Source organism: Zingiber officinale, chromosome 6A, assembly GCF_018446385.1.
Source record: "Zingiber officinale cultivar Zhangliang chromosome 6A, Zo_v1.1, whole genome shotgun sequence".
In the NCBI taxonomy this organism is placed as follows: Eukaryota; Viridiplantae; Streptophyta; class Magnoliopsida; order Zingiberales; family Zingiberaceae; genus Zingiber; species Zingiber officinale.
This window is the reverse complement of record NC_055997.1, coordinates 141,336,721-141,480,899: the sequence shown is the minus strand read 5'-3', so window position 1 is coordinate 141,480,899 and position 144,179 is coordinate 141,336,721. Positions and strand designations below refer to the sequence as shown.

At 38.9% G+C, this 144,179-nt stretch overlaps 8 protein-coding genes across 21 annotated transcripts; 6 read left to right on the top strand and 2 right to left on the bottom strand.

Moving 5' to 3' along the window:
- Positions 1–10,030: 10,030 nt before the first annotated feature.
- On the bottom strand, positions 10,031–33,027 carry LOC121998383 (developmentally-regulated G-protein 2). 4 transcript variants are annotated; one of them, XM_042553301.1, is made up of 12 exons: positions 32,894–33,027; positions 31,413–31,504; positions 30,311–30,378; positions 25,323–25,399; positions 22,300–22,480; positions 21,066–21,122; positions 20,362–20,436; positions 19,638–19,757; positions 11,235–11,405; positions 10,962–11,075; positions 10,692–10,862; positions 10,031–10,511 (listed from the first exon to the last, which is right to left on the bottom strand). In XM_042553301.1, exons 2-12 carry the CDS (start codon positions 31,480–31,482, stop codon positions 10,416–10,418), a joined length of 1,200 nt encoding a protein of 399 aa, XP_042409235.1. In that variant the 5' UTR covers positions 31,483–31,504; positions 32,894–33,027; the 3' UTR covers positions 10,031–10,415. The 4 variants fall into 4 exon arrangements, with proteins under 4 accessions (XP_042409235.1, XP_042409238.1, XP_042409237.1 ...); XM_042553304.1 differs by lacking the exons at positions 25,323–25,399; positions 30,311–30,378; positions 31,413–31,504; positions 32,894–33,027 and adding exons at positions 24,023–24,094; positions 24,169–24,232; positions 24,377–25,211; XM_042553302.1 differs by lacking the exon at positions 10,031–10,511 and having other exon boundaries at positions 10,691–10,857.
- Positions 33,028–36,940: 3,913 nt separating this feature from the next.
- On the top strand, positions 36,941–37,794 carry LOC121994510 (YLP motif-containing protein 1-like). The gene has a single exon (XM_042548520.1). The coding sequence runs from the start codon at positions 37,037–37,039 to the stop codon at positions 37,610–37,612; it is 576 nt and encodes a 191-aa protein (XP_042404454.1). The 5' UTR covers positions 36,941–37,036; the 3' UTR covers positions 37,613–37,794.
- A 1,562-nt stretch (positions 37,795–39,356) lies between these two features.
- LOC121998382 (U2 small nuclear ribonucleoprotein B''-like) lies at positions 39,357–46,416 on the top strand. Its single transcript, XM_042553300.1, has 5 exons — positions 39,357–39,513; positions 40,167–40,339; positions 42,101–42,194; positions 44,077–44,141; positions 45,899–46,416. The coding sequence occupies exons 1-5, from the start codon at positions 39,441–39,443 to the stop codon at positions 46,184–46,186; spliced, it is 693 nt and encodes a 230-aa protein (XP_042409234.1). The 5' UTR covers positions 39,357–39,440; the 3' UTR covers positions 46,187–46,416.
- Positions 46,417–77,374: 30,958 nt separating this feature from the next.
- Positions 77,375–79,792, top strand: LOC121998381 (serine carboxypeptidase-like 27). The gene is made up of 9 exons (XM_042553298.1): positions 77,375–77,860; positions 77,961–78,056; positions 78,147–78,239; positions 78,312–78,397; positions 78,469–78,729; positions 78,817–78,944; positions 79,037–79,132; positions 79,208–79,313; positions 79,387–79,792. The coding sequence occupies exons 1-9, from the start codon at positions 77,476–77,478 to the stop codon at positions 79,528–79,530; spliced, it is 1,395 nt and encodes a 464-aa protein (XP_042409232.1). The 5' UTR covers positions 77,375–77,475; the 3' UTR covers positions 79,531–79,792.
- A 21,598-nt stretch (positions 79,793–101,390) lies between these two features.
- LOC121998380 (protein YIPF5 homolog) lies at positions 101,391–114,198 on the top strand. 7 transcript variants are annotated; one of them, XR_006116486.1, is made up of 3 exons: positions 101,391–102,262; positions 107,599–107,669; positions 113,137–114,198. XR_006116486.1 is itself a non-coding variant. In XM_042553296.1 (2 exons), the coding sequence occupies exon 1, from the start codon at positions 101,474–101,476 to the stop codon at positions 102,254–102,256; it is 783 nt and encodes a 260-aa protein (XP_042409230.1). In that variant the 5' UTR covers positions 101,391–101,473; the 3' UTR covers positions 102,257–102,262; positions 107,433–107,582. The 7 variants fall into 7 exon arrangements, 5 of the variants coding, with proteins under 5 accessions (XP_042409230.1, XP_042409231.1, XP_042409228.1 ...); XR_006116487.1 differs by having other exon boundaries at positions 113,299–114,190; XM_042553296.1 differs by lacking the exons at positions 107,599–107,669; positions 113,137–114,198 and adding an exon at positions 107,433–107,582.
- Positions 114,199–130,085: 15,887 nt separating this feature from the next.
- LOC121998379 (trihelix transcription factor GT-3b-like) lies at positions 130,086–131,664 on the top strand. Of its 2 annotated transcripts, XR_006116485.1 has the most exons (3): positions 130,086–130,521; positions 130,584–131,177; positions 131,253–131,664. XR_006116485.1 is itself a non-coding variant. In XM_042553291.1 (2 exons), the coding sequence occupies exons 1-2, from the start codon at positions 130,219–130,221 to the stop codon at positions 131,085–131,087; spliced, it is 807 nt and encodes a 268-aa protein (XP_042409225.1). In that variant the 5' UTR covers positions 130,086–130,218; the 3' UTR covers positions 131,088–131,664. The 2 variants fall into 2 exon arrangements, 1 of the variants encoding a protein (XP_042409225.1); XM_042553291.1 differs by having other exon boundaries at positions 130,584–131,664.
- Positions 131,665–133,134: 1,470 nt separating this feature from the next.
- LOC121998377 (trihelix transcription factor GT-3b-like) lies at positions 133,135–136,596 on the top strand. Of its 3 annotated transcripts, none has more exons than XM_042553289.1 (3): positions 133,135–133,507; positions 133,576–134,143; positions 136,282–136,596. In XM_042553289.1, exons 1-2 carry the CDS (start codon positions 133,214–133,216, stop codon positions 134,056–134,058), a joined length of 777 nt encoding a protein of 258 aa, XP_042409223.1. In that variant the 5' UTR covers positions 133,135–133,213; the 3' UTR covers positions 134,059–134,143; positions 136,282–136,596. The 3 variants fall into 3 exon arrangements, with proteins under 3 accessions (XP_042409223.1, XP_042409224.1, XP_042409222.1); XM_042553290.1 differs by having other exon boundaries at positions 136,226–136,596; XM_042553288.1 differs by having other exon boundaries at positions 136,220–136,596.
- Positions 136,597–139,234: 2,638 nt separating this feature from the next.
- On the bottom strand, positions 139,235–141,743 carry LOC121998376 (omega-3 fatty acid desaturase, endoplasmic reticulum-like). Of its 2 annotated transcripts, XM_042553287.1 has the most exons (8): positions 141,104–141,743; positions 140,936–141,025; positions 140,598–140,664; positions 140,415–140,507; positions 140,135–140,320; positions 139,971–140,051; positions 139,732–139,869; positions 139,235–139,636 (listed from the first exon to the last, which is right to left on the bottom strand). In XM_042553287.1, exons 1-8 carry the CDS (start codon positions 141,610–141,612, stop codon positions 139,463–139,465), a joined length of 1,338 nt encoding a protein of 445 aa, XP_042409221.1. In that variant the 5' UTR covers positions 141,613–141,743; the 3' UTR covers positions 139,235–139,462. The 2 variants fall into 2 exon arrangements, with proteins under 2 accessions (XP_042409221.1, XP_042409220.1); XM_042553286.1 differs by having other exon boundaries at positions 140,415–140,664.
- Positions 141,744–144,179: the final 2,436 nt, after the last annotated feature.

Genomic DNA, 144,179 nt, shown 5'->3' with positions numbered 1-144,179 from the left:
CCTCTCAGCCTCAAGACCAAGCCCTCGGCCCATGGTATACTACCATGGAGTCGGGCTTCGATCGACGCGACGCCGATATTCTGATGGACTCTTTTGAAATTCCCTCTGATTTTGAAATTATCTTACCCTCCCCCTCCGCTCGGCCACAGAAATCGCCGTGCGGAGCTTTTTGTGTTTTCCGCGACCAGTTCACAGCTTGTCTGCGATTTCCCGTTCATCCCTTCATCGCTGAAGTTTGCAATTTTTTCGGCATTCCGCTCGAAAGCCTAGTCCCCAACACTTTCCGCCTTTTATGCGGCGTCGTCGTCTTGTTCAAAATCCACAATATCCCCCTCCGACCGGAGGTTTTCTATTATTTGTATTACCCTAAACAGTCCGAGCTGAGCACTTACATGTTCCAAGCTCGGCCCGGTTTAGTTTTCTTCAATAAGCTGCCCTCTTCCAATAAGCACTGGAAAGAATTCTACTTCTACCTTCGTATGCCCGAGCGGGCCCCCTTCCGAACCCAGTGGCAGATCGGACCGCCAACCTCCCCAGAACTGAAAAGATTCAAGACCCGACCGGACTATCTTCACGCCGCCAACATGCTAGCCGGTCTGAGGTTTGACATCAATAAGCTCCTGCCTGAAGGGGTGATGTACATATTCGGCCTGAGTCCGATCATGACCCCCCTTCCGAGCGGCTTCGGTAAGAATTTTACGTGTACATTCGCTTTGATTGCTAACTGATTTTCTCCTTTTTCCTTTACAGCGGACATTGTCATGGAGTCTGTGATGGCCGACATTTTGAAAAGGAAGGCGGTGGCGCTCGAGGCCGCAGCGGCCAAAGAAATGGAGACGCTTGGCATTCAGCCGGTCGGCTCTAACGAAGGAGAGAGCGAGACAAATGCTGGGGAGTCGGCCGCTCAGACTTCTCTCCCGGAGCCAGCGGTTGGCGTAACTACTAGTCGAAAGCCTTCCGTCCGGGAGGAAGGCTCGGCTCAGGAGGAAGAGTGCCCCCTCCGACAAAAGAGGCGCCGCACGGAGACACCACTCCGCTCGGCTACATATGCGGTCCATCCCTCCGAGCGGGCCACCGCCGATTCTTGCGGCAAAGCGCTGGAGGTGGAGGCGATCTCGTCCGATCGGACGCCCTCCCAACTAGACGCGTCTGCGGACCCCCTCGAGGCCGTTCCGATCAGCGCCCTTCCACCCGCTCCCCGCCAAGTCCAACGTTCAGCGATTTTGTCCCAATTTTCGGCGCCGGCCTCCGATCCTTCCCCGGCTTCCGCCCAGACGACTCCTGGTCGGCGCCGTACCGTCAGGGTCTCACTTCACCTCCCAATCGAAGAATTGATGCCCGAGGCCGATCGACCAACCGCGCCCAAGCACATTATCACAATGAAGGGGCCTCTAGCCGAAATGTGGGCTGACGCTCGGGCACGCGTCGCTATGATTCCCCTTAGCAATTTGGCCAATAGCCACATGCAGCAGGCCACTGGGGTAAGTGTGTTTTCTTACGAAGTTTTTTATGCATTCTTTCCGATCGGCCATTAACAATTCTTGCTTATGCCAGAGATGGGTGGAGGAGATCGCCGTCTGCAACCGTCTGGCCATGGTGGACGAAGAATTAAAGAGGCTGAAGGCTCCGGGCGGCCCTTCCGGCTTACAAGGTCCATCATATGCCGAGCTGCAGAAAGAGCTCAAAAAGACCCAAGCTTTGATGGCGGCGGAGCAAAAGAAAACGGCCGACCAAGCGCATACTTTATCCGAGCTCGATCGACAGGTCAAATCACTTGACCGAAAAATAAGTCTGGCGATCGAGCGGAAGAAGACGGCTATCTCCGACCTGGAGAAGAAGAATGTCGAGGCTCGGGGCCTGGAGCAAAGAGTTAAGGAGCTAATGGAGCAACTCGACGGCGAGAAGGCGGCCCGCTCGGCGGAGGCAAATAAGCATAAGGAGGAGCTGAAAACTCTGCAGGAGTCCCTCGCAGCCTCCCAAGCGGCTTTCAAGGAATATCAAGAAGCTGAGCCTGGCCGAGTCGCAACCCTGAGGCTGAATTACATCCGTTCGGAAGTATTCTCGGAGAAAGTCTACGAACGGATGTACACTGCCTTCGAGCTTGCTATGACTGCCACCACTACTTATTTAAAGTCCAAGGGTCATCTTGCCGACTCCGTCGTCATCCCGGCTCAAGACCAAGCGGCGCTCCTCGGCACCATCCCCCAGGATATTTATGATTTCCTTGAATATGAGGTTTTTATGTAACACGGTCGCTCGGCCAAAAACTTATCCATTTTTGTAATTCGGCCGCTCGGCCTTAATTTCTTTAATGCTATCCTTTTACTTGTTTTTTCTTTTGTTAATCAATATAAGTGTTGTCCGCTCGGCTCGCCAACTACCGTTCATGTTTCTTTGCTTCTCCTCATTATTCGCTTCTCATCCCACCTTTCTTGTGTTCGAAAGGGGTTTTTTACGAAGTATTTTGCGTAGCTAGTCCGCTCGGCTGAATATATCCTGTTTCGCAAACGGGATTTTCGCCAGATGTTCCACGTACCTTTGGTTACTTGGCCGATCGGCCAAATGACTTAAGAGTCGACCTCTTTATCGACGGTCTTCCGGCCGGAGGGTTTATAGTCGCCGGCCCGACTCTCGATATTTAACGTCGGAGCTCGACGGTCTTCCGGCCGGAGGGTTTATAGTCGCCGGCGTGACTCTCGATATTTAACGTCAGGGCTCGACGGTCTTCCGGCCGGAGGGTTTATAGTCGCCGGCGCGACTCTCGATATTTAACGTCGGGGCTCGACGGTCTTTCGGTCGGAGGGTTTATAGTCGCCGGCGCGACTCTCGATATTTAACGTCGGGGTTCGACGGTCTTCCGGCCGGAGGGTTTATAGTCGCCGGCGTGACTCTCGATATTTAACGTCGGAGCTCGACGGTCTTCCGGTCGGAGGGTTTATAGTCGCTGGCGCGACTCTCGATATTTAACGTCGGAGCTCGACGGTCTTCCGGCCGGAGGGTTTATAGTCGCCGGCGCGACTCTCGATATTTAACGTCGGAGCTCGACGGTCTTCCGGCCGGAGGGTTTATAGTCGCCGGTGCGACTCTCGATATTTAACGTCGGAGCTCGACGGTCTTCCGGCCGGAGGGTTTATAGTCGCCGGCGCGACTCTCGATATTTAACGTCGGAGCTCGACGGTCTTCCGGTCGGAGGGTTTATAGTCGCCGGCGTGACTCTCGATATTTAATGTCGGAGCTTGACGGTCTTCCGGCCGGAGGGTTTATAGTCGTCGACACGACTCTCGATATTTAACGTCGGAGCTCAACGGTCTTCTGGCCGGAGGGTTTATAGTCGCCGGCGCGACTCTCGATATTTAACGTCGGAGCTCGACGGTCTTCCGGCCGGAGGGTTTATAGTCGTCGGTGCGACTCTCGATATTTAACGTCGGAGCTCGACGGTCTTTCGGCCGGAGGGTTTATAGTCACCGGCGTGACTCTCGATATTTAACGTCGGAGCTCAACGGTCTTCCGGCCGGAGGGTTTATAGTCGCCGGCGCGACTCTCGATATTTAACGTCGGGGCTCGACGGCCTTTAAGGCTAATTTCAACACTGTCGCTCGGCGAAGATTGCCAAATGCGTTTTTTATCATTTTGCTTCCTGCATTAAAAGAACACAGGCGACCAAGAGATACACAAAATGAATTACATCAGCGCACCTCTCACCCAGCTCGGTACGGCTGTAGATGATTTGCGCTCCATGATCGATCCAGCCGCCGTCCGTCTTCATCCTCCAAATAATAAGCACCCGAGTGGAGCTTTTCGATGACTTTGAAGGGGCCCGCCCAAGGAGCCTCCAGCTTGCCAATGTCCCTGACCGGCTTCACTTTCTTCCAGACTAGGTCGTCGACTTGGAATGCTCTAGGGATCACGCGCCGGTTGTAGTTCTGCTTCATTTTTGCCGGTACGCCATCAGCCGGACGGACGCCTTAGCTCGCTCTTCGTCGATCAAGTCCAACTCCATGTTCCTCCGCTCGGCATTGTCATCATCATAGTTCTGGATCCGGACGGACTCTACGCCGAATTCAACTGGGATAACTGCTTCGCCACCGTACACCAAATGGAATGGCGTAACGCCCGTTCCTTCCTTTGGGGTCGTGCGGATAGCCCATAAGACGCCTGACAACTCGTCCACCCAGCTTCCTCCTATGTGGTCAAGTCGAGCCCGAAGAATTCTGAGGATTTCTCTGTTGGTTACTTCCGCTTGCCCGTTGCTCTGGGGATACACCACGGAAGTAAAATGTTGTTCGATGCTATAACTTTTGCACCATTCTTCGAGCTGCTTCCCGACGAATTGTCACCCGTTATCTGATACAAGCCAGAGAGGAATACCGAACCGACAGATTATATGCTGCCAGATAAACTTTTTGACCATCTGCTCGGTGATCTTGGCTAGTGGCTCGGCCTCCACCCATTTGGAAAAATAGTCGACCGCCACCAGTAGAAACTTCCGCTGACCGATCGTCATAGGGAACGGACCCACAATATCCATTCCCCACTGATCGAATGGACATGATACTGTAGATGCTTTCATTTCCTCCGCCGGTCGGTGGGAGACGTTGTGGTACTTCTGGCAGGAGAGGCACGTCGTGATGGTCCGAGCGGCGTCTGCTTGTAGGGTTGGCCAGAAGTATCCGGCCAGCAGGATCTTCCTAGCCAGTGATCGTCCGTCCGGATGTCCTCTTCACGATCCTTGATGCACTTCTTGGAGGATGTACGCCGCGTCTTCCGAGCTCACACATTTCAAAAGTGGGCGGGAGAAAGCCTTCTTGTAGAGTTGGTCTCCAATGAGTGTGAACCGACCGACTCTCCTTCTTAATAGCTGGGCAGCCTCCCGATCGGACGTTGTCGCACCCGAGCGCAGAAACTCTATGATGCCTGTCCTCCAATCGCTCGGGAATGTAAGGCCCTCCATCCGATCGATGTGCGCCACCAAGGATACTTGCTCAATTGGCTGTTGGATGACGACCGGTGAGATTGAACTCGCGAGCTTGGTTAACTCATTTGCCGCCTGGTTCTCCGCTCGGGGTATCTTCTGGATGATGACTTCTCAGAAGTGGACCTTGAGCTTTTCAAAGGCCTCAGCGTAGAGCTTGAGCCGAGCATTGTTAATCTCAAAAGTGCCCGAGAGCTGCTGGGCGACCAGCTGAGAGTCAGAATGGAGTGTTACCCGACCGGCCCCTACATGCCGGGCGGCCTGCAAGCCGGCTATGAGCGCCTCATACTCCGCTTCATTATTTGTGGCTTTGTAATCCAGCCGGACGGATAGGTGCATCTTTTCTTCTTGGGGAGAGAGTAATAACACACCAATCCCGCTCCCGAGACGAGTGGACGATCCATCCACAAATATTTTCCACATAGCTTCGGGCTCTGGCTTTTGCACTTCTATGACAAAATCTGCCAAGGACTGCGCTTTTATCGTCGAACAGGGTTGATACTGAATATCAAATTCACTCAACTCCGTTGTCCATTTGATGAGCCGTCCGGACGCTTCTGGGTTCAACAGCACTCTTTCCAATGGGCTATTTGTCCGGACGATGATTGTATGTGCCAAGAAATAGGGGCGAAGTCTCCGAGCAGCGAGGATCAAAGCAAAAGCCAACTTCTCGAGCCCAGTGTAGCGAGATTCTGCGTCTTTTAAAATATGGCTCAAAAATTACACGGGTTGTTCTTCTCTGCTCGTCCTCACTAATGCCGAGCCTATTGCCTGCACGGTTGAAGATAAGTAAATACAGAGCGGCTCACCCACAGCTGGCTTGGCTAGCACGGGCAGAGAGTTCAGGTACGTTTTCAGCTCTTCGAACGCCCGATCGCACTCCTCGTCCCAATGAAACTTAGTAGCTTTACGTAGGATCTTGAAAAAAGGGAGACTCCGATCGGCAGTCTTCGAGATGAATCTGGACAATGCTGTTATCCGACCGGTCAAGCGTTGTACTTCCCTCAGATTTCTTGGGGGCGGCATATCTTGTAACGCTTTCACTTTGCTAGGATTTGCTTCTATGCCCCGCTCGGTCACTATATAGCCCAAGAAACGCCCGCGTTTTGCTCCGAACAAACATTTCTGAGGGTTCAGCTTGACTCTATATTTCCTCAGCGTTCGGAAGGTCTCCTCCATATCCTTAAAAAGATCGGCCGCTCGGACGGACTTGATGAGAATATCGTCCACGTACACTTCTAAATTGCGTCTGATCTGCTCCTTGAGCACTTTGTTCATCAAGCGCTGGTAGGTTGCCCCCGCGTTCTTCAGTCCGAACGGCATCACATTGTAGTAGTATGCGTCGTCGGCTGTGACGAAGCTGACCTTCTCTTGATCTTCTCGGGCGAGTGACACCTGATGATAACCCTGATATGCGTCTAGCATGCATATCAACTCGCACCCGGCTGTGGAGTCCACCAGTTGATCAATCCGAGGCAAAGGGTAGAAATCCTTCGGGCACGCTTTGTTGAGATCCCTGAAATCGATGCAAACCCTCCATTTGTTGCCCGGCTTGGAGACTAGCACTACATTTGTGAGCCAGCTCGGGAACTGGACCTCCCTTATATGGCCGGCCTCCAGGAGCTTCTCAACCTCCGCTCGGATGATGGCTTTTTGTTCGGCGCTGAAGTCCCTCTTTCTTTGCTTCATCGGCCGAGCGTCTGGTCGGACGTGGAGCTCGTGCTGCGCTATACTTGGCGAAATTCCGGGCAGCTCATGCGTCGACCAAACGAAGACATCACAGTTTCTCTAGAGACATTTGATCATTTCCTTTTTCTGGCTTGCCTCCAGATCGGCTGCAATGAATGTGGTGGCCTCCGATCGGGTCGGGTGAATCTGCACTTCCTCTTTTTCTTCATAAACCAAAGAGGGTGGTTTTTCTGTTATGGCGTTCACCTCGATCCGTGGCGTCTTCCGAGCGGAATTAGCTTCAGCTCGGACCATCTCGACGTAGCATCGCCGAGCCGCCAGCTGGTCTCCTCGTACTTCTCCCACTTTATCTTCCACCGGGAACTTGATTTTCTGGTGGAAGGTGGAGACGGCCGCTCGAAACTCGCTGAGCGTCGGTCGCCCCAAGATAACATTGTATGCTGAAGGAGAGTCGACCACGACGAAGTTGGCAGTCCGCGTCCTTCTGAGCGGCTCTTCTCCCAGCGAAATAGCCAGTCAGACCTGTCCGACCGGTAGAACTTTGTTGCCCGTAAACCCGTAGAGGGGGGTTGTCATGGCCAGCAGCTCGACTCGATCAATTTGCAATTGATCGAAGGCCTTTTTGAATATAATGTTGACCGAGCTTCCTATATCGATGAAAACGCGGTGAATAGTATAGTTAGCTATTACCGTTTTGATGAGGAGAGCGTCGTCATGTGGCACTTCGACTCCCTCCAAGTCCCTGGGTCCGAAACTAATTTCGGGCCCGCTCGCCCGTTCTTGACTGCAACCGACCGCATGAATCTGGAGCTGCCTGACGCTCGCCTTCATTGCTCTGTTGGAGTCACCTCTGGTCGGTCCGCCAGTGATGATGTTGATTTCGCCTCGGAAAGTGTTGCTTCTATTTTCTTCTCCCCGTGCGGACGGCCTAGGCCGCTCCCTAGACACCCGGGGATTGTCCTCGTGCCTCTGAGGATAATGCCGCTCGGGAGACTGTTGCTGTCGTCTGTCGGGTATCCGCCGATCGGCCTCATGGTGTCGCTGTCGCCTGTCGGATGATGGCGATCGACGACGGTTACTCCGAGGAGCAGGGTGGGCGATCAGAGAAAGGCTTCGGCAATCTCGTGTGTTATGCGTGTCGGTTCGGTGAAAAGAGCAAAACATGGGGGTCCATACCTTCTTCTTTGGTTTGGGTCGTTCGGCCGCTACTTCTTGGACGGCATGGGACCTCACATGGTGAGAGCGGACTGCTTCAGCCCGCGGTCCTCTGGGCGGCTCCTGGCGAGTGACAGGCTTCCGCTCGGTAGGAGCTAGCCGCTCAGTTGGAACTTCTTTTCTCCGGGCCGCCTGGGCTTCCTGCACATTGATGTATTCATTGGCCCAGTGTAACATATGATCGTAGTCTCGGGGTGGCTTCCGAATGAGCGAGCGGAAGAAGTCACCGTCCACGAGGCCTTGCGTGAACGCATTCATCATCGTTTCTGAGGTGGCCGTTGGAATATCCATGGCCACCTGGTTGAATCGTTGGATATAAGCTCTGAGCGGCTCTCTGGGCTCTTGCTTGATGGCAAACAAACTGACACTGGTCTTCTGATAACGCCGACTGCTTGCGAAATGGTGGAGGAAGACCGTGCGGAACTCCTTGAAACTTGTAATGGATCCGTCCGGCAGCCTCCGAAACCACCGTTGCGCCGATCCCGAGAGAGTGGTAAGGAACACCCGACACTTTACTCCATCTGTGTATTGATGTAGGGTAGCTGTGTTGTCGAACTTATCCAGATGATCGTCCGGATCGGTGGTTCCGTTGTATTCACCGATCGCCGGGGGCACATAGTGCTTTGGCAGAGGGTCCCGCAGGATGGCCTCCGAAAACTGCCGATTGATCCGCTCAGGAGAAGCGTCCGTTCGAGGAGTCTTGCCTTTTCTGTTGTTTCGCACGGGCGCCTCGTCGGATGAAGATCCTCGATCACGATTAACTGTTGCGACTTCAGGAGGCGTACGGAATAGGGCCCGATGAAATTGAACCGTGGTAGGCGGTGCTTTCGCTCGGCCTCCTGATGCTGATGTCGCTTGTTGCTCCATCCGCTCGGCTTGCGACTTCTGTTTCTGTTCCACAAGCTTAGCTGCTCTTGCCTTGATCAGAGCGTCGAGCTCCTCCGTGGAAAGCATCATTGTGTGCGGTCGTCCAGCTTCGTCCATTGCTTCCGCTCGGATGTAGGTGCGTTCCCACAGACGGCGCCAAATTGATCCTGTCCGAACGCTGAATCAACGGACGTTGGGCACGTGGCGCTCTCCTGACTGATGACGTGGATCTCCGACCGGCCGTATGGATCTCCTGCGAACCTGCAAGGAAGTCTAGCCGGGAAGGGGTTCCCGGCGACGACCCTCCGACACTCAAGTCAGGCAAGAGGAAAATGCAGAAGTGGCTTCGAATCTCAGAGAATGCGTGATTGTGTACCTTCGTCGAAGTATGAGGGCTCTTATATAGAGTTGTGAAGAGGCTTATGCACACATATCGAGATGAATACGTGTCCTTTTACCATACCTCAGTATGGGCTTGTCAGAGGAGCTTCGCTGACACCATACTACTACAGTCCGAGCACCTCTCTGATGGGACGGCAGAACCTTCTGTCGTAAGGGTCTGCGTATGGCTTGGTCGTTGGACATGCCTGTTGTCAGAAGATGTTTCCCGATGTTTCCCTTGTCCTTTTGTCTCTTCTGTTCCCGCGCCGAGCGTCAGGCCGCTCAGTAGTCCCATCACATCCGACCGGACGTAGGTACTGATCCGCTCGGGAGATTCCAGGTCGTGTGCTCGGATGAAACTGTTCACAGCAATACTGCTTTATGCCTCGGCCGAACGGGCTACCCGCTCGGCCTGGCGACCCTGTTCACCATGAGCGTCGGAGACCTGAGTCCCCATCGGGTTGTCTTTGATTCCGCCCGGGCCCGATCGGCCAGTTGACCCGATCCTTCGCCCGATCGGATGGGACTCATGCTGACCATGTTATCTTTTGACTTCCACATGACGTTGACTCCCCTCGAAGGGAGTCCCCTGTCCTTTCCGCCGGATCACTAGACATAATTAATTGTTATATCTATAAATATTAATTCCCATTATGATATGAAAAAATAATTCTATTCCCAACTATCACAATACAATTGAAAAGTCTGAAACAGAAAGATCGTCAAATGAGGTCACCAACTAATTTACTTGGTAAGACCTTGAAAATTATCTCTAAGGTTTTGAGTTTAAAACTCGCGTTTACAAAATATGAAGACTATAATAGTTATTTTTTCATAAATTAAAAAAAAAAATCCCAACGATTTCAAGGTCAACAAACGAACCCAGTCAATATGGATTGCATGGCATAAGCTCGAATAATTCAGCACGAAGGATCAAATAATCGAGTTGAGTATCATGAAGGATTATTGTTAAACAGTGAAATCCTAATTTTTCAGGTCAAAAAGAAAAAAAAAATTTGAGAAATCCTCCCAATACAGTAGCAAATTATTGGGAAAATAGAGTTCACGCTTTTTTTTAATAATAAAAAAAACATTCTCCTAATATTACATCAAAATAGGTAGGTCTGAAGACGTAACAAGGGCACTGCTAAATATAGATGCTTCTGATAACAGCTCCCTGATAATTCTCAGCTGAGGTTCAAGAGCCTCTACTGCATGCTTTCATAATGGAATTTCAATTCCATGCCTAGACGGAAACCCGATCAACTGTTGTCTACAGATGAAAACAGCTTTATGTTTTAAGAGGAGCCTTCTTTTCTCTGTCAGATATTCGAGCTGGGCCAGTCGTGTGCGATTTAAACCGGCCTCTCCCCCCTTCTTCCTTTTCCTGAATGACGAGAAAAGTTGATATCAGTCTATTATCTGGATATGAATTGACCACGTTCAAGCAAGATGGGCATATTCATATGTCAGCATTGCAGGTTGAATAAAGTGGTAAAGTGATTGTTGGAATGGCAGGGACTGACAATATGAGAGTCCCTGCTAAGTAAAATATGGCCACACAAACCTTCTTCTTGACTATTTGAACTACGTCCTCATCTTGAAGAACGTGTTGAAGACCACAGTGCTGTGGATAATGCCGAGCACTGGTTCCCCAAACAAGCACATATTTCACATCTTTGATTAAGCTTCGATGTATATGATTACAGAAATCTTCCACTGTACATCCTCCTCTATCCTAATAGAAAGATGAAGCAGGACATGAGTTCCTACTGTGATGCTATTCATAAACTCAGAATACAAAAATAATAATAATAAAAAATAAAAAACAACTTACAGTAGAGAGGACCACAGGATCAGTAAAATCCGGCTGTTGACCTTGAGGTTTTGTGTACACTCTTACAAGACCCATTTCCTCCCACATCCTAGCTAATAATCTATCTAAATTAAGCTGCAAACAGAAAAAATGGAAAGAAAACCACAGTTTTAGCAAAGAAATGGAACAGTTTTCATGATTCACCATATAAGTTGAGTGAACATATAGTTGCTGGGTTAGGCTAGCCAGGAAAACAAGAAGAAAATTGTGGTCAAAACCAGAATTTGAACCTGCCTTTAAGTTACAGCTTATGACAACCGAATTTGGTTGGCGGGCAAGTCTGTCAACATCATCAATGCCTATAACATCAATCTTGTTATAAACATATACACACTTCATGTATTTCCTGTTCCCTTCAATGACATCAATAAAGTCATCCACAGTAGCATCCTCACGGAATAGCACCTAAAAGCAAACAAAGAGTGAACCTATGAATGAAAAACAGCATTTAGATACGCTTCAACTACATATTTTGAAATTTCACAATTGTCGCAAGGTCACAGATACAAATCTTATATCCTAGAAAATTCAACTGTAAAAGAACGTAATCTCGTTTAATATCCTAAATGACTTGAAAACTGTTAGAGATGTGCAAGACAAAACACAGTGATATTATCATATTAGAAGTGGTGGATGCAATACAATGATCACAGGAAGGAACATAGTGAAATAATCCATGTTTGCTTCGCATACTAGAATCCTTGTATTATATGAGGGAAACAAGAAAGAGTTTTTTAGGGAAAAAAAAAGGTTCTTGAGCATCCACATCAGTTTCTCTATCATATCTCTCAAATGGAGTAAACCATCCACATTATTAAATTTAAACAATCATTTTTCACTATACACTACATCAACTATCCTAATATTTAAACAATCATTTTTCACTATACACTACATCAACTATCTTTATTTTTTTATTGTTTTCTTCTCTCTCCCACTTATTTTATTATTTTTTCTCTCTCCCTGTGTAATATCTACTTTGTATTACCCAATCTATTCTCTATTTCCCGTTATTTTTTTCTCTCCCAAATTAAATGATATTTTAATGTGTAGGCAATGAATTTCATTCCCTAAATTTATAGAAGTACTATTTACAAAATCTAAATTTAGATAATGGATAGGGTAGTTTATGCAAAAAAAAAAAAAATTACATGAATATAAAATTTAAGATAAATTCTGCGTTTAGGAAAGTTGATGTAAATGCTCTTATAAACAGTCATTTGTTTGTATCTTAGATGCTACCATAATCAGGAATTGAGATATTGTGTCGAGTCAGTCGAAACATTTCGTTCCACTCACCGACCGACATCAACACGACCCGACCCAGTCCAGCGCGGCAGCTAGGGAGGTGTCGCGTGACACCCATGAGCGCCATAGAAGGGTCGTGACCCACCCGGTCGTCGCAAAATGATCGTGCACCAATGGCTAGACGAGTAGTGCAACCCCAACAGCCACAGCAGAGTCACGCGACCCCAACAGCCACGGAGGAGGGGTCGCGTGACCCCTGCAGCCGCGGCACTAGAGTCGCACTGGGATTTTTTAATTAAAATGTAGATTTTTTAATTAAAACTAAACTTTAGGTTAATTATCTCAATCAACTCCTAGCTATGATATGGACAATCTAAAGAGACTTAATTAAATCCTAATAAAATTATCTAATTAATTATATATTTTATTTATTTTAATTCTAAAAATATGTAATAAATTATTTATTTATTTATCTCTTAGCTATGTTATTATTTTTTTAATGAATCCCCTAACTTAAATAGACTACCAAATATATTTACTAAAATCCTAAGTGAATCATCCCATTAAAATATATAAAAAATTTATTTAAAATTCTAATAAAATTTTATATATTCCTAAAACCCTCGGCAGGACCTTGGTGCCACGACAACCTCCATGGTTCACCACAGTTGCAATTTTTTTTTGGGGTTTAGTTATTTTTTTTATAAATAAACTTTTATTATTAATAATATTATTAATGGTTATAAAATATAAAAACATGATTTCAAAATATTTAAATAATTTTAAACTTAAATAAATATTTTATAAAATAATTTATTTTTAAAAAAATAATTTTAAAATTAAATAAAATTTAAAATAATCTAAAAAAATAAAAATATAATTCTTAAACATTTCAAATAAATTTTTTAAAATTAAAATTTACAAATACATTCTAAAAATAATTTAATATTTTCAAATAATTTTATAATTATTTTTAGTCTTTCAAATGATTTTATAATTTTAAATTTAGTTTTAAATTTTAAGAATTACTTATTTTTAAACATTTTAATAAAAATTTAATAGGCATTATCTTATGAGAAAATATTTAAATATAATTCAATATCTCAAAATATAAAATATGGTTAACAATCAAGTATTAATAAAATTAATGTACATTTATATTTAAATTTTTTTTTAAAATTACCGAAACTATATCGGTATGGCACGATACGATACCAAAACCGTATCGTCTGCACGGATCGAAATTTTAAACCTTGGCTATAATAACTAAATAATTTAATGTGGCAACATATGTTTATGGAATGAAACTCCATGAATACACCAATGACCGCATAAGATTTATGAAGGCCAAATTGTCCTAACTAGTACACTGCAAATCATGTCCAAGTTAATATTGATTTAATTCAATCAAGTTAAAAGAGACATCCTATACATTGATTAGATGAACATGTAATTCTTTATACGGACAACCTAGGTTGGTCAACATGAATCACTATATATTATGTGTTGAATGTATCGTTTAGATTCATATGCAAAATAAAATAAATAAAACTATGAATTGGTTAGAAGTAATCTTTTTATACTTAGGTTCATGAATTTTTAGACGGTCATGAGTCAGATATACTTTCTTACTGTTGATACTGTAAATCCGTTCATGCACAAGTCTAAGATGTGCTATTAGGCATCAACGTTAAGAATTTTATAGTTCATTAAAGAATCTTTAGGAAAACACTTATTTATAATACTTCAAAATAAGTATGGATATCTAAATATGGAGACATTCTCTGATGCTGGGGTCAAACGACATGGAAATATTTTCTAGTAACATGAAAAACAAGAAAACAAAGAGTTGCAGCTTGAGCTAGTGCAGAAGTAGAATATAGAGCGACAGCACCCAACTTGCAAGACAATTCCAATTAAGTCTCTACTTCATGAACTTAATCTTACAAGCATTCAACCAATAGATGTGGGCACAAGATCATGACCAATCTGCCTCTGGCTTCTCAAGGAAGTTGTGACCTTGACTTCCTGCAAAGTTTCCAGCAGATTCCCCACTCACATCGTGACATCTCAGCCACCATGTTGTCTCCTCAACCCTAAACAAAGGTACTCTGCTGCCTGAAGGTAAGCTCCCAATCCCTGCAAACCCAAACCATAGCAGTCCCCTCACTAAGATTTCTCGCTGCTGAATCCTTCCGATGTTGAGATTTCCCTCAATGCCCTTTTCTATTCAGTAGAGCCTTCCCTTGAGTCTTCTCCCTGTGTGATTCTTCGCTGTTGGCGACCTCTATGGAGGGTTGTGGGTATCGAGCCAAACCGAGCTCATTTTGTCACCATCAAAGGAGGTAGCCGGAAAACCCTCCTTGATTGCACTTAGACCAGTGAGCTTTTTCCCTTTCCAATTTCATGTTTGGATTCTGACTTCATAGTCATAAACTTACTACTTAACCTGGGCAGCAGGCGTTCTCAGCCAGCAATAGTTGTCTTTGGTTTGTTCTGAGTAGATTGGAGAGATATGTCTATTGGGGAAACGTTCGTCCCTCTTATCTCAATTTGACGGCATGCTGATGAATGTTTTTTCTGCTTGTCTTTGTGGGAATTCAAATCCTATCTTTATGGTTGATTTGTTATTTTAGGGCAGCAGCGTATTTGCCTCTTTTATAGTCCGTTTGTTACAAAGGGTGAATCAAACCCTTTTAATGAGTCATGTGAATGTTGCTATCTCGTTGGCATGATTCAAGTATTTTTTTTCTGTCACATGAGCAATTAAATTGTACTCGTGTGAGAGTAACCCAAAGGGGAGCCTTGGCGCAACGGTAAAATTATTGCTTTATGACCAAAAGGTCACGGGTTCGAATCCTAGAAACAGCCTCTAGTAAAAAGTAGGGTAAGGCTACGTACAATGGATCCTTCCCCGGGACCCCACATAGCAGGAGCTTCGTGCACCGGGCTACCCTTTTTTTTTAGTGTGAGAGTAACCCAGAACTCCGCCCATGATGACTGGTCATGGTCGGTCCCAAGCCCGGATAAAGGAGGAGGGTTGCGTTAGGTTGTCAGCCGGTGTTAAACTATGACAAATATTCAATGAATGAATCCATTAATTTATTGTGCTAATGCTAGGTTGTTTCCAGGAAGGAACGCGTTGCAGGGTCCGACTGTAACGTCTCGGCAAGGACCGCTACATCTCCAGAACTCGGGTGTAGTGATAAATATGCAAGAGTTCGCGTTACAGGGTCCGACTGTAACGTCTCAGCAAGGACCGCTACATCTCCATGAGAACTTGGGTGTAGTGTTAAATAGGCAAAAGTTCTCACACCATAGGTTAGATAAGAACAAATATGATAGGAAAACTAATAATCTAAGATTTGGAACATGAAATATAGGAACTCTCACTGGTAAATCAATGGAGGTAGTAGATATGATGATTAGGAGAAAAATTAGTATTTTGTGTGTACAAGAGACAAAATAGATAGGCGAGAAGGCAAAGATGATAGAGAACTCAGGTTTTAAGTTATGGTACACTGGAAAGAGTGAAGCAAGAAATGGAGTGGGTATCATTGTAGATAATTTGTTAAAGGATGAAGTTGTAGGAGTAGTTAGAAAAGGGGATAGAATTATAGCCCTTAAGATAATAGTGGCGAAAGAAACTATGAACATAATTAGCGTATATGCACCACAAGTAGGATTAGATAAAGCTACCAAATCAAGGTTTTGGGAGGACTTAGATGAAATATTACAAAATATTCCACCAAGTGAAATGATTTTAATAGGAGGTGATCTAAATGGGCATGTCGGAGTGAAAAATGAGGAATATGAGAGAATACATGGGAGTTATGGGTTTGGAACGAGGAATGAGGAAGGGAAAACTATATTAGATTTTGCGATAGCATATGACCTTATATTAGCTAATACGTTTTTTAAGAAAAGAGAAGAACACTTAGTCACATTCAAAAGTGGGAATAATAAATCGCAAATTGACTTTTTTATGGTTAAGAAGAAGGATAGAAAGATTTGTAAAGATTGCAAAGTCATCCCTGGAGAAAGTTTAACTACCCAACATAGGATAATAGTGTTGGATATACGCCTCAAACATAGTATCAATAGAAAGAAAATATATACAATTCCTACAATTAAGTGGTGGAAGTTAAAGGATGGGAAACAAAATATATTTAAGGAGAAGATAGAAGTACAAGCATTAGGTGAAATATACGATGACTCTAATACAACATGGGATAAGATGGTATCAAAGTTGAAAATAGTAGCTAAGAGTGTACTCGGTGAGTCAAAAGGACATGCACCACTAAGTAAAGAATCTTGGTGGTGGAATGAGAAAGTACAAGAGAAAGTGAAGGAAAAACGAATAGCTTATAAGGAATTATATATTTGTAAGAACGAGAAAAACTTAAGAAAATATACAATAGCCAAGAAAGAAGCTAAGAAAGTAGTGAGTGAAGCAAAAAATGAAATTTTTGAACGGTTATATCAAAAATTGGATACAAAAGAAGGGGAAAGAGATATTTATAGAATAGCTAAAGTGAGAGAAAGGAAAACAAGAGATCTTAGCCAAATAAAATGTATTAAAGATGAATGTAATAGGGTATTAGTAAATGATGGAGAAATAAAGAAGCGTTGGAAGAGATATTTTCATTAACTTTTTAATGAAGGTTTAGGTGACCAACTTAACTTAGGTAATTTAATTAGGTCAAATGAGCATAGAAATTTTATTTTTATCGTAGAATTCAAACTTCAGAAGTAAAATAAACTTTAAATGAGATATACAATGGAAAAGCCGTTAGACCGGATGATATTCCGATAGAGGTATAGAAGTGCTTAGGGAAACAAGGTATTGAATGACTTATAAAATTATTTAACATGATATTGAAAACGAAAAAAATGTCTGATCAATGGAGGATAAGTACTCTAGTTCCCTTATATAAGAACAAGGGAGACGTACAAAATTGTACAAACTATAGGGGTATTAACTAATGAGTCATACTATGAAACTTTGGGAAAAAATAATAGAAAAAATATTAAGGAAGGAGACCACAGTGACAGAAAATCAATTTTGGTTCATGCCTGGAAGGTCGACAATAGAAGCTATACATCTCCTTAGACAATTAATTGAAAAATATCGGGAGCAAAAACAAGATCTACACATGGTATTCATTGACTTAGAAAAAACTTAAATAGAGTCCCAAGAGAAATTATATGAAGAATTTTAGAAAAGAGAGGTGTTAGCGTAACATATATTGAACTAATTGGATATGTACGAGGATGTAACGACCAGAGTAAAGACTTCAGGCGGAGTAACTGAAGCATTTCCAATAAAGATAGGGTTACATCAAGGATCAGCCCTAAGTCCCTATCTTTTTACACTAATTATGGACGAACTCACTGCGCACATTCAAGACACAGTACCGTGGTGCATGTTTGCAAATGATATTATTTTGGTAGATGAGACACGTGAAGAAGTAAATGCTAAGCTAGAATCTTGGAGAGAAACACTAGAAGGGAAAGACAGAATATATGGAATTTAAATTTAGCAATATTAGAAATAATGAAACAATTGTTAAGATAGGAAAGGACAAGTTGCCCGGAACCGAGAGATTTAAATATTTAGGATCATTTTTACAAAATGATAGAGGGATTGAGAGAGACGTCTTACATAGAATACAAGCAGGATGGGTGAAATGGAGGGGAGCGTCAGGTGTTTTATGTGACCGGAAAGTACCTCTTAAACTTAAAGGTAAGTTCTATAAAACCGCTGTTAGACCTGCTATGTTATATGGAGTTGAATGTTGGGCTATGACTCGAGCACATGAGCATAAGATGAGAGTTGCAGAGATGAGGATGTTAAGGTGGATGTGTGGACATACGAAGATGGACAAAATAAGGAATGAGAGCATTAGAGAGAAAGTCGGAGTTACATCTATTGAGGACAAACTCCGAGAGACACATTTAAGATGGTACGGACATGTACTTAGACGACCAATAAATGCTCTAGTTAGGCGATGTGAAACTATGATAAACATGCATATCAAACGAGGAAGAGGAAGACCAAAAAAGGCTTGGTTAGCAACAATAAAACAAGGTAAAATTTATTTAAATATAGATGATGATATAATAGGAGATAGAGCTCAATGGCGTAAAAGGATTCATACAGCCGACCCCACCTAGTGGGAAAAGGCTTGGTTGTCCATCTGTAAGTTGAAGTGATTCATATAGAAGGTTAGAATTAGTGTATTAGTCACTTCTTTTATTAATTGTTGCTTTCATGTTTTGGTGCATGATATGTGTTTCTTATGATGTATCCATGTAGACCCACTAGTTCGATCACTAGTTTGAGGAGTTTAGAATTTTTTAAGGTGAGCCCATAACAATATAACTCCTTTTTTAGGTGGGTGTTCTTGCATGTGCATGACTAAAATATGTTATGATATGAGATAGTAAAGATATTGTTTGCAAAAGGAGGAAAGTTAAATGCGATGTTTAATGATGCAATAGAGTAAATGATAAATTTTATGGCGCTAAACTAAGAATAAAAATCCAATTTTATTTCTTGTTTCATTTGATCTTATCATGTTTGGGACGCTACACATGCGGGTAATACACATGGGGTTCCAATTATCTCAGAAAATTTTTGGCACTGGTGAAGATGCATTTTCAAGGGCTGATGATGTCAAAAGGATGTGGAACTACATAAAAGAAAACAATCTGCAGGTATATTGATGAACTTGGAAGGAAATTGGGTTTTATCCCAACTTTTATTTTGATCTGAGGTCAAGGCTCTCCTGTTCAAATGGAAATACCAATCTGGGGTCCAGTTTCCAGAATCCAGACCAAAAAATAAAAGTAACTTCAGTTCAGTTTGAAAGATTCAATATAGAGTTGGAGTTTGGTTTGATTTTCTGCTCCAATTAGAAGCAAATAGGAGAACCAAAGCAGTAGTTTTTTGTATGATTTTAGATTGTAGGCAAAGCATGCTTTGAAATTCAGTATACTGGAAAAGTTTTAAATAAAATACAGTATTTTGTAAAGTAAAAATTATGCGGATAAAATTATGGAAGTTGAGTGAATTGAAGATAATTATTATGCTAAAGTTACTCACTAGTGTTCACTGGAACACCAGATTTACATTGCTACGCCATGTGTAACCTTTATTTTTGTTAACTACTAAAATAGCAAGATAGAAACATATCCTCAGTGAAAAACAACATGATTTCAAGAATGCAGATAGAAGAGAAAATGGAGCACAACTTCAGAAATCTGAGTCTAAAGGGTAACAAGATACAGCATACAATATTCCATAAACTTTCATATAAAATATAAGGAAAAAAGAATTATGAGAAATCACTTGCTCAAAAAATAAGATTATATTAAGGGGAATACCTCTGCATTGTGTATTTTGTACTCGTGCAGAATTTGATAGCAAAGCTTCTCATCAACATGAGTTAAAGCACATGTACTATTGAAGGAAATGCCACCAGTCTTTTTCTTTTTGAAATATATCTTTAAAAGAAAGAAAGTCACATCAGATTTCAAATTTTTCTTGAAATGAGGATTCTCAAGTGTTCCATTATAAAGTGAATGGACAATAAAAATTGAAAAATCAAGAACAAAAACAGAGATATCTACACTCCTGGAGAAACAAAAAAGGGCTTATCTCAGCCAAGAAATCATGAGGCAATCTTATTTTACTTCTGGCTAACAGCATGATGCATGCAATTAACAGAAGTCATGGCATGTCATTTTAATAGAAAACATGGCATGTTTCCCGGGAATTTCACAAATGAACAGTTCTAAAACAGTTTAATTTCAAGTCGAACTAGCAACCAAAAACCATGATGTTATCTAAAATTTTATAACATGGTTTGCTACTGTTCAAATGAATGAACATGATGGCACTGACAGTTGAAAAAAAAAGGAGAAGCAAACCCCAAATGACTGATTGAAAACCAATTTATGTTAACATGTATGGCAGCAATACTTGATAATGAAAATGCAGCTGGCATCTGAAGCAATACACAAGCTTGCAATCGTAAATTCCGAAATGCACGTCAAAATGTTGGAAGAAAAAATTATTGGGGAAAATGCCAAGCAAAAACAATAGTACCTGAGGTGGCCTCTTGTTTAATCTTAGGCCAACAGCTTCCAGTTCTTTTGTTAATATTTGCCTATGTCCCTCACTCTGAAATTATCAAAAACAGAATGCGCAACTACTAAACATTTGTTTCATGGATTCCCAGTTATGATCAAGATCTAAGAAACTAATGAAGTAAACTCGTTTATGTATATCACAAATGTGCACAAAAAAATTGTAGAAAATCACTATCTGAAAATTGCATTTGACTACTACTGTTTAAAAATTTCCACAACCTTCAAAGATATGCATAAATATAAGTGAACTGTAAATTGGACAAGTAGATTATCCTGGTCTCAGAAATTGCCCAACATCTCAAGGTGGTCTTTAAAGCATATGCAATGGGTACACCATTGAGTCACCATTATGTATGTAAATGTATATGGAGGCTCTTATGTGTTCCATATAAAAACAACCCAAATTGTATCTGAAATAATGCATAACATCATGTGTCACGAATATGTTTTCATCTACCGCAGTAGTATCATACCATACAAATAAACCAAATAACCATATAAAAATTATATTATGATTTATTAATTAAATTAGTCATTTTAAGAAATTCATTTAACATACAACATAAGATCAAGATTTAAACAGCAATGACCTGGTATGATACTATACAGACCAAAAGGGCATTGAAATAACAAACAGCCCAAAGTAAAACATAAACTTACTTTTGAAGCATCAAGGACCATCAACACAATGTCAGAGGACTTGGAAACAGCAATAACCTGGAGACAAAGAAAACCAAGTTAGAAGAAAGTTACCTTTTCTATATAGAAATAGCATCTCAGTTTACTGCTTGAGAAAATCAAGTATAAAGGAGCAACCAAGACCAAGAAAATGGCAGTTGATCTCCTCCCTCTCTTACATAGAAACCAATTGTGTAAATATAGTAGGAAAACTTAAGATGGTTCGTGGATTCATAAAAACATTCTACAGTTTGTTTCAGTTACTATCCTAGAAATAGCATGCCAATCAGCAAGATTTACAGTTGCCATTATGTAATTGGAGCATTCCATGCTTTCTTAGTAAGGGCAGCCAGGTGCATGAAGCTCTCGTCTGTGCAAGGTCCCGGAAAAGGGTCAAATCACATTGGGTCAATTGTACAGCAGCCTTACCTTGCATTTTTGCGAGAGGTTGTTTCCGCGACTTGAGCCCGTGATCTCAAGGTCACATGGGAGCAACTTTCCTGTTGTGCCAAGTTCCCCTTCATTCCATTCTTTCTTAGTGAGATACTAATTTATGGAAAGGCAAATAATTGGCACTAAGGGATTCTATAACGAATATCATAGTGTTCTATTGTGCTAGAAGAATATGGTCAAATCCAAATGCCATGAGATGGGGATCCTTGATGAAATTTTGAACTATCTTACACTCTAACAGGATCAATCAGTGGAAAATCATTTTGCAGTTTCACATGCCAGGTGAAAGTGGAAAGCCTTTATTGTAAGAAGGCTAGATAACAAGATGAAAAGTACTTCCACAAAGATTAGAACAATACTTATGGAAGATGTTAGGTTTAAAACTACTTATCACCATGTGTTAACTAACTAATTTACTTTTATACTAATGGGAAAAGACAAAAGCAATATGACTATTAGTCAAAAGACAAAACAGATTTATATAGTACCCAGCTTTCTTGTCTTTTAATACATAGTTCATTACATAACATAATACTTTGAAATAACTGGAACCATCACCAACCACAGATCAGTCTTGTCTTTGACGGAAACCAAAGTCAACAGCAAACCCAAGAGTACATATCAGACTTCAAAATCTCCTCAGGAAAATTTGGAAAGGCTAGCCCTACTTGTAAGTTTTAACAAAAGGGAGGGAGAAAAAAATAAGGAATGAATGCAAATGGTAGACAATTAGAATTGACATTAAGAGAAAGAGTGGCTAGACCTGCCTCCCACGTCCCTTGCCTTCTGAAGCCCCTTCAATGATTCCTGGAAGATCTAGAAGTTGGATTTTGGTATCATTGTAGTGAATAATTCCTGGTATGCAAGTGAGAGTTGTGAACTCATAGGATGCAGCTTCTGAATGTGTTCCAGTCAACATTGTTAGAATTGTAGACTTCCCTACACTGCCAGATTTAAAAGCATAACTAATTAGAAATCAAAATAAGTTACTCATAGTAAAATGTTCAGTAAATAATTTGTATTAAAAAATAATCAAACGTTTGTTGATTATGTGCAAAGTGTGAAATGTTGTATGGACTTTTAAAATCCAACACAAAGTAATTTGGACCAAAACGAGTTCACTATCAAATTTAAACGAAAAACTAATTAGCAATCAAAATGGCTTACCGTAGTAAAGTGACCTTTCAATAAATTGCATTAGAAAATTTATAGCAGCAAGAGTTTGTTATAAAAATCCAACACAAAGTAAATTGGATCAAAAATGAGTCCAGAAATGGCATTCCACAGTTTGTCAGTTTGGTGTATATCAGCCAGGTACATAAACTGCCAGTATTGGCATTATTGAGATTTTAATGTCCATTCACCACTTTCAAGTTTTGCAATTACCAAGGACATTTAAGCTTTACTAACATTTAAGTTTCTACCTAATCTTCTCATTAATATTTTGAAATTAATTATTAATTAAAACTAAATCTAATTTGATTGCGGTGTATTTTGAGTTTTGGTTTAATACAGAGTCAATTGGAACACTAATGGGGGAGTCTAAGTGGAGTGTATTTGGGCTTGAATTTCTTTTGAATAGGGCTCCATTTTTCTGTTTGGACTAACTCAAGGTTGACCGACATGTAAATTTGACCCAGCCTGAGCAAATGATGATTTAATTGTTAAACTAGGAGTTTCCCATTAAGATGAGAGGTCGAGGTGCTGACCCATTTCCCTATCTTGCTCATGAGATCTTTCCCTTGACGAAGCCCTCTCATTGGTGTGAGACCCTCCATCTCATCCTTCCTTCTCTTAATCTCTTCCTCGCATAAGAATACTCTCTTTTCTCCTCTTGTGAGCCTCTTCTCATCCCTAAGGACCCAGCGACCAACTTGGTGATGGCAAGCATTGAAAAACTGAGATAATGATGAGATTCACCTCTTCAAATTAAGGTGAAACTCCTTTCTCTCTCATTTATGGACTTTAAAGGTCTAGGGTACACCTACAGCTTCTTCAAGATAGGATTTTCTAGGTCTAACCACCTTTGCTTGGGTGCCTTTGATCCTTTTAGGGCATTGGCTATTGAGGAGAATTTAGGGGTTTACTCCAGGCATAGATGAAATTCATCCTTGTGTTAAGGACTTTATAGCTGCAATAATTAGTTTATGGATTAGAAACCATGTTTTGATGTAGCAATGACTGTCTTTTAGATTTGGAGTTTAGAAGGGTTCAAGAGTTGGTCTTAGGGGTCAATAGCGTTATTTTGGAAGTACATCACAAAGGTGGGTGTTGTGTCTACTTGGATTCTTTTTACAATATTCTAGTGCATGAATAAATTGTTGCAACTCTTAGGTTTGAATAATTATGTTGTCATCTTGAAAAGGGATTAAAAAAAAAAGTCACTACATTAAGAGTTACAATTTAATTATTTAAAATTAATAGTTACACAATTTTATTCATGCACAAGATATTGTAAAAAGAATCCAAGTAGAAGAAGCACTCACCTTAGTGACGTGCCTCAAAAATAGCAATATTAGTCCCTAAGATCAACTCTTGAACAACACTAAAGCCCAAATCTACAAGAAAAGGTCATTGCTAATATCAAAATTTCTAAACCATGTATTACTTATTGCAGCAGTAAAGTCCTTACCACAAGGATGATTGAGTGTCAGCGCTTGGAGGAAACCGCTGAAATCTCCCCAATTACTGCTGACCTAAAAGGACCAAAGGTCACCCAAACAAACAACATAGGAATTGAGACCTATAACATCCTATCTTCCTATCTTTGAGAAGAAAAACTCATTAGTATAACCTAGACCTTTAAAATTGATAAAGAAGGGAAGAGAAAGTAGTTTCACCTTGATTTGATGAGGAGAATCTCTTCATTGTCATTGTTCCTCTATGCTCGCTGCCTTGAAAAGAACTGCCAGCCCATTAGGGATGAGAAGGCTTGCAAGAGAAGAGCTTTTGTGTGAGGTAGAGGAGAGATTGAGAGGGGTGGGTGCCACCAAGGAGAGGGTTTCAGCAAAGGGAAAGGTTGCACAAGCAGGATAAGAAGGCAGTTGGCACAACTACTAATCATCTGAATGGAAAACGCTAACTTAAAAACTAAACAAAGTTTCTTCCTTGGACTGGACCAAATTTGTATTTGGTTCAACCCTTGCTCTAATTCAAACGCGGCTAAATGGAGGCCAAATCAAACACCCACACGCGGCTACCCCACACACACACACACAACACACGACTAAACCAATTTAATGCCCCAAATAAGTCAATTATACTAACACGAACTATGTTCATCTTTTATTAATAATTAATTTCCAAAAGATGAAGATAATATCCAACAAATGGATGTAGTGTACATACCTTGGCAAATAGAATATTTTAAACAAATAAGGTTTGTGATTTCCCATACACAAATAAGAACACTGATGTATTAGAAAGTGAAAAAGCATGAAAGTAGTGTATAACTCATTGAAAAGAATCTCAAAATAATAGAACTTTATTTGCCTCTCTCACATAGTATTCATCCAAGATGGAGAATAAGTCCTTGCAAAACTTGTATCCATACAGGAAAAAAAAAGTTAGTTCTCATGCTCACCAAAAGGGACCAAGTTAAGGCACTTGGAGGAGCCATTGAGTAACTACTTTATTTGTTCAGTTAGCACTCTCATACTAACAACAGACAGAAAGCTGTAATCTTCCAATTAAATCACATGAATTGTTGAGCTCTATACAAATGGCACAGTAACCAATAAAAATATAGACATAAGTTGAAACTTAAAAGAGAGAAAAATAGTAAACCTTGGGAAACCAATCAAAGCAACACGACCATGGCCAAATTTTGTTACTTCAAAGCCCTCTCCAGCTCCACTAGAACCCTGATTGCAAATACAATTATGGCTGCAAAAAATCATAAATATACGAACAAAAGGGAGAGGAAATTTGATGAATTAATCATATGGTCTTGTAAATAGATCCATTCTTATTTCTTTAAGATCAAGTTCCCAAGTCCTTTTGAGCTACATGTATCTTTGCAACCAGATTCATGCTCAAAAGGGCACTTGAGATTAGGGGAAATTATTTTGGGGCACCTAGAAAGCCCTTTCTACCCATAGATGATATTATTAAGGGATAAAAAAATTATATGCAGACCCCTATATTTTGCACATTACTAATGGGCCCCCAATCAACACATACAACCCCCGCTTTCCCAAGTTCCTCGAATATATTGTAGAAATTCAACTTATTACAAATATATTCAACTATAGACTCTCTTAATGATTTGGTCAACAGATCTAATCATTAGAACTAAAGAAATGATGATCCCCTTGGATAACACTTTCTTTTTAATGAAGTAGCAAGCAATCTCTATATGTTTTATCCTCTCATTAACACGACATTCAACATTCAAGGTTATCTGCATTACAACTTGATTGTCAGCTTCATTAGCCCTAAGGGGTGCATCCTAACTTCATTTAAGTCCGAGCATTTAAAGTTATTATACCTTTAGATGAGGAAAATTAGGTCTTTTTAGCTTGGCGGAGTTGGATCTTACTATGTTTACATGACTTCTCAACATTATGGAACTAACAGTAGTACCTCATTAGTGATGCTTCTCTCTACTTCCAAAGAAATTAGGATGTTCTTCAGCCAATGTACTCACGTGAGTACCTCATTAGTGATGCTTCTCTCTACTTCCAAAGAAATTAGGATGTTCTTCGGCCAATGTACTCACGTGAGTAAATTATCACCCACATACATTAGATATATTTTTAATTTAAGATGGCAACTCAATACAAGGATACTTGGTTGTTCTTTGAGGCAAGTAGGACAAACTGATCATATTTAATCATATTTCCACAAATCCCAAAAGTTTGAATCACCAACATGAAGAATTTCAATTGACGAAATTCATGTGTGATCTGATGATCCTAATAACACAGGTCACTTAAAGTTACTTATCAATGCAATTGTACCATTGAGTTTTATTGTGGCACTACCTCTTTCACTCGAAACTATGGCTTATACTACTAGACACGACTGTGAATAAGGATGAGGGTGTGGGATCCTCCATACATGTATGTGTCCACTGTGGTTGCATCAACCATTTATCAAAATGTTGTTAGGATAAGCTATGACAACCACCCACCATGCAAACTACTACATATGCCACCGTGACGTCTTCATTTTTCAAGTTTACTCAGAAATATCCACAAAAGTGATTATCAACTAACAATTAAAGACTTTACTCTAAAACACTTCTAGTTCCTCAAACTATAACTACTTCCACTTTTGATTCTACTTGCATGAAAATTTTAAGATTTCATGGGATGCATCTTTATACATATGACAAGTAAACATGAATTATTTGCTACCCTCATTGTATCTACTGTACCACATATTTCTATTCTTAATCATTCTCACATACCGATCAAAAGCCAAGGTTATTTACCTACCTCATCACTAAGCTTTGACTAAATTTTAAATTATGTGTAACTTTTTATCCTACTCATTTGTGTCTATGTAGGTCATGAATCCAGGATGGAGTATTCTACTTGGATGAATTTAATTCTCCACTAGTCAGTAGCATTCTTTCTCATCACAAGGATAACCCCATGCTAGTGACATTGTCACCCTAGTCATAAAGGGTAGACCAGTGCATGAAGCTCCCGCCAGTACAGGGTCTGGGGAAGGGTCGAACTACATTGGGTCTCCTATACGCAACCTTACCTTACATTTTATAGAGGCTATTTCTGCGACTCAAACTCGTGACCTCAAGGTCACATGGTGGCAACTTTACATTGGGTCTATTGTCATCCTAGTCATCTTTTGAAAATTAGAGACTCCAGTAATATCCCACCAAGGTTTAAATCTAAAACCGCGCTATGGTTTCAATCCCCTACCATCACAAGACATATCAAGTGTTAAGTGTTGATGTCGGAAGTGTGCCAAACACCATAATAGAAGGAAAAGGTAGAAGGAGAGGAGGAATAACGTGCTTCATGTTGGGACAATGAGGCGAAGGAAGATGAGGTAGCAGAAGACTCACAAAAGTCACACTAAGGGTTTAGTCATTGTGTCTCTCTTGTCATATCACTCATGTTGCATCGTTGTGTGGAAGAGTTGTAGAGTTTGAACTTTGTTTTGTTTTTCTTGTGGAAGACTTGCAAAGGGTTCCGAATGTTAAGGCAAGGTCTCTAAGGGCGCACAAATGACTCATAGAGTGCAACTTCACTTTTTGCCCATACAAGAAGGTTAGTTCGAAGTTCATGGTATCAAGCTATTTCATGTGTTCGCGGATAAAATGAAATGTTTTGCTCGTGTTGACCAACATGGGATAAAATCGTGAACCATGTATTCCGCCCTCACTCACTAAGCTCCAATGTGAGGTATTCTAGTTTAGTAAACATTATTGTGCATCATTTTCATCTAGTACTTATAAACATATCTCTTTTTTATCATACTTCACTTTGACATATGGATTCTAAATCTTGTACATGATAACAATGGATTGCATCATTTTTTATTTTTTTGTTACTGATTGCACATGTATGGACATGGATTTACTAGTTTAAAGCTTGTCTTGAGGTTCTTGATGTATTAAAAAAACAGACATTTTTTCCACTTTGGTTGAAATTTTATGCATTGACAATGCTTATCTTTACCTAATCACGTTGTTTTTCTTTATCATGAACTTTTTTGTTAGGTATACTTTATTTGTGTTTTAGTACTATGACAAATTCTACCTAATAGCTTCTCGTTATATCTTTCTTGGTTACTCTTGCACCAAAAGGTCTACATGTGCTATGATATATAGTTCGTTGCCCTTATGCCTCTACTAATGTCATGTTTTTAAAACCACACCATATTTCTTGGATTGTTCTCAATACCTTTTGAAGTTGTACCACTTCCGCCACCAGTTGCATTATCTTTCAACTAAAACCATCCATCAGCTCTCCACTATAATCATATCACCAATGTATTAAGATATCTTCACATTCGTAACCTCCACCATTAACATCATCAACAAATTCAGAGATTGAATCCTTGTCCAGACATTCACTTACCTATTGCTCTCGAGAAAGGTAAATGAATTACGACTACACATCTCATTGCAAATTTTTTTACCTTCAAAAACTTGAGCTTAACTTTTTACTAGTGTATGATGTTGTTGTCGTCTATGAAAAACTAAAGATTCTTAAGACACATCATAAAGCTCTTGAATATCCACATTGAAAACAAACTATAGACAAGGAGCTCATCACAAGGAACGTACGAACTTACACATCATCTCGTAGGTTTACACCCTATATCTTATTAGTATTGTCAAACGGGCCAACCCGTGGCGAGGCGAGCAGACCCGCTAAAAACTCGTCGGCGGGGCGGGGCGGGGCGGGACGGGGAGGGCCAGCCCGCCATCCCAACGGGTTAGGAAATCTCCAACCCAACCTAACCCAAGACAGGTTGTGGGTTAGACTGGTCAGTCCACGAGTCCGTCAAAAAGTAAAAAAAATAAAAATATATATAGAAAAGATTGAAAATTTTAAATTTGGATTGTGGATTAGGCAAGTCAAACAAACAAACCCATTGAATTTTTCACTTTAGTTTAAAATTTTAGAAAAAAAATTCTCAACCCGTGGTGTAACCCAAGCACACCACGGGCCAAGACCCACTTTAAAATGGGTTGATAAAATCTCAACTCAATCTGCTTAGATTATTTGACAGAGTGAGCTAACCCGACGAGTTCAACTTAAATTGGCAGCTCTATATCTTATTGATGAGTATTCACAATTTATATCTTCCAAACCATTAAATTGATTTTTATATAGTAAAATTAAATAAAGGAGCCTTATAATGTAGACTACTTAGACACATTCTCACATGTTGCAAATCCTAGTCTATATAATTCCTAACCTCACAATAAATAAGAATTTGCAAATATTTCAATCATAAAAAATGTACTTTTTGTATGGCAAAATCTCTCAAGTTCATATGCAACAAGGTTATTATGCTTAGAGGAAGACTAAACTATGTGGATTTAATAAAGCAATTTATGATCATAAATAAAGTCCTAAAATTTTGAACCAAAAAAACATAAACTCCTAAATTCTTTTTTGAAAACTTCTTTTAGAAATTTACTCAAATTGGCCTCAAGTGTATGAAAGCAAATCAAACAATCTTTGTATGTGGGTACTACTATTATCCTAACTTTGGCATGTGTTGATGATAGTATTATAACAAGAAATGATGTGCAAGGCATGATAATGATAAAAAAAAATATTTTGAAGCCAAGTTTGTCATTAAAGATTTGGAAAGACTATGCTACTTTCTTAGAGTAGAAGTTACTTATAACTTTCAAGTAACATCCTCATCTCAAGAAAATATGTGATGACTCTTTTCCAAGAAGTTGATATGTGTGGATGCAAACTTACAAAGACAACAATTATACTGGATTATAATTTATGGTCAGCAGATGGTGACTTCGAGATTTCTCTCCTTGAAAGCTAGTAGGACTCGTCTATCTCATAATACCAGACCAGATATATCAATTCTAGTTGATCTTGTAAGTCGGTTCATGCAGATGTTCAAAGTGTTAGTAGGTAGTGTTAAGGAACTACCAATATACAAATGAACATGAATCTAAGCATTCAGCATCCCATTCTATAACAATAGTGAGCAATGGGGCATTGGCATAGGAGTGTTGTCAGGTAGCTAACATGGGCATGGAGAGAAAATATAAGAAGTCAGGGACTCAGGGTATCAGAGTAATGTTTGGAAAACATACAAACCTTTGGAGGCTCTAAAAGTTGTGTTCTTAATTTTGCTAGTTTTGCCTTCAGTTGTCCAAGATGATATTCTACAGAGATGACAACACAATTAAACAGAAGCATAACTAATTACACAATTAATAAATTCAAACCATAGTGCAGTAGTACAATATTTGGTTAAAACAGATACATCTTCCTACAGCACAATTAAACAATATTAACTCAAAGAACAAAGTATAGTTCAAGAACGATGACTATTTCGAGACATTGCAGACAAAAAGAATTGCATCCTTTCCTAGATAAAGAGATGGATCAAGGATTGACCAATTCACTCATATGCTAATCAGAAAATGTGATATTTAGTATCCAAATATACAGACCGCCAGATTCATATATTGCAGCACATGTGATGACACTACATGATAAGGGAAAAGTATAGAATATGCAGACTCCTTGAAGAATGCAAACACATAACTTGTAGCAAAAAAAAAGGTCATTACACTCACCCAGATGCCCCTCACAGGTCGTCCCCAGGTTATGTGAAGGGAGATAAATCACGGGATTAGCTTATGACAAGTGGCCAAGTTGGCTTGGGGGGGGGGGGTAGGAGAGGTTTTTTTTCCCCAAGGACATGTGCCCGCCGGGAATTGATCCCTTCCCTCATTGTAGCAAGTCTATCATCCTCTAGCCAATTGGACATCTAGTGGGGACCAAATTTCATGATATGCAGGGAAGTGGAGGATACCCTATTCTATGTTAAGTTAATGTATTAGAATGAAGAACAGTGAAAGAAAAATAAAATCAAAGAAGATTTTTATGTAATAGAAGGCACTGGTTGAATCAAAATAATGCAGGGCAGATACAAGGCTGAAGCATCTAAAGTCTAAAGGTACATAATATCAGCAACCGTTTCTAAAGAGGCACTGAATGAATCCAAATAAAGTGGTTATGAGTAATGCAAATCAGAATATAAAATAATGTGTGTCAATCCAATAGATAAAATGATTGTGAGAATACAAAAGAAATAATGTATTTTAATCATAAGCCTACACTGATGCATCTTCTTTAGCATGATCTGATTTATATAGAATGAACATCACAAGCACAAGCACTGAAAGCAAACCTGTAGCCTTATTTTTCTGAGTTCGGGCCATCTCAGCCTCAATCTCCTTAATCCTCTCAAGAATACCCATCTCTATAGAATATCAAATAAACCTGCTAGAAAAGGAAATATCATTGATATTAACAGGGAATATGCATATAATGCATCCAATGTGATGATATTAAAGAAAACAATTAAAGGATTGATCCTCTCTCTCTTTCTCAGACACATAACCAAAGAATCACAGAAATGATCATTCCAAAGAATTATTACGCCTTAAATGACAGCTTGTTTCATTCAATTCATCATGAAAATAAAGGTGTAAGTTTGAATGTCTCCAACGGTCTCTAACTGCTCTACAATATCAGGTAGATCCTGTCTACTGGGGAAAAATGAAAATAGAAATGCAAAAAAAAAAAAAAAAAAAGTAAAATTGAGAAGAGGTAGAAAGGTCCTTAAGAATCAAAAAAATTTAGGCTCAAAATTTGGGAAATGAACCATTTGAACAAAAGAATGTCACTAGCAACAAATAAAGGCATGGCACCAGCCTTGGTTGTTTTTATTAGACTTATCAGAAATGCTAAGGTAACTATTATCAAGCTTCTAGAGCATTGAGCGTCTTAATGGTGAAGATTTGAGTACTTACAACAATAAACTAATAAGATTGACAATGAGGATAGGTTCCTGCTATAATCAAGAGCTACTCCACTGGAAAAATTCAGGAAACAAGCCCATTTAAACTATTTTCTGAGAAATTAGAGCCAGAGCCACAAAACAATAGTTATACATAGATGACAAGAGATTCCAAAATCAACAATGACTTCCAAAGCCCTGACCAATTGAGCAAGCTAACACCTTCAACTAATTTAAATTACTGAACTCTCGATGATGGAATATACAAATCCCAATTTTTTGTACATGCCAATGCAGCAGCTGGCCACAGTAGTAGTTCTCAGAAGTCAGAATGATAGAGAAGTTGGCATAATTTAATGACATGATATTAATCTTAGCTCTGCTATATCCGATTCTCCAACATATGCAAATCACGTAGCTTCATCTCTAGTTCACTACATGACACATGACATTCTCTTACAGAGAAAATTGGTCCACTTCGAGAAAGGATCGTCAGCCCAGGTGATAGCCACCCAACTATTCGCTACATCTGAACAAATTGATAATTATTGATATCCAATCAGAAATAAATAAATACATTTATGTTACAAGATGCACTCTTACAAGGGTAGCACAAAAAAGTTGAAGCTTTATTTTCTCCTAATTAACAGGTTCCACAATTCGACATAAAACAAAAGGCATGGACCGAATTTTAGAATCACAACACCAAGATCAAAAACTATCCTGTGAATTCCACGACATGTTGTTCCAGAATTTGACAGGATGCCCATCAGATGGGCACATCGGCTCAAAATGGAAATGGCAGAAGATGACAAGAAAAATTACATACCAAAGGCAAAAAGAAAAGGAGATGAAAGAAGACAACAAACCCTAGAAGGAGATCGCCGGATGTGTAGGCGGAGGCCGAGCGTAGCGAGGAATCGACAGATGGATGTTGACGGCTGCCGCCCCGAACCGCCTCTCAAGTGGAAACTTGGAAACGTAGGGAACCGAAGGGTAATCGCTTTTAAAAGTCTGCATACTGATGCACATGTATCGACCACCCGCTGCACTTCGGGCCCTTCGTGTTGTGTGCAATCACAGTACGAGTACACATTCGGGTGGGGACCACTGCGGGTCAGAAATCGTTTTATTTTCTTATTTTTTTATTTAGGAGGCAGCAGGAATTAAGCCTTTAGTTAATCCTCCGTAATACATCTAACTGAATTTCGAATTCTAGGACTAACCATGATATTCTGTTGCCGGTAATCGGTCTGAAATTATTTTATGTGGTAAAAAATGATTTTAAGTTGTCCAAATACAAAATATTTTTCGTATATTATTTTACAAAATATAATTCAAACTAGAGACCCTTTGATGCTCATATTCTACTTACATTTGCGCTTTGTCTAACTAGCATCATCCATCAACTCAATTAAATTGTATTATAATGACCTTCATAATTAAATACTCTCTTTTACTATTTTCTAATTTACTTTTATATGAATAATTAGGTGGCTAAACATGTGGATTATATGAATAAGTTTTTATTCTCCACTAAATAGTAATAACTTATTCATATTATTATCTTTCTACTAGTTTTTTCCAGTTAAATTGGCATGTTATAGCAATTATGAATATGTAATTATTATAATTGTATAGCTATTATGAATTCATAGCTATTACATTAGTGTAGTGACTATGATTTCATAATTATTATAATATAAAGAAAAAAATTAATATTAAAATTATTTGAAACCTTCAAAACGGATTTAAATGATATTTTTTTAATTTGAAATCGAATTGTTATGAGTTTCATCCCGTAATTCATTGTAGATATCTAAACGAGTTTTGATTTGATATGTCGTGCATCTTGAGTTCAACACGAGTTAACAATTACGACCTCTCAAAGTCTAGCTAGGGTTTGTACCAACTACGATTTCATATTTACTACAACTAAACTATCACACAATTATAGTAGTTTTGATTTCATAGTCACTACTGTTGGTGCAATATTCCCCAGGTCAAGGTTGACCGGATTGACTGAGCTTGAATTGAGTCAAGCTCGAGTCTTGATGTTGTGGTTTCGATGTTTGACAATACATGTAGTCAATATATGAAGATTGCAGGTGCAATTGTTCATGTGTGAAGGAGAGTCAAATAGGTCAAGATTGACTGGATATTTGACTGGAAATTCTGGTGAGTGAAGTCAGGTGAAAGACCTAGTGAGTAAAGCTAAGCAGAAGGAAATCCTGGTGAGTGAAGCCAGGTGAAAGACCTAGTGAGTGAAGTTAGGCAGAAGGGAAATCCTCGTAAGTGAAGGCAGGTGAAAGATCTAGTGAGTGAAGCTAGGCTAAAGGAAATCCTGGTGAGTGAAGCCAAGTGAAAGACCTAGTGAGTGAAGCTAGGCAGAAGGAAGTCCTGGTGAGTGAAGCCAGGCACGAGAAAATCTAGGTGGATCAAGGCTGATCAGACATTTGGTGTTGGAAAGACCAAGTAGGTCAAAGAGATTGATTGGATACTTGGCACGAGGAGAAAAGTCCAAGTGGGTCAAAGGGATTGACCGAACACTTGGTGAGGGTATCCTAGCAGGTCAAGGGTGACCCGGATGCTAGGCACGATGAATCAACAGGTCATGGTTGACCAGATCTTGGTTTAGGAGGCTTTAGACTTGATTTTAGGGAGAAATCATGAGCTGGATCGATCAGCCGATCAATTGGCTCATGCCCAATCGATCGACCGATCGATTGGGCGAGTCTTCGCGACAAGCCTCCTCCCAATCGATCAGTGGATCGATTGGGACTAGTACGCGATCGCACAGAACGGCGCTGGATCGATCGGTCGATCGATCCAGATTCCCCAATCGATCAGTGGATCAATTGGGAGCTATGATTTCGCGCGATAAGCCCTGGATCGATCAGCCGATCGATCCAGGCAATTTCCGAGAAAACAGAGACGCTCTGGATCGATCGATGGATCGATCCAAAGCCTCCCCGATCGATTGGGAGCAATCCAATCGATCGGGATCCGACCGTTGGCATCGTATTTAGCTGCTGGCGAGCTGTTCTCTCGGCAGAACTTACACTGTTTTATCTCATATCTTCACAGGGCTTCCAAAGCTTCTCCACAAAGTTCTCACCGCAGATCTTGAGGGTTCTTGGAGGTTTGTCCAAGTCAAGAGGCAGATCTACAGCAGAAGAAGAAATCTAGGGTTAGAGTTTTCTTGTGCTAACTGCTAACTTGTAAGCTTCTAGCTTGTATTTTGTTTCCTTTCCCTTGTAGTGTGAACTTGTAGAGCTTCTCCACCTTTGGTAGTTATTATAAAGGAGTGTTTTTCATAGTGGAAGGTGCGTGAGTGTGTGGATCCTTGGATTAGTCACCTATTATGTGGTGGATACCAAGTAAATCTTCTTGTTAGCGTTGTGTATTTTGTTTTTTGTATTTTCCACTGCATATCTTGAAGAAACAAGCAACGAAGAGCAAGACGAGCGCGCCGAGCTATTCACCCCCCCTAGCTACATAATCGGTCCCAACAATTACAATATAAATTTTAAATCCTAAACTTTGAGAGATTATAACTTTTGACTCAGATTAAATTATGTAATGCAAAATATATTAAATCAAAATTTATTAAATATCTACAAATAGTTATTGGTATAATCTATAATGACTAGATTTCAGACTTTAAAAAATCGTTTAAATCAATATGCTCAAAACAATTTTATTATATATTTTTTTCATGTTGTAGACCGTAGCTGCTATGTATATATAGTTATAGTAACTGCGAACTGTTACACCAAGGAAAAATTAGATATGGGTAATAATGTGAATAGGTCCGACTGTACAATACAAGATAATTAGCTAATCGTACACGTACCTTTTGATAAAAAATAATCAAAATGGAATATCATTTTGATAATTCAAAAAAAAAAAAAAAACACACCCTGCTACTGTTGCCTTAAAAGATCGCTGTGCTAAAATTGAATTCAGATAAGTCCTTCAATTGCTGCTTTTTTGTGTTATAATTGAGTCATCGCCAAACTCGGAAATGTTTCGAGCGCATAAGCCTCGAATCGCATAGAAGTCGTAAGGTGTAAATTACCGATCAGAAAAACAAATTCTTTCTCGAGTCGGAAGTTGTAGCAAAAAGGCGGAATCTTTCTCAAGTCGGAAGTGGTAGTACGTAAGGTGGCTCGCATAATTGAATCTGCGTCTAAAGAAGGGAAGGGAGGGATTGTCTGAATGGAAAGCTAAAAACAGTGAAGTGGCATTGATTGTATCAAACTATTCATTCAATTTGGCACCAATAATTAACTCATTGAATGATTTCGATCATAAAGGAAGAATTTAAATACGAATATTTTAGAAACGAATTAGAGAAAAGACGATCTATTTCTAATTGAAAATGTCACTTCAACAGCATGGATGCTATTGAGCTGCAGAGTTTACCTAACAAATTAAAATGCCTACAAAGTCAGGAAGGAAGAAATTAAAGTGAAAGTCAATGATATCATATTGTTGAGGGAAGCTGTACGTATAATTTTGGAATATATGAAAGGACACTATATTTTTAAACAATATATAATTACTTAGATATTAGTTAGACACTTTCTAGCAGTAGTTGAGATTTATGAAACTTAGATCAGATTAATAACAAAAAAAATTGACACTAAAAAAATGTTGTGATGTACAAAAGCTTTTGAAATGTTACAATGATTATTAATTAACCCCTCGTTAGATTACTAGTTTATGAAATGATCATGTGCTAAGCAAGTGCTAGTGTGCTACAGCCTATTTTCGATGTCTCTCAGAATATAATGGTGTTTTAAAAAAACCATAATAAAAGTCTAGGGCTGAAATGCAATTTTCTTTGCAAGAAGATTCCATGCAGACTTAATTATATACGAATAAAAAATCATAACGAGAATCCCTTTATTAGTTTATTATCAAATTCAGGGCATTTAGAAGGCGACGCTGCTACTGCGTTCAGTTCATTCTCCACCTCGCTCTGTTTCGCTCTCCCACTCCCAGATATGCTCTCCGGCGGCGGCTCAGATCTCCCCGCTTCCCGCCTCCAAATCAAGATCCATGACGACGATCTCTGTTCCAGGCTCCTCTCCAAGCACGACTCGGCCGGAAACCCTTCCTTCCGAGTTCTTTACTACGGCGTCGCCTCCGGGGCCGTCCCCTTCCTATGGGAGTCCCAGCCCGGAACCCCCAAGCACACCAGCTCCGCCGCCGCCATCCCTCCCCTCACTCCTCCCCCTTCCTACTTCAACCGCACCGGCAGCAAGCTCGTCGATGAGAAGCCCTCCAAGTCCAGATTCATCCACGCCGTACTCCCCAAGCTCAGCTTCCGTAAGGCCCACATTTCTCCTTCCTCCTCCCTATCCTCCTCCGCATCTTCCTCCTCGCATTCTTCCGCCGGACGCTCTAGCAATCCTATGACGCCGTCCTATTTCTCTCACCCGGACTCCGACGACGAGTACGGCGTGCCGCCCTCCTCGAACCTGTGCTTCTCCATCGGCGGCCGCCGCCCCGACGTCCAGGTGAAGAATGCCTTGCTCGCGATGGTCAGACGTGGATCTACTCGCGGCGGTGTCCACTAGAGTTGGCGATCGGAGATCAACAGCTTGTGATCTCCGCTAAGCGCTTACAAGATTTGGGGGAAAAGGCATCTCTTGGCTCTCATCCGCCAAAGAAGAGAAATTGTGAGTGTAATAGTAACGATGGCGTGTGTTTATGAAACTATTTAAGAATAAAATCAGATTTTGTTGGTCTGCGTTTCATAGCTCGCTGTCTCGAGTCCTTTTTGTGAAGTTTTGATCTTTGTCCTTGTCTCTGTTATCGCAATCTCGCTCTACTGTCTCTTTCATCACACTCTAGTTGCACATGATGACAAATGGAATTTGGTTTAGTGGAAGCTTCAAGGTCGAAACTTTTTTCTGCCCTACAAACTGGAAGAAGAAGAATATTATCTTGGAAGAACAAGGATACAAGAACATGAACCAACGAAAAAAAAGGACTCAAGAGTCCAAGACAGATCCAAGAAACATGATGAGATGGTTGCAGATTCCACCTAACATGGTTGATGTTCTATAATCTCTGTAGTATCAGCATGTGAGCATGCATGCGCAATTGGGAGGCTATAAAATAATCTGTCAAGTACAATATCATTTAATGGGAAAGCAACTTGTTAGATCTCAGTTTTTTTTTTACTTGCAAGTCAATTTTTACACTCCATTTTTTATTCAATTAAAAGAATCAGTTCTGCAGAGAAACCAAACTTAAGAACAGGTAGTCGTGAATCACTTAGAAAAAACATTATGCAAATGGTGGGTCCCGCCGCCCAACGGCCCCCTAGGCCTGGCCCCACAGAGATCCTAGGAGGAGGTAAATCAGCAGTGAATGCTGGCCCGGGTAAAGCGTGATGTCTCCGGAATTTAACACAGACGGCCCAAATTATTCATCCAGTGCGCGTTCGTGGACCTTCGATCCTACAACTTATTGTGCAAGGATGCTACGTCTTAACCGATTGATCCAGTCCGCGGGGGCAGAAAAAACATGATTCAAGAGGATGAGTTCGATCCCACATCAAATCATCTCTCAGATAATACAACTCCCACAACAAGCATATTAACTAATGCATGAGGTTCTCTCGGGACGGTGCAATGGTTAAGACATGGGATGTTGCCACATGAGGTCTTGGGGTCGAAACTCGGCGTGACCGAGCATAATCTTCTCCATGTCTTGGTCATTTGCACTAATGGCTAGTAGTCACCCGTGATTTACCTCCTCTGTGTTGGCCTAGGGACGGGTTGGCGGAGGTGCTAGGGGCGAGCGAATCGTCTTTTTGCCACATATTAACTGATGCATGAGACCCCGCAAGTCATCGGAGTTGGATATGATGGGATGCTTGCCACATGAGGTCATGGGGTGATAGTCGGGACGTAAATCCCTAGTCCCTGTGTAACTCATCCCACCTGCCACATGCTCGCTCAGGATATTGTGATTTACCTCCTTTGTGATGGCCTTGGGTCGGGTGCGATGAGCCGCTGGGACGAGCGATTTTACCTTTTGTCACATATTAATTGATGCATGATCATCGACTCCCACAACTTAGAACAAAAAAAAACTCTTTCAGTGCGGATGGATTGTGTTTCCGCGTCTGGTTTTGTTCTGCTCCTGATCATGACTGGAATGCGACGATTCGAATCGCCATGGGAGAAAGAATCGCGAGGAGAGGCAGCTCTCGAGTTGCTGCTCTGTCTGTATTGTTTACGACTAAGAATAGTGGTCGATCGTGGCCGTTCATGTAAAGGGCCCACTGTAACGAACGGTCAAGGACATCTTGTACATCATCAAGGAGGTTTTATGTGACTCGCTGAACTTTATAGGGCACCACCGACACTTTGTCTCGCTCTTGCGATTGCGGCGATGCTTTCAGGCGATATCCTCCCTAATCAAACTATTTACATCAACAATCTGAATGAGAAGGTCAAGAAAGAAGGTTAGTTCGTGCATCGACAACGTATAAGTTCTTCTGTTTAGGGTTTTGTTTTGCTGGTGGAAGTTTATGAAATTCTTCTTTGTCTTTTGGGAAACAGAACTCTGTTGGGCCTTAATAATCTCTGACCTAAATTGCATCATGTAATGGCCTTTTTTTTTATGTTTTTCGAGAGGATTAGTATTTCATATCTATTTAGGGAATAAAGTTGAATCTAAAATTTTGTCTGGTTCGCATTGAAGAAAGTAATGAAGGAAAAGTTGGCTATGAATATATTATCGTTGTAGTGTACTTTTTCACTTGGAGTTTAATTGTATTTAATATTGGTAGGCTTGAGGAACCAAAATGACATGCCATGGATAGAATAGGTCGGGAGATCTGTAGTTTGTCAGTCATATGTACACTAGCTGTGTTTCACAGATATATTCAGTTGTGATGATATGGATGAATGTACGTTGAATGTATACACTAACTTGTTATTTTCTGTATTCATTTCCTGTATCAGGTAATTTCATAGGAAAATATAAGAATTAAAATCAAACAAAACTTCTAGTTCATAGGTGCAACTCCATTGCTTGGATTTGTGAATTTGGGAGTAATTAAGGAATTTGATTATATTCTTCCTTACTGGATTGTCCTGGTTTTCTGTGGTACAGAATTGAAACGGTCTCTCTATGCTTTATTTTCACAATATGGAAGAATTTTGGATGTTGTAGCCTTGAAGACACCAAAGCTTAGAGGCCAGGCATGGGTGGTCTTTGCTGAAGTCACAGCTGCTAGTAATGCGGTACGACAAATGCAAAGATTCCCATTCTATGATAAACCAATGGTGAGTTTTTGGAAATTTATGTTGCTATTTTTGTTTCCAAAGTAGGATTTTTTAATCTCTTAGATAAGAGAATACTTGGTGATATTATCATGTCGGTGATTTAATTGTGTACTAGTCTTGTTTGGTACTGTCATGTACATTTTAAAAATCAAGAATTGGGTTGATTGCTGAAGCTATCATGTACTTTACGTGTTGTAATCAATCTATCACATACTTTGTGTTTTAACAAATCTATCACGAACTATTAAAATTTAAAAATCTATCATGTACTTTATTTAAATGTAACAAATTTATCACGTGGTTTGAAAGTTCTATTATTTGATGGTATATCTACTTACCGTTACATCATCTTATCCAATATAGATACCACATCACCTTTAAGGTCACCTCCTCATCGCGTATGGTACCTCTTCCTTGCCATTCATCTTTGTCTTTGACACCCTAACTTGCCTTCATCATTGTCACCTTGATAGTACTAGTCCCTCCCTGGAGCCCACACTTTGTTCAACACCCTCAGGCCTCATCCCCATTGGCAACTCGTAGTTGAGCACCTTGCACGCTTCTCTTGGCCACCCACAGGGCCAACCAAGGCAGTGTCAATGTAGCCTCATGGATCTTTTTTATCACCAGCTTTTTTTAATGAAGCTTTTTGATTCCATACAAATAGCTATCCTAAACTGATCCTCTTTCATAAGCAACACTACTGCGACACTCTTCACCTCTACGTCTTGTAGTTGTCGCAGATTGAAGAAGCTAGAAGAACAACTGCATTATAAACCAAACCGCGCAACAACTTAGAGCCAAAAAAGGAACCGAGAAACCACTTGCAACTTTCATTAATCATTCTTCTATGTGTTTCTTTTTCTTCCTTTTGGTCGTACCTCCATGTTTAGGTTTTTCTTTCAAAGTTTCCTCTAGAGCATACCGCTCATTTCATCTAAATTGGATCGCGCAACGGGAATACGAACGACCAAATCCTTTCATTAGAGTAGAATGCAACATTGGTAATTATTAATAGAGATTTTGCTGTAGAGAAAACAGAGGATGATGGTATGAGGAGTATGGACTCTTGAGAGGGAGGTCGCTTGCAGAAAGAGTGGTTATGAGGATTGCAGAAGAGGAAGTTGACAACCTAGCCAAAAAAATCAGTTGTTGTTAAATCATTTCACTTCAAGATCATTTTCTAATTCAAAAAGGGCAGCCCGGTGCACGAAGCTCCCGTCATGCGGGGTCCCAGGGAAGGATCCATTGTACGCAGCCTTACCCTGCTTTTTGCAAGAGGCTGTTTTCAGGATTCGGACCCGTGACCTTTTGATCACATGGCAACAACTTTACCGTTGCGCCAAGGCGCCAAGATCATTTTATAATTCAAATTCATGTTTATTTATTCTTTAAATAAAAAATGTCAATGTTTGGTTTTAATAGAGTAGAAGAGTTGGAAGCAAGCTATCTGACAAGAACAACTATTGAAGAAAAGCTAAAAAGAGCCTGAGCATGCTTTGAAGGAAGGATAAATTGATGATTAGATAAGTTGACTCATCTAATTAGTGATTTCTAAATAAAAAGTCTTCGAGGCTAATAATTGATTGACAGATTTCTAAATGCGTGATAAGTTCATTATGCTTTAACAAAGAATGTGATAAATTAGTTAATTTTAAATGTTCGTGATAGCTTTGTTAAAACAGCAAAGTATGTGATATATTCAACAATTAGCCATGAAGAATTTGATTAATAGATATTCACTAATAATATTTGGCGCAGAGAATTCAATATGCAAAATCAAAATCTGATTGTGTTGCAAAAGAGGACGGAACATTTGTTCCAAGAGAAAAGAAGAAGAAGCAAGAGGAAAAAGGTAGACCCTCTCTTTAGTTATTGTGAAAATTTGATGTCCTGTGGAGTGTGGACTATGCATTGCAGACCAAATATAACTCTTTCTTAGGTTCTCATTGACAATGTAACTTATTTAGCATGTAAAAGTGTGGCATGTTGTTAATGATAAATAGAGAGTGAGGCTATAAATGAGGGAACGGGAGGTGAGAAAATGAGTGTGATGTTAATAAGAATTTAAATTCGACATTAGAGATGATCAAAGATCATCATGTTTGATGATATCTTTGGTGCCATGTGAAGCATCAAAAGAACTGATCTGCGATGGACATGATAAACTGGGCAACAAGGTTGATATATAACACAGACTCAATTCATGAGATTTGTGATAAATAAGTAACTTTTTAGACTGACAAGACTTGAATATCCAGAAACAAGTTGATAAATAATATATATATTTATCTGAGGTTTGATAATCTCAAACTTGTTGATTGATATATTAAACAATGAACAGTAAATGATGGGTTGTAAGCCCCAGTTGAAATGTTCCTTATGGGTGAATTGATCAGATTGTGTAGGAACAACTCCAGGGCGCTCTTCTTGTTCCAAACGTTCTGGAAGAGGTCTTTAGGATGGTGACCGATCTGAGGATCCTATCCTGTATAATGGTTGGCCTCTGGTTACAGATGAGTCCCACTTTGAGCAAAGTTAAAAAAAATAAGGATGAGAGAGAAGTAATATGCCTTGGGGAGTATTCACCTTGTCCTTTATTAATGGGCACAGATCTCATGCCTATTGGACGTTATGTCTTTGCTAAATGAAGATTATTAGATGATCCTATCCTCATCAAAGCTACAATGATTCAAAGTGTAGTCTCTCATTGATAAGGATGACAATGGGTACCCATTGAATTGGGTATCCGTAGGTACCCAAGTAAAATGCGTCTCCTTTTGGGTATCTGTTTATCATGACGGATTGAGTTTGGGTGTTAATGTAGTGGGTATTTACTGATAGTTGGACGTATTTAGGTACCTGCAAGTACCTACAAATAGAAATACATGTAATATTTATTTATTTGAATTATTAATGGTAATTTTAACGTATAAATTGTTAATATGTGATAATATTTGTCATATTAAAATTATACTTATCTTATTTGTGGACATTATTCAATGTTGTTCATATTATTAATAACTTATATTGGTCTTTCATTTTATTAACTGTATTTATGATATTTGATGTCTAGGTAACTACCTACTCATTTTATGGCGGGTTTGGATTTCTGGCATGCTCATTTAGTTAAATAGGTGGACATGAGTTTTTATGATTTAATGAGAGAATTTCATAGGTCATGTACTCGATTAGTTAAATAGTTGCAGGTTCAGTTAGTGAAGCACATTGTGACTACCTGACCCAATGCCATCTCTACTCATTGATTTATATATAGCTGGAATTTATTAGCATAATTTTCGTCAATTAAATAGTATGAGCATTTGATAAATTTCCCAAGGTTTAAAGTTTATATATGATCACTAGACAGCTATCATTTTACATATGCCTGAATTCTTGGTTACATAGTTGCCACCAGATCCCACTTAACATCCAAGTGTTGTAACTCCTTGTAGTTATGGTTGCATCCCTGATATGGTAGCTTAAAACTATTCTTCACTTCTTTAGCCCTATTATGGGCATCAGGTTTTCTAATGACACTGATCTCACATAGTTGGGGCATTATGTTAATATGTTGCATGTCTAATAAATTAAAGTTTGCCACCTAATAATTTTGGATTTACTAAATATTTTAATGATTATTGTTTTTCAAGATTCAGCTTTGTTGGAAATCTTTCTGATAGCATTATTAGTTTTGTGTCATGAACATAATATATCATTTCATTCTCTTTCTTTAGCTGCTGAAAAGAAACGTCGAGCTGAGGAGGCACAACAATCTGCACAAACTAATGGAGGGATGCCTGTAAGTTCAATTTTATTTATAAAATTCATTTTTTTCTTAAAAAAATACTGTATTTTCACCACCACCACCACAACAACAAAAAAAACATATAGGAAAAGCATGTACCTTAGGAATATATTGTTTAGTTTTGTAATTATGCTATATGGTAATCTGATCTTTGTCATATGACTATACTTTTCTACTCCTAGCTGTTTCTTATTCTGCATTGTACACGCGATGACCAAGACCTGTGTACTGCATCTTTAAGATTGTGATCGATTATGTATCCCATCACCATGGATTTGGTGCATTTAGCAGGTAAGTATTTTTTTACAATCCAACTTTCTTGACATAATTAATCTATCCAACCAAATATTTATAAACAAAATTAGATTCCCTAGACTCCTCTTTAAGGCATAAAATTAAACTAAAAATAACAGAAAAAAATCACTCACCACTATATGTATAAGAACAAAAGAAGCCCCCATGGGCTGGCGTAATTCATGCAAGGGTGTTATTGCTAATAGGCTCGGGTCGATTCCGAGCAGGTGCGGAATGTTCCACGGGTTGCCTCAACCCCTCCTTGCATGCGCTACTGTTGTTGGACGAAGTCCCCCGTGATTTACCTCCATTTTAGACAGCGGGGGCTACCCTGAAGGGGTCGTCGAGGTGACAGTTTCACATTTTGCTGCCTATAAGAACAAAAGAAAATTATTATCCCAGAAGCATATGTGATGGATAAGCTATGAATACAATTATTCTTCATGATTTTGCATCCCATCATAGTCAAGCTGGATCTTCTTTCTTGATTGATACAGAAACTTTTACCAGTCAATACTAGAAATCAGAGAAAAAAAGGAAGCTGGAACTGGAACAACCTAAATTGTTTGATATATATTCACAAGAAGAAATGCATATAAGACTTGAAGTGAAGTGTAAAGTTAATCAGGGTCGAAGACTGAAATATTAAAATGATTTGATAGAAAGTCAAAAAGTTTATTCTGTCTTTCAAATAGACAATAATCTATTTCTATTACTTTGATGATCATATTTAATATTAATTTTTGTTCAATTTTATTATTTCCATTAGCCATCCAACTGAGTGAAAGTTGCTTTCCTGCTTATTTTCAGAGTTAACATGAGCCTGCCACTCTAATTATTTTCATGCACTTTGATCTCCTTTATGTTGACAATTAAAAGAAACATGTTTCAAACTCCATCTCTTTGAAAGTTTTTTAGTAAGGGAAAGGAGAGAAGAAAGCTGTCGGAAGAATGGATTTGGATAGAGAGTATATTTCTTGTCTGGATGCCAATAAAGGACTGCCTGCATTTTGATTTGCAAGCAGTTATTGTATCAATCAAATTAAACTGCTTATTCATGTTTTATTTGCATTTTATTTCATCACCTACGAATATCTGTTCTCTTATCAATTCCATTCTTAAACAAGGGAAATCCTCCTTTTCTCTCTTATCTCTCTTCTCCCTCATTGTTCTTTCTTCCCAACTGGCATGCTCTAAAGTGATAACACGTAACACCAAGTTGAGATATCATGGTTGACTAAATTGTTCTTTTCTTTTTGCTGTTTGTATCGTGCATGTTTTTTTTGTTATTTTTCTATTTCTGAATCCATCTTTCATCTAAAAAATAACTTTTGTGCATAATGGCAGCACATCTTGCACCAATTAAAATTTGAAAGCATTCTTCTGAATATAGAATCTAGAGGGATATTCACCATGGGTGGTTCACTTTCTAAACGATAATTATCTTATTGTTGCAGTCTTCTCAAGTTCCCCGTCAAGCCAAGCCCGGTTCTCAGGAGCCTGCTGCTGCTCCAAACAACATCCTTTTCATCCAGAATTTGCCACACGAAACAACAAAGATGGTGCTCGAGATCCTTTTCCAGCAGTACCCAGGTTTCAATGAAGTTCGGATGATCGAAGCCAAGCCTGGTATTGCCTTTGTGGAGTTTTCTGATGACGTGCAGTCCTCCATCGCAATGCAAGCTCTCCAAGGTTTCAAGATCACTCCCCAAAACCCTATGGCCATCACCTATGCAAAGAAATGACGGCGATGTGTATTCGGTCCTCACAAGGGAAGTCTATTGATGTCTAGGATCACAAGGGGTTTTGGGTCTTGTTGCGACATGTTTTGCTCTGTAAGTATATATTTGCTTTAGTTGATTGACGACGGAGCACTTGCAATGTTCTATTAGTTGTTTTTGTTGATGGAAGGGTATGAATTTTTCTTGGCTGAGGTGTTAGATTAGCTGATGATATGAAATTCTCGTTTACATCACGATGGATATTAGGTCACAAACATGTGAAAATGAGAATTCTGATATGTGAATCTTACGATATTTTTTCCCCCTCATTTTCTTGGTGTCTTTTATCTGATTTAATGTGTTGGGTTATATATTTATACCTTGGACCCTAAGTCATGTTCTCTGCTGCCAAGATGTGCCCGTTAGGACGAGCAACATCAATTCTACATCACGTCTGTCAAACTCGTACTTCTCATACTGTGATTTCAGTGAGCGATTCTATTCTGATTAACAGCAAAGGCATATTTGGTAAACTGTATGCTCCACTCTCTTGTACAGTGAGTAAGCTCAATGTCTTTTTTCACTGGCAAGTAGAGGCCATGTCTACCATCCGGCAGTGTCTCCCTCGTCCGTGTGGCCATGCTCTCTCAGAACCTCACAGCAGTTGCTATATTGAAGGTCCACCTTCAATGGTTAATTGCCGAAACAAACAAACAGGAGTGTAACAAGTGTTTTGTTTTTGTTGTTTTTTGTAATCAGCTATTTAAACTTTCGGTCCAATTAATTTTCAAGGTGGACGGCCTTTCCCTTAGTTTTGCCATCAGATAAATCTAAAAACACAAGAGTGTTTTGACATAGCGACTCAGCATTACCAGTACTTTGAGCACTGTAGACTATGATATGTCATACGAGAGAGAATCGAATCCTCGTTGCATAGGGGTTAATCGCCCTGTCTCTTACCGCTAGAGGAGGACGGTACTACTGTCCCGGAGGCAACATCAACAACTTTTGTGTTTTTTTGATTAGTGGTCCAAACAGGCAAATTAATGATGGAGCGACTTCATCCAAAACTTTTGAAAAGTATTTTGTATCGGTTTGTTCGAGCTTGGAACAGAGATGACCCACCCAACCACATTATGTATTCAACTAATTTTGTCTGGATCATGGCTTTCGTTGTTTTAAAAAAGATGGAAAGGTCACTGCTGAGCTCAAAAGAAAAGCAATCAACAGCCTCCTCTTTAATTATATATGGGTTTGACTGCAAAAACAACTAAGACAAGTTTGACGATTAGTCTATTAAGCTTACTCATATAAAAATAGGAGCACAACTTTTCATAATGATGATTTTTTTATGTATATATAAAAGAGGCATTTGAAATATCACTATGTCTCCACATGATCCCTAAATTTTTATTTTTGATAATTCAAGTGTTGGAGCTGACTAATCCTAAAGGTAAATGACCTTCTTTCTGAATCATAACTTATACATTCAAGGGCTGTCCTTCGAAATATTTGTCTATAGTGAAATTTAAATTCTAATCCTGATCCTCTGCAATCTCTTGTTTAACTATGAGTTGTTTGTCCAAACATTTCATTAGGAATTTTTTTTATCACTGTAAAAGTAAACAATATTAAGATATTCACAATAAGATTTAAATTAGTCATTTTATTTCATGAAAATTTTAAAAAAATCTTAAACTTGTCTAATATTTATCTAATAGTAAGTAATTTGTCATTGGGGACGCATGAGCTGACTCGCAATCTTGGCCAATATGGTGTCGGTTGGAAGGAGCCCACTTCTTCTAGACCGATAACACTTACAATCCTCCAATGGTATTATCGATGGAGCATTGAAGGACTTATGGGAGTGTAGACCAACAAGAAGTTTCATGAGTAAGAGATCCTTAACATTCATGACCAATGATCGATGCATTTAAGTTTATTACTCGATGAAATACTTGTTGGTGCAACCTTAGGTCAAGATTGACCTGGGTGACCCGACTCGAGTTGACCTGACTCGAGGTATATTTTGATGTTTGATAAGAATAGAGAAGTTATATTTTGATGTTTGATAAGAATAGGAATTTGGGGGATTGTGGGTGCAACCTTTGGTCAAGGTTGACCTAGTTGACCCGACTTGAGTTGACCTGATTCGGGAAAAGTTCAAGTATGGAGACTTGGCACGGAAAGGTCTAAACAGGGAGCTTGGTACGGGAAAAGTCCAAGTATGGAGACTTGGCACGGAAAAGTCCAAGCAGGAGCTTGGCACGGGAAAAGTCCAAGTATGGAGACTTGGCACGGAAAAGTCCAAGCAGGGAGCTTGGCACGGGAAAAGTCCAAGCAGGGAGCTTGGCACGGGAAAAGTCCAAGTACGGAGACTTGGCACGGAAAAGTCCAAGCAGGGAGCTTGGCACGGAGAGCTAGGCACGGGGAAAAGTCCAAGTATGGAAGCTTGGCATGGGAGGTCGGAGAGGGCTCGGAGCTCGTTCTCCGGACTAGGTCGAGAGGGCTCGATGGCTCGTTCTGGTGGATGGAGTCGGAGAGGGCTCGGTAGCTCGTTCTCCGGACTAGGTCGGAGAGGGCTCGGGGCTCTGGACCGGACGAAGTTGGAGAGGGCTCGGTAGCTTTCTCTGGACTAGGTCGGAGAGGGCTCGGTAGCTCGGACCGGACGTGGAAGTCGGAGAGGCTCGGTAGCTCGTTCTCCGGACTAGGTCGAGAGGGCTCGGTAGCTCGTTCTCCGGATCGGGAAGGCTTTAGGGTTTAAGTGCGGAATTGGATCGGTCTGCGCCGATCTAGTGATATCATCATCGATCTGGCGACCGATCGGTAACCAACAGTTGGGAGAAGGAATAGGAGGATCGATCATGGACCGATCCACCTATGGCCTGATCGGTCCACAGACCGATCAGGGCTCTGCAACCAACTCTTTGTGAGAGTTGGGATCGGTCTGGGGACCGATCAGCTTAGGGCCTGATCGGTTCCATGACCAATCAGAGCCATCCTGGACCGATCAGGGTGGAGCCTGATCGGTCCAGGCCTAGCCGTTGAGACACAACGGCTAGATTTTTGTCTTCTTCGCAGGTTCAAGTTATATAACGAGGTGGAGGGCCTCTACATAGGAAAACTTCTTCTTCCTCCTTGCGATCTGAGCTTTGTTGAGCTCTCCACTGCTGAAGCTTCGTGTGAGCTTCCCTCGGCTGGACTCCAACTGATCAGTTGCTGCTGTTGTTGGCATCCCTGAAGTGGTTGCTTCATCACCAGTCGACGAGAAGGCAAGCAAACTAGTGTTTTTACATTCATATTGTTCTTGGCTTCTTGCTTTATCTTTGTACTCCGATCTTGCTGTTGCAAGAGAGATTGTGGCGAGGTTTCTCCATCCAGAAGGAGTTTTTATTAGCCGATTTTCCGAGGTCTCATCCACCGACGGATTGATAGGATTCGTCCACCTTACGGACACGCCGAGGAGTAGGAGTATCATCTCCGAACCTCGTTATATCGTCGCGTTTGAGGTTTGATATTCTCCTGTTTCGTTTCTATCTTTTATTTCCGCTGCGCTAACTAAAATTGTAGGAAGAAACATGAATTTGGGGTCGGCTATTCACACCCCCTCTCTAGCCGCGTCCGAAGGTCCTAACAATACTCACATCGTTAGTGTCTTGTGAGTCATTTTTGTTTTCTATTGGGATGATATTGCTCATCCCAAACGACCCTTGTACAGAGAGGTCAGACACTCAACGAAATATTTTACATCTGTTAAAAATTAATCTCAAAACCTGTTGAAGCTAATATTCATGTAGATACTAACTGCGTCAACTCACGAGGGTCGTCTTTATTTTCTATTGCATCTTGGATAATAAAATAGTGGATGATAATCTTCATCAATGAGAGTATTTAGGATGTTTTTGAATTACTAGAGTTAATTGAGTTGTATTTGCGACATTTGTCTATACTCATTTGATATATGATGATATCTCTTAGGAATGTAGTCAAAGTTTCATATTGAAAATACATGAAAAAATTCATGGATTTTAAAAGATAGAAGATATTTCTATTAATATGAGACTTTTTGGATAGAGCTCAAAAATAAATTCATGAGGGCTTATATCCAAAATGAATAATATCATATTATTATAGAGATATATGAATTCTTTTTGTCATAACAATATCAACCACAAGTAAAGAGACAGAGCCACATAAGGACCGTCTTAGGCTTAGCTCAATCCTAAAGTGGTTCCATACTAATGTATATCCCTACACACTGGTCATACATTTAAGTATTGATTTTTTAAAAATAAAATAGATAAACAAACAAATTGAATTATTAAATATGAAGTGAAGTGAATGTGTTGATTTAAAATTGGATTGGGTCAAACAAAGGCCACAAAAATAAGGATTATATTGGTTATAATTAAGGTTATTTAGATTTGATTTAGTTCAGTTATGATTGAACTAAGTTTATTTGGATTAAATTGATTGAATCGATTAAAATGAATTTAGAAATTTTTGAAAAAAAAACAAAATTCTCCCATCTTTACTTCGTTCCTACCTCCTCACGTGCAAGTCTCTACGCGCCAACTTATTTTTCTTATATTCTCCTTCCTTCGTAATTTTTTTCTTCTCAACTGTTTCTTAGTTCTCTTCTTCTTCTCCAACAACAAATCTCATTTTTTCTTCCTTTTCTTAAAGCAATGGTCTTCCTTCTTTCCTTACTTTTTTTATTTTTCAACTGACCAACAATAACCCTTGTCCTTCCTTTTTAACAAGAGCATCTCATATTTTGCTTTTTCTTATTGTTGGAGTTAACCGAGACCGTCAAAAAAAGGGGTATGACTTTCGGTCTATTTTTCTTTCATCTTTATAGTTGTTTGTTGGATAATATAATAATATAATGACTTTTTAAATTTTATCCATCCCTGAACACACCGATGGTCTATAAAACCCTAGTTGTTTGGTTTGGTCAAAGGAAAAGGGGTGTACAGAGGACTTAATTATGATCATTACAGATATGGTAGGCCCATGAAATCATAAGTAAAGACAGTTTGACAGAAGTACCTTCAGCCGAGCCACGCTTTCACACTATGGCTATTAGCGCATGGGAAACTTCTTTCACAAGTAGGAGGAGACACTAGATCATATTTTCTTAAGATATGTACTGATCAGTCAACTTTGGGGGAGGATTAGAGCATGACTACATATGAGACTTGACATAGCCACATATTGGCACATGTTGTGGGCATTCAAACTCCAGTATTGGAAGACCTCTAGCCTGTCTAGAGTGCACCACCTTGCTATGCCAACATTAGTGCATCATGTTCAAAGGGCAAGGAACCACATCATGTTCGAGGGGATGAGATTCAATGAGGAAGATATAGATCTATGTCTATAGGACACTTGTGTTAGATCTGGTAGAATGATTAGAGGGGGTGAATAATCCTACAATTAAAAGTTAACTTTTTTCTTGCTAACTAATTTAGCAAAGACATACACTGTAAGTTAAAATAAAATAACATAAAAGAAGAGACAATGAAATTACTTAGTTTGTAGCCACATAGTTGCTCATCTAAGGCAATGACAGTGTACTAATATCTCATTCTTTGATCAATGGTCGGAGGTCGAAGGCGGAGTAGTCCCTAACAATGTTCAAAGTGAGAGTTGAAAGTAGAGTATTTGGAAATGAAAATGTCGAGTGTGTGTTTTAATGTCGAGCTCAAGAGATCTTTTTAAAGCCTTCTAGTCAAAAATAGTGGTTTGCTGATGTGGCACATCTGAGGCGCCTCAGTTGATTGAAGGTGCAAAGTTCGGCTTAGTGTGATCCATATTACAACGTCTTTCTGGCTCATCTGGAGAATCGGAGGAGCCTCAATTCATCTGAGGTGCCTCAGTTCATTTGAGGTGTAGGTACCTCAGGTCAGTTGATATGGACTCCGCTGCTTATTTGCTCCGCAATAGCTCCTTCTAGTCATTCAAGATACCTTAAGCCATCCGAGTCACCTCGAATCTTCAACATATCTCGAGTAATTTGGGTTGCCTGGAATGATAACCTCAAAAGTTGACCATTCTAGGTTCCGCTCGCTTGGGTGATGCTTCAGATCCAGAATTAAGCTCACCCAACCTTAACTTTATCCTTCTCCTAGAGCAGGCTTCTTCCCGGCTTTAAATCCCTCAGAAGTGTCTCGTGTGCCCTTCTCACTCCACTGGAATACTCTTCTACAGCTTTTCATCCCTCGGATACACTGAGCCTGTTGACTCACTTCCTGTACACTCCTTTCTCGTTGTATCTTCTTCTTGAATCCTTGTGTTTTTCCAAGTCTTTGCACACTTAGGTACAAGACATCAAATCTACAAGGTCTAACTTAATATAATTGACTTTCACATCAAAACTGTGGCTTACTCCACGTAGGACACCAACAACTTATTATATACTTGGACCAAGTACTTCAGTAAGGATGATGGATATATTTTAAGGGCGTATATTTTTTTAATAATGCCCTAGTACATGTTAGAAAAAGGAATTATGGGAGAAGAAATAAAAGGATTATAGAAGAAAAAATGTAGAAGAGGAGGAGAATCTCTACGTGGAAGAGGAGGAGAATAAAATAAAAAAAACTCAACTTACTTCATTCATGAAAAAAGTACATATTTATAGGTTTATTAGATAAACATCAATCTCAGATAATCATGATTTTTTTATTATTTTATCTCCATGAAACTCTTGTTCCTATCATGATTGTCACCTCATCCATTATATTTCTATCCACTGACATCTCATTTATTCTATTCTATCTATAATTAAATTTACTTTTCAACACTCTCTCTTAAACTTAATTTTGTGACTCCAAGTAGATTCTGTATCTTGATGAAATCTTCAAACTTCAGTGGCTTAGTAAAGATATCAGCAACTTGATCTTTAGTCTTCACATAGGCTAGCTCCACATCTTTGTTCGTCACATGTTCGTGAATAGAATGAAAGCAAATATCAATATGCTTACTTCTTTAATGATATACAGGATTCTTCCCCAATGCAATTGCCAATTTGCTATCAATGCAAATTTGAGTTGTTTCATTTTGTTCAAATTTTATCTCCTTTAGCAAGTTTCTTAACCATATAGCATGACTAACACATAAGGATGTCATAATGTACTCTGCTTCACAAGTGGAAAGAGTAACAATAAGTTTTTTTTTTTTTGACATATAAGAAAAGGTTGTATCTCCAACGAAGAATGCAAAGCCAGAAGTGCTTCTCCGGTCATCATAGTCTCCACCCAATCACTATCCAAATATCCAACAAGTTGAAAATTGTTAGAGTGAGAATAAAATAATCTATGATTCAGACTACCTCGGACATAACAAAGAATTCGCTTGGCCGCCTTCCAATGAGTCTCTTTAGGCTCCTCCATGAACCTGCTCACAAGACCGACTCCATATAATATATCTAATCGAGTGCAAGTTAGGTACCGCAAGCTTTCCACCAAGCTTTTGAAACGTGTGGGGTCAATCGTCTTTCCTTCGTCATTCTTGGATAGCTTTGTTCCGCAGTCCACCGGCGTGTTAATTGGATTACAATCATCCATTCTAAATCTCTTGAGGACCTCCTTTGCATATTGTTCTTGAGTCATAAATATGTCATCAACTCCTTGTTTCACCTCCAAGACGAGAAAGTTGGACATACTTAAGTCTCATATCGATCATATCAAATGCTTTTGTCATAACTTCTTTAAAAGGTTTTATGTGAACTTTCTATCAAGATTAGATCATCTACATATAATGATACAAATAAGATGTTATCATTATCTGCTCTTACATAAAGAGCAGCTCATAAGACCATTGCATAAAGTCATTTTCTTTGAAGTATGCATCAATTCTTGAATTCCATGCTCTCAGTGCTTGCTTCAAGCCATAGAGAGATTTCTTCAACTCCAACACCTTTGTTTTTTGCCCCCTCTTGATGTAGTTAGTCGGTTCTTCAACATAGATTTCTTTTAAGTAGCCATTAAGAAATGTCGATTTGACATTAAGCTGAAATATTTGCCACTTTAGTTGAGCGACTAAAGAGATTATCAACCTTATAGTCTTTATTCGGGCAACGAGAGCAAACACTGTTGGTGCGGGAAGCATCCGACGATCGAACCTGAGTTTTGATAATGGCAAAGGATTCAAAGTTAAGTCTTGTTGTTATCTAACATGTTGAATGAGTGTTTCAGGAAAGTCCTAACTGCGGTTACGCAGGTAAAAATCCTAGGGGGTGGTAACCCTAGGTCCTAGGGGGCGATAACCCTAGGTGGAGAAAAGTCCTAGCTGCGATTAGGCAGAGGGAAAACCCTAGGGGGTGGAAACCCTAGGTCATAGGGGGTGGTAACCCTATGCGGAAAGTCTTGGCAGGTCGATGGCTTCAGGCAAAAGTCCTAGGGGGTGGTAACCCTAGGTGGAAAGTCCTGGTGTCGCGAACCAGATGAAAGACTGGACTAGCCGGGAAGCGGATGTCCAGCAGAAAGTCCGGAAGCGTCGAGTGCTGAGCAAAAGTCCAGTCGATCTAGAGGATCGCACTGGGAGTAGATAAATCTCCTGAGTGGAGTAGGTGAGGACGCGTTCCCCGTAGAGGGAACAGTAGGCGTCGGGTCGACCTAGGGTTTCCGGTTGGAAATCCGAAGTCAGACTCGGACAATCTGGAGACTGTCTATACTTCATTTATCATATTTATTGTGCTAACTTTGTGTTGCAGATAGTGTTTGGGACTAACGTATCTTGCAGGTGCAAAGGAGCAACCTAAAGTCTCGGATGAATAGTGTCCGAGGCGCCTCCATGGAGCTTGGAGGCGCCTCGGGTGCAAAGGATGACCTGGCTGCGAAAGTTCATCGAAGGCGCCTTCGTGGGAGTATAAGGTGCCTTGGAAGGCGCCTTGAGAAGGCTATAAGGTGCCTTAAAGGGATGAAGTTCGACCAGATCAGATTTGATCCACGCGGAAGACCCGGCAGCATGGAGGCGCCTTGAACACCCTTTATAAGGGGGTTTCGACCAGCACCTCAAACAATTAAGTTCTGAGCTTTCCCTCTTCAACGTGCTGCTAACAAAGTCATTCCGAAGTGCTGCTGCGACATTCCGACGACCCGGAGCTTCAATCTTCTTCTTTCTTAAGTTGTCGGTACAAGTTTATTTCAATACTTTCAGTGTAATTTGTAATTTCTATCGTGATTATAGTTGTTGCCCACCGGAAGCGATCAAGGATCGCGGGCCTTCGAGTAGGAGTCGCCTTAGGCTCCGAACGAAGTAAAAAGCTTGTCTCTTTGTGTGTATGTTTACTTTCCGCCGCGTGTTTTAAACTCCGATATTTTCACGATTCTGATAAACGTAAAATTTAGCCACGAGCGCTATTCACCCCCCCTCTAGTGCGGTCTCGATCCAACAAACACTTCTTCATAGTCAATGTCGGTCTTTTGTTTGTAACCTTTTGCCACAAGTTGTGCTTTGTACTTTTCTATTTCTCTTTGAGCATTTTTCTTTACTTTATAAGCTCACTTCACATCAATGGGTTTGTGGCCATCAGGCAAAGTAGTAAGATGACAAGTTTCATTTTTCTCAATTGTCTTCATCTCTTCATCAATGACTTTCTTCTATTTGCTATATTTAATAGCTTCTTTAAAAGATACAATCTCTTTATTAGCGTAAAGACAAATGAGATTAAGTGGAATTGTCACCTCATATAATTCTTGAAAACTCCTTGTCTTTTGTGGTGGAGGATTTTCTTCATCCAAGGATGATGAAGAAGTAGGCAACGGTGGTGGAGTTGGTTCTTTCTCTTTCACTTGTTCTTCTTCTTGAATCATCACCTTATTAGTGCTCCAATTTCAAGCAACATCTTCTTGAAATTCAACATCTCTACTTATAATAATTATTCTGTTCACTGGATTATAGAGCCCGTAGGCCTTTGATCTTGCATCGTAGTTAATGAAAATGCAAGATAAGCTTTTATCATCAAGCTTCGTTCTTCTTTGATCCGGAATGTGTGCATAGGCAATGCACCCGAAAATCTTTAAATGAGATACACATGGCTTGTATATGATCCATGTTTCTCGAGGTGTAATTCCTTCTAGATTCTTTGTAGGAGATCTATTTAGCAAATACGCTGCACAATTTACGGCTTCGGTCCAAAATTCTTTAGGCACTACTTTCGCTTTTAGTATACTTCGAACCATGTCAAGAATAGTTTGGTTCTTCGTTTCAGCAACTCTATTTTGCTGAGGGGAGTAAGGTGCGGTTAAAGGCCTCCAGATGTCATAATTTTTACAGAATTTTTCAAATTCTTTTAAGGTGAATTCACCACAACGATCTGACCGCATTTCCTTGATAGTATAGTCGGATTATTTTCTACCAATCCTTTGAATTTCTTGAACTTCTCAAAAGCATCATCTTTATTCATCAAAAGATAGACCCAAGTTTTTCTACTGAAATCATCAATAAAGGTTAGAAAATATTGACGACCTCCAAAGGAGGTTGGAGTAATTGACCCACATATATCTGTATGAATGAATTCAAGAGGCTTCTTAGCTCGGTTGTGCGATTCATTCAGAAAACTTGTTCTAGGGTGTTTGCCAATAACACACCCTTTACAAATAATATCTTGAGCATTAATATGAGGAAGATCATTCACCATTCCTTTGCTTGAGAGAAGTTTTAGAGCTCTGAAGTTCACATGCCCGTACCTCATATGTCATAGTCATGCACTATTCTTTATGCATGCATTTAAACATTTTACAGTAACATGCTTAATATCAAGAGAAAACATCCTATTTTTAGACATAGGAATATGAGCAATAGGTTTGCTTTGCTTTCTCAAACGAATACTACCATCTTTTAGTTGCATATTAAAACCTTTCTTAAGCAAGTGTCCAAGATTAATAATATTTGTTTTCATGTCGGGCACATAATAAACATTGGTGATGTATGTGTGAGCTTCATCTTTAAGTTTGATGAAAATCTTACTAACGTCTCTTACTTGGATTTTGGACGCGTCTCCAAATGAAACTTGTCCATTCACCATTTCATCCAACTCGACAAATATATCTTTACGCCCTCACATATGATTGCTTGCCCCGGAGTCTAAATACCATAAATTCTTGGTTGTGGAATCTCCATCTTTCTTGCTAGCAAAACTACATCATTATCATTGCCTTCTTTTGATGCGTAATTAGCAATCCCTTGCACATTGTTAGAACGACATTCTGTTGCATAATGTCCAAATTTGTTACATGTATAACATCTTACATTTCTTTTGTCATACCTTTGGTCTCTACTTTAATTGTTGTCTTACTTCTTTCTCGGCCTCGAGCAGAGCCCCTACCATAGCCTCTACCTCGGCCACGTCCATGGAAGTCACCACGACCACCTCCATTTTCTTGCGAACCTTCGGTCTTTGACTCTTCTTTTTGGCCAATAATCGTGAGCTTGATTTGTAGAGCCTGCTCCATAGGCTCTCTCCGTCTCCTTTGCATTCTTGCTTCATGAGCATGTAGAGAGCTTAATAGTTCTTGCATCTTCATTTCTTTCATATCTTTTGATTCTTCTATGGTCGCGACTACATAGTCATACCTTGGCTCCAACAAGCGTAGAATTTTCTCTACAACGCAACTATCTTCAATGTCATTGTCATTTCTTTTCAATTGGTTGACAATAATCAATACCCTTATAAAGTAGTATGATAGACTTTCGGACTCTTTCATCTCCAATGATTCAAATTCCCTTCTCAAGATTTGAAGGCGAATACTTTTTGCTCTTTCATCACCTTTGAATGCTACTTGTAGGATCTCTCATGCCTTTTTGGAAGTTGTAGCTTCGGCTACTTTCTCAAAAGTAGCTTCATCAAGAGCTTTATAGATAAAGGAAAAAGTTTTCTTATCTTTTCTCTTTTGTTCTGCCATTGTCGTCCTCTATACCTGCGTTTGGTCGACTCCTTCTTGAGGCGCTTTATAGCCTCTTTCAACAATATCCCACAAGTCTTCGCTCTCCAGTAAGGCATTCATTTGGATACTCTAATTACCATACTTTAAATCAGCAAGATAAGGGATAGGAAGCATTGACATGACTCTGATATCTGTTTGTTGGAAAAAGGAATTATGGGAAAAGAAATAAAAGGATTATAGAAGAAAAAATGTGGAAGAGGAGGAGAATCTCTACATGGAAGAGGAAAATAAAACAAAAAATTCAACTTACTTCATTCATGAAAAAAGTATATATTTATAGGCTTATTGGATAAGTATCAATCTCAGATAATTATGACTTTTTTTATTATTTTATCTCCACGAAACTCTTGTTCCTATCATGATTGTCACCTCATCCATTCTATCTCTATCCACTGTCACCTCATTTATTCTACTCATCATATATCTTTTGCACACTCATAGATCCTATTAGAGAGGGGGGGGCCGCATGCATTTTGATACACATATATGTCATTGGAGAAGGAGACGCGAGCATATACACACATCCTCCGGCCTTCCGCTTGCCCTGCATTGGAGACCAGAGGAGCCAGACTCCTATAGGGATGGAGGATAGTCAAAGAGGAAGTTGAGACACATGCGAAATGGAGGTGCCTACAAGTGGTGACATTTTGACATTGATGACAAACTCCGACTGATGCCTGATCCCCCGTGATTCTTACGGAAGATGGGTATTCTACCGTAGCACATTTGATGATAGATGTATAGTAAGTGTGATGGTATACATGTGAATACTTATACATCATATCTCGTATGTCTTTTTAGATCTGACACTTCGTCAGACGTGGCATGCATGAGCAGGGATCCTTGATTATTACGTGGTTGTGTATTCTTTTAATGATATATATTTATCTTTTTATAAAAAAAATCAAAAACTAATAAAAAGAAAAATGAAAGATCATAGAAAAAAATATATATTAAAATTAAGAGCTTAAGAAACTTAGATTGAGAGAAGACCAAAATTGTTTAAGAGATAGGAGAGTTTATAGGATTTCTTTAATATATTTTCAAATTTTTTTATGGTAATTTCATGGCCAATTTACAAAAATACACATGATTTAATTGCTTTATGACTATTAAACACCACCCGATTTAAAATAATATATTATTTTTTTTATGGTAATTTCATGGCCAATTTATAAAAATACACATGATTGAATTGCGTTATGACTATTAAACACCACCCGATTTAAAATATGATTAATAAAGATAATATATGAAAATGACACTATACTATCCTGATGTATAAATGAATTGACTCATTCATAATGATAATTTATTTTTAAAATAAATAAATAAATATTTTATATTATATAATTTTTTATTGTCTTGAATACATGATTATTTTTTGACATGATTAATACAATATGACAGAATTGTCACTCTCACATTAATAATATATTTCAAATATCCACTATTTATATTTCATATTAAAAAAATTAAATTTTACTCATTATGAATATTAGGTTAATTTCACTAGCACGCTAGCTAGGGTAAACTCATGTGTCAGTGTGTGTGTGTGTGGCGTTATAAGCGAAAATAGTCATCAAAGGAGCTTAAACTAACCTTGAGATCCTAAGCCGTGTGGCCTTAGTTGAGAGGAGGTCCTTTTGATTGAACTCGTAGGACCTTAATTAGCTCTAAGGTGTCACTTGATGGGAACTTTACGATTAGGAGGTCCTCCAACAAAAAGCGTTTAAGACCGATAAAGAAGTCACAATGGAGTGAGATTTTATGTGCATATTACAATAAATTATGCAAGTTACCTTCAAATACAAAGCTCCAAAGTCATAGATTCTACAAATACTCAAGTAAATTGATAGAGAAGTAAACACTTATAACACTTGAAGATTTCAATATTGATCCTTTGGTTCATTGACTTCATTCGGGTGTGTTTTAAGGTTAATCAACAATAAGATCGGTTGACCATATCAATGATTTCCTTAATTAAAAAAAGAGATTTTTTAGCCATAAAATCAAATTAAATTGCCATTTATTAAAAAAAAAAAGATAACATAATTAATTAAAGGTTCCAATATTTTTGCCCATGTAGATCCATGTGAGACAATTAATGCGTGTCCAATTTCTATATGTGACCGTCACACAAAGATTAAGGAAATAATAATAATATTATTATTATAATAAGAATTGCACCTAAAATTTAACTATTTATTTTGTTTTTTAAATAAAAAATAAATATGATATATTTTTATGGATTTTTTTACTCAACAAGATAATTTTGATATATTCTAAACTATATAATATTCATTGAAGCCAAAATCATATTTGTTTTCTTGTTGCCACTGCAAAACAAATGACTTACACTTAATGCCCACTTTGACCTTTAAATAGTCTGGGCATGCAAGCTATTAATGACATACAGTCTAAAAAGATATTAATATTATGAATGAAGTATTATTTAAATTATATTTTAAAAAATACTCTATTAATAATTAAAGTTATTTTTTGAATTTATTACTAATTTAATTTCCAAAATACTATTTTGATTTTCGTCCCCTACCCTTTAGTCTCAAAAGTATGGCTTGGATTCAGTAATTAACAAAATCAAGTTGTGATAAATATGTTTAATTTGAAATGTTTTATGTGGATTTATTTTCACCTAAATTGTAAAATTTGAGAGGATACACAACCTATTGAGCTCAAACAAGCTTGGAACTGTATTACATCCACATCCTGATTTTCATTGTTTGTTACAAGCCTATTTTCACACACGTAGGGTTTTCAAGGTTATACTTTTAAGATTGTGCCCAGCTGTGAAAATTGGAAATATAATAGACTTTCACTTATTTATTTATTTTTCTTTTGGACAATTCAGACATAATTTTAATACAATTGCTTATATCTAAGTCAATTGGTGAATGGAGATAATGCTTTCAAGGTTGTTTTCATTACATTATTATATATATGTTTGTATATACATCAATAATAATGTAATGAAAACAACTTTAGAAATTATATCTATATAATTTGATATATACATATATTATATATATAATTTTATTATCCCGCGAACCTTATCCAACAGACTCGTTCGGACTAGACTTGGGATGTCTAAAATTGATCCAGCGTCTGTGTGAATGAGTTCAGGCGCCTGGAATGAATCCAGGTGCCCGGATTCTTCCCTTGTTTTTTTTTATAAATTTTTTATTTTAGGATATATTATATGTATTTAGGATTTAAAATTTTAAAATTTAGGAGTTAGATTATAACAGATTTGAGTCAATAAGATTTTTCCTCTAGAGTTCAGGCTTTCCTTTTGGATTATAGTGTTCAAAATTAAAAATTTTAGATATTCACAGAGCATATTATATGTATTTAGGGTTTAAGATTTTAAAATTTAGGGGTTGAGTTATAATGAGTTTAAGCTAATAAAATTTTTCTCTATGGTTCAGACTTCCTCTTGAGTTATAGTGTTGAAGATAAATAATTTTAAGTGCTCACAGGATATAATATAGATATTTGAGATGTTTTAAGAAATTTATGACTATTAAAATTTTTTTAAAAAAAAGTAAAAAAAGTCGGGCGCTAGATTAAATCTAGGCTCCCCGACTAAAAATTAAGAAAAAAAACGAGGAACCTTGTTTAATTATAGGTGCCTCGAAAAATTTGTTGAGAACCGTTCCGCATTGAAATAAATAAATAAATATATATATATATATATATATATATATATATATATATATATATATATATATATATATATATATATACTAAAAAAAATTATTAAGGGTACATTTTATTTCCAGAATATTTTGGGGGTTTATAATTCTATTTTTTTTTTTTTAAAAATAATTGATAACTCTACTAGAGTACTAAAAAATTTTTAGCACTTAAATATTTTATAAACATTTTTATAGTCATATTAATAACTTTTTAGCATTCATAATACAGAAATAGAGATATTGATGAACTCTTATAGTGTAACGACCCGTCTTCTGATACTAAGCTGTAAGGCTGATCAATACAGTTGTGATGTACTAAGCTAACTATGATGCGGAATGCTGGATAATTTAAAATTTTACTAAACTATTATAATTGCCTCTGTTAACACTGTGAAAGTGAGATTTCATATTCAAACTATCTTCTAGATATTCATAGCTATGCTGGGGAGGTGAAACTGGAGCTTTGGAGCGGTCCGTGGAACAATCCACTAGCACACACGGGAACGCTGGCTGGATCGGTCTGCCGACCGATCCAGCTGTTCGCTGATCGGTCGGTTGACCGATCAGTGACTGCTAATTTCGTCCCGAACTTTCTGTTCGCGGCTGGATCGGTCGGCTGATCGATCCAGCTGCGAACAGAGAGCTTCTGTTTGCAGAGATCAGTTCTTTGATCGATCTGCTGATCGACCAGAGACCCCTGATCGATCCGTGGATCGATCAGAGATTCCTGACTCCGTATCAGGCCCTCTGATTTCAGTCCAGGTTCTTGCCAAATTCACTACACTAACTCTGTAAACACTAACATAACATACTAGCATGTAATTACTGGTATTCTAAACATGGTATGGTGCATAGTTCATTGTCTGATGGCATGTAAATATATGGAAACCAAAACTAACAAGGTTCTAAACTGATAACTTGCCAACTAACAGAAACATAAGATAAAGCTAGATCCCTAGGATCTTTATTCCAGTTCCTTCCACACACATCCCCATCGCATTGCCCTCCAGCCTCCGCTACTGGTCCACTTTTCCTTTACCTTTATCTGCAGTATAAGAAAAGTAGTATCTGTAAGCTAAAAAGCTTAGTAAGAAACCATCTGCCTCACAAAAACGTGCATACGATGCAATTATGATTTGAAATCATGCTACTTGAAAACATACTGAACATGCTAGCATGGCATGGCATACAATCATATAAACATGGCATACTGAACTAATCATGGCATAGCATACAAACTAATTATGTAGTTATCATATGTATCAACAGAAGGAGCTAACTGATACAAACTGATCTAGGCTAATACTAAGCTGAAACTGAAACTGTTCCGAATTCGCTTATCTATCTGATAAAGATTTGAAAACTAATACATAATAAGTGAAAATAATAAACATGCTGCTGTAGGGCCCTGGCAACTGTAGTGCGCGCATCCCTAACTGAACCCGGGATTGCAAGTTCCGAATCTAGTAGGGTTTACTAGGTTATCTAAACCTAGGGACGACTGTGGGAGTCCAGCCCAATGGATATCTAATCCAGTACAGTGCCGCTGAAAGTAAAATACTGAAATAGCTAATACTGTTTTGCTGAGACTAGGTTATCTGAACCTAGAGGCGACTATGGGAGCCCACCCATTGGATATCTAATCCATATAAACTGAAATAAAAACTGAGTATGCTAATTATCGTGTGCTATGGCATTTAACTGAGCTAAATGAATGCCTATTGTATCATAAGGCTGTGCTAGGCATTTTGTCAAGCATTTGATGTATTCTGACTCTCCTCTCTATTAGGGAGACCATCTCTAGGCACCCGACGACGTCTAGAACCTCTATCTGAAGAGGGAAAACGCGTCCGGCCCATCTAGAGATGCTCACCAATCCCTAAGTCTGTGAGAAGAATTAGATACACCCTATATATTGACGAAATCCACTAAAACTAATCTAATACATAAAAAAAATAACACACGAAAGCTATTATACTGCAGGTGAGGGGTTTCTTACCTTGTGTGCTAGATTTCTTACAAATCTAATCGCTAGAAATCCCGGTGGAGACGACTTCTCGACGATTCGCTCGCGTCCACGCGTTCTTCTCGCGGAGGGGAACGTCCTCGTATCGAAGATGTCATCGGGAGGCCCTCCTTTGGCCCTAAGGATGAAACCCTAGGCGTGCTTGGGTGTTGGCGCCGAGAGAAGGAAGGAGAAGAGAGGTGTTCGACGTGAGGGTTTGGAGGAGAGGAATTGTGCCGAACCAAATTCTAAAATAACCCAAACCCAACCTAACTCCTCTATTTATATTAAGTAGATTATCGAACCCAACTCTAATATAAATATAATTGTTCCTCTTTCTTTCAGCACGGCCCTGCTGGGTTCACCGGTTACTAAGGCTAACTAAAGGTTTAGCGGACCCGAGAGGTCCCGGGTTCGATTCCCGCGTAAACCATTTTACTTATCTAATTATTTTTGCTACTTCCGCTACTCGGAAAATTCCGTAAGAATATTCTAAAATTCCAGAAAAATAAAAGAATATTTCTAAAAATAATTTGAGAATTTTCGAGCGTTACAACTCCCCATACCTTATTAAAAGTTCGTCCTCGAACTTAGAATAATTCTGGGTACTTCTGTCTCATGCTGGCTTCTGTCTCCCAAGTTGCCTCTTCTGCTGTGTGACTGTGTCAAATAACTTTGACTAATGGTACTTCCTTGTTCATAATTTCCTGCTCGGTCTATTATCCGAATAGGCCGACTATCATCTTGAGGTCCTCGCGGATGCAGGGCTCAATCACACGGTGGCATCGGGGTATGTTTCTTGACGTAGAGACATGAAATCGTTGTGGACGGTGACATTTCACGGGTAGCTCTAGCTCATATGCTACCTTGCCCACTCTTCTTGTGAGGTATGGTCCCACATATCGGGACTTAGCTTGCCCTTCTTCCCAAAAGCATTACTCCTTCATGGGAGCTACTCTGAGCCCAACTGAAAACTCTAAGGGTCTACGCTGTGTATCAGCATAGCTCACGGCTCTGAGGTGTCTCTATCCTCTGGCGGATCTGTTAGCTGCTGTGGTATCTGCTACTAGATCAGTCTGAAGCTCTAGTTCTTCACCACTCTCATACCTACAGATTGGAGATCTACACCTCCGCCCATAGAGAGTCTCATAAGGTGCCATGCCGATGGTGGCACGATAGCTGTTGTTGTATGCAAATTCGCTAAGCTCGGATATTTGCACCAACTTCCTTGAAGTCTAGGGCACAGCTCGGAGCATATCTTGAGTACACGGTTTACTCGCTGTCGACCATCCATGCGGATGGAATGTTGTCTTGAACTTTAACCGTGCCCAATGCTAACCACACTCCCGAAGTGTGATGTAAACTGCTATCTCTGCGAAATAATGGTACGTGGGACTCCATGAAGTCGGACGATCTCCTGGAGATACAGCTTCTCCATGGAGTAGGATATCTTGATAGCTAAGAAGTGGGCTGATTTAGTCAACCTGTCGACTATTACCCAGATGGCGTCAAAATCATTCGTCGTTCTGGGTAGTCCCACTATGAAGTCCATAGAGATATCCTCCCACTTCCATTCTGGAATTTGTATAGGCTGTAGAACTCCTCCTGGTCGCTGATGTTCTGCCTTGACCCTCTGACAGGTGAGGCAGATGCCAACATATCTGGCGATGTCTCGCTTCATCCCGGGCCACCAAAAATGGTTCTTCAGGTCTTGATACATTTTGGTGGAACCTGGATGCATCGCATAGGGAGTCTTGTGAGCCTCATCTAGAATCTGTCTCCGTAGCTCCTCCTGATCTGGAACACAGAGTCTGTCACCAAAGTACAACACCCCGCTATCGGACACTCTGAATTCTCTACTTTCTGATTCTACTAGCCCTTGCTTGATTTTCTGGATTCCAGGGTCCTGCCCTTGAGCTGACTGAATATCACCAAGCAAGGTAGACTCTAAGGTCATAGTAGAGAGCTGTCCAACGATGAGTTCAAGACTGAAATCTACGATCTCCTTCTGTTGGGGCGGTGACATGGCTGTAAGAGATAATAAGGTAGCACTGGATTTCCTGCTAAGTGCGTCGGCTACCTTATTGGCTTTCCCTGGATGGTAGAGGATGTCTATATCGTAGTCCTTGACCAGCTCAAGCCATCTGCGTTGTCGCATATTCAGATCCTTCCGAGTGAAGAGATGATCTGTATACACTCTGCACCGAGCTCCATACAAGTAATGTCTCCAAATCTTGAGAGCGAACACTACTGCTGCAAGCTCAAGGTCATGAGTAGGGTAATTCTTCTCATAATCCTTGAGTTGTCTGGAGGCATAGGCGATCACTTTGCCGTTTTGCATCAGTACTGCTCCTAGTCCCAACTTAGAGGCATCACTATAGATGTCAAAGCTGCTGGTGTTGTCCGGTAGAGCCAAAATGGGAGCACCTGGTCAATCTCCTTTTGAGCTCGTGAAGCATTCTCACGATCCTCATCCTGAAATTTTCTGTTCTTTACGGTGAGAGGTCGGTGGGGAGGCTATCCGGAGAAGTCCTCTACAAACTTCTGTAATCCCAGAAATCTCCTGATTTCGCTGGTGTTCTTAGGTCTCTTCCAGTTACTGCTTCTATCTTCTTGGGATCTACCATAATACCATCCTTTGAGATGATGTGACCCAGGAAGGACACTGATCTAGCCAAAACTTGGCGTATAGTGGTTCTCCTGAAGGGTTTGCAATACTAGTTTCGGTGTTCCGAGTGTTCTTCCCGAGTTCTGAGTATATAAGAATGTCATCGATAAACACAATAACAAACTTATCTAAATACTCCTGAATACTCTTTCATGAGATCCATGAATGTGGCTGGAGCATCAGTCTGAAGGGCATGACTATGAACTCGTAGTGTCCGTATCTGTTCCGAATGTTGTCTTGGGTATATCCCTTCTTTAACCTTCACCTGATAACCTGATCCGAGATCTATCTTAGAGAACACTGCTGCTCCCTTCAGTTGGTCGAACAGGTCATCGATTCCGGGGGATACTGTTCTTGATCGTGACTTGGTTCGGTGATCTGTAATCTATGCACAGTCGCATGCTTCCATCCTTCTTCTTCACGAACAATACAGGCGCTCCCCATGGTGAGTGACTCGGGCGTATGAAACCCTTGTCAAGCAGCTCCTGTAGTTGCTCCTGAAGTTCCTTCAGTTCTGCTGGAGCCATGCGATAAGGCGCTTTGGAGATAGGATTTGTACCGAGAATGAGCTCTATCTCAAAGTCAATCTCCCTGTCTGGTGCTAAGCCTGGTAACTCTTCAGGGAAGACTGCTGGGTAGTCACATACGACTCGAACCTCTGCTAGCTGTTGGTTCTTGTCCTGGCTGACGTTGACTACATGTGCTAGGAATCCTGTACATCCTGAATCCAGTAGCTTCTGTGCTTTCATAGCTGAGAGAAACTTCTTGGCCTTTCTCTTGGGTTCCCAGCTGTATTTGAATTGCACTGCCGCTTCAGGTTGGAAGATGAATTTCTGTTTACGGCACTCTATGGTAGCACCGTATCTGATCAGAAAGTTTATTCCAAAGATAACGTCATAGTCGGTCATTTCTAGCACTATCAGATTACAAAAGAGCTCTCTGTCGGCTATAATGCTCTGAGCCGGTGCGTGGATGCCATGATCTCTCCTGAAGGTAGTGCCGTCAAGAACCGACCAAGTACTTCGAGGGTATTTCTAACTTTCGGAGAACATCCGGCTATATATGAATGGGTTGCCCGATGTCAAATAGAAAGCACTATCTTGAAAAATGCTAATCGACTGTGACAACCTGCCGAGGCATTGGCTCGTCCTCTCGGTGAGTGAGTAGATCCTCGCATTCGCCATAGGAGGGCTTCTAATGCCACTGGCGATAAGTGGACCTTCTAGGACTGCATCCGATATAACCGAGTGGATGATGCATCTTGAATCTGCTGTGGTGAGGAAGACCGGTCTTGTTCGAGCCTTAGCCATGTGCCCTTCTTGTCCACATTCAAAACATCCTCGTGTGCCCTTCCGACAAACCCCTGGGTGGAATTTCCCACAAGTAGCACACTTTGGATAACTGGGTCGCTTGTTAGATGGTCCTCCTTTTGGGTCACTTCCTGATCTACGCTTGCTGTTGGAGTGCCCTGTTAGAGCTGTGGCCTTGCTGTTTACGAGTGTGAGAGTTTCCTTGGCCTTTGGACTCGAGGCGACGCTCTGCTGCTTTATGCTATTCTGTAGTGCTCGTGGTCAAGGCACTGCTCACCAACTCCTCTGTGGTTTGTGGCCTATGTATGCCACCAGCCACGTTCACTGCTATCTCTGGCCTCAGCATCTTGAGCATCAACCGGATTCGTTCCTTCTCTGTACTGACTAGCTCTGGGCATAGACGAGCCAACCTGTTGAATTTCTTCACGGCTTCCTCAACCGAAAGGTTGCCGCGAAATTCGGTGAACTCGTCGTAGTGGCGGTTTGTAACTTCGCATGTGGAAGAACTCCTTAAAATTCCTTCTCAAGTCGACCCATGACATACGGTTCCGGGCGCCGTTCGATTCTCTCCACCACATGCGTCGTCTCTGTTAGGCGAAGGAGGCACACTTCACCTTCTCGTGTTTGGCGTCCCGAAGCTCCATCGTGCTCTCCGGTGTTTTGAACCAGGCTTGTGCATCCCATGGTTCACTAGTGCCCGAGAAGTTCTCTGCCACTGGATCGGATAGGCTTCCTTTCTTGGCTCATCTGCTTGGATAGGCTGGACTGGTGGAATCTCTAAGACTACGGAGTCGTCAAATTCGGTTTCGGGGTGACTGTGGGTTCTGCCGATTAGCCTTTAAGGTGGCTATTTCTGTTCATTGCTGAATCGAGCCACTAACTCTGGAGGAGGCAGGCATGCGCCTCTTCTTTGGGCTCGATAGCTAGTGCCCTTCTGGGCGTCCTCGTGCCATTTCTAAAGACATAGAGAACATAACATAACTAATGTAATCACAGTTATATAACTACTGATATCCTGTTTAAAACTATCACTTACTAACAAGCAGTAGACATATAAACATGAACTGTAATAACAAAACAAGAAGCATAAATAAAGTAGAGGTATTCTTACTTGGAAGCTGCAGGTTCAATGCTGATGTGTGTGTAGAAAGTATGGAACACTGCTCTGATACCACTCTGTAACGACCCGCCTTCTGATACTAAGCTGTAAGGCCGATCGATACAGTTGTGCTGTGCTAAGCTAACTATGATGCAGAATGCTGGATAATTTAAAATTTTACTAAACTATTGTAATTGCCTCTGTTAACACTGTGAAAGTGAGATTTCATATTTAAACTATCTTCTAGATATTCATAGCTATGCTGGGGAGGTGAAACTGGAGCTTTGGAGCGGTCCGTGGAACAATCCACTGGCACACACGGGAACGCTGGCTGGATCGGTCTGCCGACCGATCCAGCTGTTCGTTGATCGGTCGGTGAGACCGATCAGTGGCTCACTGATCGGTCGGTGAGACCGATCAGTGGCTCACTGATCGGTCGGTTGACCGATCAGTGACTGCTGATTTCGTCCCGAACTTTCTGTTCGCGGCTGGATCGGTCGGCTGACCGATCCAGCTGCGAACAGAGAGCTTCTGTTTGCAGAGATCAGTTCTTTGATCGATCTGCTGATCGACCAAAGACCCCTGATCGATCCGTGGATCGATCAGAGATTCCTGACTCCGTATTAGGCCCTCTGATTTCAGTCCAGGTTCTTGCCAAATTCACTACACTAACTCTGTAAACACTAACATAACATACTAGCATGTAATTACTGGTATTCTAAACATGGTATGGTGCATAGTTCATTGTCTGATGACATGTAAATATATGGAAACCAAAACTAACAAGGTTCTAAACTGATAACTTGCCAACTAACAGAAACATAAGATAAAGCTAGATCCCTAGGATCTTTATTCCAGTTCCTTCCACACACATCCCCATCGCATTGCCCTCCAGCCTCCGCTACTGGTCCACTTTTCCTTTACCTTTTTCTGCAGTATAAGAAAAGTAGTATCTGTAAGCTAAAAAGCTTAGTAAGAAACCATCTGCCTCACAAAAACGTGCATACGATGCAATTATGATTTGAAATCATGCTACTTGAAAACATACTGAACATGCTAGCATGGCATGACATACAATCATATAAACATGGCATACTGAACTAATCATGGCATAGCATACAAACTAATTATGTAGTTATCATATGTATCAACAGAAGGAGCTAACTGATACAAACTGATCTAGGCTAATACTAAGCTGAAACTGAAACTGTTCCGAATTCGCTTATCTATCTGATAAAGATTTGAAAACTAATACATAATAAGTGAAAATAATAAACATGCTGCTGTAGGGCCCTGGCAACTGTAGTGCGCGCATCCCTAACTGGACCCGGGATTGCAAGTTCCGAATCTAGTAGGGTTTACTAGGTTATCTAAACCTAGGGATGACTGTGGGAGTCCAGCCCAATGGATATCTAATCCAGTACAGTGCCGCTGAAAGTAAAATACTGAAATAGCTAATACTGTTTTGCTGAAACTAGGTTATCTGAACCTAGAGGCGACTATGGGAGCCCACCCATTGGATATCTAATCCATATAAACTGAAATAAAAACTGAGTATGCTAATTATCGTGTGCTATGGCATTTAACTGAGCTAAATGAATGCCTATTGTATCATAAGGCTGTGCTAGGCATTTTGTCAAGCATTTGATGTATTCTGACTCTCCTCTCTATTAGGGAGACCATCTCTAGGCACCCGACGACGTCTAGAACCTCTATCTGAAGAGGGAAAACGCGTCCGGCCCATCTAGAGATGCTCACCAATCCCTATGTCTGTGAGAAGAATTAGATACACCCTATATATTGACAATATCCACTAAAACTAATCTAATACATAAAAAAAATAACACACGAAAGCTATTATACTGCAGGTGAGGGGTTTCTTACCTTGTGTGCTAGATTTCTTACAAATCTAATCGCTAGAAATCCCGATGGAGACGACTTCTCGACGATTCGCTCGCGTCCACGCGTTCTTCTCGCGGAGGGGAACGTCCTCGTATCGAAGATGTCACCGGGAGGCCCTCCTTTGGCCCTAAGGATGAAACCCTAGGCGTGCTTGGGTGTTGGCGCCGAGAGAAGGAAGGAGAAGAGAGGTGTTCGACGTGAGGGTTTGAAGGAGAGGAATTGTGCCGAACCAAATTCTAAAATAACCCAAACCCAACCTAACTCCTCTATTTATATTAAGTGGATTATCGAACCCAACTCTAATATAAATATAATTGTTCCTCTTTCTTTCAGCACGGCCCTGCTGGATTCACCGGTTACTAAGGCTAACTAAAGGTTTAGCGGACCCGAGAGGTCCCGGGTTCGATTCCCGCGTAAACCATTTTGCTTATCTAATTATTTTTGCTACTTCCGCTACTCGAAAAATTCCGTAAGAATATTCTAAAATTCCAGAAAAATAAAATAATATTTCTAAAAATAATTTGAGAATTTTCGGGCGTTACATATGGCATCATAAATATATAGAATACTTATTTTATTTACCATTTTGATCATAAAAGAAATCATCGAAACACATATTTCCTCCCTGGTTTGTTTACCAAATAAATTCAAAGGATAAATTATACACACTTTGAGATTCTATTATTTATTGTCTTAAATGTTTTATTGCTGCGCCACACATTAAAAAAATACATAAAATTTTACAGTAATTCAAACTAAAAAACAAGATGAGCTATGAGTATTAATAGACTTTGAGAATAAGGTGAGTAAAATGATCCGTAATCATTTAATTTTAATTAAATTTTTATCAGATATGTAAATTATGGAAGGGATAAGAGATTACCGACTAGAAGATCTAATAATCTTATATTACTAATTTTGACCATTAAAAATACATCAAAGCAACTAACCACTAAAGTATCTTGTTTATTGGTCGTCTTGATCACCTTTTAGTTGCTGAAATAAAAAACGTAAGCGCATTAATAATTTTTATGAGGATTATGATCACAATGATGATCTAAATTTACTATTTTGTTCCTAAAAAAGACCATTAAAATGGTCAAAATATTTGTTAAAAAATACATTAGTGATCGATCGATTTGATTCCTTTTAGCGATCAAAACAATAGTTAATCATCGAAGCGAACCTTTTACTAATTAAAATAACAAAACTAAAACCAGCTGTGAATTTCGTCCAGCTCGTAAAAAATTGGACAAAAATTTAAAACACGTTTTTTTTAAAAAAAAATTATCAGCGTACGTCCTTTTTATTATTTTTTAATCGCTCCCCCCTAATGTTACTTGTAAAATTACATAACTGCCATCAAATATATTTTTTAATAATTACTCAGTGGCAAAAGATGGAACCGCCACCCTAGCGACCCCCTGACCCCGGCCTCACAAAATTTCAGAGGGAGTAAATCACGGTTAATGCTGGGCAGGATAGATGACTGGGGGTCGAAGGAATTTTAATAATTACTCAGTGCTATTAGTGCAGGTGGCAAAGGAGATCAAGACATACAATGTACCAAATTTTGATCACAATACCTAATATGATAACACCATATGCCTTAACACTATGAAGGAACCCTATCTTGTTCAACAAGATTTATATGGTAGCGGCTACAAATGAAACTTTGACCTACTTGATGTATCGACCAACTAATATAATAATCGAACATCGAATCTCAACTCAAGTTAACTCGAGTTTGATCAATTTTGACCAGAGATCAATTGCACTAACAAACATACATAAAAGTCCATTATGACCACTAGTGTTCTTTGATCCACTACCAATTAATCTCTCACAATTAGGACTGCAAATGAATTGAGCCGAGCTTGAGAAAATTGAAGAGGCTCGGCTCGAGCTCGAGTGAGTTTCAGAATTTAAGCTCGACCAATATAATGATCGACTCGAGCTAGGCTCGAAAATGAATTTTAATGAAAAAACAAATTGTGAAAATTGGAATTTGAACCTTCAACCTCTAGCAATCCAATTAAACAATCTAACCACAAATACCTTGCCAACTTATAAAATTATTTTAAAGTAATAATTATTTTACATATAAGAATATTGAGTTTTAGCCAAGCTCGATGAGCTCTCGAGCCAGTGTTAAATGAGGTCGAGCTCGGCTCGAATGTTAAACGAGCCGGCTCAAGCTCGACTTGAGCTCAGTCAAGTTCGAGCTCGAGTCAAGCTTTAACCGAGCCGCTCGCGAACGACTCGACTTATTTGCACCCCTACCCATAGTACGTCATAGTTAAGTTTCAAACTTTAAATGTCTGGTCTAGTATTGCAGGGCTTAGGGGTGTAATCAAGCCCAGTCAAGCTGAACTCTTGAATGTTTGAGCTTGACTTGTTTATAATCGAACCGAACTCTAGATTTATTTAACAAATATATTTATGGCTCACAAACTTATTCGAGCTTTTATTAAGCCTAAACGAATTTAATAAATATAAATTATAAATTTAAATATTCATTAAAAACTAAATTATATATTTAGAAAAAATTATAATATTCTTATTAAAATTTATAATTTTATTCTATAAATAAATTTAATATATTTATCTATATTCATCCTAGAGTGTAAAATCTATAAATTTAATATCAAAACTATTATTTTTTATTTAAAAGTTGATTCATGAGCTTAACGAATGTGTTCACGAGCTAACGAGTCGAATATTCCGAAGCTTGAGCTTGGTCAGTCGCAGGCCTCGAAGCACAGCCGGAGATGGGGTGAATTTGTTTCAAGGAAACTACGTCAGTCGCAGGCCTCGGTCAGTTCTCCCGGTAAACCTATCTACTTGCCCGATCTGCCTTTCGCCAGACCTGTTTGCTCGCTCGGTCTGTCTTTCACCAGACCTGTCTGCTCGCCCGGTCTGCCTTTCGCCAGACCTGTCTGCCTCACGCCAGACTTGTCTACTCGCCCGGTCTGCCTTTCGCCAGACCTGTCGGTCCGCCCAGTCTGCCTCTCGCTTGGGCGGTCTGCTCTGCCTGACACCAGATCGCCCGACTTACCTCTCACCATACCTGTCTACCCGTCTGGTCGGTCTTACTGCCCGGTTTGCCTTTCTGATCTGCTGCGCCCGCTCGTGTTGTTCGACCGATCAGCACGCACGTTTTGTCAACACTGTGCAAACTGCTTTCATCACTTGGTAGAAATCAATCATTGCTGGCAGCTGGAGATTATCTGCTCAGGTCATCTCTATTGTAAGTTGAATTTAAATTCTGTATAATTTTAAATTCAGTTCCGACAACATATTATTTTATTCAACACGAGATAATCAAAAATAGTATTTATATCTGTCAAAAATTGACGTAGGTCTAACTCGGTTACATGATACAATCGTGCCAATCCGGGAACGTTGAAAATATAATATATTTTTACTTATTTATTTTTCTTTTGGACAATTCAAACATAATTTTAATCAAATTTCTTATATCTAATTCAATTGGTGAATGGAGATGCTTTTAAGGTTGTTTTCATTACATTATTATATATGTCTGTATATACAAATATAATATTAATGTAACGAAAACAACTTTGAAAATTATATTATATTATATTATATATATAAAAAAAATTATTAAGGGCACATCTTATTCCGACTATTTTTGGGGTTTATAGTTCTAAAATTTTTAAAGATATATTGATCGATAACTCTACTATAGTGAATAAGAAATTTTGAGCACAAAAATATTTGATAAAACATTTTTATAATCATATTAATAACATTTTAGCATTTAAAATACAGAAATAAAGATATTGCTGAACTCTAATTAGAGCATCATAAATAGAATAATCGTTTTATTTACCAATTTGATCATAAAAAAATCATTAAAAGGCCACCAAGATATAATATCAAGACATATTTTAAAACAACACACACGTTTACAGTAAAGACGAATATTTTGGACATTGAGTTTAACGGATAAGTCCTGGATTGAATTTATTCGATAGATAACGATATAAGAAGACGGTCTATTTTCAAAATTAATTGGATAATTCTGTATATTTTTGGACGATCCTCATACATTCGGATATCCATATATCTATCCAGATGCACCGATTCATTTTTAAAAGTCCAAGTATCTAAATCTACGAGGGTTGTGATCTAAATTTAGTGTATATTATCTGCCACTTAGTTTCAACTCTGTCAGATGCACTAGATAATTTTTAAGAAATATTTATATTTTTATAAAAATAAATATTATATCTATATTCTAATTTTTTAGAAGTAAAATTACTAATAAAATTATATATTAATGTTTTGATAATATTTTTAAAAATTAATAAAATATAAATGATTTAATCTTTAAACATTATTAAAAACTTTATTAATTTAAATTTAAATTTATTTTTTTATAAAATTTAATATCTCAATTGTATTTAATTTTGAATTAATTATTATTTTTAAAAACATTTAATTATGTAAATAAATCGAAACCTCAAATTTTAAAAAGTGTACGTTTGAGATTTGCTGACCGTAAAAATTTCACATCTAAAAATATTAAGAGGAATTAAAGATAATCATTTTTTTTAAATTTATATAATAAACAATTAATTTAATGTTTCAAAAATTAATCTACTATTTTACGTACTAAATGAAAATTTTCTATTTTTTGCTGAGTTTTTGGATCATGTATGTCATTTGCTTAAGACACTTTATGGCCTGAAATAGGCTTCGCACGCCTGGTATTTAGAACTTCGCGCTTTCTTGGTCTCTCTTGGCTTTGTCACATCTCGGATTAACATCTCCTTATTTATTTATTTTCAGAATGGTATTGTTATCTATTTTCTTGTATATGTTGATGATTTAATCATTACAAGGAATGATGCTTTTTTTGTTGTGTCATAGTATGTAAATTTTATACAAAATTTACGATTAAAGATCTTGAGGCTCTTTCCTTCTTTTGCAGTGTTGAGGTCCGTCCAATCTCAAATGGTCTTCTCTTATCTCAACAAAAGTATGTCACTGAACATGCTTGACTCCAAGCCGGTCTTCATTCCTATTGTTGCTGGCTCTCGTTTTACTTTGTATGATGAGTCTTCATTTTTTGATCCGACTAAGTTTTGACAAATGGTTGGGGGTTTACAACATCTTCGTATGACTTGTCCTGATATTTCCTTTGCAATCAACAAGCTTTCACAGTTTATGTATGCTCATTCAGAGACGCACAGGGACGTTGTAAAGCGTCTACTTCGGTATCTTAATGGTACTAGGGATCTTAACATTCATATTCTTACGGATACACCTATTACTCTTCATGGTTTCTCCGATGCGGACTGGGAAAGAGATCCAGATGATCGGTGTTTTATGGGTGCATTTGTTATTTTTCTGGGTGCTAATATGGTTTCTTGGAAATCTACCAAATAACACACTGTTGCGCGCTCTTCGACTGAGACTGAATATCGCGTTATTGCCTCTGTGACATATGAGATCCAATGGATTAAGTCACTTTTGATAGACCTACTTCTTCCGGTTACCACGCCTACTGTGCTCTTCATTGATAATTTGGGTGCACCTATCTTTCGACTAATCCTATTTTTCACTCTCGGATGAAGCATCTAGTTATTGATTATCACTTTGTTCATGATCTGATGCAGGCCTCCGAACTACGAGTTACTCATATTCCTGTCGAGAATCAATTGGCTGATACACTTACCAAGTCGCTTTTTCGACCTCAGTTGTAAGTTATTTGTAACAAGATTGATGTCATTTTTGGTACACCATCTTGAGATGACGTATTAGAAAATAATTATTATTAGAAAATACTTATTTGTTTACTAGTTATTATGAATAATTATTATTAGAAAATATTTATTCACTTTCTAATTATTAATTATAAAATACTTATTTGTTTCCTAATTATTAGAAATTAATTATTATTAAGATATACTTATTTGTTTACTAGTTATTATGAATAATTATTATTAGAAAATATTTATTTATTTTCTAATTATTAATTACGATACTTATTTATTTTCTAATTATTAAAAATTAATTATTATTATGATATACTTATTTATTTCCTAATTATTTATATATTTTTCTATTTTAGACTTGTAATAATATCTATATACCATAATTAATAAAGTTACTGAATTTTATCGTCAACCTCGGTAGATTTAATGCATGTGGTAGCAGATCACAATCTCGATGATTATAAAAAAAAATAATCAAATTTTAATTTTTTTTTCTAAAAAATTCATCAAAATATGTGAACGAAGTGAATAAATTTCAAACTTTAAGTACACTAGAAGGGACAGAGATTCTGTGCAGGTCCCTTTGAATGTAAAACTCAAGGATTTTTTTTTTTTTTTGGGGATGATTCACTGGGTTTTTTTTTGGGGTTCATATGCTGAATTGAATGGTAAACTTTGTCAAAACATTGTCCAGTCTGTAAGAAACAACAAAAGATTAAAAAAAGGTATCTTTCTAACTAAATTCACAGAGGACGCGGTTATTTTAAGTTTATTTAATATTATTTATGTCTCTTCGCTTTCCGATTTCCATTCGCCAACCATTCCTGGATTTCCTTCTTCTCTCCCTTCTCAGTTGACAGTCAGTACTCTCTCTCTCTTTCTCTCTGGTACAGGGAGGCATAAAGGCTAATGGAGTTCGCCTCCAGGTACTTGTTGCGTCCCTCCCGTATTTGCTTTCCGCTGCTGCTGCTGGCGGCGGCGGCGGCGGCGGCCGTGGCTGTGCCTCCGGTGGCGCAGCAGGAGCGGGACAGAATCGGACGCCTGCCCGGCCAGCCTCACGTTGACTTCGCCCAGTACGCCGGCTACGTCACCGTCAACGCCTCCGCTGGCCGCGCGCTCTTCTACTGGCTCGTCGAGGCGCCGGCCTCCGCGCAGCCCGCGCCGCTGGTCCTCTGGCTCAACGGCGGCCCGGGGTGCTCCTCCGTCGCCTACGGCGCCTCCGAGGAGCTAGGCCCCTTCCGGATCCACTCCGACGGGATGACGCTTTACCTCAACCCCCACGCCTGGAACAGAGGTGAGGCTTCCTCCGCCGCTCCAATATTCGATTTTTATGCCTCCTTGAGGTAAAAATGCCTCCTTCGCGCCTGTTCTTGACCAATTCTTGGTGCTCGCAGTGGCGAATGTGCTGTTCTTGGACTCGCCGGCGGGCGTCGGATTTTCCTACACGAATACCTCGTCGGATCTCATCACCTCCGGCGACCACAGAACAGGTTACTTCTCTGCCCATTTTTATTCTTCCAAAACGACCTCTTTTCCTCCCAAATTGGAGACCAATACCTCCGCATCGTGTTCTTAATTAGCCGTGGACGCATACAATTTTCTCGTGAATTGGTTCGAGAGGTTTCCTCAATATAAGCAGAGAGAATTCTACATCGCCGGAGAGAGTTATGCAGGTACTCCACGATCCATCTCCCCTTCCAAACTGCTCCATTGTCCGCCAGAATTGACCATTTCTTAAATTTCAGGGCATTATGTTCCTCAACTATCTCAGCTAGTTTACGAAAAGAACATCGGAATCCAGAATCCTGCAATCAACTTCAAAGGATTCTTGGTGAGATCTGCAAGTGATCTGCTAAATTGCCCCTTGTTTTGTGACTGACAGCGCTTGGACTCTATATGCAGGTGGGCAATGCAGTTACTGATGACTACCATGACTATGTGGGAACCTTTGAGTACTGGTGGACTCACGGCTTGATCTCCGACTCGACTTATAGAATTCTAAGAATCCACTGCGATAACGAAGTTTCTGAACACCCTTCAGGTGCATGTACGCAGGCCCTTGAAACAGCCGATGCTGAAATGGGGAACATTGACCCTTATAGCATCTACACTCTTCCTTGCAATGATACTGGATCTCTTAGGCGCAAACTAAGAGGCCATTATGTGAGTATTTCGCGTCGAACTTACCTATCGTTCTATCGAATCCGATCTTGTGAATGACATCCTCCTAAATTGTTTTCATTCACCCAGCCTTGGATGTCCAGAGCATACGATCCTTGCACTGAAAGGTACTCGAAGATGTACTACAACCATCCTGAGGTCCAAAAGGCACTTCATGCCAACACAACAGGAATACCATACCTTTGGGACACATGCAGGTTCCTCCCCTTCAGATGATCTTAAGCTCTATAGTTATGAAAGTATGCTTCAGTTCCGAAGCTAAACTGATTGCCTTTTCGATGCATATCAGTGACACTGTAGGAAACAACTGGGGAGATGCACCTAAATCCATGCTTCCTATTTATCAGGAACTCATTTCAGCTGGCTTAAAGATATGGGTTTTCAGGTACACTTGGAACTTTAAGGACCATTTAAAGCTGTTTTGTATCTGATTTTGGCTGAACAAAACCTTGTTTGGCAGTGGAGATACAGATTCTGTGGTTCCGTTGACCGCGACAAGATACTCCATTGATGCCCTCAAATTGAAGACTGTTAAGAATTGGTACCCTTGGTATGACCATGGAAAGGTTAGTCACAGTAATCCTTTCCCTTATCCTACTTGAATCATGTACAAGTAAGACTTTTGTGCCAATTTCTTAGGTTGGAGGATGGAGTCAAATCTATGGAGGACTGACCTTGGTGACAGTAACCGGAGCCGGACATGAGGTTCCTCTTCATCGTCCCCGGCAAGCTCTGATACTCTTCAGGCATTTCCTGAAAAACAAGCCAATGCCGGAAAGTTAACCAGAAAAAAAGAAAGAAAGAAAAATGGAATAAAAAGATGAAGCTGATTCTTAGTGCATAAGGTTCTTCTCCTCACAAAGCTTCATATATATATATATAATTGATTATATATATAATTGTTGTTATTTTTCAAATTTTTTTCGCAGTCATTATAGTGTGTAACATGTAATTCAAGGCTGCCTTGAATAAATAGGATGCTGATAAACAGATGGATTTCTGCATTTATAATTCATGGAAATAAATTAGCAATTGTCATTGATCATTAAGTTGTTTAACAAAAATTAAAAGCAGCATCAAATGATGGGCGAATTGCATGTGGAGCTTCATATGTCACTTTAGCTTTTCCTCTCGTGTCTTCCATCTAAGGAAATCCGAAATCATATCTCTCAGACATGCTCAAATTGTGGCTGTTGCAAAAGCAACATAAGCATATAATTTGCTTGGAATAATGGCTTGCAGAATGTCCTTGTTCAAAAGCATTTGAAATAGTAAATCTTAGCTCTATTTGAGCTTTCAAACCTCAATTGCTAGTCGTCTAAATTTGTGAATGGAGTTGAATTTGTAACATAGAGGTAGAAAAAAAGCACCTCCACATAGTTTTAACTATGATCAACCTCAATTTTCCTCCTGAATGATAAATCAGGGAGGTTGGCTGCTGAGTTGTTGTTGTTCTTGTTGTTGTGAGTACTTTTAAATTTATCTTAATAGCCGATAAATTTTTTTTTTTATAAATCCCCTAGAATTAATCAGTTCGAATTTTACTAAAATAAGGTGCTAGTTAAAAAGAAATGACCATAATTTTAATTTCAAATAAGACGAATATTTTGAAACTTAACTGTGTATAATGTTATGTATTTATCCGATAGGCAAATCACATGAAAAGATATATTTCAATGTGTTAATGTATTACAGGTTCACGAGGGAATACAGTTTTGTCCCAGGCCTATAGTGTCTCAGTAGGATATTTAAATTATCATCCAGATATTTATAGTTTGATCCCCGCTGATATGACGCATGATCACGGGGTCAGATAGCTGGCATGGTGGGAAGTCAAGCCAACGGGGCGGTCAAAAGTCAAGCCCATAGGACAGTCAAAAGTCAAGCTCACGTGGCGGTCAGAAGTCAAGCCCACGGGACAGTCAAAAGTCAAGCTCACGTGGTGGTCAAAAGTCAAGCCTATATGGTGGTCAAAAGTCCGGCTTACGTGGAGGTCAAAAGTCCGACCTACATGGAGTTCAAAGGGCCAGGTTATAGGATGGTCCTAGTCGGGCACAAGTGTCATTTCGGAGTTAGGCCTACGTGTCGAGTAGGAACTCGGAAGCCAAGGACTACAGGGCAGGACTTACGGACTGGCGGAACAAGAGACACGGACCAGAGCGTACATGTCGGAATATGCAAACCAAGGATTACAGGGCAGGACTTACGGACTGGCGGAACAAGAGGCACGGACCAGAGCATATAGGTCGGAATATGCAAGCCAAGGATTACAGGGCAGGACTTACGGACTGGCGGAACAAGATACACGAACCAGAGTGTATAGGTCGGGATATGCAAACCAAGGATTACAGGGCAGGACTTACGAACTGGCGGAACAAGAGACACAGACCAGAGCGTACAGGTCGGAATATGCAAGCCAAGGATTGCAGGGCAGGACTTGCGGACTGGCAGAACAAGATACATGGATTAGAGTGTACAGGTCGGAATATGCAAGCCAAGAATTACATGATAGGACTTACGGACTGGCGGAACAAGATACACGAAATAGAGCGTACAGGTCGGGATATGCAAACCAAGGATTACAGGGCAGGACTTATGAATGGGTGGAACAAGATATATATGGACCAGAACGTATAGGTCGTGATAGGCAAACTAAGGATCACAGAGTAGGATATGCGGACCAAAGACATATCGATCGAGATGTGGAATAGGGCTTACAAGCCGGGATCTACAGGACAAGATACGCAGGACAGAATACACGGACCAGAGAAGTACGGGTCAGGTTGTGTGGATGAAGACTTATAGGTCGGGGTAAGATATGAAACAGAGCCGTGCATACGAATGAGATTTAAGGAACGACAAGCAAAGGCCTCGATTGGCAGAGCGGTAAGCGCAGGTATGGATCTACGGAGATAGGCCAAATAGCAAATATAGGGCGGGACGTACAGGCAGTAGGTGCAGCTCTGAATCTACTGAGATAGACCAAAAAATAAATGTAGGGCAGGACGTACAGATCTGGATTCGCGGGACAACAAACACAAACTGGGAGTTGTGCTAGTGAATGCAGGTCTGGGCCTACAGGTCAGGATTTACAGGTACGAAGACCCAGTCTACGGTTGACAGACCAGAGCGGATAAGCGCTACACGACAATCAAGCCAGAGAATCATAACAACCCGTCAGAGAATAATCACCACCTGTCAGGGAATATGCTAACGGTCTGTGGCTCGTTACCCTATGATTCCTCCTCAGACCTATAGAAAGATGCCATATTGTTGGTTAGTCCTAGGAAAACGTACCGGTTTCACTGTACAAATATTTTGTACAAGTGTCGAACCTTTCCTTAAATAACATATTGTGTTCTTTAGAAATTAAATTAGGAATCACAGACGAAACTTAACATCATTGATTCCAAACTTAACTTATCTGTTCTTAATGGTTTAGATTTGAATCGCAAATGGAACTTAACACTATTGATTCAAATCCACTTATGTTATTAATTCCATTAAATATTAATTTCCAAAATTAGCTTCCAGGACTGCATGGCGAGGCACGTGGCCTTCTTGGATATGGGAGCAACCATCACCGCCTAGACAAAGTCTTTTAAGGAAAGCTAATATTTAATTTCCTTAAATAACTCTAAGTTAACCAAAAAGAACAATCGAATCACAAATTTGAAAAACAAAGAAAACACAAACTCGAAAAACTAGATCTAATGCCTCTTGTGTTTGGAATTCTTACAAAAAGAAATAACTAGCATGATGCGGAAAACAATTGCTAATTATACCTTCTCTTTGTATATTAATGACCTCGAGATCTTCTGCCATATTCCTCGCCTCGCCTTGGATGTCGTGTGGGTGACGATCCTCCAAGATGAACACCACCCAAAAAGCTTTCTTCTTCCTCCTCTAAAATTCGGCCACCACCACCAATTTAGGAACTAAAGAGAGCAAGGGAAAGGGAAGGGGAGAGATCCGACCATCATGAGAAAACACAAGCAAGAGACTAGAATTAGATGTCTCCTTCTTCTTCTTCTTCTTCTCCTTCTCCTCCTTGTATTCGGCCACTTAAAAGAACCACAAGCAACATGTGGCCGACCCTAGCATGATAAAGAGCTAGGGGCCGGCCCTAAGGAGGAGACTAGAGAGAAGAGAGAAAAAGAATTCATTAACTCATGAAGTCTCTCCTCCCCTTCTTTTATAATACTTGCACAAGGCAAATAAGGAAAAACTTTTTACAAAAATTAAAATCTTCCTCACGTTTTCCCTTTTTCCTTTTCTTTCCTTTTGATTGAATCAATCACCAATCATAGATTAGTTTTAATTTGATTGGATGATGATTTAATCCTATTGGTCGGCACCTTGCTTGGGCACCAAGCAAGGGTGGCCGACCCCTATAAGGAAGGAAAAAAATATCTTTTGTAAAAATTTTATAAACTCTTATAAAATTTTACAAGCTTTCTTTTAATTTCCTAAAGTGGATGTTAAAAAGGAAAGTTTTAAAAAATTAAAACCATGTTTTAAAATTTAAAACTTCTCTTCTAAAAATTTCCTTTTTTAACATGTTTACAAAAATTTAAATTTTAAAACTTCTATTCATTTTTCTAAAACCATGAGGATGGTTAAAAAAGGAAAGTTTTAAAACTTTTAAATTTTCTTTTAAAACATATGGCCTAATTCAAATAAGAATTTTTTTTAAATTTTAAATCTCTCTTTTAAAACTTGTAGTTTTCTATAAAGAGAAGATTTTAAAAATTCAAAACACCCCTTCCTATTTGAAATATTGTGGCCGACCCTTCCTATGCTTGGACACCAAGCATAGGCCCGACCCTCTTGAGAGGAGATGTGGCTGGCCATTGCTTGGTCACCAAGCAATGGGCCGACCCCCTTCTTGGACTCAAGATAGACCTTTCTTTGGATGGACTTGAGGGTTTAATGAGGCTACGACAGAGACCTAGAGGAGAAATTGATTTTGGTCTTCCGATGAGCTTGAGTATCTCGTGTTCACCCCGAATACACAACTCAAATTCATCGATAATAACTCATTCCACTAGAAAGTTATTATCGCACTACTGCACTAATCCCAAATTACATTATGGTCTCCTTCTTATCATGAGTGTGTTAATATCCATGTGTTTAAAATTACGAATGCCCACTAATTAAGTAAGTTACTGACAACTTACTTAATTAATATCTAGCTCCAAGAGCAGTACCACTCAACTTCATTGTCATGTCGGACTAAGTCCACCTGTAGGGTTTAACATGACAATCCTTATGAGCTCCTCTTGGGGACATTCTCAACCTAGATAACTAGGACACAACTTCCTTCTATAATCAACAACACACACTATAATTAATATCATTTCCTAACTTATCGGGCTTATTGACTTATCGAGTTAAATCTCACCCATTGATAAGTCAAATAAATAAATACTAAATATATGTGTTTGTTATTATATTAGGATTAAGAGCACACACTTCCATAACAACTAAGGTGTAGTTCTTTTATAAAGTCAGTACAAAAAGAACTTACCTAAAATGGTCCTACTCAATACACTTGGAGTGTATCAGTGTAATTTATTAGTTAAGATAAACTAATACTTAATTACACTACGCCTACTTCAACGGTTTGTTCCTTTCCATCTTAGTCGCGATCAACTGTTTATAATTTATAAAGAACTGACAACATGATCTTCTGTGTGTGACACCACACACCATATTGTCTACTTATAAATTAATTGAACAAATTACATTTAACAAATAAATGTAGATATTAGCCACTGTGATTCTTTATTTCTAAATAAATGTTTATACAAAAGCTAGACTTTTAGTATACACTCTAACACATGTGTCATTCACCGCCAGACAAAGTCTGACACTCGACATTTCCTGACACCCGTCAAACTCCAGAAGCATCTACTGTCATATAAAAAGGGAGGCTTTGTCTCTATGCAGGTACGTTCACTCGTTATTTTCATTCTCGTCTTTTACTTTTCGTCCTTTCACTGTGCTTCTGGGGAAAAAGTAATTGACTTGAACGTCGGAGGGCCTGGCCCGAAGACTTTTTCCCTGGTTTTTGGTCTCTAACGCAGAGGCGGCTTGTCTGAGTGTGCGCAGGGCTCTCGCGTCATCATCCTCGTCACTATCCCCCGTCATCCGCCCGCATAAGCCCTTCCGGCAGGTGCTAGATCGACCAGACTTCGCAACGACTTTTCTTCAACCGTGGGTACAACACAGCCAGCCTTCATCTGACTCAGCTTCCGGATGAGATCACCCGCTATAATATATTTATAGGAATTTTTTCTTTGAATAGGATGCGTAATTAAATAATACTGAACTTCTGAACTGGCCGCTATATGTACTTTCTAATTTACCTTGAAGGCACGTGAAAAACTTCTATGGGACCATAACTATAACGGCAATTTACCAAAAGGCGTACTAGGTTTAATGTATTTATCAAAAAGTGCATCACGGTTTTGTATTTACCAAAAGGCGGAGTTTACCAAAATCAATTCCCAGATTACCCCTCTGGATAACCTGGCAACCGCCTTTTTCAAACACATTTTTCCAAGCATCCATGCCGAAATTAGAATTGAAAAATAATTTGTGGTTCGGATGCACGTCTTCTCACTGTCTCTCTCCCTCCATCCCTCTGTGTGGTGTTATAAACTTGAAAGAAAAAAGAAATATGAACCCTGCGCTTGCCATTACTGCTCGTGGTGGTTGGCGGGATTGTAATAAACCAGTTAGGTTTATGACATAATTGCGTAAGAGTTGCTAGAGGAGACCAAGGACAAATTAAGTTAAAGACGTCAACCGAGAAGGACAAACTTCTTGTAAGAGGGAAATTAGTAGAAGCACACATTCAAAGATTTAGACATGTATGTATTAATTTTTTTACTGTAAATTAGGGTAGTGAAGGTAAATAAAAATTACACTATTGGTGGGAATGGTGGCAGCAAAAAGTGTTTTTATGGTTAATTTTGGTTGTGTGGGGAATAATATTCAACAACACCTGAATTATGATGTAATAGAAGACTTAATCGATTTAAGTCATGTTAGTTTTTGACGTTGATAGTTAAGTTTGGCTAAAAATTATTTATTTATGGTTTAGGGTTTAGTTAGTAGTGGTCCTAGTTTACAAGAAGTATCTGCTTCAAAAGGAGCCTGATATCATAGATATCAGGCCCACCTTGGGCCTGATATCGATAACGTGTTATGTGGTTAAAACTTTGATTTTACATTAGACCCTTCCTAGTTTGAGCAAAATTACAATTTAACTACAGAAATAGATTATGTAGTTGCAAATTTACTAAAATAGTTTGTAATTTATTTATCAGGGATGATCATATAACTGACGAAATTCTATCTGAGATATGGAATACTCTTGATGCAAATTCTAGCATTGGACATGTAGATAATGTAGAAGAAGTATCCAGAACAAATATTCCATCATCTTCACAGTATAGTTGTGTGCATAACACAAATAGAAATACAAGCTGTAATTTCACATTTGATCTAAATGAAGAAGCTAGTATTCAAGAAGATGAGGTTCTGAACCCGTGTGCAACACTTGTTGATTACTATGAGCCTACTTGGAGTGAGGAGGAAGGGTATTATAATCGAAATGGAGAGGAAATGCAATGCAATACAGATGTACAAGAATTCTTTGCTGATGATATGCAAATTGAACAATATGAAATATCTCAAGAGCAGTACAGTGACTTAGAGGAAGAGTTCCCAATAGCTGATGATCCATATATTCTAAATTCTCAATTGCTTCAAAGGCCAATTGAAGAGGCAACAGATCAGCATGAATTTTTTGTAGGACAGATATTTCCGTCTCGACAAGAGTTCAAGAATGAACTTGTGAAGCATGCCATGGTTAAACAGATGAGATATAACCCAGTTGACACTCGAAAAAATAAAGTAAAAGCTGTCTGCTTCAATCAACCGTGTAAGTGGAGAGTAGTTGCCAGGGGGGATGTCGAGTTCATTGTTACGAAATATATAAAGGAACACCAATGTGGCACCATTAGGGAAAGTGCTGATCATCAAGCATGCTCTTCATCCTTTGTAACTTCTTTTGTTGAAGAGCAATTTCTTGCTAGTGAACAATACAAGACAAGTATGATTATAGCAGATATAAAAGCCAGGTTCGGAGTGACCATATCCTACAGAAAAGCTTACATAGCTCGAGAGAAAGCGATGAAGAAAGTTGTTGGAGATTATGATCAAGCATATAGAGATCTTCCACTATATCTGCGTGAGTTAAGAGTCAGAGATCCTGAAACCTATGTGACACTACATAGGAATGGGGATAATCAGTTCCAACACTGTTTTTGGGGGTTTGGAGCTTGTAGAAGAGTATTCATGTCTTATCTTCGTAAATTAATTGGAATTGATGCCACACACCTAAGAGGCAAATATCCGGGTGTGTTGTTGATGGCTACATCAATAGATGTTAATGACAATGTCCTCCCAGTAGCCTTTGGAATCGCTGAAGTTGAATGTGGGTCTGCATGGGAGTGGTTTCTGGATCATACGAAGAGATTCTTTAATGTTGATCCAGAGTCAATGAGTATAGTATCAGATAGACATCGTGGCATTACAGCAGCAGTTAGGAAAGTCTACCCTACTGCCCATCATGCTTTTTGTTGCCACCACATGTCTTGCAATATGGTAACAGACACTGGCAGTAGGTCAGGTTTAGGGTTGTTTTGGGCAGCTGCTCGAGCAAACACAACACTACAATATGATCTCATAATGCAGTCCATGCTTGAAAAACATCCAGATGCTCATAAGTGGCTTCAGAACATTGACCCTAAAAGATGGGCTAATGCACACTTTAGTGGCAGAAGGTACACAATGCTAACCATCAATTGTGTAGAGAGTTTAAATGCTTTGTTCAAGGAGACGCGTGAACTTCCGATAAACAGGTTAATTGATAATACCAGAAGAAAGATAGCTCAATGGTTCTTTAACCGTAAGGAGGAAGCGTCGAAATGGTATGTTGCGTTGACATCTCATGCTACCAAAGAAATGCAATCAAGGAGGGAGAAAGCTAGACGATATAAAGTCCACCCCTACTCTCAATCCGAAATGGAAGTAGAGACATGGGGTGTTTCATACATTGTTGATTTGGAGAGAAAATATTATAACTGTGGGGAGTCTTAAATTTCAGGATTGCCTTGCTCACATGCAAATATCGTCATAATTCACCGGAACATGGATACACTCCCATATTGTGAGCATTATTTTCATTCACATAATTGGAAAACGACATACATGGATCGTATTTACCCTTGTCGAAGCAAGGAATTTTGGCCTAGGGGAGTCAACAACATTATAGTGCTATGTCCCCGTAGCCTTGTGCAGCCTGGTAGGCGAAAGAAGGCAAGGATCGAGTCGAAACATAATGGGAAGGTAAAAATCAAATGCAGCAGGTGCAAACAACTGGGCCATAATCGGAGGACCTGTAGAATGCCGCCAACCCCTGGTTCTTGACTGAATTGTAAATTGAAGTGGTTGAGCCATATGTTTTGTATGAAGTACATAAATAGATTTGTAAGAACAGTTGTTAAAAGTGATGTTTCTGTTATATAGGTTTATGGAGTATTTAGTTTGTGTTACAGTGTTATGGTAGGTATGAGAAATGTAAAACCATCACCTGCAAGGCAGAAATAATACTTCACACCATATCTCCATTGTGTCAAATAAAATTGCGATACATTTCTATTCAACAGGAAGGGGTTTGTAATTTCAAAGTCACGTAAATATGTAGTGAAATATAGATGTGTTAAAACTCGCACAAAGGAATTGTAGTAATCCTTGCAAAATAAGATAGGACAACAGTTCTCGGTCATTGAAATGGAGTATAAATATATTTTGACACCAGATATACCATCTTCCCAGGTAGACCTTCACAGGGGACTTGATTTCATGTAAATCTAAGTAGGGGAGGGCCATCAGTGGGTTTTGGTCAAAACCCACTGATGGACCTTGACACCTCTGATTGGATCCATTTCAGCTCTAGTGGTATTCTGGAGTTGCAAGGACTCCAAATCTACTGGCAAATCATTATTTAAATATCTATAGGTGCTGGGAAAAAATAATATAAAATCAGCCTTCGTTGGGCCTGATATGCTTGGATATCAGGCCTAATGTGGGCCTGATATAAGTGCATATTAGGCCCAACGTGGGCCTGATATGAGTATCATTTAATAAAGCATTATTCTATCTCCCCCTAATATAAACTCCAAACATTCTAACAGGGGTCTGATCAAAAAAATAAAAAAAGATCAATTTTAAAAGTCACTTTCCATAGGGTAGAAAAGAAAAGCTGTGCACTGTTCCGTGCCAACTGGCACGGAGCCATACCTTCTAATCCATGATGTATAAATTTTGTTTGACACCATATATACCATCTCCCCACCAATACCTTCACAGGGAACTTTATTTCATGTAAATCCAAGTAGGGAGGGCCATCAGTGGGTTTTGGTCAAAACCCACTGATGGACCTAGACACCTCTAATTGGACCCATTTTAGTTCTAGTGGTATTCTGGAGTTGTAAGGACTCCAAATCTGCTGGCAAATTATTATTTAAATATCTATAGGTGATGGGAAAAAATTAAAATACAATCAGCCTCCGTTGGGCCTGATATGAGTGGATATCAGGCCCAACGTGGGTCTGATATGAGTGCATATCAGGCCTAACGTGGGCCTGATATGAGTATCATTTAATCAAGCATTATTCTATCTCCCCCTAATATAAACTCCAAACATTCTAACAGGGGCCTGATCAAAAAAATAAAAAAAGATCAATTTTAAAAGTCACCTTCCATAGGGTAGAAAAGAAAAGCTGTGCACTGTTCCGTGCCAACTGCACAGAGCCATACCTTCTAATCCATGGTGTATAAATTATGTTTGACACCATATATACCATCTCCCCACCAATACCTTCACATGAGACTTTATTTCATGTAAATCCAAGTAGGGGAGGGCCATCAGTGGGTTTTGGTCAAAACCTACTGATGGACCTAGACACCTCTGATTTGACCCATTTTAGTTCTAGTGGTATTCTGGAGTTGTAAGGACTCCAAATCTGCTGGCAAATCATTATTTAAATATCTATAGGTGTTGGGAAAAAAATTAAAATACAATCAGCTTCCGTTGGGCCTGATATGAGTAGATATCAGGCCCAACGTGAGCCTGATATGAGTGCATATTAGGCCCAATGTGGGCCTGATATGAGACCATATCAGGCCTAAAGTGGCATTGGTATGGTATCCTTTCTTATAAATTTATACTATCTCTCTCTTTCTATAAACTCAAAATGTGCTACCATGCTCATTATGAAAAAATAAAAAATAAAATAAAATTAGAAGGTGCTACCATAGGGTTTAAGTCTATAGCATGGCCATAAGTGGAATAAGTGGCAACTGGCATGGAGCCATACTTCCTAATCCATGGTGTATAAATTATGTTTGACACCATATATACCATCTCCCCACCAAGACCTTCACAGGGGACTTGATTTCATGTAAATCCAAGTAGGGGAGGGTCATTAGTGGGTTTTGGTCAAAACCCACTGATGGACCTAGACACCTCTGATTGGACCCATTTCAGCTCTAGTGGTATTCTGGAGTTTCAAGGACTCCAAATCTGCTGGAAAATCATTATTTAAATATCTATAGGTGCTGGGAAAAAATAATATAAAAACAGCCTTCGTTGGGCCTGATATGCTTGGATATCAGGCCCAACGTGGGCCTGATATGAGTGCATATCAGGTCCAACGTGGGCCTGTTATGAGACCATATCAGGGCCAAAGTGGCATTGGTATGGTATCATTTCTTATAAATTTATACTATCTCCCCCTTTCTATAAACTCAAAATGTGCTACCATGCTCCTTATGAAAAAATAAAAAATAAAATAAAATTAGAAGGTGCTACCATAGGGTTTAAGTATATAGCATGGCCATAAGTGGCAACTGGCACGGAGTCATACGTCCTAATCCATGGTGTATAAATTATGTTTGACATCATATATACCATCTCCCCACCAAGACCTTCACAGGGGACTTGATTTCATGTAAATCCAAGTAGGGGAGGGCCATCAGTAGATTTTGGTCAAAACCCACTGATGGACCTAGACACCTCTGATTAGACTCATTTTAGTTATAGTGGTATTCTAGAGTTGCAAGGACTCCAAATCTGTTGGCAAATCATTATTTAAATATCTATAGGTGCTGGGAAAAATTTTAAATACAATCAGCCTCCGTTGGGCCTGATATGAGTGAATATCAGGCCCAACGTGGGCCTGATATGAGACCATATCAGGCCCAAAGTGGCCTTGGTATGGTATCATTTCTTATAAATTTATACTATCTCCCCCTTTCTATAAACTCAAAATGTGTTACCATGCTCCTTATGAAAAAATAAAAAATAAAATAAAATTAGAAGGTGCTACCATAGGGTTTAAGTCTATAGCATGGTCATAAGTAGAATAAGTGGCAACTGGCACGGAGCCATACTTTCTAATCCATGGTGTATAAATTATGTTTGACACCATATATACCATCTCCCCACCAAGACCTTCACAGGGGACTTGATTTCATGTAAATTCAAGTAGGGGAGGGCCATCAGTGGGTTTTGGTCAAAACCCACTGATGGACCTAGACACCTCTGATTGGACCCATTTTAGCTCTAGTGGTATTCTAGAGTTTCAAGGACTCCAAATCTGTTGGAAAATCATTATTTAAATATCTATAGGTGCTGAGAAAAAAATATAAAAACAGCCTCCGTTGGGCCTGATATGCTTGGATATCAGGCCCAACGTGGGCCTGATATGAGTGCATATCAGGCCCAACGTGGGCCTGATATTAAAGAGTATTATTTCAAAATAATAATAAATAATCTTACACATAAATTGAGTCGATTAAATTTAAAATAAAATAATGGGATATCAGGCCCAAGTTTCAATCTGCAAAAGCGCACACTCTCCTGCTTCGGTCGTCATCTTCTTCTCGAAGCTATTCTACGCAGCTCCGGTCGAGGCGTGACTCTACCTTCACCGGCGTTCAAGAATCATTTTCGTACATAGGTCGGTTGCTCATTTAGTTATGCTTTTTATAACCGTTTAACCTAGGGTTTGTGTGGGTGTGTTAGAATAAGAGCGTAGTCGTTATTACGGGAACTAAGAGTTGTTTTTCTGGGTGTGGTTATACAGTAGCTAGGTTCGCAATGGCAACAAAAGAAGCCTCGACATGTGTGAGTGCTGATCGACCAAATTATCAAAGTTATGTCAACAGAGGAAGAACTAAAAGAATGAACTGGAAAAGTACCATTTGCCACTTCAGAAAGTTTATCTCTTCTGTTAACCCGACTGCAGAACAAGAACAGAAGATTCGAGGCACACCTTTTTCGTGGATCCTCGACCTCCCTGATAGTTCTTTTATAAGAGCTCAGGTACAAAATATGTTTGATAACTGGGATCATGAGGAAAAAAACTTTATCTTCCATGGGAAGAAGCTCAATTTTACAAAGGTAGATGTGGGACTGATTCTTGGCCTACCCGACAATGGAGATATAGTTCGTCTCGATTTAAATGAGGCTTCAAGCGCACTGTACATGGAGTTTTTCCGAGAATCAGATTGTTTTACCAGACATTTAGAGAAACTGATTAGGAAGTCGAGATCAAATGACAAGCTGTACTGTCAGCTGTATATCCTGTATTTTTTTACAACTGTTCTGTTTTGTGGGAATAGCAGTGTTCTCAGAATACCTGTGCTCTCCCTAATTGACCGTGTAGATGATTTTGACAACTTAGCTAGGTTTAACTGGTGCAATGCTGTATACAGTTTCATGGCTCAACAATTAGACTCCATTGGATTGGAGCTTACATTAAGACCAAAACCACAGGTTGCTGATGCAACGCCTAAGGCTCCCTTGCTCAAGGGATTTCCAAATATTTTAGCTGTAAGTCCGATTACATATATATCACGATATTTGTAAAGATTATGAATTATTTTTATAATCATAATGTAGGTATGGGTGTGTGAGCACATCAGCATTATTGATCCAGACCATCCAGAAAAATTGCCAAGAATACTACGATGGAGGTGGCCTAACTATCATGTTGACACAGTAAAAAAAAATGATAGACCGTGTAACTGCAGATAAAATTTTAGTAGATTTAATTCCGACAGAATCAGAGTTGGATTTACTACCAAACCGACCTCAGCCAATTGAGTATCTTGAGTTGGTTGGCCAAGGATCTTTACATCAAGCCGAAGAAGGTCTACTGCAGTGTGACGATACGGTAGATTGTATTTTGTGCAAGGAAAAGGATAACAAAATTGAGAGTTTAAAGCAAGAATTACATAAAGCTTCTCAAAGTTTGGAGGAAGCTAATAAAAACCTGGCACTAGTGATAGAAGAAAAGAATAGTCTAGTAGCAGCAAAGGATATTGTGATTGCTGATATGGGAGCTATGCTTAAAGAAAAGGATCAACAAATAAGTGATCTGCGTAAGGAACGGGATACGAGTGGCACCAAGGCTGACACTATAAATTCTGACGTGGATAACAGAATTTTAAATGTAAAAGACAAAATCATCGCCGATGCCGAAAATAAGATTAAAGAGCTCCAACAAGTCATACAAAGCATATCACGAGAGCCAACAGCATCAGAAGACATAGACCCTGCATCAGAAGGCATAGACCCTAATCTGCCTATAATTCCAACTAATTTTCGGGTAGGCTCCAAAAGAAAGAGAACCTAGAGAAGGTTGATATCCGAATACACCAAAAAAAAAGGCAAACAGCTTGTTCTTACTGTCGAACCAGATGCTCCTGCACCATCAAAGACAGAAAATACAAGTTCATCACAGCTAGAAACACAATGTCATGAACTTAACAAGGTCAAAACCAAAATATTGAAGGTACGGTCGAGAGTAGGTAAGTTGTTATTTTATAATCCTTAATGACATAGTATTATTTTAATTATCTCAGCAAGCGAAGACATTTTTTAAAAAGAGTTAAGATGATGTGATAGCTGATGCATTATTGAAGCTCAGTCAGTTAAGGTAACGTAGTTGCCAACCTAAATGTTTAATCCACATGTCAACGAAGGATTATTATTGGAGTTTAATGATATTTTTTATATTTTTAATTTATTAAATACCATTGATTGTATCCTTGTGTGTAGGGTGATGGTGCAACCAATATGGACAAATGATATTTTCTCTTTAGATATGCAATCTTTTATGACAATATTTGATTGGACGCAATATACCAATGGGGATTGTATAAATGTTTATTGGAATATTCTTGCTAATGAAGCCAAACACTCTAACTCACCATACCACCCATCCATATTTTGTGGGGTTGGATTCCGAGTATGTCCCTTATCTCATTGTAAATTGTTTACAATATATATTGGATGCAGTCACCTAAATAGCTCTATTATTTACATAGGACTTGTTCGGAATGATGCACGTGGATGCATTGAAACAAACTGTAAAAACTGATGACGACAAGGACAATAGATATATTTTTTGTCCTCTACATAACCAAGATGATCATTGGCATCTAATGGTCATGGACTTGGAGGAACGTCAAATAATTCATTATAACTCTCTTGGCACCACAGAAAATTACACTTCTGTTTTTAATCAAACTGTAAGTAACAAATTTCTTATATCCAATAATCATTGTTTATGTATTAATTACTATGGTCTGATATTTGTAGGTGTTGTTTTTTAAGGAGCTAAACTGGTCATACTATCACATATGACATAAAGGTTTAGCACCATTCTCCGGGAGAGAGTATAAAACGATGCAAGTCACACAAAGCAAATCTTAAGTATTTGTGTATGTTCCATAATAATTTGATTTGGCTTTTTTATGATGGATTGTGCTTTTGTTTTGTAGGTTGGATTATGCTTTTTTTATAATCGCTATGTAGAGAGTTTGATGTTCCGGAGATCTACAGACTTTGTACAAGCTGATATGAGAGCTTATAGATTTAGACTTAGACATAAAATCATGTATGATAAAAACTTTAAACTATAGAAATAGTGAACAATTGTAATATTGTATTCTAGTAATGATTTACTGTTTGTGTAAATTAAATTTATGGTGAATCAATTTATTGTAAATTAAATTTATGATTAATCAATACCTTCTTTATACCCCTTTTCTAATAAGGTATTGTTCCGTGGCAGTTGGCACGGAACAGTGCACCGCTTTTATTTTCAACCCTATGGAAGGTGAATTTTAAAAATGATCTTATTTTATTTTTTTTATCAGGCCCCTGTTAGAATGTTTGGAGTTTATATTAGGGGGAGATAGAATAATGCTTTTGAGTTTATAGAAAGGGGGAGATAGTATAAATTTATAAGAAAGGATACCATACCAAGGCCACTTTGGGTCTGATATGGTCTCATATCAGGCCCACGTTGGGCCTGATATGCACTCATATCAGGCCCACGTTGGGCCTGATATCCAAGCATATCAGGCCCAACGGAGCCTGATTGTATTTAAAGTTTTTCCCAGCACCTATAGATATTTAAATAATGATTTGCCACCAGATTTGGAGTCCTTGCAACTCCAGAATACCACTAGAACTGAAATGAATCCAATCAGAGGTGTCTAGGTCCATCAGTGGGTTTTGACCAAAACCCACTGATGGCCCTCCCCTACTTGGATTTACATGAAATCAAGTCCCCCTGTGAAGGTCTTGGTGGGGATATGGTATATATGGTGTCAAACATAATTTATACACCATGGATTAGGACGTATGGCTCCGTGCCAGTTGCCACTTATGACCATGCTATAGACTTAAACCCTATGGTAGCACCTTCTAATTTTATTTTATTTTTTATTTTTTCATAAGGAGCATGGTAACACATTTTGAGTTTATAGAAAGGGGGAGATAGTATAAATTTATAAGAAAGGATACCATACCAAGGCCACTTTGGCCCTGATATGGTCTCATATCAGGCCCACGTTGGGCCTGATATCCAAGCATATCAGACCCAACGAAGGCTGTTTTTATATTATTTTTTCCCAGCACCTATAGATATTTAAATAATGATTTTCCAGCAGATTTGGAGTCCTTGAATCTCCAGAATACCACTAGAACTGAAATGAGTCCAATAAGAGGTGTCTAGGTCCATCAGTGGGTTTTGACCAAAACCCACTAATGGCCCTCCCCTACTTGGATTTACATGAAATCAAGTCCCCTGTGAAGGTCTTGGTGGGGAGATGGTATATATGGTGTCAAACATAATTTATACACCATGGATTAGGAAGTATGGCTCCGTGCCAGTTGCCACTTATTCCACTTATGGCCATACTATAGACTTAACCCCCCTATAGTAGCACCTTCTAATTTTATTTTATTTTTTATTTTTTCATAAGGAGCATGGTAGCACATTTTGAGTTTATAGAAAGGGGGAGATAGTATAAATTTATAAGAAAGGATACCATACCAAGGCCACTTTGGGCCTGATATGGTCTCATATCAGGCCCACGTTGGGTCTGATATCCAAGCATATCAGGCCCAACGGTGGCTGATTTTATATTATTTTTTTCCAGCACCTCTCAATATTTAAATAACGATTTGCTAGCATATTTGGAGTCCTTACAACTCCAGAATACCACTAGAGCTGAAATGGGTCCAATCAGAGGTGTCTAGGTCCATCAGTGGGTTTTGACCAAACCCACTGATGACCATCCCCTACTTGGATTTACATGAAATCAAGTCCCCTGTGAAGGTCTTGGTGGGAAGATGGTATATATGGTGTCAAACATAATTTATACACCATGGATTAGAAGGTATGGCTCCATGGCAGTTGGCACGGAATAGTGCACCGCTTTCCTTTTCAACCCTATGGAAGGTGAATTTTAAAAATGATCTTATTTTATTTTTTTGATCAGGCCCCTGTTAGAATGTTTGGAGTTTATATTAGGGGGAGATAAAATAATGCTTTATGATATGATACTCATATCAGGCCCACGTTGGGCCTGATATGGACTCATATCGGGCCTACGTTGGGCCTGATATCTAAGCATATCAGGCCCAACGAAGGATGATTTTATATTATTTTTTCCCAGCACCTATCGATATTTAAATAATGATTTGCCAGCATATTTGGAGTCCTTACAACTCCAGAATACCACTAAAGCTGAAATGGGTCCAATCAGAGGTGTCTAGGTCCATCAGTGGGTTTTGACCAAAACCCACTGATGACCCTCCCCTACTTGGATTTACCTGAAATCACGTTCCCTGTGAAGTTCTAACTGGGAAGATGGTATTTCTGGTGTCAAAACGTATTTATACCCCATTTCTAATAAGGTATTGCTCCGTGGCAGTTGGCATGAAACCTAGTGACGTTGTGCTCTTGAAACCGACTGTTGGTCCGAGTCTATTTGATTTTTTAAACAATCCCAACCGTTACCATGTTTTCAGTTTTGAGAAGATAGAAATGGTGTGCATTATAACTTATATACATTGTCTCTTTCCACTGATAAGCAGCAGCATCGCATTTTGTATATTGTGACGGATATTGTGACTAATCACTATGCAATATTATTAATATTCCAGTGACAGTTTATAATCTTCTCATATACTACATACCAACGTATTATACAACAAAGACTATATACAAAGATATTAAACTACCTACACTACGTAATAAGTTCATTTACATTCTATACAAGTTTTTGCCTTACAAGACTGGATATTTAATCCAATGTTTTAAAATACTTATCCCTCAAAATTGATACCATTACATCAATTCTAATCTTTTTCATGTCTCCTTGTTTGAAGTCTATCTTCATATCATATAGGAGACATCGAATGTATTGCATCACAAAGAAGTCACAGTCAACGCTGTAAAGAACAACAACATTTTTATGGTCAATATTTTTTTATCAATAATTTATATTCACACATTGTGCTCGATTTGCCTTGCTTGTTGTTGTGGACATTCTATTGTGCAAGAGACCCATCTATCAAACGGATAATGCCTTTCCAAGTTTGGATGAATAGCAGCAACGTGCTCACAACTATATAATTTAAAATCTGATACTTGAAGATTGAAGAGGAAATTTCCATTTTCCATCAACTAGCGTTTATATTAAAATACAACCATACATATTATTATTAGATGCTCACCGCTGCTTCAAATTCATATTTGTATTTACTTCCACTTGGTAGAGAATTGTACTGATTGAACGTCATTGATTTGGTGTCCACCACCAGCAAGTGGAAGTGTGCATTATCACTGCACAAAGGTATAAATATATACCTTACCTCTTCATCTCGTCTATCCGTCTTTATCATGTGTTGGAAGGCAAACTTACTTGACGATTTCATTAATGACTACAAATATGCAAAGTCATACATACATAACCAAATTATAAAAAGAATTCTATTTTTTACTATAATCAAATCAATTCTTTACTGTGAAGAATGTTGAACAATATATTGACTTGTTGTATGTGCTTCCAGACGGGAATGCCCCCTAAATAGAATTTTACAATACGTGTCGATTACATTCCCTCTTGTCAACATTTCTCCATTCACACCAGATAAAAGGGAATACAAATTTAAACAAAGGGGTGGTTCCTCCCAAACTATATCATTTGTAAACCTACAAAGTAAACAAATCAGAGATTATTTTTACAAATTTATTTTTGATAACCTTAGCTCAACTATGTAATCAGATAAGCATATAATATACTTGACTATTCAACTATTTAATTTACATACTTTATTTCCTCCAAGGCTTTTAACAAGTACGCCACCTCTTCGTCTTATTTTTTTTCTTGGAAGACTTAAATTGCTTCTTCACATACTATGCATACAAACAGAAAAGGCAATTAGATAATCCATTAAATCTAACAAATTACAATGAAATTTGCAGATATCGTCTTACAGCAATTGCTTGTTTCCTCATTTTGTCATATTTGGCAAACATATCTACATCCTTGTCTGCCTCTTCATCAGATTTGTCTTCCATCAATTGTACAATATTAATTTCTTCTTCCATTTCATCCAAACCAATTTTTCCTTTCCCCTTGCCCACAACAACATATTCTTTGACAACTTTTTTTCCTTCTCCTATACTTGTTACTTTCTCCGCAGGCTCACTTATATGTATATTTCTACGCTGCCTCTTAGGTAAAGTTTTGAGCCACAATGGACTATCAATTGAAGTATCCCTGTAATCATAGCGACTTCTGTCACGTCCTCTCCTACTTCTTGTTGTAACACCTATAGGTTCAATTTGAGGATCGTCTACAGGCTCGCTATATTGAGATTCCATGCCTTTTTTTTCAACTATTTTAAGTAACTCTTTCACCCTCTCCTTCAATTACATGTTCTCCATGGTTAGCTCTTTAATTCTATTTGCTTGAATAATGCAATTACAACAATCCTTATTAATCTACCTTCCTCCTACAGTGACTTCAATTTGTGATGCCTCCATTGCATGTGGACTGTCATCAACGCCAGCAAGGTTCTTAATCAATGATCTTTCATCTTGGTTAGGGATTAGGTCAATCACAACCTGTAAGAATATTAAACCACATGTTAAAACAATACTTTTTAACCAAACTATAGTCAAAGTATTCAAAATTTACCTCTTCAGATGAAACTTGGTTAATCAATTCTCTCACCTTACTAATATGTGAAGGAATATTCCTCCACTTATTTATTTTGACTCCTTTTATTTTGTATGGTTTTTGGATTGGAATATGCTCCAAAAACCATGCCTGATTCACCATCACAAGGGTTAACTATTTTAAAATTGTTCGTAAAATATTAAAAAATTTCACACAAATTATACACTTACTGCCAAAAGACCAGCAAATCCCTTTAGGTAAGGGAGGTTGGTGTTAGAATATTTTGTCTCAGTTGATGAAAATATGTCCCCAATCTTAGGTAATTGTGGAGCCATAAATTCATGGATTACTTCAACCCAGTTGAATCTATCAAGATTCTCAAAATCATCTACTATATCTATAAGACTTAACGGGACTTTATATGTACTAGAAGAAAATAAGACACAAACAAATATATACAAAATATAGAATTTGCAAAATAATAAAACATTATCTTCGACTTCAACACGATTGCCATAAAATTTAAGAAACTCCTCAATTCTTGATCTAGTAGCTTCTTTTTTGTTTGAGAAGTAAGTTAGAAAGAGGTCACTGGATGCTTTAGCTGAATTCATCGAAATTGAAGCTCCTCGGTCTGCAATACCAAGCAGCAATGAAACATCTCCTCTTGTGAAGCAAACCGGAACACCTGACCAAGTTAAATTATTATTAAACTTCTACCAACACATATAAAAGTATTAGGAACACCGTGGACATGATACGATGTCATATCAAGCACACGTTAGGCCCGATACCGCATCGTATCAGGCCCACGTTGGGCCTGATACGACATCGTATCAGGCCCACGTTGGGCCTCATATGACATTGTATCAGGCCCACGTTTAGCAAAAGATTAAATTTTACCATAGAACTACTTTGTAATTAAAATACGAAATTATAAATTGTACCTGAGAATCTAAAGGTTTGACTACTTGAATCCCAATTTTGAAATATATTTACCAAAATCCCACGGATGTGCTGCATATCTTCTATGCCCAAAAAAATACGAAAGGGTGACTGTTTGATCAGCACTATGTGTCGGTCATGTAAAATAACAGAGCCTTCATGCGTTCCTTTCTTCGTGGATGGTTGAAAAAAACTTTTAAAGTGACCGAGGACACTGTTCCAATGCAGTTTCTGTCCAACATCAACTGAACCCTATACTTTATAAAAATAAAAAAAATTTAAATCATACTAGTTCAACTTCTCAATATCACAGAGTTAGTAAAATGATAACCTTTACAGCTAATTGATGTGGAGAGGATGATCATACACCCGATCGACGTCTTTGCGCCATTATGATACTAGCTGATTAATGTAAACCTTAGATTCCTTCATTGTTGGCTCACGAACACTCCTGGTTTTTAATTGAACTGAAATGCTAGATGCCGCTTGAGAAAAACTCGAGGTCACTAAACTAGGGTTTCACAAGACGCAGCTGCACTCGCATGTCACGAAGGAGGGAGGTACCCTAACGATCAATTTTATTTTTTTAAAATCAAAGTTATTTAAAAATGTGGTTCGGCTGCATGGGAAATGATGACTGATCAGAGGAGTTGGTGGGAGGGTTATATTCGGTAATACACATCACTTACCTGCGTCTTTTGGTAAATATAAAATCATGATGTGTTTTTTAGTAAATACATTAAACCTAGTACATCTTTTGATAAATTGTCGTAACTATAAACTTATCGTATTCATACAATTAACCACTGAATTTAATGTATACACCAATGTATTCAAAAGTCATGCCATTTTTAAAAAATAAGTGGTGGGACACTCGTAAACAATGGAAGAGAGATGTTCATGTGTGTTAAAAAAAATCTTTTGATTTAATTGTTTCTTTATAATAAAAACATTTTATATATAAAATGTGGGAGAGAGCCGAAGAATTTCTAAATTAAGAAACATGGTTTAGAAAACCAAGGAACTTAGGCCTGAAGAATTTTACCGTGTATAGCAATTTCCAGTTAAAAGGGGGAGACAAGGAACCGACCCTTGTTCATTCTCCCGACTCTCTTTGTTTTGGTCTCGGTGCTTGCTTCGTGTCACCGCCATGGCGAAGGAGTTTTCGGTTCCTCCGGTGGTTTTCCCCTCTCCCTCCGGCAATCCCAACGTGCCGCAGCAGCGCCGTGCTTCAGGGCCTGGGCTGGCGCCGCCCTTCCAGCCTCCTCGACCTTCGAATCCCGGAGTCGCCAACCCTAGCATCCCCTTCATGTCCTTCGACATCGGATCCACCACCGCTTCTTCCTCCTTCTCCGCCCCCGTCTATGCCTCCTCCAGCGGGGTTGGGAGTCTCTCCGTCTCCGGTTCGTTTGAGGACGAGCCGCCCCTCCTCGAGGAGCTCGGCATCAACACCCGCCAGATCTGGCGGAAGACCCTATCCATCATGAATCCCTTTCGCGTTAACCCTAATCTGCACGAGGACGGCGACCTATCCGGCCCTTTCCTCTTCCTTATGGCATTTGGTCTCTTCCAGCTTCTCGCTGGAAAGTTTCACTTCGGAATCATCTTGGGTTGGGTCACCGTCGCCTCTCTCTTCCTCTACGTGGTCTTTAACATGCTTGCTGGGCGGAACGGAAATCTGGATCTGTATCGGTGCTTGAGCTTGATTGGGTATTGTATGCTGCCAATGGTTATCTTCTCGGCTCTGTCACTGTTTGTGCCTCACGGCGGTGTCGTGATCTTTGCGATGGCTTTGGTGTTTGTGCTGTGGTCTACACGAGTTTGCACGAGGCTTCTGGTTGAGCTTGCTTCTTGTGGGGATGAACACCGTGGTCTCATAGCCTATGCCTGTTGGCTCGTTTACTTGCTTTTCTCTCTGCTTATTATATTCTGATTATGGGTGAGAGCGTATGACCTTCTAGTTCCCTATTTCTGTAAGCATTTCACTTACAATGGATTTTTCTCTTTTATTTAGCATCTATCTCAGCCGTTCCTCTTAGTAGATTCCCAATTTGGATGCGGATATCTCTGTTTTCTTTAACTAGGAAATACAATATTTTGGATTTTTGTTCATTTGGGATCAATTCAGTCATATGATACAGTGTTATCAATGGTACAAATGTATTTGCATTCTTTCAATCTGTCAACAAGTAGTACTTGTGTTTAAATCAGGAAGAAATCCTTTTCTTGCAAGATCTAAAATTTTGTTTGTTTGCCTTTTTACATTAGAAGTGTTATTCTTAATTGGGTTCTCTGATTAACTGTCAGAACAGCTTTCTCAGTGAATTCACTGTTGTTGTAGATGCAAATTAAATCTAGAAGCAATTAGTTTTATACTAGTTTTATTATAGATGGATACTAGTGCTAATTTGGCTTGGAATCTTGTTGTCTATTAGCTTGCTAAATGCTTTATGGACAAACTGCTGAGATGAACCCAATGTGATTGGAAAAAGTAATATAAGAGCGGCTTTTCCATATTTCTAAAGCATAACTATTTATCTTTAGTAACAAATGGAAAAATCGTTGGACCAAATGATATTCCGATAGAGGTATAGAAGTGCCTAGGGAATAAGGTATTGAATGACTTACAAAATTATTTAACATGATATTGAAAATAAAAAAAATGTCTGATCAACGGAGGATAAGTGTTTTAGTTTCCTTATATAAGAACAAGAGAGACGGATATTAAACTAATGAGTCATACCATGGAATTTTGAGAAAAAGTAATAGAAAAAAGATTAAGGAGATCACGGTGACCGAAAATCAATTTGGGTTCATGCCTGGAAGGTCGACAATAAAAGCTATACATTTTCTCAGACAATTAATTGAAAAATATCGGGAGCAAAAACAAGATCTACACATGGTATTTATTGAATTAGAAAAAATTTATAATAGAGCACCAAGAAAAATTATATAGAGAATTCTAGTAAAGAGAGATGTTAGTGTAACATATATTGAACTAATTAAGGATATGTACGAGAATATACGATTAGAGTAAAGATTTCAGGCGGAGTAATAGAAGCATTTCCAATAAATATAGGGTTACATCAAGGATCAACTCTAAGTCCTTATCTTTTTACACTAATTATTGATGAACTCACTGCACACATTCAATACACAGTACTGTGGTACATGTTGTTTGCAGATGATATTATTTTGGTAAATGAAACACGTGAAGGAATAAATGCTAAACTAGAATCTTGGCGGGAAAAATTAGAAGGGAAAGTTTTTAGGCGTAGTAGAATAAATATAGAATATATGAAATTTAAGTTTAGCAATATTAGACATAATGAGACAATTGTTAAGATAGGAGATTACGAGTTGCTCGGAACCGAGAGCTTTAGATATTTAGGATCATTTTTGCAAAATGATGGAGGGATTGAGAGAGGTGTCTTACATAGAATACAAGTAGGATGGTTGAAATGGAGGAGAGTGTCGGGTGTTTTATGTGACGTAAAGTATCTCTAAAACTTAAAGGAAAATTTTACAAAACCACAATTAGATCTGCTATGTTTTATAGAGCTGAATGTTGAGCTATAACTCGAGCACATGAGAAGAAGATGAGAGTTACAGTGATGAGGATGTTAAGGTGAATGTATGGATAAAATAAGAAATGAGAGCATTAAAGAGAAAGTCGGAGTTACATCTATTGAGGGAAAACTCCAAAAGACACGTTTAAGATGGTATGAGCATATACATAGATGATCATAATGATCCAGTTAGGCGATATGAAATTATGACAAACACACATATCGAATGAGGAAGAGGAAGACTAAAAAAGATTTGGTTAGTAATAATAAAACAAGATAAAATTTATTTAAGTATAAATGAAAATATAGTAGGAGATAGAGTTCAATGATGTAAAAAGATCCATATAGCCGACCCGACCTAGTGAGATAAGACTTGGTTGTTGTTGTAATAACCCACAACCAATTTTATCTAGCAAAAAAGTTATATTAGATGTAAGGGTAGTTTTTTGGTGTTTCAGATTTTAAGCTTGCTTACTTGGTGAGAAGTTAGAGGTGCTAAAAATTAGGGATGGTAGGAAAGTTATTTCTGTTGGTCAGGAAAAGTAGTCAACTTTTCTATCATCCTCAATTCATTTCCTCTCATCTCTCCAAGTAAACAAACAAACCTAGAGTCAGACCTCAAATGTGATCATTAGCAAGAACAATTTAGGACAGTTAGAATTAATTAAATGATGCATGTCAGAAGATTTGTTTCTAATTCACAAAATGTAGGTTGATTTTATTACTGATCCCCAGTAAACATAGGAGATCTATGTTGTGCCCAATTGGTGCAACATGGCCCAAGAAATTTATCAATGAGCACATTAATACATTGGTCACACTTGTAGTAGCAAAAAATAGGACAATCACACTGAAACTCTGCTACTTCTTTCCCTCTTGAATCAGGAGGAATTGCATTTGGACCTATGTTGACCATGGTCCTACTTTGGTGTGCTATGTTACTTATCACCTCAATTTGTTGACCAACAGACTGCGATTTGTGGAAGGAGATTTTTTAGGCTGTGATTGAGTACCTCAGTCTTCTCATCAATCTATGGATGAAAGACAGTCAGAAAATTTAAATTATTGGCAAATTATACATTTCTGTCTGAAACTACAAATATGGGCAACCTATTCAATCTAACAATCATCCTAAATCCTAAAGCAGAACTTAAGTATTTGCAATGCATCATTGGGTTTGCTACATGAATGAAATGTATCATTTTGAAAATCAATCCCTACCACTACTGGAATAGAGTTGTGGCTTCAGGTAGTGCGAGATAAACCCAAAACAAAGTCAATACTAAAGGCTTTTCAGGGCTTATAGTAAAGTGACAGTGGTGCATAGAGATTTGTGTGTTTCTCAGTTGCCTTATCCATCTAACGCATGCGACAGTGTGCTGCAATCTAGGTAACATCCCCTCACAGTGAGGGTCAGCAAGGGTAATGTTTTTTTATAGATTCTAAAGTGTTCTACCGGACCACCCACATGCATTTTCCAAATCAGAAAGTCCTAGAAATGCATCAATATGTGCCCTTCTATAGGAAACCATCATTGATCTCAAAATCAACCAAATCACGGCTATACTCATCTTGAACAACTAGAAAAATTGTCTGAACCATATTTATCCTTAAGAGGAGAAAATTCTACCAAGGTTGTCACATTAAGCCTTGAATCGTAGATCCTTTTAGTGTTTTTTGCGAACTAACAATTGAATTGAATTGTGAATCATAAGCTTCTGGTTAAAAAGACAAATAAGTAAAAAAGAAAAAGTAACAAAAAGATATACGAATATCCTATTTAACACCTAATATAATTGATAAAGTGCATTAGCACAAATAATAAAGTGAATTATTTAACTAATGAGTATTAAGACCAGATTATTTGATTCATATTCCAGAATATCCTTAAAGTTTTTCATTTATTTTCTGAAAGATTAAACTATATAAAGAATTGTCAAAAATACTGAACTATGTCACATGTTATATCGTCCTGACTAAAAGATGTCATCATCCTCATCATCTTGATTTTGTATGTCTATTTCTTTCTCTTCTTTTTCCTCTTAAGCTTCTTTAATAATTGCACTCGCTTATAAAGGGAAGAAACCTCTAACGTGCCAATAGGTCAACAAGTCATCATTTCAGGTTATATTGAGAACGAGGTTTGGGAGAGACAATGACTTCTGCTGGTTAAAGAGGCTTGAGCAATAGACGAGGGTTACTTTTGACGGAGGGGGATGTCCGTTGGTTAAAGGCGCTCGAGGAATCTAGTCAATCTTAATTGTTGAGGATGCTCAAGGAATACAAACGTTGTAGCATCTTCTGGTCAACGATCTGCTGTTCACCGACAAAGATCTCCTCTAGTTGAAGAAGCTAGAAAAAGAAAACATCCTAGCTGCATATGAGCATAACCATTTGAGAGATGTTTAATGTGGTTGAGGATGATGATCTGTTGTTGAAGAAGCAACTTTTGACGAGTCAAGGGTCACAGTCGACAAGTCGTTATTGAAGAAGTAGCCTCTGTTAGCATCGGGTCGATGACGATACAATATGAGAAGGGTCAAAGAATAGATATTAAATAGAATAAGACACAAGAATTTTTCTGCCAATAAATTGACTGTGCTTTGAGGATCTGAATATCTACTTGAGTATCTAACAAATGGCTAAGAATTGGGAATCAATTGATTGGTATTGGTTTGTTCTGAGTCAATTGGGTGTTGATTGCTATATGACAATCAAAAAATTCTTAAACCGATATGCTCGTTTTTTCTAATATTTCCTTCTCAAAAGATTGTTTTTTGCTGGATAAACTTATTTTCAAGTCCGTGCTGCTTAAGTAGCCTATATCTTTTTCAAATAAATACATATGTGTGAGCCTTATAAAATTCAGACACTGTCAGTGTTTATGTCATAGTGATTTCCTGTGTGTTTATTACTCAAGCACTAATTGCTTGAGTTGTTTTCACCAAACTGCTAAATTTTATTGGTATTAGAAAAATTCTAAGGTTGTTTCTATGGATTTATTTGATAAAGATTAAATATCATAACAGTTAGCTCCATATCTTCATTCCTAACCAGAAGACATCTTTTAATTAAGATGTTAATGATAAATTACTCCATCTTTTGACAGAATTTTACCTTCTTTTTGCCAATTCCCTTGTATTCGAGTACCCTTGTGTTTGAATATAAACCAATCTGGACTTGTGTTTTTCCACAACTATAAGCTTGTTTTGCAGTAAGATGAACATGAACTAATGTTTTCAGACCTACTTGTCCTTAGCATACTTCTTTATTATGGATGATTATCTCTTTATTTCTTGTTTACCAACTCTTGAGAAGACTTTAAAAAGAGTTTGAAGTATACCAGTTGTCAATATATTCCGAGAGGACAATTGTAATTTCTTTCTATCTATTCGAAACGACATGAATATATTTATCATTTTTTGAGTTTTACTGTTATTTCACTTCTGCCACTGGCATTTGCAGAGTGCAGTCTATAGATATCAGTTAATTCTATTATCTTTCTACAATGTTTAAATTTCTTGTGGGTCTTTGCTTCAGATTGGCTGGTTCAGTTCTTGTTAAACGGGTTGGTTCACACCTGTTTCAATTGCAAAATGTTTTCTTTTGGAACTGTTCAGCATCCAAGTGCTGTTGAATCTGTTTCATATTGCAGAGCAGTTCTTTGTAACACAGCTAGTAACTATCACTTCCTGCTGGTTGACAGTTGCATAGGTGAAAGCCTAATTGACTTGATCGGTATGTTTGTGAGCACGAACGGTACATATCTTAGTCAAGGTATGTCATCCTTGAATCATTCACATTTGGATCTAGAAATTGCTTACAGAATTGGACTTAGATATCATTTCTACAATAACATTACCTTTTTTTTTTTTGTTTATGGGAGCAAGGATATCCATCAGTTTTACACCTGTGCAATAGATAATTTTATATTTTTAATTTAGAAATGTTAAAAAGTTGTAGATTTGTTTTTGATTTTATATGCATAAAGTAAAATTAGATAACAATGACTATTTTTATTTTCTATTTAAATTTATTTGTAGGGTTTAGACCTATCTTCCTAGAGGTTCACTAGTTGCCACTCCATGGATTGACTGAGTTGATACTTACATGTGGTGTTGCTGCAATAGGTCATGGGGTTGATTTTCAATGTGTGAAATGCATTGCGGGGCACTTGATCTCTCATGCAAAGGGTCACTGTGCTGGGGATGAAATCTTCAATGATTTATCTCCCTTCCAGATCACATGGAGCAGTAGGGGTTTTCGGGGTGAGAGTTATTATCTTCTGTTGCATTAGTTGCTCGTGCTGGAAAACATAAGCCCCAATTCATTGTTGATGTTGTTGGTGCAGCGGGCGGGCAAGAGGGGAGGGGTGAATTGCCTGAAACAAAAATAATACCTTCCTCATTCTTTCAACTCTTAAAGTGCAACAATAAATAAAAAAATAAAAGAGCAGAATTAAAGAAGTGACTCAGGGATTGACTTGGTTACAACCTAAGTGGTTGTTAATCCAAGGCGATTGTAAAGCTCAGAAAGAATCTCCTTCTCTGAAGGTGGAGAAGCCTTTTACACACAATGAAAGTTTAATGGTTGCTAGGAATTGAATACTAGAGTTAATCATAAATTCCTTAGCTCCAGGGCCCTTTTTATAGGGCCTGGAAACTCTATCTTCGGCTTGAGGGTGCTTCCAGCGTGGCATTTGGATAAAGTTCTATCCAAATGTGAAATGGTCACTTTGACTGGTTTAGGGAGGGCGCCCTCAATGTGGAGGACGCCCTCAATGCTGCAGTATATAAATAGCTCCAGCTTCTTTTCAGTTCTTTTCTTCTTTCGAAGCTCCGATCGCTTAGGGGATTGCGGCCAACCGAAATAGGGCTCACCTGAACTCAATTTCCGGGCTTCTCCTCGAGCAGACTTTCGCTCCAGCTTTTCATCTCTCGAACGTCGCGTACGTTCTTCTTGTCCACCGGTGTACTCTTCCGCAGCTCTTTCATCCCTCGAATGCACCGAGCCTGTCGACTCCCTTCCCATGTTGTCCTTCTCGCCAGCTGTGTCTTCCACTCGACTTCCTGTGCTCCTAAGCTCTTGCACACTTAGACACAGGGATCAAAACAAAACATGACCCAACCTAACTTGGTTGATCACATCAAAACAACCACGAGGGCCAATAATCTCTTCTTTTTTGATGTGCATCAATCCAAATTTAAGTTAGGGTAACACAAACAAGTAATTTAAAGAAATTACAGAACTAACATCATTTCAAGCATAAAGTTTGCAAAAAAGAAATTGCAAAACTAAAATGAAATGATCTATTAAAATTCAGAAAAAAAATATTCTAACTTCCCTAAATGTGTACCTATCTCTCCCCCTTTGATCACATCAAAATTTCAAGTTGCAAATTTTTAAATTTTCCAAGTTAAATAAAATTTGAAACAATTTCCAAGTTAGAAATTTCAAAAAAAACTTGAAACGCTTAAAAAGTTGACAAGAATTTAAAAGCATTATCTTAATTGCTTGTCAGTTTGTCAATTAAACATTTAATTCGATAATTCGGCTTCTAGGCTGTGGCGAGGTATTAGGCCTTCTTGGTTATTGGATCATTAACCACTTCTAGACAAAACCTTTTAAGAAATTGAAACATTTAATTTCTTCTGAAAGCCTAGATTAATAGAAGGTTTAATCTAGATGGAATTTTAGAACCCAATAGAGGTTCCTTCCTACTGGGTTAGTTAGATATCTAGGGGGTACATATCCTTTAGGTATTCTTTTAAGTTGTCCTTGATATTTTTTAATGTACCAGTTTAATTTTCCATAAATTTTAAGGTTAGACTTTTGAAAAATGTTTGGTTTTTGACAACATGTATCTGATTTCAAATTTTCAATTTTCAATTTTCAATTTTAATTTTTCATACTTTGATTTCAGGTTATCTAATATTCTGTTTAACTCAAGCAATCTGTTTTTCTGATTTCACTAAGTCTCTTGTAAGAACTTTGATAAAACGAAAAAATTGTTTGGGGGTTAGAGCACGTACCTCACCTCAATTTCTGATGCTCCCCCTTCACCGCAGCTTTCTTCTTCTGATCCTCACCCTTCATCTATGCTCATCTCTGAGTTGGTCTCATCTTCTTGTTGATGGTTAGCCATTAATGCTAGTCCCGAGAAGGCTGCTATCTCAGAATCAGAGGATGAAGAATCATCCCAAGTGGCCTTCATGATTTTGTATTTGGCGGAAGTTGGTTTTTTGTGCTTGTCCTTTTCCTTCAATTTTGGACAGTCATCCCTGATCTGCCCTTCTTTGTTGCAGTTGTAGCATCGGACAATTCTTTTGTTTCGATGATGTCTTCTTGACTGCGATTTAAACTTATTAGACTTAAGAAATTTATTGAACCTTTTTACCCGTAGAGCCGTTTCGTCTTCATCGATGGATGTCTCAGACTCTTGATCTTCCGTTCTTGCCTTTAGGGCAATGTTAAGGTTTGTCTTTTCTATGTCTTTTGAATCTGTGATTCGAGATTTGTGAAATTCGAAGGTAGAAAATATATTTTCTAGTGTACTTACCTCAAAGTCTTTAGAGATGTAGTATGCATCTACTAAGGACACCAATTCTGAAGTTCTCGGGAAGGCGTTGAGTGCATACCGGATCAAATCTCGGTTTGTTACTGATTCTCTGAGATTGTTTAGTTGAGTTATCAGCTCCTTGATTCGTGCTTGGAGTTGCGCTACCTTTTCTCCATTGTTCATCCGGAGATTTGTTAGCTGAGTTCGGAGGATGTCCCGCCTTGCTACCTTCACTTCTGAAGTACCTTCGTGGAGCTCCAGGAACTTCTCCCAGAGATCTTTGGCGGAGACGTAGTTGCCGATTCGGTTGACGTCTTGGGGCGGAAGGACGCTGAGTAGATGGAATTCTGTTTTTCCGTTCGTCACGAAATCGACTTGCTCTTTCTTCGTCCACTGATATTCTTCTTTCTCGGCTCTTTTCTGATCTGTAGGTGCTACAAAATCGTATTTCATTGTTAATAGAATATCGGAATCTGTTTTGAAAAATACCTCCATCTGGTGTTTTCATTGTCCGAAGTCTCCGTCGAATTTTGGAGGGTGAATGCTTGCACCGGCCATTGTTTTGATCTTGATGCTTCAGTCGGCGGTTAGTCCTTATGAGGCGGTTGGACTCTGATACTAATTGTTGGTGCAGCGGGCCAGTAAGAGGGGAGGGGTGATTGCCTGAAACAAAAAAATACCCTTCTCGTTCTTTCAACTCTTAAAGTACAATAATAAATAAAAAATAAAAGAGCAGAATTAAAGAAGAGACTCAGGGATTGACTTGGTTATAACTTAGGTGGTTGTTAATACAAGGTGATTGCAAAGCTCAGAAAGAATCTCTTTCTCTGAAGGCGGAGAAACCTTTTTTATAGGGTCTAGAAATTCTATCTTTGGCTTGAGGTCGCCTCCCATAAGCATGGAGGGCACTTCCAGCGTGGCATTTGGATAAAGTTCTATACAAATGCGACTTTGACTGGTTTTAGGACGCCCTCAACGCTATGGAGGGCGCTCTCAACGTGGAGGGTGTTCTCAATGCTGCAGTATATAAATAACTCCAACTTCTTTTTACTCTTTTTCTTCTTCTAAAGTTCCGATCGCTTGGGTGATTGCTGCCAACCGAAATAGGGCTCATCCAAACCCAATTTCCGGCTTTTTCCTCGAGCAGGCTTCCGCTCTGGCTTCTCGTCCCTCGAACGTCGCGTACGTTCTTTTCGTCCACCGGTGTACTCTTCCGCAACTCTTTCGTCCCTCAGACGCACTGAGTCCGTCGGCTCCCTTCCCATGTTGTCATTCTCGCCAGCTGCGTCTTCCGTTCGATTTCTTGTGCTCCTAAGCTCCTGTACACTTAGACATAGGGATCAAAATAAAACAGGACCCAACCTAACTTGATTGATCATATCAAAATAATCACGGGATCCAACAGATGTTGCTAGTTCTTCTAGGATCCAGGTTCCATACTAGCTATTCCTCTATTGAGTTGCATTAAAAATTTCATTGGGTGAACTCCAATCCATTTGTTTCCAAACCTAAACTAGCTAGGCCATATCTCAGTCTCAAGATATGAAATGGATTTTCCACCTCTGACTCAATGCGAGCAAGCAATAAAAGTCTTTGTGGCCCTTTTATCTGCCTTGGATCTTGGATTTGACTTCTTGACCTTGTTAGAAGCTCCACTAGAAGTGTCTGTACCCTTCCGCTTGGAGTCATGCCTGATGATGATTGTAACCTTTCTTTTGATGTTCTAGTCAAATTTAGCCTCCAAAAGTATGTCATAGTTCAAGAAGACTCTTAACATATTTTGTTGAATTGTTTTTATTCACAAACTCTTTATAGATGCGAGGTAAAAAAAACAACACCGGGGCAATGGAGACTCCTAAATTGGTTGGAGTATTTAACTTCAATAGATTATCAAAATAATTAAGTCAATCATCCTTGTAAAATACCTATCAATAGATCTCATATCTTCCTCCCTACATTGTCTCGAGACTTAAAGCCATTCCAAGTGAATGGAGCTCTCTTGCCTTGCAAACAATTCCATAGACATTAGATGCCTTATTTGTCAACTAAAGGCTAGGAGTGATATCAGAGTAGATATAGATAATACAAGTAGCAATGAATCATATCACTTTGGTACACTTCCTGTGCCTCAAGCTCTTCTATCTGTTCTACATGGGAGAGACTTATATATCACATAGAGAAGGTTTTGTTGTTCAAAGATCATCCTCTTATACATCTCCCAATTAACGAAGTTTGTGCGATTGTGCATAAAATGCCTCTCGATGATAAAGCAAGTGATATAATTCCAGTTTCACTTCTCAACATGACGGTGTGTTTGACTGGCATTTAAAAATACTAAAGTATTTGTTATCAATTGCATCCAGTGCAACTACTATATTATTGAGTCAACAACTCCTTTCAGAACAAAACCTTCACCCTAGGTTTTATATACCTTGATTGTGATCAATAAATTCATAAATCTAGTCAAGTCAGACCTAAAGTTCATGATCATCTCATGACATGGAATAAATAATGTATAAGTGTGACCTTAATTGTCGACAACAAATTCAAATGATATGACATGGGACGGTTTCCATGTCCTTATACCTTCTGCATAGGAATTTTGGCATGCATTGAAAGTGAATTATATATATATATATATATAAAATTATAATGACAATTTACTAATGTCAATTTGTATTACAGGTGTTACCAATTTGATAATTGTCGGTTATCAATGACTACTGTAAATGGTATTAATCCATCTTGTAGTGATATACCACCCATAATACTACCATATGGTTCTATTGTGTTCTAACAACTATAAAATAAGTTAGTGATGACGAAAGTTGATAACACTTACTACAGGCGCAGCTCCACGGCGGGCCCCAAGGCATATGAAAAAGAGGTAAATTATGATATTGAACTGCCATTTAGGTGTGAGGTCCTAGTGATTGAACGGGATTCGAACCTTCCTGCTGTGAAGTAAATCTACTACTCTACGTGCATGTGGGCACAAATTAGTGTCACTCGTAATACAGATTAATGTTATCCATCTGTAATATAAATTCATACCATCTGTAATATAAGTTCATAAGGACTGCTTTCTTTCTAGACTACCAGATCCGGTCTAATATGGAGGAGATCCGATAGCTCGTTAGGAGCATGTCCCTATAAATAGGACAACAAAAGCAAGTTAACAATATTCCTCTTCTTCTCCTCCATTTTATCTCATTCAGTCCAACGCTGATTTGATTATCGGAGGATTTACACTGGCCATTGTCTGCGTCCACTGATGAGTGTTGACGTGCGATTTCGGACGGGAGTAGGAGCTGGCTAATGTTACGTTGTCTAGGAAACTAGGACTAAGACGTTCAGAAATCTAAAGACGTTGAGGAAGGAGAGGAAGGATGGAGGCAGGGGAAAAATCCCTACCACGCGAAGCAGGCCCGTGCCCAGGTCTCCTGAGGATCTTCTCTCTGTTCCTCTCGTCCCTTCCTCATCTCACCGCTGTCATGGAGGCGAGGTCGCAGCCATAGGTTCCTGAGTTGGAGCTGACACGTGAGGCGAAGATTGAGGTTGTTGAAGAAGAAAAAGAAGAGGCAAAGCTGACAGAATTTCATCTTCCGGCGGCGATGGATTGGGATATGCTGGACAAATCGTACTTTTTCGTCTTCAGCGCCGCACTCTTCTCTATAGGGCTGTAAATAAGTTGAGCCGAGTTGAGTTTTGGGATGTTCAAACTTGTTTGATAAGATACCTGAGACAAGTTTAAAATGAACAAAGCTTTTGAAATTGTTGTTCAAGATTAGTTTGGTTTATTTTTTTATAAGTTTGAGGTTGTTTGAAGTTTAGCTTAAGTTTAGCTCGTTTAGATGTTATTAAATTCTCAATTCAAGCTTGATTCGAGTTTGGTTCGTTTATATGTTATCGAACTCTCAATTTAAGTTTGTTTAAAATTTGTAGTTGTTTGATTGATTATTGAGCTTTAATTATTTTATTTTATTGTTTATTTAATATATTAAAAAAAGTTTGATTAATAAATATGGTTCACGAACATTGTTCATAAATGTTGTTCACGAACATTGTTCATAAATATTAACGAGTTGAACATATATATGTTCAAGCTTATTTGTTTAGTTTAATAAGTTATTCAAATTTGTTTATGTAATTAATCTTATGTATATTAAATGAACATAGATAAATTTTTACTAAATTGAACATTAAATTTATTCACGAACGTTTAATTTAATTATAGCTCTACTTCTCTATCGTCTCTGCTGCATTTTGCTCGGTGGCCATCCCGCTTGACTAGTCTCCAAGTCTGCCACCCCGTGCCGCTCTCCCCCTTCTACGCTGTACCTTAACCCACGGGATAAATTATGACAGAATTTCAGGTTTGATCTAAGTGTAGCCGTGAGATTATGTAACGGGGAATGGGATTCTGTAACGACGGCCTAAGTAAGCCAAAGTCAAATCATCATTAATGTAACAGATCAAAGTCAAATATCATTAGTAGACTAAAGTTACATTTATCATTAATGAAGGAGAGCCAAATCTAAATCTATCTTGAACAGCGATGTATATTTTTATCATTATATCATACAAGTTTAATGATCGTCATTTACGCACGGTAGTTTTCTTTCTTAATGATCCCACCACAGTATGATTTCTGAGGAATAACTTCCTTATCCTCACAATAGCTGGCACGTAGTTTAACAGCGAAGTTCCTCAGGTTGCCTTATCCTCACAATAGCTGGCAAGACAAACTCAATGCCCTTGGAGATGTATAGACAAGCTCAATTCGTGCACCAACATCAGAAATACTTAAATCCAGATAATCATCTACAACAATTTTATCCTTCATGCTAGTGTTCTTCAACTTAAACCATTAATGGATGCAATTTCCTCTTTCACCTTCCGTGTATTCAGCAATGAATCGTATGCAGCCTCCTTCCATTATTCGTGCAAAAGAAGTATGTGAATGTATACTGGTTTCCCTCAAAAGCATGTATATATCCGGATGGGCACTAGCTTTTCTGATACAGCTCTGACGACGGGAAAAGAAATGGAGTGGTCACCACCTAAAACAAGAGGTTGCAGTGGATCCTGTTCCATGCATCACTAACTTGACAGACTCACTTACAATATTCATTGGTCTGTCATCATCAACTCCACGCTCTTGTATCTCTTATATTGGGCGGCTTTTGACTATAAGGCGTTAGTAGAATTAAGTATTTATCAAAGACGTATTATAATTTTATAATTATCAAAAAATACATTAATAAATATAAAAGTTCTCTATCTTTTACTATCTCATTTTTAAAAGTGTCCGAAGCACATTTGAATTGTTTAGATTTAAAAATTTCATTGATGATTCGGATTGTTATAGTGTCAATATCTTTCTCTCTTCCTCTCTCAACGCGTGCAAGCCTCACACTTTTCTAACTCTCCGATTGCAAAAAACTTTCTCACATTTTTAGTTGTGAGATCGTCCCCCCAACGAAAGAGTATGTAAACATCTTCGTGTGTTTGTCAGGTGATATCAAGGGTCTTCGGCGAAAATCCACACTGGTTCAATCTCTGCAGTGAACTTTAGGATTTCTGCCAATTCTCTCCTTTCATAATGGCGGAAGGAAGTGGATTGGGTGTTTCATCCTCTGCTGTTAAATTATCTACAAAAGTATCACTTTCGAAACCATCAGATTTGTAAAGCCTGAACCAGTTTGGATAGAAACTACAAGAGAATGTCCACAACAAGAAGCCAGGTAAGTCGAGATCAAACAGTGTGAATAGAAAATATTGATATAAAATATCGAATATTAAATTTCTGATGTTATTTATAACATTGACTGTGACTTCTTTGTGATACAATACATTCGATGTTTTATATACAATCTGAAGATGGCCTCCAAACAAGGAGACATGAAAAAAAAAATAGAATTGATGTAATTGTATCAATTTTGAGGGGCATGTTCTGTTAAACATCGGATTAATTATTCATAGTGTTGTAAGCAAAAAAGTTGGGTAGGGAATGTAAAGGTACAATTATGTAGTGTTGTTAGTTTTATATCTATATATGTATAGTATTTGTTGTTGAATACAATGGTATATATGATATAAGATGTTTAAACTAAATTGGCATAGGAATAACAATACTATTACTTAGTGAAATAAACATCACAATATTCAAATTAACACAATATTCAAATTACCATGATGGTGTAGATCCGTGAAAAAAGACATAACTTCACACCATATCTCTCTTATGAAAACTAAAAACTTGGTAACTGTTGGGATTTTTCAGAAATCCAAATAGGTTAAGTCCGACACTGGTCTCAAGTCTACAAGGTCTGCTTGGAAATATAAAGTAGGCATGTAATTTGGGAACTCCAAAGTAACTAAGTTAGAGTTAAAACAAATGGTTATTATTATCCCTGGATATTAAAGTTCATTGTTCATTGAATGGAAATCCATAAGATTGAAATGTTCCGTGCCAACTGCCACGAAACAAGAACTTTATTTGTGGTGGTTAGAACCAAGATTTAACACCATATCTTGCTTCTCCCCTCTTAAATCTTCCTAGAGAACGTGAAATTAAAGAAATTCAAATGTCCCATCAGTGGATTTCGGTCAAAATCCACTGTTGGACTTAGACTTCTCCGATTGAACTCATTTCTAGTGGTCTGAGTTTCTAGTCTTGCAAGGACTCCAACAATACTATGCATTACTTATTTAAATCTCTCTATAGGTGATCGACCGTTATGAAAATTTTCAGCCTAATTATGGGCCTGATATGGGATAATATCAGACCTAACGTGAGCTTGATATTATCTGATATCAGGTCCAAGTTGGGTCTGACTCTTATATCAGGCCCACATTGGGCCTGATATGGTATCATATAAGGTCCAACGTAGGCCTGATTGGTTGGGACCTAGCCCGCTTTGTTCAACTGATCGCAATCCAATTTTTTGATCTCGCTATCTAAAATCTGAGACTATATCTCTATTTTATAAACTAAAAACTTGCTACGAATTGTGATTTGTGAATTAGTATAGAATTTTAAATAGGCTAGGTTGAACACTTGATTTAAAGTCTACAACAAGAACATTGGAAATATCTAATTATATTGTAATTTAGCTTAAATATCTAAGTAATTTTTGACTTAAAAATAAATTGGTGGTAGGTGTTATCCCAGGATATTAAAATTCGACAGGGTGTGTGTTGTTCATTGAATGGAAATCCATAAGATTGAAATGTTCCGTACCAACTGGCACGAAGCAAGAACTTCATTTGTGGTTGTTAGAACCAAGATTTAGCACTATATCTTGCTTCTCCCCTCTCAAACCTACGTAGGGAACGTGAAATTAAAGGAATCCAAGTGTCGTAGGTCCGTCAGTGGATTTCGGTCAAAACCCACTGATGGACTTAGACTTCTTCGATTGAACCCATTTCTAGTGGTCTGAATTTCTAGTTTTGCAAGGACTCCAACGGTACTATGCATTACTTATTTAAAGCTCTCTGTAGGTGATCGACTGTTACGGAAATTTTCAGCCTGATTATGGGCCTGATATGGGATAATATCAGGCCCAACGTGGGTCTGATATTATCTGATATTAGGCCCAAGTTGGGCCTGATATTCTCTTATATCATGCCCACGTTGGGCCTGATATGGTATAATATCAGACCTAATGTGGGCCTGATTTATTGGCACCTCGCCCGCTTTGTTCAACCGATCACAATCCAATTTTTTTATCTCGATATCTAAAATCTGAGACTATATCTCCGTTCTATAAACTAAAAACTTGCTACGGATTGTGATTTTTGAATTAGTTTAGAATTTCAAATAGGCTAGCTTGAACAATAGATATGAGATAATTTAAATTGGTGATTGTTATTTTTTTAAATTAAAATGCGACAAGTTGTTAGTCATTATAAGAACAGAATATTATACTTATTTGAAATTACAAATATATAATTTACAATTTAAAGTTTTTATCAGTCATTATTTTATGGCCAAGCCTAAATCTATAAGCTCTCATTTCAGCTTGTATAAAGTCCGTTGATCGCTGAAACATCAAACTCTCTGCATAGTGCATCATAAAAAAAGCACAATCTAACTTATAAGAAAACAATATTAAACTTGTAAGAGTCTATTTTGCAGTAAAGATGATGCAACATAAATAAATACTTATGATTTACTTTGTGTCGGCCCATTTACTTGAATCGATCTAAACTTTCTCCTGGAGATATGTGCTAAATCACGATGTCATATGTGATAGTATGACCAGTTTAGCTCCTTAAAAAATGATATGAACCAACTGTTGATATTTAATTTGTAACTTTTATTCTATATCTTACTCTTTTTATATATCAAATTTTATTTTAGAATAATAACACAAACCAACTGTTGGTGCTAGGCTATTTGAATATCAAAAAAAAAAAAAACTCAACTCCTAGCAATTTTTTTTGTTTAGAGACGTAAGATACGGTGTGAAATTTTAGATTTCAGGATCAAAATCTTGGTTGTAATTAATGAACAAAGCGTCCAAGGTCGGATATTACAAGGCCCACGTTGGGCTTGATATGTTAGCATATCAAGCCCAACGTGGGCCTAATATTCAAGCCTATCAGGTCCATAATAAGGCTGAGATGTTTCATAACGTTCGATTATCTCTAAGGATCTTTAAATTAGTAATGGATAGCACCATTACAGTTCTTGGAATACTAGAAACTCATAAGACTTTAAATGGGCGTGATCAGAGATGTGTAGCTCCATCAGTGGATTTTGGTCAAAACCTACTGATGACCCTACGGTACTTGGATTTCTCCAAAATCACCTTTTCTATCAAGGTTTGAGTTTGTAGAATCTATATATAGTGTCAAAACTTAGTTTTAACCAATAAAAATGAAACTCTTACTCTGTGCCAATTCGCACGGAACATGTGCACCTATTGGATTTCTTTAAATGAATATCATTAAATTTACAACAACATCAAGCACCACCATTTTATTTTTTAGTAACAACTTAGTTAGAGGTTAAAGCGATATTGCACTACTATTAGCAATTTTCAATCACACGCCGTAGCCTTAAAACCCACTGTTGGACCCGACCTACTGGAATTTCTATACTTTTTGGCAATCTGTAGTGAGTTTATAGTTTATAAAAGGGAGAGATGATGTCATGTTTTAGATTTGTGGAGCAAGAATTTGGAAGTGATTGACCGAACAAAGCGGCCAAGGTCCCAACCTATCAGACCCAACGTTGGGTCTGATATGTTAGCATATCAGGCCCAAAATAAGGCTGAGATGTTTCGTAATGTTCGATCACCTCTAAGGATCTTTAAATTAGTAATGGATAGCACCGTTGGAGTCCTTGGAATACTAGAAACTCATAAGACTTGAAATGTGCGTGATCAGAGATGTGTAGGTCCATCAGTGGATTTTGGTCAAAACCCACTGATGACTCTATGATACTTGGATTTATCTAAAATCACCTTTCCTATCAAGGTTTGAGTTTGTAGAATCTATATATTGTGTCAACACTTAGTTTTAACCAATAAAAATGAAGCTCTTGCTCCGTGCCAATTGGCACGAAACATGTGCACCTATTGGATTTCTTTAAATCAACATCATTAAATTTACAACAACATCAAGCACCACCATTTTAGTTTTTAGTGACAACTTAGTTAGAGGTTAAAGCGATATTGCACTACTATTAACAATTTCCAATCACACGTCGTAGTCTTGAAACCCACTGTTGGACCTGACCTATTGGAATTTCTACACTTTTTTACAATCTGTAGTAAGTTTATAATTTATAAAAAGGAGAGATAGTGTCAAGTTTTAGATTTTTGGAGAAAGAATTTGGAAGTGATCGGCTGAACAAAGCGTCCAAGGTTCCAACCTATCAGGCCCAACGTTGGGCCTGAAATGTTAGCATATCAGGCCCAACGTGGGCTTGATATTCTAGCATATTAGGCCCACAATAAGGCTGAGATGTTTCGTAACGTTCGATCACCTCTAAAGATCTTTAAGTTAGTAATGGATATCACCGTTTGAGTCCTTGGAATACTAAAAACTAATAAGACTTGAAATAAGCGCGATCAGAGATGTGTAGGTCCATCAGTGGATTTTGGTCAAAATCCACTTATGCCCCTACGGTACTTGGATTTCTCTAAAATCACCTTCCTTATCAAGGTTTGAGTTTGTAGAATCTATATATGGTGTCAAAACTTAGTTTTATCCTTTACAAATGAAGCTCATGCTCCGTGCCAGTTGGCACAGAACATGTGCACATATTGGATTTCTTTAAATGAACATCATTAAATTTACAACAACACCAAGCACGTTCATTTTATTTTTTAGTGATAACTTAGTTAGAGGTTAAAGCGATATTGCACTACTATTAGTAATTTTCAATTACACGTCGTAGCCTTAAAACCCACTGTTGGACATGGCCTATTGGAATTTCTATACTTTTTTGCAATCCGTAGTGAGTTTATAGTTTATAGAAGGGAGAGAAGTGTCAAGTTTTAGATTTATGGAGCAAGAATTTAGAATTGATTGACTAAACAAAGCGGCCAAGGTCCCAACCTATCAGGCCCAACTTGGGCTTGATATTCTAGCATATCAAGCCCAACGTGGGCCTGATATGTTAGTATATCAGGCCCAAAATAAGGCTGAGATGTTTTGTAACGTTTGATCACCTCTAAGGATCTTTAAATTAGTAATGGATAGCACCGTTAGAGTCTTTGGAATACTATAAAATCATAAGACTTGAAACGAGCGCGATCAGAGATGTGTAGGTCCATCAGTGGGTTTTGGTCAAAATTCACTGATGGCCCTACAATACTTGGATTTCTCTAAAATCACTTTCCCTATCAAGGCTTGAGTTTGTAAAATCTATATATGGTGTCAAAACTTAGTTTTAACCTTTACAAATGAAGCTCATGCTCCGTGCCAGTTGGCACGGAACATGTGCACCTATTCGATTTTTTTAAATGAACATCATTAAATTGCAACAACACTAAGCACCACCATTTTATTTTTTACTGACAACTTAGTGAGATGTTAAAGTGATATTGCACTACTATTAGCAATTTCCAATTACACGTCGTAGCCTTAAAACCCACTGTTGGACATGGTCTACCCGAATTTCTATATATTTTCGCAATCTTTAGTGAGTTTATAGTTTTAGAAGGGAGAGATGGTGTCAAGTTTTAGATTTGTGGAGCAAGAATTTGGAAGAGATCGGCTGAACAAAGTAGCCAAGGTCCCAACCTATCAGGCCCAACGTTGGGCCTAATATGTTAGCATATCAGACCTATAATATGGCTGCAATGTTTCATAACGTTCGATCACCTCTAAGGATCTTTAAATTAGCAATGGATAGCACCGTTAGAATCCTTGGAATACTAGAAACTCATAAGACTTGAAATGAGCGCAATCAAAGATGTGTAGCTCAATCAGTAGATTTTGGTCAAAATCCAATGATGACCCTACGGTACTTGGATTTCTCTAAAATCACCTTTCCTATCAAGGTTTGAGTTTGTAGAATCTATATATGGTATTAAAACTTAATTTTAACCTTTACAAATGAAGCTCATGCTCTGTGCCAGTTGGCACAAAACATGTGCACCTGAATTGTATTCTATTAGCAGTAACCACTGTCTTATTATATTTTTCAAGCATAACAACACTTATTTTGTTTAGGTCATAGCTTAGTTAGAGTTGAAAATAAATTTATAAGACTTTAAAATTTCCAACCCTAACCTATTGATTTTAAATGCACAGTTAGACTAAGTCTATTATATTTTTGAATATTCACAATTGCTAGTGAGTTTTTATTTTACAAAATTGATATACGGTGTGAAGTATTAATTCTGCCTTCCTGATACTGGTTTGCACTTCTTATATCATAGATATCACTATATTTAAAAAATGAATACTACAAACAATGATATAATAGTAACATTTTTTGTACAACTATTTTTTTTACAACACTATGGATGCACTGCATATAAAATATAAGGATTCACTCCTCTTGCTTATAAAATATTTAAATCAAGCATAATATTCCTGTATACATATACAGATAAGTAAAGAACTAGGGGCTGGCGACATTCTACAAGTCCTTTAATTATGGCCCAGCTGTTTGCACTGGCTGCATTTGATTTTTATCTTACTATTATGTTTCGACTCGATCCTTGCTTTCTTTCACCTACCCGGCTACACAAGGCTACGGGGACCAAGTAACGATATATATGGTGTACATATTAGATTTTTAGAATTTATCAGTAGTTGTGACACAATTCAATTGATATGGACGTAAGATTTGTAATTTTCCATAATTTCATATACTATAAAGGGTTGGGCAAGGAAATTGTATGTATGGTGTAAAAGTAATTTTTAAGCAAAAATCAAGCAAGACCTGATATGATCTCACATCAGACTCATGTTGGGTCTGATATGGGATAATATCAAGCCCATGTTAGTCCTGATATGGGATAATATCAGGCTCAATGTGGACCTGATATCATCCCATATCAGGCCCTCATCGAAGCATAAATTCTGGTAACGTTGGACCACCACTCAGAGTCCTAAATAAGAAATGGAAAGCACAATTTACTCTTTACAACACCAGAAAATAACAACACATTCATTGGGTGTAATCAAACAAGTTTAGGTCCTTAAGTGGGTTTTGGTCTAAACATATTTATGGACCTAGGGTAATTAGATTTATGAAAACTCCCAATCACTACGAAGGGTTAAACGAGGAGAAGATATATATGGTATCAAACCAAAATTTTGATTAATGAATACAGTGGACCTGATATGATTGCATATTAGGCCCGATAGGCCCAACGTCCTGATACCTACCATATCAACCTAACATAACCTAACATGCATGAGCAAGGTTTAGCTAAAATCTAACATCACAGTGGGGCACCTTGCAGATGTTGTTGAATATTTATTTCCTAGACATCGAATGAAACCATAAACACGATTTTTTTCATCACCCTTTACTACCAAACTATAATATTTTTTTTTACATGACAATCTTATAGTAGTAAATTTATACATACATCGCTCAATCTTTAACTGTCTTCTTCTACTAATTAATTTTCCTCTTGCTACAAATTTGTTCTTCAACGTTGTGGTTCTTAACCGCTGCTGTCCTATGAATTCTTCTCTTGAAACTCTTGTTTTGCAATGCCGCCAAATATCATGAGAAGGTATAACAAGTGGTGAAGGTTCACGATCGTTTCGTGTTTATAAGACTAGTAAGAGAGAAGGAGGGAGAGAGAGGTGAGAGAACGTGCATCTGAACCACAAAATGATTTTCAGTTAAAAATGTGATTTAGATGCTTGGAAAATGGTGATTGACAAGAGAAGATAAGCGGGAGGGGTAAAAGGGAAACTTCATTTTTTGTTATGCGCCATTTGGTATAAACAAAACTATGATATGTCTTTTGGTAAATATGTAATTCTACCTACGCCTTTTGACCTTTTGGTAAATTACCATATATTGGGACATCACCGTCCCCAGAGCATAGCTAAGTTGATTATCACACGTAGATTTATAAAATTGAGTAAAAGTTAAATCCTAGTAAAGATTAAGAAATTATCCTTTTATGTGATGACTAATTTCAATTTCCTGATTTACTCTGTCCAGTAAGAGAGATCACTAAAATGACAAATTTCACTTTTACAAAATTGTATTGGACATCACCAACGTCAATTAGTAGCGCACGAGGATCATTTAATTCTTTACTTCTTCGGTGCTAGAGTTGGTACTATCACACTAGATAGCCTCCCTAGTCCGAGGAGGAGGGAAAGCAGGACCCCCCGCAGGAAAGAGGAATTGTGTCCAAGCAAGACTCCCGGGAGTGATCTTGAAGCTTTCACACTTCCAAAGATAAAGAAGAATTCCATAATTGCACTTGTTGATTGCTGCAACGCAAATAACTAATAGCATCATTAGCACAGTAGAAACTAATATCTCTTCATTTTTACCATTCTCGTCAGTATCCACCTCATCATTTTTATCTGCATTTTCCTTATAAATAAAAACTCTTTCTTTCTCAGGGAGAACATTCTATCTTCCGATTTATCTAGTGATTATTTTTCTCGTCAGTATCCACCTCATCATTTTCATCTTATCGCTTGCATTTCCCTTATAAATAAAAACTCTTTCTTCTGTCTTTCGATTTATCTAGTGATTATTTTTGCATTGGATCAGATTTCCTCTACTTTGATTATTTTTAAACATCATAGCCATCCTTTCAAGAACCCCTTCTATTTGTTCCATCTGTTTACCAATAATTTAAACCTGCTACACGATATCATCATCAAAAGCATAGTCGATGCGTTGCTATCTTCTTGGACATATGATTTCGCAAGATCAACTTAGCTTTGATACCAAACTGATGCAGTAGATAACAGAACATTCTCGCACAAATATAAGAAGCAACTATTGAATATGTTAATTCATGCATGAATACCGAAAACGACCTTCTAATCCTTGTTGCTTCGCTCAAGAATACTAGGAAAATTAAAACTCATCGTTCCAAGTAGGAGATGACGACTAAAGATAGCATTAATAAAAAATTATCTCAATAACAATTAAACAAGGCAAAAATACCCCAAAACCCTAGACTTGAAAAATAATACAAATAATAATAATAATAAATGATAAAAATATTCAGAGCTAAAACAAGCTTCGATTTGGTTGGTAGAACGTCCTGTGATTCATCCTAAAACATAAATTATGGGCTATGCTTGTTGCTATGTCATCCCACATCAACAGGTAACTTCTAAAATTACCAAATCATATACCTCATATACATTTTACCTCTCTTACTATCCAAATTGATTGGTTGATTTATCAATTGATTGGGAAAGATTTTGTGGTCATGTAACATTCCATCAATCAATTGCTACATAGTAGCAATCAATTATGGAATGTAATTTGATCGAAATCGAGTTGAAAAAAATCACTGCTCTTAGTATAATGTGTCAAATTAATGCTTGATAATATAAATGTATCAAGGAGATTTAAACGAGTATAAAGGTCTTGATTTGAACTGATTCTAAATTCTCTAGATCGATCAGCCAATTTCATTCAAAATCAATTGATGGACCTAGGGAACTCCGAATCACTCTAAACTAAGACTGATATACTCCTCTAAATCTCCTTAATACATTTATAGCCTTAAACATCGATGTAATTAACTATTGATAGCAATGATTTCTTAAGACTCATTTTCAATGGAGTTATATTCCACCAAACGATTGTTATAGTGGTGAAATGTAATTAGATTGAAAACGAGTTGAAAAAATCATTGCTCTTAATATGGTGTATCAAATTGATGTTTGAGGATATAAATGTATTAAGGTAGTTTAAACGAGTACCAAGGTCTTAGTTTGGAGTAATTCAAAATTCTTTAGGTCTATCAATTGGTTTGGATGAAACTGGCGGACATTCAACAAACTAAAATTTTGATATTGTTTGACATAGGAGAGTCCTAGGAAGTCATTTGTGATGTCGATTAGTGAGTCTCATCATCGTAGCACTTATAATGAATAATGAACATTTGATATAATTTTTCATGCTGAGAATGAGTTAAAAAAATTATCACTCTCAATATAAAGTATCAAATTGATGTTTGAAAGCATAAATATATTAAGGAGACTTAGATGAATATATCGGTCTTGGTTTAGAGTGATTCAGAGTTCTTTATATCTATCAACCGGTTTCATCTGAATCGGATGTGATTATCTAATGGACAGACAAATTTATGATTCTATATATGATTTTTTTTTTTTGATATTTTTTTTTTGATATTTTTTTTATATCCAAATGGGATGGAATGTAATTTCCTTCCAATCAACTGTAAAGACAAATTCTCCCAACTCATGACTACGGACGACAACCTTTGCAACTGTTGGATATATGTGAATGAAGAAGAGGTGGAAGAGGCATGAAGCTCCATTATGAATGAGACTTTAGTCCCATATTGGTCGTTTCAAGGCATATTGGTTGGTTTATATTGATTCACATGTATTGATTATGTGGACAAATGTATGGGGAGGGACTCTCTCTCATGCGTTGATGTGCAGGAGGTGCAAATCCAAGGCCCAAATTGCATTGAACTAAGTTGACTCGTGTGAAAGCATGACCTGCGCGCACCGAATGTCGGACCAGTAGAGGCAAACAACCAACAGTTTGCCACATTAACTTTTTGCCCCTTATTTAAGGGTATAACGGATGGATTAAATTAAAGATTAATGTAGTCGAATGAAACGTTGGTGTTCATCATTAACGCTGCCCATTGGTCTGAGCTCCTATATAAGGAGGCTGCGACTACAGGCAAAAGGTTACACGCTAAAAAAGTTGAAGCTCTTCACCTATGTTCCCCTTCTCTTCTGTTGTGCATCTCTTGCTTGGCGGAGTACAGTGCCTGTGATAGCAGTCGGATACCTCTCAATTCACCGTGACCATCAGTGCTTGGTCGGAATCATGGTTCACATTTGTATCCTGGGAAACAGATGACCTGAGCAAACCTCGAAGCACAGCCGAAGGTGGGGGGAATCAGTTTTAAGGAAACCGTAACCCTTATAGGCCTCGGTCCATCTGCCCGCTCGATTCTGTGTTCGCTCGCCCTTCCAGCCGCAGCTCACTCGACCTCTTCTTCGCTCGGCTGCACTCTCATTCGACCTATCTTCACTCAGCCTCTTCTTCGCTCGGCTGCACGCCTGTCCGGCTGCAGCTCGCTCGGCCCCTTCTTCGCTAGGTTGCATGCTCGTTCGACCTCAGCTTGCTCAGTCAGTTAACTCGGCCGCTTGCTCAGTTCGCTCGACCTCTCGTTCGCTTCCTCGCTCGGTCGCTTAGTCACTTGGTCCGTGACTCGCCCATTCGGCCGCTCACTCGCTTGGACTCTTTGATCGCTCGATTGCTCACTCGCATGGTCAGTCACTTGTTCGGCCGCTTGCTCGGTCTTGTTAGATGTCCGCTCGCTCATCTGACCGGTCACTCGTCTGCGTTCAACACTTGGCAGAAATCAGCCCCTGCTGGAAGCCTGAGATTATCTACTCATGTCATTTCGATAGATAAGTTGACTTTAATTTGTATTTAAATTCAGCTAATTCCCAAAATCTCTGGCAATAGATTATTTTGTCTAACAATCTTGAAACAGATTCGGTTCTGTTGAGATGACCATAGAACAAAGTGTTGAGGTGCAACAGACTCAACACATGAAGACCCCCTCTGCCTCGACTAGAACTGTACAATCTTTGGAAAGAAGAATCATAGTGGACTACCCAACGGTGCGATCAAGGATCGCGAGTTTCGGAGTAGGAGTCGATGTAGGCTTTGAACCAAGTAACCAACTTATTGCATCTGTATTGTTTTGTATTCCGCTGCTCATTTTGATTTGTTTTAAAAGCAAAAGAAAAGTTTTTAAGATGCGATATTCACCCCTCTCCCTCTATTGTACCTTTTCGATACTTCAGTTTCAAGGCATATTAGTTGGTTTATATTGATTTACATGTATTGATGATGTGAACAAATGCATGGGGAGAGGCTCTCTCTCACGGTGGGTGCGCAGGGGGGGGTGCAAAACTAGGGTTTGGATTGCACTGAACTAAGTTGACTCGTGTGCGAGCACGACCTGCACACCCTGAATGCCGGACTGGTCGGAGTAAAATTTGTCCAAGTGAAACAACAAATATTTGGCCACATAAACTTTTTGTTGCTTATTTAAGGGTGTAATGGATGCATTAAATTAAAAATTAATACATCCGAGTGAAACGTTGACATTTCACAGCTGGCAAATAATGATCATTAAACAATCATTAACACTGCTCATTGGTCTGAGCTCCTATATAAAGAGGTTGCGACCATAGGCAAAAGGTTGCACGCTTAAAAATTTGAAGCTCTCCACCTACTTTCCCCGTCTCTTCCATCGTGCATCTCTTGCTCGACGGAGTGCAGTGCCCGTGATAGCAGTAGGGTACCTCTCAGTTCACCGTGACCATCAGTGCTTGGTGGGAATCACAGTTCACCATGTATCTTAGGAAACAGACGACTCGAGGAAATCTCGAAGCATAACTAGAGGTGGGGCGAATCTGTTTTAAGAAAATTGCGACCCTCGCAGGCCTCGGTCCATCCGCCCGCTCGAATTCTGTGTTCGCTCGGCTGTATGCCCGTCTAGCTGTAGCTCGCTCAGCCTCTTCTTCGCTAGGCTGCACGCTCGTTCGGCCTCTACTCACCCGACCTCTTCTTCGCTCATTTGCACGCCCTTTCGGCCTTTGCACGCCCTGCCTCTTCTTCACTCGGCTACACGCTCGTCCGACCGCAGCTTGCTCGGCTGCATGCCCGTTCGACCTCAGCTCGGTCGGTCAGTTCTCTCGGTCGCTCGCTCAGTTGGCTCAGTCGCTCGCCCAGTTTACTCGGTCGCTCGTTCGCTTGCTCCCTCGGCCACTCACTCGCTTGCTCGCTCGACCGCTTGATTGCTTAGTCTGCGTCTTGTCCGTCCGGCCGCTCATTCGCTCGGCCTGTTTGCTCGCTCGACCGCTCACTTGCTCGGTCAGTCACTTGCCTGACCACTCGCTCGGTCTGCTCGGCTGTCCGCTCGTTCGCCCGGCCGATCACTCGTCTGTGTTCAACACTTGGCAGAAATTAGCTCATACTGACAGCCTGAGATTATCTACTCAGATTATCTCGACAGATAAGTTGAATTTAATTTGATGTATTTAAATTCAACTAATTTCTAAAATCTCCGACATCATATTATTTTATCCAATAATAACCATAGACAACGGCCCCATGCGAAGTTGCCTCGTGCGACCGCGTAAGGTCGCCCTTGAAGGTTACCACGCACGACCACGGCAACTCACATTGTTTTTTTTTCCTTTATCCCTTTAGTAAACAAATGCTTAGTGTTGCATTTCCCCTGTGAGAGTTGGACAATTGCTTGGAACCTTGGAACACTCTCTATGCTTGAATCATTGTCTAAGTTGTGTTGCATTAGTCTAAGCTTTTATCTCTCATATCAACGTTACGTGGGGCTCTTTCAACGCGTGCCATTTCTAATCCTCCCAAAGGATGAGCGTGTTCGTTCGCTATCTATGAATAATTCTTTAGAAATCGACTTGCTCGAAGATTTGGATTGACTAGAGCTCGACCATTTAGGTCCTTTAATGAGTGCAATTCGGAGAAGTAACGTGCTTGCTTGTTTAGCTTTACTCCTGGGAAAAGAAAAAACAAATGAAGGATAATTGTTCATGATTATCTTTCTTGGAGTCTTCGTTTAAAAAACACCACTATAAGCCTTTAATACCCAAAACAATAATAATAATAATAATAATAATAATAATAATAATAATAATAATAATAATATTCTATCATCTGATCATGGTTTAAGATTGAATAAGGATAAAATCCCTGTTTCCTGTTCAGAGCTCACACTAGGAGGGTCCAAAACACATACGTGGAATGGAAGCGCAAGCGATTCATGGAGCTGGTTTCTCTCGTAAGCGTGATGGCACCCTCACGAACGCAGCTCGCTCTCGCTCTCGCTCTCGCGCCCGCGTCTACCGTCTATTCTCGTCCCCCACGCTTTCTATAAAAGCAAGGAAATCACCACCTCCATTTCCGCGTTGACTGATCACCCTCCTCTTTCCCACCCTTCCCTTCCCCATCGGTTTGAATCCAATTCACACTCCAAACCATTTCCGTCCCCCTCCTGCTTCTACTTCTTCTCACTTCCTTTGAAATTTTCCATGGAGCATCACCGCCGCCACCTCGACCGACGCCTAAATCCTTATCGATCAGTAGCAGCACCACAGGACCACCCTGCAGACGACAGCGGTGGTGTCGGTGTCGACCAGCGGTTCTCTCAGTGGAGCCACGAGGAGACGAGGGAGTTGCTCTCCGCCCGAGCTCAGCTCGACAAGAGTTTCTCCGAGACGAAGCGCAACAAGCCGCTGTGGGAGGCCACCTCCTCTTTGCTCCTCCTCAAGGGCTTCTCCCGCACCCCCGACCAGTGCAAGTCCAAGTGGAAGAACCTCGTCGCTCGCTTCAAGGTTTTCCATTTTCCGCCCGTAATTCATCCATGATTAAGTATTGATTTGTGTGCGAGTGGCAGGGGAGCGAGTCGTTGATGGAAGGCGAGAAGCAACAGTTCCCTTTCTACGAGGAGATGAGGAGGATACTCTCCGACCGGGCGGCGACGCAGTCGGAGAAGGGGAAGCGGCCGGTGCAAGTGAAGGAGTTGGAAGAGGAGGAGAGCGGGAAGGCGGGGAAGAAGAAGCGGAAGCTTGATGATAAAGTCGTCGTAGGGAGGAAGTCGATGGCGATCAACGCTCCTGCCATGCGGGAGTTCATGCGGCGGCTGATGGAGACAGAGGCGCGGTGGCTGGAGGCGGCCGAGTCGCGGGAGTCGGCTCGGCAGGCCGAGGAGGAGGAGTGGCGGCGGTTGATGCAGGCACTGTGGGCCGAGCGAGCAGAGATGGAGCGTCGGTGGCAGGCGAGCGAGGAGGAGCGCCGAACCAGAGAGGAGGTACGAGCTGAGCGCCGCCACCAGCTCATACTGGCGCTCCTCGACAAGCTCATCGCTCAAAAAAGATTACCTAAAGATCCCCACCAATGAATTAAACTTCTCACCACACACGCCCCCTCGGTCCATCCTCCGCACTCTGCAGTGCCTACTTCCTCTGTCTTCTAGGAAGCTCAATGAAAAGTAATCCCAGATCCTAATCTCTTTATTCTTTTAAAATTTGGTTGGAATTAATGGCTAAGTCTTGATGACCTGGAGTCGACGGCTACCCCGCCAAGCAATGACACCACAGGTTGCTTGTAAAGAGGAGAGCTTTAGCCATGAGACTACAGTCGGGCCTGCTGATGGAATTGGATTGAGGGAGGCACCCTCCGCAATGTGCCCATAGAGAGTAGTCGCAATTTGCCTATCCTGAACTAATATCATAGCTCTGCCTTGGCCCAATGCGAGGTCGTCTCGTGCGGTCCGAGGTCGCCTTGGACGACTGTGGTTACTTGCATGGAATTGTATTTTTTTTTTCTTCCTTAATCTTTCTTTTTTATTTTTCTTTCTGAAGATTTTTTTTTCTTGCCTTTCTCTAGGATTTTTTTTTTTTTACTTTGAATTTCTTTTCTTCTCCATTCCAGAGTAAAGTTGAATAATTGCTTGGAGCCTTGAGACTCTCTCTCTATATGCTTGAATTATTGTCTAAGTTGTTTTGCATTAGTCTAAGCTTTTATCTCTGATATCAACGTTACGTGGGGCTCTTTCAACGCGTGCCATCTCTAATCCTCCCAAAGGACGCACGAGTTCGATCACTGTCTATGAATATTGCTTTAGAAACCGACTTTCTTGAAGATTGGATTGACTAGACCTGACACTCGCCGACCCAACAGCCACCCGACTCACGAAGAGTCGACCCGACAAAGAGCCAACATGAGAAGGGCCAACCCGATAAGAGCCAATTTTACATGAGCTAACTTGAGAAGAGTCGATCGACCTGACCTTCTGAAAGAGCTCAACTACAAATACAAGGAGTCAATGTATCCCCTAATCTCAACCTAAACCTATATGGGTCATAGTAGAAAGGGGATTTAGATAGTTATAAATAGGTCTATAAATATGAGCCAAGCTAATTTGTAGTGCACAAGTTTATTTGATAAGGTAAATAAGTTAAGCCAAGGTTAAAATAAACTAAGTCATTGAAATGATTTATCAAGCTTGACTTGATTTCTTTTTTATAAGCTTGAGTTTGATTTAAGTTTGACTTGAATTTGATTTATTTGATGTTATCGAGTTTTCAATTTAAATTTGTTTGATTGTTTGAAACTTCTATATTTCAAGCTTATTTGGTTGGTTAATGAGCTAGCTTTGGTATTCAACTTGATATTAAGAATTTATTTATTTATTTAGAAATATTGTTTATTTATTTAGCATGGTGATAAGAGCTTTATTGACCAGCATTGTTAACAAATATTATTCATCAATATTATTAACGAATATTATTTATAAATATATTTATAAATATTAATAAGTTAAACATATGCGATCAAATTTATTTATTTAGTATAGTGAATTATTCAATTTTTTTATTTAATTAACCTTAAATATATATTAAATAAATATAATAAACTCTTATTAAATCGAACTAAATTTACTTTACTGGACGTTTAATTAATATACAGTCAATTTGTGTGGATTCAGGGTTATGATGTAATGGTAGAATATTTAAGTTATCATCCAAGTATTATAGTTCGAGTCTCATTATGATGAATTTTTAAGAATTTTTTCTTTAAATAAGATACATGATGCGACTAAAAAATATTGGATACATGAGCTGCCCGCTGTAAATATTTCTCGGATATTACCAGGCCGGATTAATCATATGTTTAAGATTGAATCGAGGATAAAATTCCTGTTTCCTGCGAAGGCGCGTCCAAAAACACGTACGTGGAATGGAATGGCATGGCAAAACCATAGACGGAGCTGGCTTCTTTCGTAAGCGTGATGTCAGCCTCACGATTCACAAACGCAGCTCGCCATCGCGCGCGTCGATCGTCTCGGTCCCCCATTTCTTCGTACAAAAGCAATGGGAAACCTCCATTTCCGCGTTGACTGATCCTCTCTCCTTCCCCATCGCTTTAATTAATACAATCCAATTCACACTTAATCAAACCATCTCCGTCTCCATCCTCCTCCTGCTTCTACTTCTGCTCACTTAATTAACCCTTAAAAATTCCATGGAGCATCACCGCCTCAACCCTTACCGACCGGTACTAGACGCCCCTCCTGCAGTAGCAGCACCACAGGACCCCGACGCCAGCAGTGGTGTCGATCAGCGTCTCCCTCAGTGGAGCCACGAGGAGACGAGGGAGTTGCTCTCCGTCCGAGCACAGCTCGACAAGAGTTTCTCCGAGACTAAGCGCAACAAGCCGCTGTGGGAGGCCACCTCCTCCTTGCTCCTCCGCAAGGGCTTCTCCCGCACCCCCGACCAGTGCAAGTCCAAGTGGAAGAACCTCGTCACCCGCTTCAAGGTTTTCCATTTATCGTCCCTTAATTCATCCAGTTCACGATTAAGTATTGATTTGTGTGTGAGTGGCAGGGGAGCGAGTCGTTGATGGAAGGCGAGAAGCAACAGTTCCCTTTCTACGAGGAGATGAGGAGGATACTCTCCGACCGGGCGGCGACGCCGTCGGAGAAGGGGAAGCGGCCGGTGCAAGTGAGGGAGTTGGAAGAGGAGGAGAACGGGAAGGCGGGGAAGAGGAAGAGGAAGCTTGATGATCAAGTCGCCGTAGGGAGGAAGTCGATGGCGATCAACGCTCCTGCCATGCGGGAGTTCATGCGGCGGCTGATGGAGACGGAGGCGCGGTGGCTGGAGGCGGCCGAGTCGCGGGAGTCGGCGCGGCTGGCGGAGGAGGAGGAGTGGCGGCGGCTGATGCAGGCTCTGCGGGCCGAGCGAGCAGAGATGGAGCTGCGGTGGCGGGCGAGCGAGGAGGAGCGCCGGACCAGGGAGGAGGCGCGCGCTGAGCGCCGCCACCAGCTCATAATGGCGATCCTCGACAAGCTCATCGCTCAAAAGGATTAATTACTAAAGATTCATGAAGCGAAAAAAGGAAGATAAACTGATGAGGAAGATGAAGATGCATCAAGTGAAAGATAAGAAGAAAAAGGTCAGTCTATTTGTTCTCTAATTAAAAAGCTTTATTTTGATCATTTTTTCATTTTCAAAGAAATTTATTCAGAGGATGATCAATTTTAAGACTAATTGATTATTCTGGTCAAGAAAGTACATAAAGATGATTTTGAACATGCTGCTTTTGAAGATGCTTTGCTGAATTGCCAGCTTAGGATAAGTATCAGTACGACATTAGCATTCAAAAATACTTCTTCTGGCAAAGCAATTAGCTAGCTCTTTACTCTTTAAATTTGAACCCAATTCTATAACCTACTCACCCAAATTAATAATAGTTTGAGGTGTTTTATCAGTCTTACAATTGAGGTTGTTCCTGAAACTGATAAAGAAGGGTGTAATGAATTCTTTCAGTTTCCGTAATGTTTGTTGGGTAAAATTGAAAGGGCATCCTATATTTAACGAATCATCAAATAAATGTCTCTTTTATAAAATCGTCAAATGGATGCTCCAGCTACGATTAGTATATAGCTACAAAGTGATAAAATATAATGTTTTGCTCTAATCAAAATTACTACACATTTAACATTATTATATCAAAATATATATTTTTATAATCAATTGGGTCAAAATTGCTTAAACTCTCAAAATTATTTTAAATTGGTCAAAATACTAAATATCTGCTACGACATTGCAATAATTACAGCAAATGTAGCAGTTACCTACTTAGACAGTTGTTACAATGATATAACAATGTTGTATTAATTAGTTGTTATAACGTAATAGCAGCTATTAAGTAGTTGCTATCAAAATTTCAAAGTGATTTTAACTAAGTTAAAATGCTTTTAATGGAGTTTAAATAATTTTGACTAAATTTGTAAAGAATAGTTGGATATAAGAGTGCTCTATGTATAATAATTTTGATTAGAATGAAAAGTCGTATTTTATTATGTTATAGTAGCTACAGAATAATTGCTATATATTATAGTAGCTAATCATAATTGTTAAAAAACATTGAAAGTAAGGATACTTCGAGATAAAATATAAGGTGGAACGTCTATTTGACGATTCATTAAATGTGGGGCGCTCTTTTCCTTTTTTGCCCATGTTTGTTTGTTCCATATAGTTTGGTTCATTTCTTGGGTCAATAGACAATATAGGAGCTCCAATCTCCATGCATAAAGATTGAGGAGTAATCTATAGTTGCATTGCACATTAAGCCACCACAATTGTAGCAAAATAGACAGTATATTTATCTTAATTTCCAGTTTTGAATTTTGAAATGTATTTTAATTGACCTGAAGATTAGTGATATAGTTATGCATAAAGTTCAAACAGAGTTATAGAATCAATGTGATGCATTCCGTGACGTTAGGCTTTGAATTCAAGCTTTGTATATTAAAAAAGATTACAAAAACTCAAAGTCAGCAAGGATATATATATATATATATATATATCAAAGGTGTTATGCTGGGCGCCCTCATGTGTCCGGTATGAGTGACTAAGGAGAGCATCCCACGTGAGGGTTTTGCGTGGGCGACTGAGAGGAGCATCCCATGTGAACCCTATTGTTACATGGGGTGTCCCTCTCAGTCGATTACACTGAGGGCGCATGGGGGGCGCCCAAAGTAACACTCATCTATATATATTATCTATATTCTCAGATGGAATTTAAATTTGAAAATGAGTAGATAGATCCATGAGAAGTCTGCTTTCATAAATAAGATCTTTGTCGCATTGACTATTAGAAATATTTTAAAAGACTTGCAACAATACTACAATCTGGTTGCTGACCAAAAGGAGATTTGGTACCATGACTTGCAATATAATTTATCAACATGGTTTCGATTTCACCAAACAAATTAAATTAGTGAATTTTCCCCCCTTCCATTTGCAAAGTTTGAACTATTCCTTTCCTCTTTATTTTATTTTATTTTATTTTGTTTTATTTAGGTAAAACTGTCTCAACTGCTCATTGAAAGACAATATCATATCTGAAGATTAATTAGTACTTCTTAAGAGTTATTTGTTTTTTCCCTTCAATACACTTTATTTAATCAAGACAAATTAAAAGGACTTCATCAGTCTTGATAATTGCCATTTCTTTTTTCACTAGATTCAGATATATGAACAAACTCTTCCACTTCTCAAATGATTAAGTTGCTGATCATCGGATAGGTTAAAGAGCCAGAGTCTTCAAAAGAGTTAAGTTGTAATCTGTGAAGAATGAAGCAGCACAGAGAGGATGGTTTGGCTGACAATTTACTGCAAGTTTCAGAACTTTTGACTCACTATGGCAACTTCTTGGAAGCAGGATCACATGGCCAGTTTTCTTTCCTTCCAGATTTCTTCACATGGTACAAGTCAAGGAATTGTAAGACTTGAATCCTGTTGTGTAAGCAAAAGTATACAAAGATTTAGAGAGGTGTATTTTAATCCTTCAAGATTAGTTAATGCCGAATTCATTGGCTACTGCTGCTACTGTGTCGTTTACTTGTCTATTGCAAATGAAGAAGATGGATGATGTGGTAGAATTTGGATGCTCGCCGCCGAGTATTCTTCATTGTTTCTGAACTCACAAAGTTAACACACGGTGGGTGCCGGTTTTATCCCGGTTTGACTGCTCTGATGTTTAAGTGAGATTTAGAGAAGAATAGAAATATTGTGGAACTAGTGATAATTTAGTAAGAGAACCGTACAAATATGTCCCAGTTAGGTGATGTAAAATTACGATAAATATGTACATCAAATGAGTAAGAGGAAGGTAAAAAAAAAAAAGACTTTTAGCAACAATAAAATAAGATAACATTTATTTAAATATAGATAATGATATAGTAGGGGATAAAGTCCAATAATGTAGAAGAATTTATATAGTTGACCTCATCTAATGGGATAAGACTTTGTTGTTATTGCTTGTTAGTAAGAAAACCATACTATGTTCTTTGATTATCACCTGATACGGTGGATAAGGTGGGACCCCCAAAGTTGGGTTCAATGTCAAGAAAGTCGGCTGATGTGGTGGTCAAAGTCAAGAAGAGGTCAACTCTCAGGTAACAACATATTGTCAGAACAAATGTCGAATTACCAACATTAACTCAATCGGACTTAGAGCCAGTTGGACTTATGAGGCTCAACTCCCCACTTCTGACATATAAGGTTTTCAATATAAACCCGGTCGGACTTAGAGCCAGCTGGGCCCTAGAGACTCAGCTCCCACTTCTCATGAGCATGACTCCCAGTCTATAGCCGGTCGACCCAAAAGTCGGTCAGACCTATGGAGCTCAACTCCTCACTTCTCCAATACAAGGTTCTCAATATAAACTCGGTCAGACTTAGAGTCGGCTAAGCCACAGGGACAACTCCCCACTTTTCTAGAGTGGGATTCCCAGTATATTTTTGGTCATCCCAATTCCCAAGCACTGTGTGGACGTTTTATAGGAGACTATTGTCAGAATCGTAAAAACCTATCAAAGTGTAATAGCTACTCTGACATATACAACCCCCACTACTTAACATATTTTGATATCATACATTCTTTGCCGTCTCATTATTACTGACGTTATGAGAGACGGTATAAAGAGGGGGTTTTTCTCCGTTGGCCAAGTATGTTTTCCACACACGCAAAAAAACATTCTCACGCTGGACATTGCGGACACTTCTACTGTTCATTCTCTCCTCAATTTTTCTCTCGACCACTATACTAACTTGAGCATAGGAGGGTCTGCACCAGGATCTCTTCCCTGATTTTCACTTTAACATTCTATGAGATCTCTCTTTCGTGTACGCAGAGAGGAAGAAGGTACTCGGAGCCCCTTTCGCTCTAGTTCACAACCTTTTCTCCGGTTCGAGGTCTTCTCCAGGTCAATGACTCAACAATAGTGTCACCTATCCAGCGCGTCATCTCCATCGCTTTCAGACAAGATCACCACCTTTCTTTTATAACTTTGACTGCTTAATGATTTTCATTATGATATTCCTTCTGCAAGAGCCACCGATCTCTAATAATGGCTGCCTCCTCGTACCAGTCACAACATTCACCCCTTCGCATATCGATAAACACTCATTATTAATCACCTTCATTACTTATCACTCCTTTTCCAAAATGTTTCGCCTTCAAGTTGAGCTCTCACCCATGGCCAATCATGTTTGAATCGTGAGCATCAAGCACCGCACGCACCTGAGGCTTGAGTGCCGAACACCTCATTCTCTCGAGCACTCCCCACTCCTGAAACCCAAGTGGCGAACCCCATATTTCCTTCTCCTTTTGGGTCTGATCTATCCTGACTTTAGTCGGCCTAGCCCATGATCCTGACCTCTTGTGCTATTCCGACTCCTTAATCATAGATTATTACGGGATATCAATGGATAAAGAGGTTTGGGTGTGGATTTGATATGTCAACCTAAAAAATTTCTTCTAATTAGGTTAAGTTGGATTAGCTTGGGGGGATGATTCAACCTATTTGCTGCATCTTAGTGGATCAAGCTATTCTACTTCCTATTTGCTACATCAACAAAGAATCAGCCAATGGATCTCAACCTAACAAATATTGTATTGTATGTACCCTGTAGGATCATCACAGCCTTCCCACAGCTTTTATAGATCGACTTGTTTGACCCAATGGAGAGTAAGTGTATGAACACAAGTAAACACCATGAATTGTTATCCTAGAAGTTATATTTTATGAGATGAAGTTGTTTGACCAGAATAATTTCGCCTAACTTTCTTTCACTTCCGTATCTGATTTGTGTCGGTTGAATGAATCACCATGTGTTATGAAAAAGAAGAAACACTTGGAGCACATGGGTTTGAAAGGTGAAGATATATTTCAAGGTGTTCTAACCTTTTATCAAACTTGGACCCAAGCCTTATTCTTCATAAGCTTAGTTTTGCCAACCTATGTGATACTATAACTAACGCCGAGAATCGATTTGACTGATAAATAGTTAAAACGCGAAACGGAAGAGCAAACGCAAGCGATATTCAAGTGTGCAAAGAACGCAAGCGATATTCAAAGTGTGCAAAGTGATCGAGCCACTAATTCCTAGTGACTTGTGGCAAGTGATGGTAACATGAATCACTTCAAAGAAAGAAAAGAAAAGGGCAGGCATTTCATGGAACACAAAAGGGAAAGAGAGCAAAATATCTTTGCTTCTATATTATTCATGCATAACTATTTCTGATACAATCTCAGTATATATGTTGACGAATAGTAAACAGGGGGAACCTTTTTCTTGTCAGCCCCCACGTTACCAAGAGCAATATCTTCCATGAATATGAAACCATGAACAAAGAATCTGACTTTTATGCGATATAGAGCTTGTGGTTCATCCCAACATGCTTCTATCACAACTCAATTTCTCAAGAACTGCATGATCGATCATCTGTCTGATAATACACGACATCTCCAGTATCAGGTACGAAGCGATCATTATTCAGACTTCTTGCTAAGACTCTGAACAAATGGAGCGGCAAAGGCCCAGATTTTTTTGGTTCCCTATAGTATTTTCCAAGCACTGGTTTAGCTGCTTCAGTCTGATGCAACAAAGTGAGATTAAACTTCTATTCACTGAAAAAAAAATGCACCAGTAGGAATGAAATTAACGAGGAAATAGCAAAGTAGAACATACAGCTTCCACGAGATGGTAATGCGGTATCTGGGGGAAGAGATGATGTATGACATGAGTCCCAATATCATGGTGGATGTTGTTAAACCATCCATAATCCCTATCTAATGTCGTCAAACCGCCTCTAAGATAACTCCATTCCTAGATGTTGTGAAACCAAACATGATTAGATCATATGCAAAGCCACAAATTCAATTAGTAGCAATTCGATAGAGAAGTAAAAGAATTTGATCAAATAATACCTTTGAACGGTACCAAGGAAGCTTGTCTTCATGTCCATGGTGATGCAAGTATGTGACAAAATCCAACCACATAACAAAGAACTGCAATTGAGCAAGAAGCATTTGTTATCAATCGTGTAATTGCATAAGACTGAAGAAAAAACAGCGAGGATTTAAGAACATACCACATAGGGGATTCCATAAAGTTTTAACATCTTAATGGGGCTTATGAAACAAGTCAACCCTACAAGCAACCCTAGCATGGCGATCCAGCAAGCAGTTGATGTTATAACATCCTTCTTTTCACTAGGAAGGAAGAGGCCACTGCTTGGATGGAAGTGTGTGCCACTCTTCCCTGGACTCCTTGCAAACTGCCATAACAGTGTTCATGAACATAAAAGATTTAGCGAAAGACTGTTTCTGAGTATTCAGTATGTTTCTCGTGTGAATAATTTGGTAGCTCACCAAGTACAATGGGAAAGCTAACAAAGGGAATGGCATTGTGAACCTTAGCACCCGACTTAGAGTGTCCAAACTCTTGTACACTTTTTCTGACAACTGCAATAAGTTCAACATTAAGAAAACGACTCGATAAAAGGCTACTAGTAACTCCACAACAATTCTTGTTGAAATGAGAGATCTATTCACCGGGTGCCAGGATTCATCCTTCTCAACATGTCCATGGCTCTGGTGATGAGTTCTGTGACTAATTCTCCTGCATAACAAAATAGTATACACTCAATTCTAGTTATATCATTGTTTAACCAACAATTTCTTCCTATAAACTTCAGATTTTAGAATAGAACGAACAAATCTTTTAACAGAATGCAAACTCATTCATTTTATTTATGGAAAGTTGAATCATAAACAGGAGTGGGTAATTCATTAAGTGATTTTGGAATTACTCATAACTCAATCAAATAGACAGCAACAAATATGAAAGTAAAATCAAATATTGACAAGGGGCTTGAAGAACGTATGCTTACCATCCATGGTAAGGCACGAGAATGGAAGAGTGGAGTAGGTGGCCGACAAAACTATTCAGCTTCGGATTGTTAGAAAAACTCCCATGGCCACTGCCAAAAATCCAATCTTCGATGAGAAAAAAATGCAGCTACAAAACGGAAAGGTAGAAGCAACAAAAGATATCGTACCAATCGTGGCCGAGAACGAAGAGTGCCCAGAACATGGTTCCCTGCGCCACCCAATAGAGTGGCCACATGATCCAGTTGTCGAGCCGCGCCGCCGCCACGGCGAGCCCGAGCACGACGACGACGTCGCGGACCACGTAGCTCATCGACCTCCATGGATCCTTTACCCAGCAGTGCTTCGGAATGGCGGCTCGGATTTCCGTCAGCCCGAACGGAGGCGGCATCCCGGGATCGAAAGCCTCCGCCTTTCCCGCACCCTCGTCCCTCGGTTCCCCGTTCGCCGCCTCCTCATTCAAGGTCAGCACCCTCGCCGGCGCGCTCACCCCCAACGCCCATCCGCTAAGGCGGCCAAGCCCCACGGGGCGGAAGGAGCCGGGCAATCCGTCACCGCCGGAGACGCTTCTCAAAGGCGTGATACCAACGGGGTATCGGAGGCCGGATCCGGAACGACGGAAGGCGGCGGGAAGGGGTCTGAAGCCACCGTATCCGGAAGATATGGCCCAACTCGCCATCCCAAGATCGCTCCTTTCGGCTCACCCCTTCCGCAGAATCCCTCTGGCAGGGTTTTACTGAAGACAAAGGAGAGATCTTATTGGGAACTCTGGAGAGGAGATCAAACGCCACTTTCGGCGGTGACTCTTTGGGTTGCGGTTCGAGAGTCTCAATTTATTTTATAGCCACAACTCGGAGCCTTGCTGACCGTGTCGATACAACTTTCCTGTATTTGACTCAGACAGGGAACACCAAAAAGTAGTGCAGCAAACCAGTCAAAAAAGAAAGGAAGTAACCGTGTCAGAAGGAAATTAATGTTTCCTTTCTCCGGTGGAACAGCTTTAGCACAGAACAGTTTCGGATTTTCAATTTTAGACCACGTGGCCGGCGCACATGTGCAAAGTAATGCAACACGTGTATCAGACTGGGCGGTGGACCCACGGTCGCATTCCCACGCGGGAATTCATGGTCAACAAACCTGAAAAATTACCCGTCTCCACCGTTGACAATGTTCCTCACGGCGTCACTTTTTTTTTTTTTTAAAGTAATTTGAATAGAACAGAGGACCAAAAATCCATTAAGGAATCATAAAGGAGGAAAATGATGTTTCATAAGGAACGTTGAGAACGGATGTAGTAAATGGTAAAGACTAAATAATAAATAAAGGATCACATTTAAATTCTTAAATATACATAAATTGTATTATGGATTTATGGGCTAATCAAAAAGAAAATCGTAGATTAGATATCTTATACTTTTATATTATGTAAAATTAGATTCTCTATATTGTACCGATAGAGACTTAGATGGAGTACCTAAACACGTTTTAATGTGGTTTTGCATGAGTTAACAAGATTAGGAGAGAAGATCTTAGCTAGCGATATGGTTCAAACATCTACTAGAAGTTTAGCTCTTATTGATGCGAAGCTAAAAAAAAACAAATGTCTGATGCAACCTTCCTTTGATTGCACATCTGATTAGATAAACCAAATCGAATCATATGGATCAATCTATCGAACAAAGGCTGATGATTTGATCTTTCTTCACATCACTAACTTGTGTCAGTAAAGGATAAAGATTGCAATGTTGGTATCACCTGTTTGTTGGGAGTAAATGTGATCTAATCATTTCAATGTTCTAACACAGCCTGGGGCAGTGGTCGCTCACCTTCCCCTGTTCGATCACTAAGTGTTCTTGTTTTATTGTCAACTAATTTGGTTGCCGACCCATTTTGTGCCCTGGACACAAGTCGCGATCATGGCCAAGTTGAGCCTTTCCTCTTTAAGCCCGGCTTAAGACATAAGGGCCTATGCCATCATTTTTTATAGTTTATATTTATTTTTATTTATTTCTGGTATAAGACAATGTTCGGTTTATGGTCATAATTTTTAATGTTTTAATTTTTTTGGAATATGTTCAAATTCAATATTAAATTACTTTTATTGTTGATCATCTCATAATTTTTCTCTTTCTCATAAACACTTCATGCCTTTTTTCTTCCTCATCAATAATTCCATACTGATTATATCTTTTTCCTCTCTTTGTTCGTTTTTCGATAAGAATATGAATTAGAGTTTTTTTATCGTGCAACGCAAAGTATAATGCTATTTATTTTAATATCAATTTTTTTTTATATTAGTGGAGTCTTTAATCTTTGATTGTATTATTTATGAGTATTTTTTTATCTTCGTTTTTTCCTTTTGTTTTATTATAGCTATCTACATCAATTTGACTCAGCCGACCCACTACTAAAATATTTAGCTTTTCATTTAATTTGGCATATCAAAAAGCTAGAAAATTACATTTTATATAAAATTATATTTTTTAAAATTAATATTTTATTTTAGAAAAAATTTAATCTGCTATAACTATTGTTGCTCCCAAAACCGAATAAAAAAGGATGATTTTTTTTAAAAAAAAATGTTAAAGGTCTAAAAAACAATTTTTGCCCAGGGCCTTTGAACCTTGAGATTCCCCTTCCTCGCCTCTTCTCATTATCCTCGATTCCTTCCTTCTTCGCTATTTCAAAATTGAAATTGACAAGTACAATCAGGATACCACTCTCATTGATCAGTAAAATCTATCGCCAACTTGTTCATCAAGTTGCACATTTAGATCCTAATCCACTAAACCCCATTAGAAACCTCACCATACAAGCAACCGTCACTTAGCTCCTACTTCAACTATTTGTGGTTTCCAATATTGTTTCACTTGAAAAAATGAAGTGGTTTCATTCCAAGTCTATTCGACCTGAAGTGATTAATTATTTAGTATCAATTTGCTTTGCTTCTAATTTGTTCAGATACAAAGCTTTATTTGTGATCAATCCACCAATCTGTCTTCCTTCAATTTGGTGGCTTGTTTGCTTCAGTTGATTGCTCGTTGCAAACCAGGATACAGAACTGAAAAGAACAGAGAGGAAACGAGTCGACTAGTTGCCATTTATTAAATTCCAAGCAAATAAAAACACTGACAGATTAAACTTTATTTAGTCATCAGTGCGTTTGCTATATTTTGGGGTTGGATTCATTAATGAGAAGACCAATAGATTATAAATGGTTGGAATATAATAAAATACAGGGTATTG

What these genes read in the sequence shown, in the direction of transcription:
- LOC121998383 (XM_042553301.1), bottom strand. Translation starts at nt 31,482, where the DNA reads ATGGGTATTCTTGAGAGGATTAAGGAGATTGAGGCTGAGATGGCCCGA. An exon ending in TGGTCCTTGATGCTTCAAAA is followed by an intron (nt 20,437 to 21,065) that starts GTAAGTTTATGT and finishes TGATAATTTCAG; the next exon opens with AGTGAGGGACATAGGCAAAT. An exon ending in ACAAAATACACAATGCAGAG is followed by an intron (nt 11,406 to 19,637) that starts GTATTCCCCTTA and finishes GTTTGCTTTTAG; the next exon opens with GTGCTATTCCGTGAGGATGC.
- LOC121998380 (XM_042553294.1), top strand. Translation starts at nt 101,474, where the DNA reads ATGGCGAAGGAGTTTTCGGTTCCTCCGGTGGTTTTCCCCTCTCCCTCC.
- LOC121998381 (XM_042553298.1), top strand. Translation starts at nt 77,476, where the DNA reads ATGGAGTTCGCCTCCAGGTACTTGTTGCGTCCCTCCCGTATTTGCTTT. An exon ending in CCCCCACGCCTGGAACAGAG is followed by an intron (nt 77,861 to 77,960) that starts GTGAGGCTTCCT and finishes TGGTGCTCGCAG; the next exon opens with TGGCGAATGTGCTGTTCTTG. An exon ending in TCAACTTCAAAGGATTCTTG is followed by an intron (nt 78,398 to 78,468) that starts GTGAGATCTGCA and finishes CTCTATATGCAG; the next exon opens with GTGGGCAATGCAGTTACTGA.
- LOC121998379 (XM_042553291.1), top strand. Translation starts at nt 130,219, where the DNA reads ATGGAGCATCACCGCCGCCACCTCGACCGACGCCTAAATCCTTATCGA. An exon ending in ACCTCGTCGCTCGCTTCAAG is followed by an intron (nt 130,522 to 130,583) that starts GTTTTCCATTTT and finishes TGCGAGTGGCAG; the next exon opens with GGGAGCGAGTCGTTGATGGA.
- LOC121998382 (XM_042553300.1), top strand. Translation starts at nt 39,441, where the DNA reads ATGCTTTCAGGCGATATCCTCCCTAATCAAACTATTTACATCAACAAT. An exon ending in CATTCTATGATAAACCAATG is followed by an intron (nt 40,340 to 42,100) that starts GTGAGTTTTTGG and finishes TATTTGGCGCAG; the next exon opens with AGAATTCAATATGCAAAATC. An exon ending in AAACTAATGGAGGGATGCCT is followed by an intron (nt 44,142 to 45,898) that starts GTAAGTTCAATT and finishes TTATTGTTGCAG; the next exon opens with TCTTCTCAAGTTCCCCGTCA.
- LOC121994510 (XM_042548520.1), top strand. Translation starts at nt 37,037, where the DNA reads ATGCTCTCCGGCGGCGGCTCAGATCTCCCCGCTTCCCGCCTCCAAATC.
- LOC121998377 (XM_042553289.1), top strand. Translation starts at nt 133,214, where the DNA reads ATGGAGCATCACCGCCTCAACCCTTACCGACCGGTACTAGACGCCCCT. An exon ending in ACCTCGTCACCCGCTTCAAG is followed by an intron (nt 133,508 to 133,575) that starts GTTTTCCATTTA and finishes TGTGAGTGGCAG; the next exon opens with GGGAGCGAGTCGTTGATGGA.
- LOC121998376 (XM_042553286.1), bottom strand. Translation starts at nt 141,612, where the DNA reads ATGGCGAGTTGGGCCATATCTTCCGGATACGGTGGCTTCAGACCCCTT. An exon ending in TTTATGGAATCCCCTATGTG is followed by an intron (nt 140,052 to 140,134) that starts GTATGTTCTTAA and finishes GCTCAATTGCAG; the next exon opens with TTCTTTGTTATGTGGTTGGA. An exon ending in TTCCTTGGTACCGTTCAAAG is followed by an intron (nt 139,870 to 139,970) that starts GTATTATTTGAT and finishes CACAACATCTAG; the next exon opens with GAATGGAGTTATCTTAGAGG.